Here is a 128,558-nt window from a genome sequence, read left to right as displayed (position 1 = left end):
TGTGGTATGGAAAATTCCACTTGAATGATTGCATTCATCTATTCTAACGTTTAAAAGTTTTACAACTTATTATAGAAAAATAATTTGAAGCACAACTTTACGACAACATTCGTTTGGATTCTCATACTTAATCAAAATGTGGAATATATTAAATTTGTTCCCATATGCTTTAATTTATATCTACATTTTAGAGTGCAGATGCCCCGTGATGTGTTTGAGATTATACGGCTGATCACAGTATTTTGGGGGGGGCAAAGTAAGAGAAAATTTGGCCTAGGCTATAAACAATGTCTTTTTTCCTCTCTTGGAGATGGAGAGAGAATATGAGTGGGGATGCACAGTTTATTTGCTCTTTAAAACACGAGCCTCCCAAAGAAAGCACTTTAAAAAAACAAAAAAGCAGCACTTCCCTCTGCTGTTTATTACTTAATTTACATGGAGGGATCACATGATCCATGCATTGGTTTAACTTTGATGTGACAATCATGCACTTAAATTACCACACCATAAGGCTAATCTTCTGCTAGATGGTGATATCGCCTATTTTAATCTAAAAAAAAGCTGCACTTAAAGATAAACTGACCCAGATAGTGGCCATGAAGTTATTAGCCCGCCCTTCTGCTCCTAGTCTTGTTTTACCTGAACCCACTGTGACCCCTTTTTAAATAAGGTCTTACAGTGTAATAGCATTGTTTTGTCTACTTGGATTGGGTTGTTGTTAAAGTAAGGGCAGCTAGCAATGGCAATGTTCAATGGGGTTGATATCTACCTTCAATTCTCAAAAGTTCTCACAATTTAGTAAATATACTTGAGCTTTCTCTGTTTTCTTGTGAAATTATACAAAATGAAATGTCCATACCTTTCTGACTGCTGTAGGCGTATGGTTAAGACAAACCTTCTTTGAGTGTAACTTGTCTTGTTTGATTGTCAAGTTTAAGGATTAACTCCAAGTTGTAGTGGTGTCGTGATGATAAGAACATTCAATTAATTTACAGCTCCTTATGGTTGCAGCAAAGGTTATCATTTCCAATGCAAAGTACTCAATTGTTGTACATTTGGAGCTAATCACTTATAGAAAAAATATGTTGTTTTGACAGAACTACAAATGCTCCAGATCTTGCTGCAAAAATTTCCCCTGAACCATTTCACGTGGGTGGAACTATCAACCCAACATGATCAAACAAGCACTTTAGATTACGTGCACACAGGTTTCCTCTTCCTTATTATTCTACCAAACAAAAATATATGAAATTAAGTCAATGTTAAATTCTATGGAATTAAAGATGAAAGATATATTATACTGTTCTATTCCATTATATTTGTCTGGTATATTATGTCATGCTTTCTGTAGTTATTATTATTATTTTTGCAATCTATTAAGGACATTGTATTTCACAATTGACTCCACAGAAAATACAGTGACGTACCGGTATGATCCAAGAAAGACACGGTAGAATGAATTTAATTGACTATTCCGTATTTGTAGCTTGCCTGAAAGCCATACTAGATCATGTGTCGGCCTGATATCCAACTAGACTTGGGCAGGTGTTTGAATGGTCAAAAAGTCTTTGTAAGAGCAAGCAAGGTCATCATTGAAGGTTGAGTTGGTCTCTTATAAATCGAATGAATTCAATTTGGACTGTTATCATCCAAACAAAAGGTTTTACAACCTTTTAGCCTTAAAACTTCTTTACAATTTGGTGGTATTGTTTTGATTAGGATTATCATTTTTATTCGTTTTTAGAACAAATGGAAAAGATTACCTGTCAATCTTGTGAAAGAAATAAGAGGGATATGTTTATTGCAACAGATTTCTATTGCACAAAACACCAATGATGTTCAAGCATGTTTAGGAGATTATCATTTCAAAAGCATAGGCTACTTAGTACTTGAGTTCCACAAAACACTAATAACCACCTAACTGCAGTAGTGACAATGAAGAGAAAAGGAGTCCCGGCTTCACTTGGGAAAAGTGATGGCGTATTTACATATGTTTCTAATTTATTGTTGTGTAGGTAGCGTGCTGTGAAAAAGTCTGGCTATTGAAGAAGCTTTGTTGGTTTGTTTCTTTTGGCTTTTGTGTTTATCATGGCATTACTGCAGTGGGATTTTTCGAAATATAACTGTCTATGGTAATGATTATAAAAAATGAAATAGTGAAGCAAAAATGTTTAGTGTATCTTTGGATAAATGTTATGTACAACATTAGCGTGTCCTATAGAATATTATATGACTCAAAACAAGAAAGCAATTGTTTAGTATTCTAGAACTTTCTTTAACCTGTGTACTGTAATACTTCATGTTCTACATGTATGGTACCGTATGAATATCCATTTATTGCCTTGTAATGTTTGTAAAAGATTGCAACGTTTAGAAAAAACCTATCTGAGAAAAAACACGTTTAAAAAAAAATGTTTATGCATGCCAACAGTTGGGTCCTAAACTGAAAACGGGGGGGGGAATTTACTATAAAAAATGGTGCTATATGATAAGATATAAAGGTGCTCATATGAAACCAAACTGCATGCATGCAAAGAGGACATTTCAAAAGTAGGATCAAAAAAACTTGAAGTTCGACATGTTGTGCACTCACAAGATGTCTTCCCAGAACACACATGGTAAAGTGCAACTGTAAATAGCCTACTGTCAGTGGAAGCCTCGTCATCAATTAGGACATGTACTACCAACACTTTGCCACCAGAGTGTCATTTGTACTGGCCCCAGGGAGAGTCTGTCATTACTACACAATTTAGCAAATTGTGTTTGCTATAAGCAAAAGACATCCCTACAGCTAGACAGATGGGAGACAGAGACCTGTATCTCCTACCGCTTTCAAAGCAGTTAGTACAAGGTGACAAGATACTTTAGCCAAAGGAAATAGTGATCGGATCAGTGATGCCTATTTACAGTTACCCTGCCTCTGTGAGTATGCTCCAAAAGATCTATAGACAATCTAATGATATTTTTAATTTTTTTATGCTAATGATTCAAATGTTTGTCTTTGAATAGCTTTTACATGTAGCAGGGTCCGGGAGAGGGTAAAGCTGAAGAGAATGCAGTCTTCGAAGGGTTATGATCAGTGATTTATATAAACACTACATGACTGATAGGGGCGTTATGTTGAAGCCACCGTGCCTCCATCTTGGCACTCCCCCACCATTGGAAGCTATTAATTTATAAATATCTACATTCGTTTTTGCCACATATATTCTATTACAGACACCTTAATGCATACTTTTAAATTATATAATGTGAGCTAAACATAAAGTAAAAAATATATAGCATTTTCCTTAAAGTATAGTTTTTTGAGATGACTAATGTTACTGTCCCCACTACAACAACAAAATACTTAAATACATGCAATTTTGTCCTTGAAACATTGTAGAATTCCATTCATTCCTATGGAGGACAGCGCCTACTGGGGAGTGTCAATATGGCCGATACATAGCGTCAACAATCCAGGGTTTATATACATCATTGGTTATGATGCGGTCCTGGAAAATGAAGCGGATTCTCATGGCAACAGATGTATTGCTTTGAAGGGTATAGATGAACATGTGGATGTTTTACAGTTGTATTAACCATCAATCCTTTTATTTTAGTGTTCAATAAAATTTTCACCAGATTAATCCAGTTGTGAAGTATGTTTCCTGTGCTCGATTTTAAGTTTGGTACCACTTTGGAATACATGTCCCTAAAACATACCCTGCTGGAAAATCCAGCTCAACCTGGAGACCAGTTAAACCAGTTTGGCTAGCTCTAGGTAGGTTCTGAGACATGGTAACTGGTAGCTGATTGACCTGCCCCTTCCAGAAAAAACACATGAATGTCACCTGGCCACGTGTGAACTGTTCCAAAAATACATGCTTTCATGTGAAGTTAATGTAATAACATGAGGCAACATGTAAAGCAACATGTGATAACATTAAACTACACACGTGATCATGTACAATTTCACATGAAATCATGTGTTTTTTTCTGTAAGGGGCTAAAACCAGCCAGACTATCTACCAGACCAGACCAGCCAGAACATCTACTAGCTAAAACCAGCCAGACTATCTACTAGCTAAAACCAGCCAGACTATCTACCAGACCAGACCAGCCAGAACATCTACTAGCTAAAACCAGCCAGACTATCTACTAGCTAAAACCAGCCAGAACATCTACTAGACCAGACCAGCCAGAACATCTACTAGATAAAACCAGCCAGACTATCTACCAGACCAGACCAGCCAGAACATCTACTAGCTAAAACCAGCCAGACTATCTACCAGACCAGAAAACCAGCCAGAACATCTACTAGATAAAACCAGCCAGAACATCTACTAGCTAAAACCAGCCAGACTATCTACCAGACCAGACCAGCCAGAACAGAACATCTACTGATAAAACCAGCCAGACTATCTAAAACCAGACCAGACCAGCCAGAACATCTACTAGCTAAAACCAGCCAGAACATCTACTAGCTAATACCAGCCAGAACATCTACTAGCTAAAACCAGCCAGAACATCTACTAGCTAAAACCAGCCAGACTATCTACTAGCTAAAACCAGCCAGACTATCTACCAGACCAGACCAGCCAGACTATCTACCAGACCAGACCAGCCAGAACATCTTTGCTGTTGGGAGCTGTTGAATCACTTGTACCAGCTTCAGTGCACGACTAAGGTGGTATTCTGAGCCGGAAGCAGTCAGTCGTTGCATAGCAACCAATGGTCTGGTCTTTGTCTGCTCTTTGGATGACGCTGCAATCGTTGACATCATTAATAACTTTACCATGCCGAGTGGCGCTGCGGTTTAACTGCATCGCAGTGCTAGAGGCATCACTACAGACCCGGGTTGGATCCTGGGCTGTATTACAACCGGCATTGATCGGCAGTCACATAGGGCGTCGCACAATTGGCCCGGCGTCGTCCGGGTTAGGGGAGGGTTTGGTAGGCCGCCATTGTAAATAAGTATTTTGTTCTTAACTGACTTGCCTAGTTAAATAAAGGTTAAATAAATACAAATAAATAAATAGATGCCCTTCTTTGCGAGGCATTAGGAAAACCTCCCTGTACTTTATGGTTGCATCTGTTTGAAATACACTGCTCGACTGAGGGACCTTACAGATAAAGTATGGGGTACAGAGCAGTGGAGGCTGCTGAGGGGAGGACGGCTCATATTAATAGCTGGAACTGAGCGAATGGAATTAAACACATTAATAAACACAACAAAATGTGGAAAAGGTCAAGGGTTGTGAATACTTTCTGAAGCCACTGTGTGTATATGTATTTAAGTAGTTGCCATATGGCCAAAACAAAAGGAAAAAAATATGTATTCTAAAATTTATGTAAACAAAACATATAGTTGCAATAGACTGTCTAAACAATTAAAAATGTTATGTGGCCACCTTCGATTTATTGAAAAAAATCATATTTAATTAACCATGTCATGCATTATAGCCTTGAATTTGTCCTCTGGTGTGGCATTATAATTCATTCTAATATATAGGTTTATTAATTCCCCAATAGACAAAAATATTATTTTGACTAATTATTAGTTTCTTCTGTTGTTAAATCAGTAATTTATATTCTAGAATTTAAATTGAAAAACACAATTTCCTCATCTAATGACCATAACCAAGTTTGAATTAGATTCATAGATAAAAATCTAGATAGAAAGCAATTTGTTTAATTGTGTATGACGATGTTACCTGCCTCATGTTACCTGCCTTAACATTTTGTTCAAGACAACACCTTTTAAATGTTTATTTATTGGCCTCACCTCGTGGACAATACACAACATACAACAAAGCTGCCAATCTGTTCCAACTATGTGCTCCAGCAATGTCTTCTGTACTTCCTCGTTGCAAGAGAACCCTTCCCTGTCCAATGGTGCTCAAATGCTTGCTCGTTGTTTGATCACAGAATTGTGTCACACCATTTGGACATTGGTTTTGAGGACAAAGTTTAATTTTTGAAATATCACAAATGGACTTGGGAACTATTGTTTCTTGATAGAGACTTCTGTGTCATAAGTACAAGAGTAGGTGAAGGGAATTGTATTCATGTTTTTATTAATTTATGTTAATTTAATTTCAAAGTTCCACAATCGTCCATGGGACAGACACAACATTGGACAATTAGCACATTTGGCTCAGAATTGTGAGAGAAAAAAACACAAACACTGGAAGAATTAACTCATGAGCTCTTCCAAGATTTTTTAAAAACAAAGCTTTTAGTAATGTCACAATTGTAACCATTTTAAATTAAGTTATATTGTGTTTGCCATTATGTCAACCACCCATTTACATGGTAATCCATAGGTCTACCTAGTACCCACACTAATGTGTACCTATCCACACTAATTACATGTACCTGCCTTCAGAAAGTATTCAAAAACCTTGACTTATTTTGTTGTGTTACAGGCTAAATTCCAAATGGATTAAATCTGTTTTCTCTCACCCATCTACACACAATATATCCCTTAATAACAAACTCAAAAAATGATTTGAGAAATGTTTAATTAATTTATTTATCTAATTTATTGAAAAATAAATATCTTATTTACATAAGAATGCACAACCTTGAGTCAATACATGTTAGAATCACATTTGTCAGCGATTACAGCTGTGAGTTTTTCTGAGTAAGTCTCTAAGAGCTTTGCATTGTATAATATTTGCACATTATTCTTAAAAAATTATTCAAGCCCTGTCAAGTTGGTTGTCGATTTGCTAGACAGCCATTTTCAAGTCATGCCATAGATTATCAAGCCAATTTACATCAAAACTGTGACTAGGTCATACAGGAACATTCAATGTCATCTTGGTAAGCAACGCCAGTGTATATTTGACCTTGTGTTTTAGGTTATTGTCCTGCTGAAAGGTGAATTTGTCTTCCAGTCCCTAGTCCTTGCAGATGACAAGCATACCCATAACATGATGCAGCCACCACCACGCTAGAAAGTATCAAGAGTGGTACTCAATGATGTGTTGGATTTGTCCCTAACATAACGCTTTGTATTCAGGACATAAAGTTAATTTCTTTGTCACATTTTTTGCAGTTTTACTTTAGTGTCTTATTGAAAACAGGATGCATGTTTTGGAATATTTTTATTATTTTCACTCTGTCATTTAGGTTAGTATTGTAAACTCTGTAACTGTTTTATAGTCACCACTGGCCTCATGGTGAAATCCCTGAGAGGTTTCCTTCCTCTCCGGCAACTGAGTTATAAAGGACACCTGTATCTTTGTAGTGACTGGGTGTATTGATACACTATCATAAGTGTAATTAATAACTTCACCATGCTCAAAGGGATATTCAATATCTGCTTAAAAAATACATATTTATAACAATATAGGTGCCCTTCAACGCGAGGCATTTGAAAACCTCCAAGGTCTTTGTGGTTGAATCTGTGTTTGAAATGTGCTGCTCGACTGAGGGACCTTACAGATAAAGTGTAGGGTGCAAAGGGGTAGAGAGATGAGGCTAAATCATGTTAAACACTATTAATGCACACAGAGTGAGTCCATGAAACTTATTATGTGACTTGTAAAGCACATTTTTACACTTATTTATTTAGGATTTCCGTAACAAAGGGGTTGAATACTTATTGACTCAAGACATTTCAGCTTGACATTTTTTTTACCAATTTCTAAAAATATTATTCCAATTTGACATTATGGGGATATTGTGTGTAGGCCAGTGACACAAAATCTCAATTGAATCCATTTTAAAATTCAGTCTGTAACACAACAAAATGTGGACAAAGTCAAGCGGAGGGAATCCTTTCTGTAGGCCCTGTAACCACCATGTAAATACACAAAAGGTCACACTATAAAGAGAGGCCTCAGTTTTGGTGCTTTTTATCACTGTGCGCCCATAATTATATCACATACGCCCATCTCTAGTCGGTGTTGAGGAAGCTACTCTGAAAAAAGAGTTAACCAAGCAACCGATTACTTCACACTGGAAGACGTTAAGCTACACTAAAGCTAGAGTTTATTTAACTAAACTTACTTTGAAAAGGTAGTTCACTACCTCCAAACTACTTTGTGAAAAATTATCATATCTAAACCTGATATGTTATCGACTACAAATTTCAAGAACAGATCACTCTGGAATCAGATGTTAGCAGAATGTGCAATTTAGCTTAAACGCAAAACCTATTTTTCAAGGGAGAATTAGGCCTGATGCCGAAAAATAAAGACAATTCTTACCTATTTCATCCATTATTTTATTTTAGCTATAAAAGTAGAGTGTAGTTCCTGTAGTTAGCTACACCGCTACAAGGTAAAACAGTCGTGTGTAGTTCCAGTAGTCAGCTACACCGCTACATGGCTACAAAATAATGAACTACTGAAAAAACGACCAACATTTGAATTGAGTTCAACTAACACCAAGCTACTGTAAAATGTAGTTAAATGACTAGCTGAATTACATGCAGTTTGCCAACACTGTCTGTAGTTGACTATTATAGCTGTTGTAATTAGCATACCACCCATGATGTTAGTGTATGTGTGTAGGTCAGTGTGCTGCAGTGCTTATCCTTCAGATCAGTACATTTTCCATGATTCAACATGTTGTTCAATACAGGGGAACTATTATAAAACGATGAACAGCTATATAACAACAATTAAAGGGCAATTGATTGTGTATTCAGTCAAAACCAAATCTGTCAGCTGTATATGAACAGGATTGGAAAATGATGTCTTCATTTTGTTGTCTTTCAGTAGAATATATTAGTCTTTGTGGTAAGAACCTATATATGCAGCTATAGGAGGTGTGAGCTGTAGCAGTGGCGGGGACTTCCTGAGCCTTTGCAACTGAGCATGTGACTTTGAGGTCAAGCCATTTCCTCCTGCAGTAACCCTTTGCAGAGTGTCCCCTTAAATTGCAAGTACAAATTGTATGACACTCACATTTGAGTGACAAATGCATCTGAGACAAGCTTGAAGATTTTTATCCACAATTCTGAGTATGGTAAGAGAACAGCATGTCTTCACTGCTTCAGTCATTTCCTGCTTATTTTGTTTAGCTTTTTTTCATCTTTCGTGTATCTTCATTAAATGATTAAACATGATGTATGATGGTCTAACAAAAACATCAGGGTTTTACTGATGCACACTCTGCAGTCAGTATAAGTACAGGTCTACAGTTTGTCTTGAGATGGGGTGATTTATGATTTATGGAGAGGTGCTTAACTAATATGTGACAAGGTGCAACCAAAAATTAGAGCATTTGGAAGGAAAAGGCACAACGCTCACTCAAAACGTGATGTTTTATTTTCTAACTCAAGTTTAAAACATAAAACAAATGTTTAAAACACGAATTAGAAAATAAAACATCAGGTTTTTAATTGTGAAGCGAGAGTCGTGCCTTTTCCTTCCAAGTAATTTCAAATCAAGTTGTTTACGTAGCATGTCACAAGTACAATCGATGTCGACTAACAGTGAAATGCTTACGGCCCTTCCCAAAAATGAAGAGAAAAATAATAATAAATACACAATGAGTAACGATAACTTGGCTATAGACATGGGGTACCAGTACCGAGTTGATGTGCAGGTGTATGAGGTCATTGAGGTAGATATAAACATAATAGGTGACTAGGCAACGGCATAGATAGTAGTAGCAGCAGTAGATGATAGTAACAGCAGATAAACCGTAAAGGCAGTGTATGTGATGAATCAAAAGAGTTGGTGCAAAAAGGGCTCAGTAAAGATAGTGCAGGTAGTCTGGGTGAAACAGTTTCATGCCCGTTTCAACCAGCCTCATAGATGAAGCTGTTGGAATGCATGCCTCAATGTTCATGGTCGAAAAGTATTCAGGAAGAACAAGTGTGAAAAAAAAACCTGCTAAACTTGTTTGCCATCAAACTTGTTTGCCGTCTGATTGTCAAAGAACAGTCTGTGCAGTACTTGTTTCATACACATGGAACCAGTCCTGTGAGGCTGAGCTCACTTTCGACATTTCCAGTTAAAAAAAAGACTGCTTACTTCTTCATTTTAGCGTTGGATGGCTGTTTTGACTGGATTACCTACTTCTTCATATTTTTTGAAGAATTGTTTACTTTGTTTATAATATCTAATTAAAAGGTAACACACTTTTTTTTTGTGATTTCTGTTTTTGAGTGGTTCCTTGCATCAGAGGCTCACACGCAGGTCGATATCACTGTTCCATTTCCAGAGATATTTTGGTTTTGGAGCAGATTTTGGTGATAGCGGATTTGTTGCTCAATACATAGAAGCAAACCTTTGATTTGACTTTACGGAAAAACCACATGAATTTCACATGTGAACACGTGAAGTGTTCCAAAAACATGTTTTCGTGGGATCTTATGTGAAGGTAATGTGATAACATGTAAAGCAACATGTGAAATCATATGAAGTTTTCCAAAAACACATGTTTTCACATGACTTCAAGTGTGAAATTTCACGTGAAAGCATGTGATTTTCCACTTGTGAAGTCATGTGGTTTTTCTGTAAGTGTAGTTTACGATCTGTCTGCATTAACCAATTTGGCTTATTTCCACAGTTATAGACAGTGTTGTACAACCTTTGGCCTCAAGTTGAATCTGTCAAGTTGAATCTGTTTTGCTCCAAATACTTGTCTGTATATGGTCACGTGGGTCACATGATGTTAAAACAAGCAAATGGGGGCTGAGAGACTTATCAGAAGGGAAGGTTAAAGGTCAACTGAGACAACACAGTGACTTTGGATACACCATACATGTTCCAGGAATGGGTAGACATTATTGAGACCGGGTGAGATATTAGAACTACACATATTTACATTCAGATTCTGATCCGCTCAAGCATGTGCCAGTAACTTTGCCCTCGACGAGGAAGAAAAACGAATGATTTCCGTGAGCTAAGCGAGATCATCGAACAATCTGAGAGATAAGGTTGCCGTTTTGGGCACCTTGTTATTCTGCTGTGAATCCAGTACTTTGTAAATCAATACAGTATACTATATCTCGATGAATGAGGGTAAATACCACCACTGAACACGATTGGATATGCAAACCGTAAGTATACCTGAGCATTGGCACCAATTTTTATTTGGAAATGGGGAAGAAGGTTGACTTAACAACATACTAATTGGCAGTTTTTTGAATGCTTGCACAATCAAGTTCTCATGTTACTCAGAAATGGGGAAGTGTGCCTCATACAAAAACATGCCATGACAGCATTCCAGATTGAGAAAATACAAAATGGTGTTTTAACAGTTTTTGTAGTGAGAAGAAGTTGTCCGGTCCTCTTGGCTGTGATCTGATGTGTGGACTTTTAACAGGGTGATGTTCTGGATTAGGGCAGCACCATGGAGACACTCGGTAGCAAGAGAGAGATGGCACTTCCATCCCGAAGCTCTTCCCAGGCAATAGGAGCTCTGACCCTGAGCTCTTCCCAGGTAATAGGAGCTCCGACCGTGAGCTCTTCCCAGGCAATAGGAGCTCTGACCCTGAGCTCTTCCCAGGCAATAGGAGCTCAAACAGTGAGCTCTTCCCAGGTAATAGGAGCTCCGCCCCTGAGGAATTTCACCATTCCCAGGAGGAAGAGGGGAGATGGAAAAGGTATGAGAAACATATAATCACATTCAGAACCCATGTCAATATAATCTGAATAATATAATCTGAAAGCTCATAAAGTCAGTGCCACGCTCTACAATGCTTTTAGCACTTGAAAAAGTGTGATATAAATTCAATTTATTATCAACAATAACAATAATGCTAAAACTATTGATTTGTGAATTAAAGTTCAGAGTGTTTTGCCATGTATTTTTGTTGGATGGTTGAATTACATTGTATCCTGTCCGTGTGCATCTCTTTTTGACCAGCTCTTTTGGATGTCTGCCTCAAAGAGAGCAGGGACTATAGTCTGATACAGACAACTCTGAATGAGTCCCGATTGGACATGGGCAAAGAGATATCCTTCAGCTGGCAGTGGGATGATGTCACGCTAATACACAACGAGGAGCTTCTGCGAGAGTTCTTTGAAAAAAGGTGACAATCAACATGTTGTTCAATGGCATTAGTGCATATCTTCACAAGAACTGCATGCATGTGCTATATGCATATACAACTCTGTACTGAAACATGATATGAATATGTACATCAGTGGAATCTGCTGAGGAGAGGAAGGCTCATAATAATGCCTGGAATGGAATCAATGGAATGGTATCAAACATATGGTATCCAGCAACATCTGACTATCTAATATCCTTTTATATTGCTTTGTTATCATCCTCTAAAGAGGGTGTTGTTATCCCCTATCAAGTAAAGAGGGTGTTGTTATCCCCTATCAAGTAGAGGGTGTTGTTATCCCCTATCAAGTAAAGAGGGTGTTGTTATCCCCTATCAAGTAAAGAGGGTGTTGTTATCCCCTATCAAGTAGAGGGTGTTGTTATCCCCTATCAGGTAAAGAGGGTGTTGTTATCCCCTATCAGGTAAAGAGGGTGTTGTTATCCCCTATCAAGTAAAGAGGGTGTTGTTATCCCCTATCAAGTAAAGAGGGTGTTGTTATCCCCTATCAAGTAGAGGGTGTTGTTATCCCCTATCAGGTAAAGAGGGTGTTGTTATCCCCTATCAGGTAAAGAGGGTGTTGTTATCCCCTATCAGGTAAAGAGGGTGTTGTTATCCCCTATCAGGTAAAGAGGGTGTTGTTATCCCCTATCAGGTAAAGAGGGTGTTGTTATCCCCTATCAGGTAAAGAGGGTGTTGTTATCCCCTATCAGGTAAAGAGGGTGTTGTTATCCCCTATCAGGTAAAGAGGGTGTTGTTATCCCCTATCAGGTAAAGAGGGTGTTGTTATCCCCTATCAGGTAAAGAGGGTGTTGTTATCCCCTATCAGGTAAAGAGGGTGTTGTTATCCCCTATCAGGTAAAGAGGGTGTTGTTATCCCCTATCAGGTAAAGAGGGTGTTGTTATCCCCTATCAGGTAAAGAGGGTGTTGTTATCCCCTATCAGGTAAAGAGGGTGTTGTTATTCCCTATCAAGTGTTCTCTTTGAAGTTGAAATATGCCTGTGTGTGGAAATTGCACATCCATAATTTCCTAGTTTTACCAATTATCTTTTTATGCCTACTTTGCGGGATCTCTAAATTGCCTAATGAGGGAATCACTAATATATGTAGACTTGGTGTTATGTTTAATTTCACAACACTGTGTGATACATCTAACCCTGTCGACCAGTCATTTGCTTTCATGTTCCTATTATCTCAGATCTGAAATGCGTTTAAAGGATAGACACGTCAGAGAAATGGAGGAGAGGTTCTGTTTTTTAGTCACCTCTGACCAAAAAGCTAAGCAAATGTATCAACACGGACTGAAGGTTGAGAACACAGATCAACACTCTCTGGGAAACCCGTCATATGGAGTCTATTTGCACAGGCACGCTGATGTGGCCTTGAAAAATATCAGCGGCAACACCCCTGCTGGAAAAATCCTCATCATTTTCAAGGTTAGATGGTAATAGTCGTCAATATGATAATTGTTATTATTTCTATTCATTAAGCAAGTAAAACATATGTTTCTGCTTTTCTTCCCATAGGTTCTCTTTGGCAAGGTGAAAAAAGTACCTCCATGTTATGGAAGGAACAGCACACATGATCCAACGGTGAATTACGATTGTCACGTGTCCAAAGACCCCGCTGTCCCGAGGGACAGCTTGTCTCAGCAAGTTTTGAGCTCGTCAGTAAGTTTCGTGGCCTGGCTGGTCTAGTGGTAATGCCGCAGCCTCCAGCACAAATATCTACGGTGTCTGCATTAGTTCAAATCCCACTTGCTGCTCTTTGACACAACCTCTGTCTATCTTACCCCACTGTCATTCTCTATCTTTTATATAATATACACTATATATTCAGAAGTATGTGGACACACCTTCAAATGAATGGATTTGGCTATTTCAGCGAAACCTGTTGCTGACAGTTGTATAAAATCGCATACACAGCCAAGCAATCTCCATAGACAAACATTGGCTGTAGAACAGCCTCAGCCGCGAAGTGGTAGACCACACAAGCTCACAGAATGGGACCGCTAAGTGCTGATGTGTGAAGCGCATAAAAATGGTCTGTTCTCGATTGCAACCCTGAATACCGAGTTCCAAACTGCCTCTGGAAGCAACGTCAGCACAAGAACTGTTCGTCAGGCGCTTCCTGAAATGGGTTTCCATGGCCGAGCAGCCGCACATAAGCCTAAGATCACCATGCGCAATGCCAAGCATCGGCCAGAGTGGGGTAAAGCTTCCCGCCATTGGACTCTGGAGCAGTGGAAACGCATTCTTTGGAGTGATGAATCACGCTTCACCATCTGGCAGTCCGGCGGACGAATATGGGTTTGGCGGATGCCAGGAGAACGCTACCTGCCCGAATGCATAGTGCCAACTGTAAAGTTTGGTGGAGGAGGAATAATGGTCCGGGGCTGTTTTTCATGGTTCAGGCTCGGCCTCTTAGTTCCAGTGAAGGGAAATCTTAAACGCTACAGCATACAATGACATTCTAGATGATTATGTGCTTTTGGAGAAGGCCCTTTCCTGTTTCAGCATGACAATGCCCCCGTGCAGAAAGCGAGGTCCATACAGAAATGGTTTGTCGAGATGGATGTGGAAGAATTTGACTGGCCTGCACAGAGCCCTGACCTCAACCCCATCGAACACCTTTGTGAGGAATTGGAACGCTGACTGTGAGCCAGGCTAATCAACAAACACCAGTGCCTGACCTCACTAATGCTCTTGTGGCTGAATGGAAGCAAGTCCCTGCAGCAATGTTCCAACATCTAGTGGAAAGCCTTCCCAGAAGAGTGGAGGCTGTTATAGAGCAAAGGGAGGACCAACTCCATATTAATGCCCATGATTTTGGAATGAGATGTTTGATGGAGCAGGTGTCCACATACATTTGGTCATGTAGTGTAAATACACACGTACAGTGGGGCAAAACAAGTATTTAGTCAGCCACCAATTGTGCAAGTTCTCGCACTTAAAAAGATGAGAGAGGCCTGTAATTTTCATCATAGGTACACTTCAACTATGACAGACAAAATGAGGAAAAAAAATCCAGAAAATCACATTGTAGGATTTTTAATGAATTTATTTGCAAATTACGGTGGAAAATAAGTATTTGGTCAAGAACAAAAGTTTATCTCAATACTTTGTTATATACCCTTTGTTGGCAATGACAGAGGTCAAACATTTTCTGTAAGTCTTCAAGGTTTTCACACAATGTTGCTGGTATTTTGGCCCATTCCTCCATGCAGATATCCTCTAGAGCAGTGATGTTTTGGGGCTGTTGCTGGGCAACACAGACTTTCAACTCCCTACAAAGATTTTCTATGGGGTTGAGATCTGGAGACTGGCTAGGCCACTCCAGGACCTTGAAATGCTTCTTACGAAGCCACTCCTTCGTTGCCCGGGTGGTGTGTTTGGGATCATTGTCATGCTGAAAGACCCAGCCACGTTTCATCTTCAATGCCCTTGCTGATGGAAGGAGGTTTTCACTCAAAATCTCACGATACATGGCCCCATTCATTCTTTCCTTTACATGGATCAGTCGTCCTGGTCCCATTGCAGAAAAACAGCCCCAAAGCATGATGTTTCCACCCCCATGCTTCACAGTAGGTATGGTGTTCTTTGGATGCAACTCAGCATTCTTTGTCCTATGTTCTATTTTGGTTTCATCTGACCATATGACATTCTCCCAATCTTCTTCTGGATCATCCAAATGCTCTCTAGCAAACTTCAGACGGGCCTGGACATGTACTGGTTTAAGCAGGAGGACACGTCTGGCACTGCAGGATTTGAGTCCCTGGCGGCGTAGTGTGTTACTGATGGTAGGCTTTGTTACTTTGGTTCCAGCTCTCAGCAGGTCATTCACTAGGTCCCCTCGTGTGGTTCTGGGATTTTTGCTCACCGTTCTTGTGATCAGTTTGATCCCAAGAGGTGAGATCTTGCGTGGAGCCCCAGATCGAGGGAGATTATCAGTGGTCTTGTATGTCTTCCATTTCCTAATAATTGCTCCCACAGTTGATTTCTTCAAACCAAACTGCTTACCTATTGCAGATTCAGTCTTCCCAGCCTGGTGCAGGTCTACAATTTTGTTTCTGGTGTCCTTTGACAGCTCTTTGGTCTTGGCCATAGTGGAGTTTGGAGTGTGACTGTTTGAGGTTGTGGACAGGTGTCTTTTATACTGATAACAAGTTCAAACAGGTGCCATTAATACAGGTAATGAGTGGAGGACAGAGGAGCCTCTTAAAGAAGAAGTTACAGGTCTGTGAGAGCCAGAAATCTTGCTTGTTTGTAGTTGACCAAATACTTATTTTCCACCATAATTTGCAAATAAATTCATTAAAAATCCTACAATGTGATTTTCTGGATTTTTTTCTCTTCTCATTTTTTCTGTCATAGTTGAAGTGTACCTATGATGGAAATTACAGGCCTCTCATCTTTTTAAGTGGGAGAACTTGCACAATTTGTGGCTGACTAAAAACTTTTTTGCCCCACTGTATATACAGTGCCAGTCAAAAGTTTGGAAAAGGTTTTTTTCTTTCTTCTTACTATTTTCTACATTGTAGAATCATAGTGAAGACATCAAAACTATGAAATAACACATATTGGATCATGTAGTAACCAAAAAAAAGTGTTAAACAAATCTAAATATATTTTAGATTTTAGATTCTTCAAAGTAGCCACTTTGCCTTGATGACAGCTTTGCACACTCTTGGCATTCTCTCAACCAGCTTCACCTGGAATGCTTTTCAAACAGTCTTGAAGGAGTTCCTATATATGCTGAGCACTTGTTGGTTGCTTTTTCTTCAATCTGTGGTCCAACTCATCCCAAACCAGCTACACTAGCAATAACATCTGCTAAACACGTGTATTTGATTGATCGAAACCATCTCAATTGGGTTGAGGTCAGGTGATTGTGGAGGCCAGTTCATCTGATGCAGCACTCCATCACTCTCCTTCTTGGTCAAACAGCCCTTACACAGCCTGGAGGTGTGTTGGGTCATAGTCCTGTTGAAAAACAAATGATTGTCCCACTAGGTGCAAACCAGATGGGATGGCAAATCACTGCAGAATGCTGTGCTAGCCATGCTGGTTAAGTGTGCCTTGAATTCTAAATAAATCACAGACAATGTCACCAGCAAAACCCCCTCACGCCATCACACCTCCTCCTCCATGCTTCACGGTGGGAACCACACATGCGGAGATCACCCGCTCACATACTTTGCGTCTCTCACAAAGACACGGCGGTTGAAACCAAAAATCTCAAATTTGGACTGATCAGACCAAAGGACAGATTTCCACCGGGCTAATGTCCATTGCTAGTGTTTCTTGGCCCAAGTAAGTCTCTTCTTCTTATTGGTGTCCTTTAGTAGTGGGTTCTTTGCAGCAATTCGACCATGAAGGTCTGATTAACACACTCTCCTCTGGCTATCTTCTGTATACCATCCGTACCTTGTCACAACACAACTGATTGGCTCAAACGCATTAAGTAGGAAAGAAATTCCACAAATTAACTTTTAACAAGGCACACCTGTTAATTGAAATACATTCCAGGTGACTACCTCATGAAGCTGGTTGAGAGAATGCCAAGAGTTTGCAAAACTGTCATCAAAGCAAAGGGTGGCTTCTTTGAAGAATCTCAAATATAAAATATATTTTGATTTGTTTAACACTTTTTTGGTTACTACATGATTCTGTGTTATTCCATAGTTCTGTTGTCTTCACTATTATTCTACAATGTAGATACTAATAAAAATAAAGAAAAACCATTGAAGGAGTAGGAGTATATATATGGCCAATATACACATGTATATATATATATATATATATATATATATGTATGTGTATATGTGAGTTAGTGTACAAATCATTAGGAATATCTTCCTAATATTGAGTTTCACCCCCTGTCGAAAAAGCATTCAGCAGGGATGCTGGCCCATGTTGACTCCAATGCTTCCCACAGTTGTGTGAAGTTGGTTGGATGTCCTTTGGGTGGTGGATCATTCTTGATACACAAGAAACTGTTGAGCATTAAAAACCCAGCAGCGTTGCAGTTCTTGACACACTCAAACCAGTGCGCATGGCACCTACTACCATACCCTGTTCAAAGGAACTTAAATCTTTTGTCTTGACCATTCACCCTCTGAAAGGCACACAATACATGTCTCAACTATCTCCTTCTTTAACCTGTCTCCTCCCCTTCATCTACACTCATTTACATGGATTTAACAGGTGCAATCAATAAGGCATCATAACTTTCACCTGGATTCACCTGGTTGGTCTATGTCATGGAAAGAGCAGGTGTTCCTAATGTTTTGTACACTCTGTGTGTGTATATACAATATATAAATATATTTGAAAGTTCACTCCTTTAGAAAGAGCTGCTCTGAGGCATGACTTGATATGTGACCATATGACCATGACTTGACACATTCTCTGTTTACAGGTGTTCCTGTTTGACTACAACGAAAACCAGGAGCTAAAACAGAGACCAAGGCAATGTTTGCCATATGCTATGGTTTCATTGGTTCCTTCTGTAAATTCTTCTCCGACTAGCACTCTAGTTCCATCTGTAAAACTGGGGCCAAAAACAAAGGGTATGGAATTACAATAACCAGATTGTGTTTAAATGACTAGATTTATTCCAGCATATTCATCATCAGCTGATGATCCATGTTTTATATTTAATATACGCAAACTATAGCCTATGTAGTATTAATAATAATATTAATAATAATCTTTCCCAGATTCAGCGGCATGTTTGGAGACCTGCACCGTGGCTCAAAGAGTGGGTAGAGGTCAGAATGCGACCGTGACATTCAAACATTTTGGGACAACTGAAAGTCCATTGCCTGGATACAGATCTCAGGGATTTGGAACAAACCCCCCATTCCAAAGAGGTGATCAACAGAACTTCCAAAACATTACATCAATCGCAAACCAATTGTATCACAACGGAAGTGACCAACCCCCACCGCCTCCACTACACATTAGTCCCTGCGACCAGCCCCCACCACCTCCACCGCCCTTGGGTCCCTGCGACCAGCCCCCACCGCCCTTTAGTCCCTGCGACCAGTCCCCAGCGCCCATTAGTCCCTGCGACCAACCTCCAACACCTTTTAGTTCCTGTGTCCAGCCCCCATCACCCTTTAGTTCCTGTGTCCAGCCCCCATCACCTTTTAGTTCCTGTGTCCAGCCCCCATCACCTTTTAGTTCCTGTGTCCAGCCCCCATCACCTTTTAGTTCCTGTGTCCAGCCCCCATTACCTTTTAGTTCCTGTGTCCAGCCCCCATCACCCTTTAGTTCCTGTGTCCAGCCCCCATCACCCTTTAGTTCCTGTGCCCAACTTCTACCACCTTTTAGTTCCTGTGTCCAACCCACACCGTCTCCATCACCCTTTAGTCCCTGCGACCAGCCCCCACCACCCTTTAGTTCCTGGGCTCCTCCTTTACCACCACCATTCACTGGTTCAATTACCTTCTTGGAAGACAATGGACTGGTTACTGATCCTATACATTTACAGATCCCAAGCCATGCTGGAACAGCTCAATTTGACCATAATAAACCCCACTTATGTAACCAAGTTCAGTCTTGTCAACAAGTTTCGAACACCCTGTCCACGAACCAGGATAACTTATGGCGACAGTCTACATCTGCAACAGGTGCATTGGAACCAGTCTCTACTATAGTTTATTCTTCACGTGTGATTAAGGATCCCAGATTGTCGGCACGAGACACTAACAACATGCAGAGATCGATTTCAATGGAGTCAGAGAGCGGTCAACAAACAAGTACCTCTGTCTGCATATTGACCGTGAAGCCAGAGCATAAGAATCTCCAAAATGTACCAAAACAGGAGAAAAATCTCAGGGAAACTGGAAAAAAGAATGATCCAAAACCATGCCAGCCTGATACACCAATAGATTGTTCTACTGCTACTTTGGTGAATATTTCAGCTCCATCCTCTGTGATACCTACAACTGAGAATCAGCCATCATCTAGAATGCTTAAAATGAAGTTCCAGAAGTATTCTCCATATTTTCATCTGACCAAAGAGGAGAGGAAGGCAAAAATTGGTTCTCTACAACATCTGTCATTTGATGAGAAAAATACATTATTAGAGAGAACCAATTTTTATGCAACCTATTTTCAGAAGTCCAGGTGTCTACTCAATCAAAATGACAAGGTCACTGCAGTCGACCCTGGGCGGCTATGTAAACCAGGAAGTATAAAAAGATGCTTGTCCAGCACAGAAAAGACTCAAAAGACTCATGATGACAGTGGTGCATACTTGCAGCAGCAGGTGAGACAACATAATCTGCCCCAGTACACCACAAATGGTGATCAGAGTTCAAAACCTATCCCAGAAATTTCAGCCCATAATCCATCAATTGTCTGTGGGGCTGTGGAGGAAAACGTGGCCCTCCAATTTGAGAGGAACACAGGCAATATGGAACCAGAGGACATGAACCTTTGCAGCCCAGAATCCACTACTACATGTCTCACAGAAACGGAAGAGGATGTGCACAAAGTTACTGTGGAACCACAAGATGAAATGGCAATGAAAAATGACTCACCGATTCCATTCCTTCCCCAGACTGTCAACCAAACTGCAACCTCTGAAAGCCGGCAGGAAACAGAGGTGAGGTCCAATCTTAACTCAGCAACAGAGGAAAAACCTCAGGATGCTCTAAATGAAAACTCTAATGCAAGCAAGCAGAACACAGAGGCAAGCTCCAAACCAAATTCCATAAGATATGAAAAAAATCTAAACATTGTACCTGAAATCGCTGAGGGAAACAGACAGAGCAGAGAACTGAAGTGTGAACCAATCTTAGCAGAGAAAAACAAAACAAATGCTGTAAGTTCAGTGGATGACACAATGGTGAACGAAAATCCCTCAGAAACAAGGTGTCCAGTCATTTATGAGAGCCATACTGATATCATGGATGCTTGTGAAGAGGTTTGTGGTACGGGAACATCAGAGGAAGTTATGAGTGTCACGGTCTTCTGTCCTGGAGTCATGTCAAGGCAAAATCATGAAAGGCTTTTGCAGAAAGACAGAGAATGTTATGGAATTGGCCAACATCAACAAAATGAATCCAATACATTTTCTACCTGTGGTGACTTAGCTGATAATACTGAAGAATGTCAGGCTGATGATTCAAAAGCTAAAGATACAGTCTACAGTTTCCTGTATAACAGGCTGCAACTCAGTGAGCTCTTTCTTTCACCTAATCAGCATGGATCATGCTCAATTTCTGGTAAACATTACCTTAAACCAAAATGCAAAGACAGTCCTATGGACACCAATAAATCACTCCTTCCGTCCTGCAACCCAAACCAAGTAGACATCGGAGAGGGATTTAACCTTCGCATCACAATAAATGCTGATAGAGAATTGTCCGCTGTCACGGAATCACCCTCTCTGTCCAAGAGATTTTCAGTGTCAGAATGTCCTCAAGGAACTCAAGCCTCAACAACTGTACAGGAAAATGAAAAGTTTAGCAACAACAGCATGATCAGTGAAAACACACCCATTGACGGTGTTCTGAAAACATCCACCTACTACACCACCTTCAACAGAGCACATGCCCGCAATGCCAAATTAATCAAAATGATGGCAGAGAAATACAAAGGGAAGGAAAATGCTTCAGTGAGGATAATGAGAAATCATCAACATTCAAGAGTGAAAAAGAAATTGATCGTTGAAAAATCCACCACTGACATTCCATACTCAGAAATATCAAGATCATCCCATAAAGCCATTACAGGCCATATGCAGATGCCATTTATGCAGAGGGAAAAAGACTGTTTGAATGTTTCCCACAAAAACTTGAAACGCAAAACCTTTTTCCCCAATAAGGTCACAAGAAATGCCAGAGAGAACAAACACAAATCATGTTTTACATTTAAATCAAAGGTTGCAGCTCACAAAATGTCTGTGTCAGATGACTTAAAGACCTCAACGCGAGTTCCCATAACATCAAAAAAAAGCACTATCCTGAAGACGATAATAGATTTTAGGAGAAAAAAACGTTGGGGGACATTCAATCACAACAGAATGTACAGTCAAAGGAATGTGTGGAATGCTCCTGCAAAGTATATTACTTCCAGCCCAACGTCAGATGATAATAAACATCTGAGAGGTAATCGTTTCGAGAAGAAACATCTGAAGACACCAACGAGAGGGTTAGAAACAAATATGTCTATGAGAGATGGAAATGAAAAGATCAACGAGGAAAAGCAGATAGCTGATGCTGTTGACACAACCTTAACTTCGTCGACCATAGATATAGTCAATGAAGAGGCTGCAAAATCTAATTATGGGAGCACTGCGAGCAACTTTGTGGAAGACATTCAACACATTGAGGAAGCAAAGGATCTATCTAAAAGCAGAACTAGCAATGACGGCAAGCCACATGACACAGAAACATCTCAGGAAACCCAGAGCAATTGCACTTCCCTTCAGAACAAATTACCTCCACCGAAATGCACCAATATCGTGGCTATAAGTCAAGACAATGAGGGAATGACTGAGTTCAAAAAACATGAGGTGGATCTGCTGAAAGAAAAGGCATTACAAGCTCATACACACTCTATAAAAGAGGTGGAAGAGGCCAACAGTGATATGGCGCCTGCTAAAGAGATCATTTCAGCTTCTGAGAACATGGAGTTTCCCTTAGATGCTGCCATCAAGATTCTTTGTGGCAGTGAGTTAATTTCAAACACACCCAAACCACAGGAAGAGATAGCTCGGGTGTTGCAGCACAAGTATGGTCAAATGGAGACAGAGAAAGCAGACACATCAGATAGAACCCATTACTGCAACCCACTGGAACAAGAAGACACACCCTCCAAGGAAGTGAAACTCATCAATAGATTAAGAGATTACTTGACAAATTTTGAGTACATAGTTAGGAAACCCGAGCCAAAAACATCAGATACACTCTGTGAAACTGAGACAAATTTGCCACAGATTTGTGAAACTATCCAGAATAATGTCAATGACCATAAGGAGAAACCAGTTCATCTGGTTGTCCTTGACAGGGTGGAGTTGCGCAATCTGAGACCTAATGCAATTCCTTTCCCAATAAAGATATGCACTCCGAATATCAACACAAACAATGACCTGATTCATAGTAAAGAACAGGAACACAAGGAGAAAACAAGAGGGAATAAAACGAATTATTACAGAATTCCTTGCATTAGCCCTGATAGTACTTCCATGTTGGAAGTCCCTGAAAAGTCCACTCAAACTCCTATGGACAAGAAAACAACTGAAGCAGAAATCTCCACAAGTGTGCCTGACATTAACCATGGGATTACAATTGCAGAAAATGATGCCTCAAGAGAACAGCAAAGACAGCCAAATTACACTATTGATGCAAACAACATGATCATGCTCAAAGCACTAGCAGAAATAGAACCAGAGAATTCCGAATTTTGTAAAACAAAAGAAAACACCAACCAGAAGCCAACAAGCCACATTGTAAGGGTGAACACTAAGACTTTTCATAGAAACTTCAGTGTGGCTGATATCTCAAATGCACTAAAGCATGGAGACAAAGTAACTTCCTTGGCCGAACTTTGCCCGTTGCGAACTGAATGCAAAGTCATGATGCAGTACTTCATCTTAAACTTTGAGGAAAAACAGAATGTTGAGGTCAATAGTACTATCGTCTCAAGAGATCAGATTTTAGAGCGATATCTGGACCGTCCTCCTGTACCAATGGAACTGAAGTACGAAGCGTTGAATTCTTTCCTGGAACTGCAGATAATGATGGAGGCCTGGCAATTTGTAGATAACAAGATGCGATTTTTGAGTGGACAATCTACATTTAGGAGTCTGCTGTGGTACGATCCCACTCTGTATGGGGAACTCTTTAAAGGGAAGGTGGGATTACAGCAGCAGTCCTCTTTATATTCATCTTTCCAACAAAGCCTCATCAACGAAGGACCAATTGCATTGCAGAGGTACCATTTAGCTGTCTCTACATTGAATGAACAGTTGAAAAGGGCCCCAGAAATGTCTTATTACATGTATCTCAAAAGCAAAAGAGAGAGGCTGGAGATTGAGGCTGCATTACGAAATCCCTCAGACATAGAGAGTTTCTTCCTCTCTGTACCACTGTCTTGCATGGTCAATTTTGGCGACAGTGTGGAAAGTTTACAGGGGGTCCAGAGGCTTGTGACTACTTTCACAGAGACTCCTGCAGACAAATTAGAAGACGGATTCGATGTTGGAAAGGCTGAGCACCTTGCCATGGTGTTCCGATTTCTTCAGGAGAAAATCTACTATTTGAAAGCTTGCAGCAACACGATGGTCAGCAAGACGTCTTGGTTTGGCATGGAACACATCATGTATGACGCTTCAAAGATGCTGGTGTGGAGGAACACGAAACAGACAGGGTCAGATGAGCTGCAGGCGAAATACAAGAAAGCAAATCCACAAATTGTCTTTGGGGTGACAGAATCTGGTGTCTCACTGTTGCATACAAGCGTGTCAAAGAGGACCCAGCTCATGGTTAAGACTGGGACCACAGCACAGAGATTCAGAGGTCGGAGTCGGGGGAGGCCGCCTATGGAGAACACTCGCTGTGCTGAGGTTTGTTGATATATTCCCATTTTTGGGGGGTAGAAATTACACATGTATGATATCAAATAATTGAAATTGCCTTTAGTAACATGTTTCCCATGGTGAGATTTTTAAACTAGTAAAAAGAGATCAAATAGACTGTGCTTTTATTGATGTATGGTTTATTTTCCAGAAAAAATATCCTCAACATGGGTCTTTGCCGATAATAGACCTCACAAAATCGTAAGTAAATTACCATTTAGGTTTGTGTCAATAAGCCAAGGAAGGGGATCACTGTTATGTCCCTTGTGTATCAGAAGCAAAACATGAATTAACACAGTAGCAATTGATATGTAATTCCTACCATATTAAAGATAGCTAAATAATGGTTTGGAGGAGGGAAAATATAAGCATCTATCATCTAACTTGTTTTTCCTCTCCAACTCAAGCCCTAACAGGGATAACCCAGATGTATACCACTGGGCCACACCCCCAAGCAACCCTGCAGGCCATTTCCAGGCTTGGACACACCAAGAAAGCCTTGTCAAGAGCCAGGTAGTAAACTGGGGTGAAAGGTCACATGATACGCAAGCCATGGAGAGGAATATCCCTGCATCTTCCTTATCCCGACCTGTGCCAACATACCCTGAAATCAGGGCCTGTCTAAGGACTAGTAAAAGTGGGACAGCGCCAAACTCACAGATCCAGTTACCTGCCTCAATGGGAGGGGTGGGAAGTAAATCAGATGGGAGGCAGCAGTGGGCCGTGAGCTGGGTTCCCCATAACCCCCAGAACATCACAGGAAGTGATCTGAGGCCAATGCATCCTCTGTGGATTGGTGTTGGGGACAATGGTCATCCCCCCATTGGGGAGCCTGTCCTCTTAGAGCAAACTAATCCGTCTTCCTGGTCTAGTCTGCCTTCTTCTCCTCCATCTGTACCAGCAGGAAATACAGCACAACAATCTCTGCACTCCCTCCCAGCTCTCGCTACCACAACAAATAATTTCCCTCCCATATGTGAGCCCCTTCCTATAAATTACCCATTTTTCCTCCTGAATGGTCAGACCTATTCCACTGCTAATCCTGAATTGTCCACAGCAACTCTTGATAACAGAGGGAGATTTCCTCGCTATGTAGAGTAGTGCTGCTTCTTTCTCAACTTTTATGGAACAGGTTAATAAAGCAAATAAGGACCTTTTGAATATAAGGAAGTGCTGGTGTTTACGTGTTTTAAATACTGAACTGGATCAGGAAACAAATATCAGTCAAAAAAGAAGGAACTCAAAGGGGAGTTGGAAACAAAAGGATTTTAGTTAATTTATTTCATGTTGAATTCACTATTTTAAGTTAATTTAATTAGTTTCATGTTTGTTGTACTTTTTTGTTGTTGTTGTAACTATTTTTTTTGTATATAATCTCAAACACGTTGTCAATTGCTGATAAGCAATATCTGATTGAAAGTGTCCTATTTTCTGACCAAAATGAATTGTATAAAGTGTTGCTAACTTATTCCTCAAAGTGGATTATATTGCTATTTTGTAGTATCGAATTGTAAATAATATTATTTAAGTGTTTGGTTGAATTTTAAAGACCGCTTTTGGTTATTATCTTGTTTGCTTTACTCAGGATTTTTGTGCTTGTCATGTTTTGGCTACTGCTTGAGGCTTTGTTTTGTAATTAAGTGTAGCATTGGCAAACTTAACCCTTAATAACTATTTCCCCAGCAGATTTTTTTTGTGTGGGTTTACTGACAAATAAAATATATTTGTACAAATCCATTAAATGTGGCTGCCATTTGTGCATCACAGCAAAACCAACCTCAAAATAAGTAATTTTTTTTTTAATATAATGTTGTTAAACAAAACCTTTTTAATATACTTCATTTGAAAGGTGCAAATATCTGTAATCTGTAATTGTTTTAACCAACTTTCTATTTTGTCATTTTTTTCAGAGGGGGGTTACAAAAACAATTAAAGAAATCCATACAAAGATAACCCCAACCCATTCCCTCCCTCAGTCCCCATCATATTCTGTTCCAGTTAAAGGGTTGCTCAGATTCAATAGTTCTGTGGACCATACTTTTTAAATAATGGCTAACTCAGAATATATTATAGAGATTAGTCCTTTCGGGAACCCAGATACATTTAAAAAAAAAAAATCCTATCATTGGAAGGTTCGGTAGTTGTTTCCCAAGGGACTCCATAGGCCAGCGTAGCTGACCGAAGTCGTAAATATAGAAAAAAGGACTTGCCTGGTAATGTGCATGTATCATTCTGAACTAAATGTTTTTTAATCTAATGGTCTCTCTCTTGCCTTATACAGAGGTGTGAAAACTGACGGAACCAGCAGCATCCCAAAAAGAAAAAACTCTTCCTGTGTGATTGACAGATGGGACTTTATGAAACACTGGTTAAAAAATGTAGAACCAAATACAGCCCACATCTAGCTCTGCTGACTACTTTACCTGCATCATTGACAGCGCCAAATTTTGAGTCACATCGGTGCCTTGACCTGGATCTCTGCAAGGAGGTCAGAGGGGGCGAAGTGTAACGGAGGTTGGGTAACCACGCTTGTGTAATAACCTTGCCTAAGACCTGAAAAGTTGCATTAATGCGGTGGCTCCCTGAGCCATTGGCTATAGACTTCTGCTTGGCTAATGCACTCTTCTGCCACGCAAAATAACACTTGGCCCAGGACAGGTTTTAACCCTGGTAATAAGAATTTGGTGGGTGCTTGTATTTGTCCTGTTGTGTGTAATGGGAATGTGTTTTCGCATATCCCAACTCCCCTGAGACAACAATGGACCTTGTCAGCTCCGGGAGTTGAACCAGAGACTTTACAATTACTGTCCCAATGCTCTAAACATCAACGGTACAAGCTTAATCTATTCTCCATACTCCATATCATGCATCTCTCTTCTATTTTCTGTTTCTCATATTATATTATTCCTATTGCAGTATTTTTGGCGGTATCTGTCTGGCGAATCATCTTGTCCTCAAGGCGGCGCACACGCTTTAACCGCCTCCCATCTTTCTAGAAATACCAATGCGATGACGTTGATCCGAGCGGCCATTACACAGCGAGTTTCCTTTGGAAGGTCGGGGGCGACAGGGAACTAGCGACCGAAAGACACCGCTCGCAGTGCCGAGAAAACAGGGACGTCCCTGCCGCACCATATGGTTTATACGTGGGCCATAAAAATAACGGAAACATTGGCGTTTTATTGACGGTACCCATAATAATCACAGATTGGCTCGTTGATTATAGTTATATAGGTAACGTTAAGAGTGCTGCGCAGCGTCCTACAAACCCGTCTGTCGTCTTGAGTTGCGTCGAATTTGAGCGAAATAACGGTTGTTTCATTACTTCACCATAACCTGTTTTTTTTTTGTTTTTGTTTTTAGCTATATCTAAACCGTTTTCAAAATGGACGATAAAGTATTTACAAAGGAATTGGATCAGTGGGTCGAGCAACTGAATGAATGCAAGCAATTGTCGGAGAATCAAGTGCGAACGCTATGCGAAAAGGTAAGAACGAACACCCGACTGAAGACATGTCAGCGATGTTCCCTCTCAGTTACTTTTTTAGTTAATTAACTTCTCACCGGTAACATGTTTACGTGAAGGCCGCTGAAATCTAGCCAGCAAGTTAGCGTCGACGACTAATCAATGTATCCTCTACATTCCGTGGTGATTAATTAGTAACTAACTAGGCAAATACACCATTTTGATCCGAAGTCTTTAAGATCCATTTCCACATCTCGTTAATCGCTAATGTGACTTAGACATATATATAAATGACCTATATATAAAATTACCTAACTAATAACTGGTACCATTTAAAAAGCTAACGTTATTTGGATGGCTGACTAACGTTAATAACTTTAACGACTTACACAACATAAGTAGTTAACCTGTTAACTAAACGTTACTGTTGACTTCTCAACTATCTAGGTTTATAATTTATTTTCCTATGTTATAGAAAACATGTAACGTTAACTAGTTATTGTTGCCCGTGCTAACGTAGCTAGCTAACTAGCAGCGCGTTAGTGGTAACGTTAGCTAACGTGCCACCATTAACGTTAGCTAACGTGCCACCATTAACGTTAGCTAACCAGTGTGTAACTCAGCTTATTGACGTTACTGCTAACTAGTTAGTTGGTTAGCTAAAACATTTTCTGCAAATAGTGTCTGGAAATGCATAGCTATTTAATTCGATCTTAATTGAAGCAAATATTACTGCCTTGTACTTAAGTTAGGACTAAAAACAGTATGTTAGCTACAAACTTTAGCCCTGTCATAGGGTTGATAGTTAAGGCGACCACCGAGTAGCTAACCGTACCCAAGTGCTTCAAATATTTAACTCTGGGATGAAGGCCCTTGGCTCAATGATCCTCCCCGCACTTATGGTTACAAGTTAGTGCAGTTTTTTTTTCTTGTTATGCCAGTCACTCAATTAGCTCATGCCAGCTAACATTTTTTAGGTTGGTAAATTAGTCTAGCGGCCAGCTATCAACATTTTAGTGGTCATGGTCAAATTACCAACATGATTTTGTAAATCAGTCTCACTCAGATACCACCCTATGGAAACATTTTTTAGAATTGCAGGTGGCTATGTAGACCCTCAAGCAACTGTGGCCCCTCACGAGTTCAGATTTTTTTGTTTCCCATCCCTGATCGAACTGGCTTGCAATCTGACTATCCCCACATGATGTCGTTGATGTTGCTAGATATGCAGGCCCTGGGGAAATAGAAGGTTCCATTTAGGATGGAACCATTTGAGATCACAATCGCAACAATTATATTTTTCCTCACACAGTGCAGAACATGAGTCTGGCTGATTTTCAAATGCAACAAACATCTCACTGTTTCGTTGGAGAACCCTTTGCACCAAACACATGTGACTTGCAGACTGTAACATTTCCCTGCTTGACGATCCATACTTTGCATTGTATAGTTGAAATACAGTATGTGCAACAAGCTTAATTTAATGCACCACCTCCCCAGTCCATTTTCATTGATCATTCATATTCTTGTTGAGATTATGTTATGACACAATTGCATGTGGATGTTTTCTTTAGCCAGAGGGAAAGTTTTGCTGATGATTTTACATCGTCATCTTCATATTAAAGAGGGATAGGGCTGCAGAGAAGAGGGATAGGGATAGGGCTGCAGAGAAGTCTCCATGGAGACACACTCGTATTGTTTCCATGGTGACAATGGGGCGGCTTTCACAGCAAGTTTGGGCAGGGGAAGCTACGACTCCCTTGAAGTTAAAGAAATGAGGCAGCTTTCCTATCTAGTGTTTTGATGTGTCGTACATTATTTAAAGAACACATACAATACTTGTCTTTCACTCACCCTCATGAATAATTGTTAACATTTTTATTTAACCAGGCCAGTTGAGAACAAGTTCTCATTTACAACTGAGACCTGGCCAAGACAAAGCAAAGCAGTGCAACAAAAATGACAGTGTTACACATGGGATAAACAAACGTACAGTCAATAACACAATAGAAAACTCTGTATACATTGTGTGTAAATGTGGATACACCAGTCACTGATGTTTTCTGTAATGCACTTGTTTTGTTCCCCTCTCCAGGCTAAAGAGATCCTTACCAAGGAGTCCAATGTGCAGGAGGTGCGCTGTCCCGTCACGGTGTGCGGAGATGTGCATGGCCAGTTCCACGATCTCATGGAGCTGTTCAGAATCGGGGGCAAGTCACCCGACACCAACTACCTGTTCATGGGGGACTACGTAGACAGAGGCTACTACTCGGTGGAAACGGTCTCACTGCTGGTCGCACTTAAGGCAAGTGAATTCTGAACTTGATGAGTGGGCTGAAACCACAGTATTTCAGTTGCTGGTATAAGGTTTGCCTTGCCATAATAAATGACTGAAAAAGAGATGGGACCCAGATAAATACATCTACAGTATATTTTACCTACAGTATATTTTTTTGCCCAGCACCAGTTTTTCTTAAAACCAGGGACATGTCATTCTTGTATGCTCAATATACTTTGAACTCCCAGCTGTGTCCTGAAGAAAGTCTAGGACCAATCAAGTTTTACTACCTCTGAGGATGTAGGCTAGCTCTTGAAGTGTGTGGGAGCTGGTGGTATTCAGGAGTCAATGTATGCAAGCCGAAGATAATATGCAAACTGAAGTAGGTTGCCGAAGTGTTTTTATTTTTTTGTAGACTCAATGTATTCCAGGGCTCAGCTGGTAATGCTTACAAGCTAGAAGTGGGACAGTTTACAGTCATAACCGATGTGTCACTCCCCTCATGGCTGTTAACATAGTGGGTCGAATTGGATTCATTGAGCTCATCGTCAGCTGTGACTTTCGAGGTCTCTGTGGGACATCTTATCTACGGACAACAGATATATTGGAATAATTTATTTATAAATTATAGGCTATAACAGGAACACTTATTAGTCAAGTGTGGGGTAAAATGCATGATTTTTAAATGACGTTAAGTAGAAGAGTAGTAGTTTTGAATACAATGCAGTTTAGTTTTCAAATAGTGGCACTGTGCCGCTGTCATGTACTTTACAAAGGAACTCGGGCATTTTTTCATCAAGTTATTTAGGCCTGCCGCTTTTGGAGCCAGACTCAATTACGACTGTCTCGCTCCCCAGGTCCGGTACCCAAAACGCATCACGATACTGCGGGGGAACCACGAGAGCAGACAGATCACACAGGTGTACGGCTTCTACGACGAATGCTTGAGGAAGTACGGCAACGCCAACGTGTGGAAATACTTCACAGACCTGTTCGATTATCTTCCCCTGACGGCCCTGGTCGACGAACAGGTAACACAAGTGCTTTAAAAGTGCAAGACGTGGCCTTACTTTATGTAATGGGGTGCACTCTATTCCCTTAACGTGAACTACTTTTGACCAAGCCTCTGGCATTTGGGGGACACAGATTGAAGGTTGTGAATAAGTTCAAAGGAAGCCTAGCTACCGAATTACACTACAGTTTAAAAGTTTGGGGTCACTTTGAAAGAAAAGCCAAAAAATTTGTCCATTTTAAAATAACATCAAATTGATCAGAAATAGTGTAGACTGTTAATATTGTAAATGACTATTGTTGCTGGAAATGGCAGATTTAAAAAAAATGGAATATCTACGTAGGCGTACAGAGGCCCATTATCAGCAACCATCACTCCTGTGTTCCAATGACACGTTGTGTTAGGTAATCCAAGTTTTGTAATTTTAAAAGGCTTATTGGTCATTAGAAAACCCTTTTGCAATTATTTTCACAGCTGAAAACTGTTGTTCAAGTTTAATAAGCAATAAAACTGGACTTCTTTCGACTAGTTGAATATCTGGAGCATCAGCATTTGTGGGTTTGATTACAGGTTCAAAATTGCCAGAAACAAAGCACATCATTCTAACAAAACTCGTCATTCTATTCTTCTGAGAAATGAGGGTTATTCCATGCGAGAAATTACCAAGAAACTGAAGAGCTCATACAACGCTGTGTACTACTCCCTTCACAGAACAGCGCAAATTGGCTCTAACCAGAACAGAAAGAGGAGTGGGAGGCCCCGGTGCACAACTGAGCAAGAGGACAAGTACATTAGTGTCTAGTTTGACAAACAGACGCCTCACAAGTTCTCAACTGGCAGCTTCATTAAATATTACCCGCAAAACACCAGTCTCAACGTCAAGTGACGAGGCGACTCCGGGATGTTGGCCTAGGCAGCGTTCCTATGTCCAGTGTCTGTTCCCCCCCCATCTTAATCTTTTATTTTTATTGGCCAGTCTGAGATGTGACTTTTTCTTTGCAACTCTGCCAACCAAAAAACAACGACTTAAGTAAGAATACTTTCAAGTTCTACTTAAGCACTTTACACCACTGCTCAATTGAGAGGATTTCCACACTGCCACGTAGGGCTCCACGATATGGGCAAATAATCTAGGACTTATTTTTCACTAAATGTTGCAATTGCGATTTGACTTGCGAATTAGAACAAAACTGTTGGAATCATGGAAATAGAATGACTATTCTAATTCTATAGTTAGAATTTATAGTGGGAACTTTGAATACAGTATTTTGAGATGACAATTAATTGAAATGCCAAGGAGTTATTGTGACAGGGTAGGAACTAAAGTGTTAAGTGTTTCCTAGGGGACCCTATAAGCTTTGGCTATGTTGCATGTTTTCTCTTGGCTACTTCATGCAGCTAAAATATTCTTGCTTTGCATATTCCTCTTTGATTTAGAAGATACTGGTGCACAAACAACATGCTGGTTTAAGTCTACACCATCACTGGTATTATCAGTACATTTATTAGCTAGCTAGCTATTAGCATTAGCGGCTAACAATGAGCATCGCAGCTGACTTTTAAAGCAACTTGCTAAGAAAAGACAAACTTGCTGATGTAAGAAACACAAACTAATAGTGTAATTATAGAACGCTTGTGGATTTATATTAAGAAGCAAAGTGAAATCAGCATTGTTGTCATCAACATTGTTTCATGTGCTGCATTGACCATGCAGTCTGAACGCAAGTGTCTCGTGGTTGAGGAACATCAAATGCTCTCCTTGAATGACAGGGTGCGTGGCTAGGTCTGTGTGGAAAGTGACATTACACATGGCTTATCACATTTAACAAACCAAATATTCAAATACTGGTATAGAAGGTAAAAACCTAAACTGGGCCCTGCATCAATACTGGTATATCATAAAATACGGTATACCGCCCAGCCCTACGCCTATGTAGATATTCCATTAAATAAGCAGTTTCCAGCTACAATAGTAATTTACATGCCTACACTGTTTCTGATCAATTTGATATGTTAATGTGAAGGAATTTTTATTTATTTCAAAAACAAAGACATAACTTTTGAACGGTAGTGTAATTCGGTAGCTAGGCTTCCTTTTTGAACTTATTCACAACCTTCAATCTGTGTGTTCCAAATGTGTATTTGTAACTCTTGTCATTTATATTCAGGCTACATTAACATTTTAGTAATTTAGCAAACACTCTTATCCGGAGCAACTTGTCACAAGGGTAAATCAACATCTATACTCTTGTTTCCTCCTCTGCCTCAGATCTTCTGTCTGCACGGTGGCCTCTCCCCCTCCATAGACACACTGGATCACATCCGGGCCCTGGATCGCCTGCAGGAGGTTCCACACGAGGTCAGTGCTGCCTGCCAGAGGACGTTAGTAGTCAGCCCTGTCAACGACACATGCAGTAGGGGCTGGATACTAGCTATCGGATGGTATGAGGTAGTGGTATTGTCATGAGTTTGTGTTGACCTGCCAGTGTAGTGCCAAGCCCTGGGTTGTGTTGACCCAGAGCCAAGCCCTGGGTCATGAGGTTGTGTTGAGCCAAGCCCTGGATCATGTTGACCTACCAGTGTTGGAGCCAAGCCAGGTCATGTTCAGTAGGCACCAAACTGAGTAAAACGGGGAAGATGTAACTGGACTTGTCCAATTTAGAAATGCTTTTCGTTTTCTCATCTGTTTTGCTACGGTGGGCCCTAATGAACATAGCCCTGGTCTCTGCTCAAGAGGTAGGGTATTCAGGTTGTCACCTTTCCAATGCATAATTGTCATTGAGGGCTGTGGTCTTATGATGAATATTCCCCTCCTTTGCAATCCTGCTGCCCATAGAATTACATCATGTATTAGGCTCTCGGTGTTCAAGCCATGCTAAATGAGGTCATAATCCCTGTGTGTCATTGAGGGCTGCTTTTGTTAGTGTGCGTTTCAGGAATGAGGTCATAATCCCCATGTGTCATTGTAGTCTGCTTTTGTTAATGATGTGTGTTTGTTTCAGGGGCCCATGTGTGACCTGCTGTGGTCAGACCCAGATGACCGTGGGGGCTGGGGCATCTCCCCCCGAGGTGCCGGCTACACCTTTGGGCAGGACATCTCAGAAACCTTCAATCATGCCAACGGTCTTACCCTTGTGTCCCGTGCCCACCAACTTGTCATGGAGGTAACCACACTTTTAGTTTAGGCTAAGTGTGTTTATATACTTGGTTGGTGTAGTTAGTATTAAAGCATGTGGCACAACTACCGTGATTCTAAGAGTAACATGCTTTACCTGTTCGATATTTACATGAATTAATGGACTTCCATGTAAATGGAAAATAAAGTTATAGTATATTTTTGGCGGGGAGCATAGAATTTAAATTCTACCATGGAAACGGCCAATTTCTGAATATTTCAAATGTTGCGGTACTTCCATTTTGTTCATGGAACCTAAAGGTCTGTTAGGATAGAGCTGAGGTAGTCTCCATGTTTCCATAGATGATTCAGCTGGAAGCTGCTGTGCTAGAGTTTAAATGGAATCAATAATTCAAGAGCCTTGTGTAGTGTTTTATATTTATAGTTTTACCCACTTCCAGCTTAAAATAAGTTATTTTTTATAACCAAAACTCTATTTTTGATGTAAATTGCATGTTATAAAAGGGTTCAGGCACCTTTTTTGTGATTACTTTAAAAAAAATGTTTTTAGAAACTTACCCCAAACAGCAAATACTTCCTCATCCTTGTTGTGTAGTATGGGGGCCCCGAAAACATGAACAGGGGTGCCAAAAACACCCAAATACGTCCTTTTAGAAACGGCAAAGCTCTCAGTATAGTGATGAAAGGGATGTTGTACACATGAAATTGTCATTCTTAACTTTAGCCCAACCCTGTATTCCCTTTTGTGCGACCCAAGTAGTTTCCCTATCCAGCTGTTCCATTCTCCATGTAGCCAGCTGCTACAGGTAACCACCAACACTTCCAAATGGGGCGTTGGGCCACCACGAACCACCAGCGCCTTGGCATGGATTCTACAAATGTGTGGAAGCATCCTATGTTTTCTATATACTTATCCCTCATTTACTCAAGTGTTTCCTTTATTTTGGCAATTACCTATAGAATGGACGGCTAGCTATCGCTCGAGTTGCAACAAAATGGAATATAACGTTGCGGCAAGTTCAGAATGAAACGATTTCATGTAAAACATTTAAAGAGCTGCATCACTATACTGAGAGCTTCCAAAAGGACCTACACTATTTAGGTGTGTTTGGAGCCTTGCGCCCCCCCCCACAAAAGTGAATTCACAGACTAGGTGCCTGAACCCTTCTATAACATTCCATTAACATCAAAAATAGAGATTTGGTAATGTAAAAAAAAAAAATGTTAGATGGGGGCAGTCTGTGCTTCGAGACTAGGTCTGCGTCAAATGGCGCCCTCTTTCCCCATAAAGTGCACTAGTAAAATGTTCTTGGACTATGTAGGCAATTTGGCTGTCACTCTGCATAAGAATCCCAGGATAAGAATTTAGAAATTAACCTTTAACTGTCTGAATTTAACTTCTTAAGAGTTTTGACTAACGATTAGAATAAGTGACTTGAGGTTGTTTACTTTTAAATGGATCATTTCAACTAAATGGTTTATGTACTAATGTACGGGTTGCCATTTTCCAGGGCTACAACTGGTGTCATGACCGAAACGTTGTCACCATCTTCAGTGCGCCAAACTACTGCTATCGCTGTGGCAACCAAGCTGCCATCATGGAACTGGACGATACTCTTAAATACTCTTTGTAAGTGACATTGAGGTTATCTGGAGTAGATGTTTTAACTTAGTCTAAGACCAGGGGAACTCAATTTGAGTGTTACTGAGAAGAAATAGAATGCAGTAGCTGTGCTTTTTCAGTTCTTCAAAGTAACACTCATTGTCCCTAATTGGAACTTCTATATTCAGCACCAAAAACGTATCTTCACAACTGGCATGAATTGAGTTATAGTTTCCATTGACCACATGAGGTTTTTAGTCCAAAAATGACAGTTCTGTAACTGGTCCCAATTGGAGTCATCCTAATGTTGCATTTCCTATCCACCTCCAGCCTTCAGTTCGACCCTGCACCTCGACGCGGAGAGCCCCACGTCACCCGCCGTACCCCCGACTACTTCTTATAAACTCCTCTACAGCAAACGACAAACCCTCCCAAAACCTGTGTGCATATGACCTGTTACCAACATTAAAGCACTAACATGGACCAAAATGTGCCATATAAGCATTTAGTACACATTACAATAATACACATTGCCCTGTGTCTCAGTACTGCAACACAGTGTCCTGTTTTAGCCTTTAGTGCAATTGCCTGCTCTATACTATTGATAGTAATGTTCCTTTGTTTTTCTTCCGCGGACTGTACATTACGCAAACAAATGTGACAACTCTTCCTATCACTGGACAAATATACAATTTCTGTTGGCAAAGCCGGGCATGTGAATTATTTACAATATTTTATACAAATGCACACACTTACATCCCTAGCCTTCACCACACTATTTGGGAATGGATGCTTAAAATTGAGGGAGATGCCTCTTCCTCCTTGGGATTGTATGCTTTCATGTCAATAGACCTACCTGCTTTCTCCTACTCGTTTGCGTTTACTGCCCTCTGTATATTTGTCCGTGATTGCCTCTGATGTATTTGAACTAAAGTACTTTTAATCCTAAACAATTACTCTGATATTTTCAATCAAGTCCAATCATGGTTAAGTTTCCTCATTTAGAACCTAAAAGTTTATTCACCCAATGGCTGAAAAAAATGCATGTTAACACCAAGTATTTATATCCCCCTTTAGGCGGAGTCACCTTTCCTAAAAACATTTGTTGCTAGGCAGAAAGTTGATGTGGGTAATAGTGTTACTTCGTGTGACCTGACCTCTGCTCCCATTCCACAGCTATCCAAACATGTGATTGCCTTTTTCTTTAACATTCCAAGCCCCTGGCTCTTAAACTACCGCCATTGACCCCACCATATACATTCCTCCTACATAACCATTAACTTCTGGTGGAGCAAGTATTTCAAATTACAACCCAACAGTGTATAACGCCACCAGAACTCGACATTGTCCACTCATGCGTGTTTGTGTAGCAATATGTTTTAATGAAACAGTAATTCATACAACTGAGCATGAAAGGAGTACACTGTATACTTGGTTCTGACATTAAGAATCCATGCAATATGGACTTAGTTCATAGCTTTGTTCCCTTGTCAAGGATTTGCTGTTCTGACGCCTTCCATGATCCAGCAACCAGTTGCCCATATTTTTATTTTCAAATGGCATGGAACTGATGCTTTTTCCTCAGGTTGTGGAGGGATCTTTCCCTTCCACATTTAATACTGTGTGTGTTAAAATACCTGCATCCCCCATGCTTATGTCTTTCCCAATGACCAAGGGTTGTCTGGGGTAGGTGGTGCATAATGTATAGACTGCAGGGTGATATCCTGTTTTCAGCAACCAGTCCAAAAGAACCTACAGAACAAAGGTTTTCAAATCAAAACGGTACAATCTTCGTAAGCTTAACTATTTTAAAACAATATCTTATTGAATAGGATTATGAGGCCATGTTAAAAGTTTGAGTATGAGATGAATACAAAGGAGGAGGAGGAGGAACTCCTTTATTCTCACCGAGGAGCTGTCAGATTTCAGGAATCTTCTGTGAATTGTTCTTCCACTTGGGCATCTCAAAGCCACCCGTACAACCTGTCAAGAGAAACCTTACCGTACTCACACTGACCACCTTTTGCCAATCATTAATTGTTTACATTGATTAGAGTAATTGTGTCTTCAAATTTCATAGTGTAAGAGCAAACACTCCATGGGACAAAAGTGTATACATACCCCTTCAGCATCCTCTGCTGGCTCCTCTGGTAAAACGACCACCTTTTCAATCCAGAAGAGCACAAACCATTGAGGGTTTAGGCCTCGATTCAATTCCATTGTGCTTTGTCAACTATGTGCCATTTCAAAGGTATTTTCTGATTGAGCCGACATATGCAGCGTTACTGGAAGGTGGCTGGATCGAATCCCCAAGCTGACAGTGTACAATTCTGCCCCTGAGCAAGGCAGTTAACACACTGTTCCCCGGGCACCAAAGACGTGGATATCAATTAAGGCAGCCCCCCCCCCCACACCTCTCAGTTGAAGGCATTCAGTTGTACAACTGACTAGGTATCCCCCTTTCCTTACTGTGCGGTCTCTGAACGTCTTTAAAAGAGGTGCATAGCCGACAAAGCATGATCGGATTGAATCCCGGCCTAAACACAAAACAATGACCCTCTGCTTTAGTGAAATAAACTATAGAGGGACCCGCAAGCAGGACTAACCTGACTTGGAATAAAGGTTGGTGTTAATCTGGAATCCTTGGCACCTCTCAACTCTGATTTTACCTCATTGAAGTTGAAATTTAAAATGGTTTAGGGTAGGGACGTCCCAATTCTAAATAGCACTAACCATGGAATAAAACCATTTTCAGGTCCTCGGATTTAAATTGTTAATGATATCCTTCCATTAGCATTTTAACATCCTTTCCTGAATAGAGTCATTCTGCATACGCACCCTTTTTGGGGGAGGGACCTCAGGTTTGGGGTGGAGTCTGGTGGCACTCTCTGGCAGTTTCCTCCTTCTTACTGCCTCCTGATTGGGTGTCCCATCAACATCCTCATGGGCACTCTGCCCTAACGATTCTCCTTCCTGTAGCCACATAAACACATTTACAGTTGGCACACCTCACTGAGGATCTTGTCCATAGAAGTCTATCAAAAGTCCTAAAAATGTAAGAGATGTGTACAATTGTTCTCCCCAGTGGAAGAAAGCAAGTACTGCATTCCATTGGCTAAGAACACTTCATTTGTTCATAGCAAATTTGAACCAGTGTACAATATTAATTATGTTTTATTCATTCATTTGTAGATTTAACTGGCCCATTGAAACAATTAAATTATAATTGTGGTGTGAAACCAAACGCATTTAGCCTACATGACAACATGTAACATGTAGCCTAGTCTACATATTGCACTGGGGCAAAACAATCTACGTTTTAATCGTAAATAACCTACAATTTATTTCGTAACTCAAAGTAGCACATGCGCAAAAGGTACGGTTGTTTAGCTATCGGGACGAAGTGTTCAGAGAATCCAGTCACCCAGCAACTATTATGTGGTTTTTATACAATTCCATGGGTGGTATCTGTTATTCCCACCCCAAGTTGTTCTCCGTCAGTCAGCTTCCAGGTCTCTCCCGTCATGCGGTAGAATCGCTCTTCTTTCTTCCTCATAGAAGACTCCTGACGAGGCCTCAGCACTGACTCCTGGTAAGAGAAGGCCTGAAAGGGAATCACACACAGGAAAGTATTAGCCTACTCTGTTAAAAAAAGAGCAATGCTGTTTAGTTTTTTGCTGAAAGGCCATATTACCTTCTCACTGTGTTTCTCCTGCAGCTCCTCCCTTGCCTGCTTTTGTCTTTGTTTTGCCTCCTCATCTTCAGAATCTGGAAGAAGTGTAGTTTCATTCAATCAACTGGTTCACAATTTTCAGAAGAAATCGTTGGCCTGGTATCAGAAGTTGAAAAACAGTGGCCAGGACTGAAACACCCGATTAGGCTAATCAACTAATGGCCTAGATGAATTAAATCAGGTGTGTTGGTGACCTTCTCCTGGCGTGGCTGTAACCCATTCATAGACGCTAACTGTTTTAGCGCCTATTGACAGTGGTATCTTTTGGATGGGGGGAGTTTTGTTAATTAACATATCCAACGCTCCTTCTTAACATTAAAAGCAATCGCTTGCGGTACGGTTTTGGAAACATAAGGAACGTATAAAGGTTCAAATAAAATATTACTACACCTTTATAGGGTTCCCATACAACCATGGCTCATCGCTTGTTTGTGGAAGACGGACAGAAAGCCACCTGAACTAATTGGCTATCTAGCGTGCTCCAAACACATATGTAACTTGGGAGGGTGTGTAGTTCGTCAACTGGCGCACAGTCTGTGGATCTGTGCAAAACTGCTACAGTAAGTATATTTTTTGGAAAATGATTTATTGTTGAAATGAAAGGGGCATATCAGCATGTTTCGAAAAACTGGTCTGACGTTTCGAAACGTTAACACAGCGTCGGAATTGTAGTTCACATGCAGGCAACTGTGGGTGAACCTAATCGCTAAAAACTATGGATAAGAATGGTTTTGGAATGCTAGCTCTGCTGTAACAAAGGCCTAGGGTTGGCGACTACTGTTATACAAAATGGAATGCATGATTTGAATGAGTAATATTGGGATTGCCTGTTTGATACACAGTCACCTACATTCAGATGTTGATCGGGTGTTGGAAGTGAACAAAGACCTCAGCCGTGGATAAAAATATGACACCATCAAGGTAGACAGGCCCAACAGCAACAGACCTCGCCCCACCAATAGAAAGGCACCTCTCACATCTAAAACGGAGATTCATAGACATATGAGCAATTAATAACTTGAATAGATAATGTACACTCACACGTCACCTTCAAGTGGATACAAGTAATCAACTTATGACAGTTCAGTATTTTGTGTGTACAAACGTTAGGACAGTAATGTCACATTAAAAGGACACCATGACAATTCAACTAGCTACTTATCCCCAAACAATTAAATCCCTCTCCCCTTGTTGCAAAACTAGCCAATGGGCTCCTTGCACATAGCTTAACCAACACTTGCAAGAGTAAAAAAACAAAAAAAAACTTACCGATTATTGAATGTTTCCAAGAAACAAAACAAAGTATTGATATTAACAAGGTCCCCAAAAGCCAAGATGTCTTTGACGAAGACATTTTATAATATCGTTCTCCAAGCTATCCCGTTTTTACTGCGTGTCTTTTTTAATAAATGTTTTCTTAAAATATTCTTCCGCGGTAAAAATATCTGAACCACAGCTAGAGCCAGATATTTCACTGGATGTATAAATGTGAAGCATCCGGTTGGCGTTTCCACTCACTGCCAAATATGGTGATGAGAGGAAGCACATTTAGCCGGCAGTGGGAGAAGATGGAGGGAGATGGATTTTGGCCGACGTTCGCGTCGATTAAATATTTGATCTCCATACAGTTTTCTGTTTCTAAAACTAGTATCTAACAGTGGACTGCGTTTTGTAGCCTTTACCCTTTGCAAACGTTTTTTTGTTGGCTATGGCTTTGTTTAGGAGCGCATGGACGAATATAGTTTTTGCACACGCGCACTACGTAGTAGGCGTTCCCTAACGGAAATATGCAAAAATATAATAGATCGCGCCAATAGGATGTCACTAGCTCGTGCTTGGCTCTGCCCACCTCCTGCTTGTTCTGCCCATTCTGTTAGTTTGTTCCCATTAGAAACGACAGGCTCTGGTCTGTCTTGGGTTAGTTATAAAGAATCGTTGTCAATTTCGCAAACGTGTGATTGGGGACCCCTGCTGGTCAATATAAGTACAGGTTATATAGGGTCAGGATAAAACGTCTTAATAAACTGATCATAAAGATATGGTCTTAACTGTATTTTTAAACCATATTTAGTTGATTGATGGAAGCATATAAGGAACAGTCCACTTTCCTGAATGTTATACATTGGTCTCTTTTGTCATCTGATTATTACCCCTATATATTTCATGCCATTTTCTTTCTCAGAAAATGACGAACATGATGTGCCACCTGTGTCATTCAAGACACCACATACAGACAACAGGACAAAGGAAATAAGTCTGAGAAAGTGAAGGGAATGGGAAACTGTCAATCCCATTACATGCATCAAAGCTAAAATGTAAAGTTATAGTTATCATATGCTGTTAACAGCAGAGGGGGGAATTATTTAGGTTAATTAGTGTTCATATTGAGACCAATTCTCTTTTTCAAATGAGTCCAGCACAATAAAAATATCAATATAATACTAAATTACAAAACATGATCCTAAAAAAATCTACCCAATCTTTACATGGAGCATCCTCCACTAATGCTGTAAATTCCCTAAAGGGAACCAGGCATTCAAGCCTGAGCCTTCTTTGCAACATATTCCACATCTGTGGAGCATTAAAAACTAAAAAGAGTCTCCCTAAATCAGATACCACCCTCGGAACCTCTAGCACTATCCAATCTTGTGCTCTTGTACTGTATTCTATCTTTGTGACCTTGACCAGTGTTGTCAGATACATGGGAAGTTTCTGCAGGAGCGCTTTGTAAATAAACAGAAGGGAATGCTGCTCTACAGACAGAGGACCAACCCACCTTTTCCTATAATAGATAAGGGTGGCTTCTAACATAATCACTAGTAATGAATCTAAGGGCACAATGTAAAACAGCATCTAGTGGTCAAAGTGTGGAAGCTGCTGCGTGCATGGAGATTATATCCCTCTAATCTAAAACAGACATAAAAGTGGCCTGGACACCTTCCTTTCTGTTATCAAAAGACAGACATGCTCTATTTCTGTAAAATAATACAATTTTTATATTCAACTTCTTTACGAGCTCAGTAACATGTGTTTTTAAAATGCCAACTTATTATCTAGCCAGATACCAAGATATTCATAAGAGGGAACTCGTTCAATGTGTGTTCTGTTCAGGCTAGTAATGTCAATCAAATGTATTTATGAAGACCTTTTTACACCAGCAGATGTCAAAGTGCTATACAGAAGCCCAGCCTAAAACCCCAAACAGTAAGTAATTTATGGGACCTAGATAATAGCATGGATTTGTTTGATGTTGCATTAAGTACAAACTAAAGGTCCAAGAGTGACTTCTGTAGCGCTTGGAAATCAGACGTCAAATGTGAAAAGGCTTGGTTTACAGAGTATAATACTGCATCATCAGCATAAACATTCATAAACATTTTTTCACAGTATTTCAAATTGTGTGTATATACAGTGTAAACAATAGTGGCTCCAGAATCAAACCCTGGGGTACCCCTTTATTCGAGTTCTCATTGCAGGTGAGTAGGAATAATGTGATAACTGCAAAGAGAAACCCGCACACTGCTCTTGCTTGTATCACTTATTTTCTTGAAGCTCATCTGTCAGCCTCTTGGCCTTCGTCAGATGTTCTTTCCTCTGACGAAGGCAAAGAGGCCAACACAAGCTTCAATGAAATAACTGATATGAGCAAGAACAGTTTGACACAATTTATATCTGTAAAAAAGAACAGTCAACGTTTGTTTTAGAAAAGAGATGATAGGAATGGTACTGGATCTTCAGTGACATGTTATGTTTGTCCCTGTGTTTTGAAAGAAACCTGGAGTAACAGCCTTGCTACAACTTCCCGAGCAAGCTAATACAGCAGAACTGGAGTTGTTAGTTAGTCTAATCTATGAATGAATCACTGAAAGTGTAATGGTGAACAAGAACAATATAACAACGTGACCAGGGAGTGTGTGTATGAGTGAGAATATCTCCAAGTGCCTCTATCTTAGACACATCTTAGACATGAGCAGTGACCAGTCCACAGCGCTGAAAGGCCTTTGTCTCCCTGGAGACTGACTTCCTAGCAACTTCTCAGAATAGAGAGCATGCTGACTGCAGAGCTTTTTCTGAATTCATGACATACTTACCCACCCAAAATGTATGGAAGTTAAACCCGTTTTTGTGTAAACATTGTGTATATGAGATACTAAGTATTCATGTCAAACTACAATATTGTGGTGTCTATTGAGAATTGTTCAGCATATTGTTCTTTAGATAAGTTTTGCGTTTTATATTTTGATTTAGTGGCTTTAGTGAGAACATTCCATTTCACATTGTCCGTTTTTTATTTGTTACCAATAATAAACGTCATTCAACACAAGCAGAGATGACTTCCTACAAATGAGATTATTGCTGACTTTACAGGAAGTGGGCATGGTGTTGTTTAGGACATGATAGATGTCATAGGTATGTTATGAATTTGCATACAGTTAGTCGGTAGACTAGTAGCTCCCCATCACACTGCCTGGTTGTCAGTGTAACCCAGAAGAGCTTGTTAGGTGAGAGTTGAGTTATAGGGTGTGGCACTGCCATCTACCCTAGTTGCCACTGAGCCAAATATGCCATTGAAACTGTTCCATGCATTTTGCTACACCTGCAATAACATCTGTTAAACACGTGTATGTGACCAATCTGATTTGATGCCCATATTATTATTCAGATACTTTTGACTAATCATCATTCCCTTTAAAGACACATTCCAGTCTCCGTTTCATCTCACTTATCACCTGATTTACTTAACAAAAAGGCACATCTCAATAGGTGGTCCAGGTATGACATGGAACAAGAAGGGGGGTGGGCCTTACCTCTTTTGGCCTCTATTGTTCCTCAAGCAAGGGGGACAGGAGAGGCCTATGACAACATTACTGCATTTCTACTTGGGATATTGTTTTTCCAACAGGAAAAGTAAAACATAATAGCCAGAGTGGGTGTTTCAGTGTGTCTTTAAAATATGATTATAGCTTAGGACACTTTGTGGTACTTTTTAAGTCTAGCAAATTAAGATTGAACAGTAAGAAACCATTTTGACAATGATTGCTGGTTACTTGGCTCATTCCTTATGCAATTCTTTGTTGTAATGTTGACACTCCCGGATGTGAACGGAGGAATGATGAAGTCAGAGGTAAAGAATGAAGATGGAAGTTGTTCACCATATTAGTGAGATAAGAAACCTGTCAGGTTACGTGTTACTATTCCTCTGCCTGACACACTGAACATGCATCACTTTGCCATGAGGATACTGTTGTTTATTTCCATTGTGAATGGTTCTGATTCAAGGTATATTGAAACATAAATGATAAATTTGTTTTACTATAATTACGGTTCAAATATATAATAATAATCCCTTTCAGTGTATGTATATTTGCTCTACATTTTCTTAACATTCCCTTAATTTCTCATGAGTTTGACTGTACAGTAGGCTTTACCCCAGTCGTCTGTGTTAGGACTTGATACTTTGGAAGTAAATGACACATGATTGAATGTCTTCTCTCGATATGCCGTGTGTTATTTTACATTTGACTGTATGTGTACTACCATGAAAACATCTGACAAGCGTTGGTTTTGGAGTGAAATGTCCTACAGCATTGAGGGCATTGTGCTGCATAATATACATGTATCCCTTCTCAGTTTTGCTCTAAGTACGTTTTCAAGTATTAGTTTAGACTACTATGAGATCTTTGTTTGACATTCCTGCAACAACTTTACAGCTCAAGTTTGACAACATTCCCCCAAACATGTACTTGTTATTTTAGTATTTGTGCAAAGCATGGTATTGAACCTGAATGTTTAGCCTACTTAATGTGAGCCTAATTGGATTCCCTTACTACAGAGAATAAAAACTATGACTTGATAACTACAGATTCACAGAAGAGTATTATTTTTTCTTTCTTTACTTTATTTTGAAGTAGTTATGCATAGAGCTATTGTGTTTATTGGGGTGGCAGGTAGCCTAGTGGTTAGAGCGTTGGGCCAGGAATTGAAAACTTTCTGGATCGAATCACCGAGCTGACAAGGTAAAAATCTGTTGTTCTGCCCCTGAACAAGGCACTGTTCCCCGGTAGGTCGTCATTGTAAATAAGAATTTGTTCTTAACTGACTTGCCTAGGCTACTTGGCTAAATATATGTATTGTTTATATCGCTATTTGGTGATTATGTTTATTGATATCGATGATGCTGATACACTAACTTCCTGTATAATTTTCTAAATCAATTGAGGATGATGGTAATATAAATAATTTTCTAAGTCAATTGAGGATGATGGTAATATAAATAATTTTCTAAATCAATTGAGGATGATGGTAATATAAATAATTTTCTAAGTCAATTGACAGGCTATTGATGATGCATTGATATTGTTGATCCTTTTATATCTTCCTAATCATTTTGTTGTCCCTAAAGACATTCTGTTACAACTCTACCCCTACACACAGTGTTTGTGTTCTGATTGTTACCCATACCTAGATCTACATAATATCTCAACTACCTTGTACCTGTGCACATTGACTCCATAGATTGTAGAGGAATACAAATATCTGGGTGTGTTCTTGGACAATAAGCTTCAGTGGAGTAAATGTACAGCCCTGATCTACAAAAAAGTAGATCAGTGTCAAAAAGATGTGATCTTTTAATGTTAACTGTACTATACTGACTCTGTTTTACAAATCTTTCATTGAGAGTATTTTAACTTTTTGTGTTTGTTGGTTTGGCAATGCCACTGTCAGCCAGAGAAATATGCTGAGAAGGATTATCACCACAGCAAGCAAGGTACTTGGAGTCAAACAGACAGGCTTGGATGAGATCTTTAAGGTCAGGTCCCTCTGCAAGGCTCATAAAATCATTTTAGACCCAAGCCACCCCCTGTACCCGGACTTTGAACTACTCCCCTCTGGGCGCAGGTATAGGGTACCCTTCGGTAGGAAAAACAGAATTAGACTATTTGATCCTATCGACTCAGTAATGCCAGCAGGCAAGTCTCTTTTTATTGGTATGTAACTGTTATGAAAGTTGTAATGTCAATGTATCTTATATTTAAACGCCACTTTAAACTTGTACATGACACTGCAACAACATTTCCCCATAAGGACAATAAAGTCAGTGAAGTAGTCCGCTACTCCTGTATATAGCATCGTAGGTTTGTGTTACTATGTACGATTGTTGGGAAATGGCTCGTAAGTAAGCATTTCACTGTAAAGTCTACACCTGTATGTATTTTGTGCATGTGACAAATAAAATGTGATGTATTTACACACTGCATATAATGTTTCATTAATTCTCAATTGCTCACTATGGGATTGTCTTAGAACTTCGTCAAACAGAAAGCACCAATCAGCGAAGTGGCATAGTTTCGGGCATTGTTGGAGAAGTTTCGTCCGGAGCCCGGCTCTGCCAAAATGTGGGAGGAGACATCTGCAGTGGATAAGTACGGTGCATCACCAACAGGCGAGTCATTCGAGCCAGGCCGGCAGCGACAGGTGTGTACCAGATACAAGAGGAAAGGGAAACGCCATCGTCGTCAAACAGGTTATTGGGTCTCACTCATTTCTCTTCATCGTTGAGTTTTACCTCATTTTGGGCGATTCAATTTTCAGTTCATTTTAAAAATAAGTTCCAGTACAATGAGGTCGGCCTAAATATTTATGTTAACTAGGCAAGTCAGTTAATAACAACATTCTTATTTAAAATGACGGCCTAGGAACAGTGGGTTAAGGGGCAGAACGACAGATTTTTACCTTGTCAACTCGGGGATTCGATAAAGCAACCTTTCAATTACTGTCCCAAAACTCTAACCATTAGGCTACTTGCGCGTTAAAGTTTAGGTTAGTGAAATATTAGACTAATTGAACCTTAATTCTTCCACTTCTCCAGAAAAACGTTGTGGTTTAGTCTAACTTTTTGACATTTGTAGTAATTAACCCAAACGTATATATTTTGATTAGCCTAATGATGGAGAGCCGGTGTGGTTCTGAGATTTTCCCCCGACGGCGTGGTATTTCGTGTTCAAAGTAAACAACCTGCTTGTAATGGAGAACCCTCTTTAAACAAATAGACACATTCCCAGACTAGATTCTTGCATTGTGGTGGTTACGCAACCTGGTCTCAGAGCATTTCGTATTATTATGTACGTAAATCTGGCCAACCTAATTTAGTACGATATGTTAAGATTCGTTTGATATATAATTTGTATGATATGTTACTAATTATACATTGGGTGGTTTGAGTGCTGATAGGCTAAAAGCCATGGTATATCAGACCATATACCACATGTATGACAAATTATTTTTACAGTTTTAATTACGTAGGTATAAGGTATATAATTATAAGGTATAAGGTATATAATATTTAATTACCAAGATATAAAAGCAATACGGCACCTCTGGATTTGTAGTGTTTGGCTAATATACCACGGCTGATATCTGTATCCAGGCACTTCGCATTGCATCGTGTTTAAGAACAGCCCTTAGCTGTGGTATATTGCCCATATACCACACCCCCTTGTGCCTTCCTTCGTATTATGTTAAGTATTCTAGCTCTGTGGCCTGCGGGCGTGAGCAAAGCTTGGGGTTAAGGTGAGGTTACAAGGTTAGGGGAAGGGCTAGTTAACATAAGTAGTTAGAAAGTTGATAAAATGCTGAAGTTGTTTGTGATGTAAATCGCCCTCGCAATCTTTTGCTAGATGTTTGTGGTAGATGCCCACCAGTGGAGGCTGCTAAGGGGAGGTTGGCTCATAATGTCTAGAGTGATATCAACTACATGGAAACCATGTATTTGATAACATTCCATTGACTCCCTTCCAGACATTATGAGCCGTTCTCCCTAAGCAGCCTCAACTGATGCCCAACCATCCACCCTTTCCTTTGTGCCTTAAGTAACATCTATGTAAGCATACGTAACATATCATACTAAATGGAGTGTTATGGGTTTAGGTACAGAGTAATAAAAAATGCTCTGAGACCAGGCTGGATTATGATGGACCAACCTTGTGTAAACTTTACAGGCATTCTGAGTTTGGGCCCAGGCATAGATTGAATTCTTTGGTTATCTGGCTAGATGCGTAATTTTAAAGGTAAAGTTTAATATTATTTGGAGTCTGTAATGGCAATGCTGATTAACAGTATATACTTCACTGATAACTTTTGTAGCTATTACAATCTTTGTTATGATCACATGTTTCTATTGTTCCACTTGTAAAGCTCAATACAACTGAATTGTAGCCTAATTGGGTAAACCATAGGGCAGTGGTATTTAATGCTTACCCTACAAGGTCCGGATCCTGACAGTTTTCTGTTCTACCTGATAATTAATTGCACCCACCTGGTGTCCCAAATCTAAATCTGTCACTGATCAGAGGGGCAACAATGAACGCAGTGGTGCTACTGATGCTATTGATGCACCCGAATTACCACAGTCTACTCAGTTACTGCACTTCTACTGCAGTCTTTTTTTTGTTTGTTGCTAAGGGTAATTTAACTTTATACTGATTTTTTTTTATTTTTAAAGCTGGAATGTGAAGTTTTTTTTCCCTCTCGGACGTCATTGGACGCGCGATAGAACAGCAATACGTACTGCCTTTTTTTAAATTTATGTCGTTGAGCGACGCTCCAGACCTCGCTTCGTCAACAAAACAATAACGGCTGTGGGGCGGACAGTGGCACAGTTTTCCCTACTGCAGATTCCATCTTTAAAAAGCTTGCATTATATTTCAATTGTGCATGTTACTTTGCTGTAAAAACCTATTCTGTGAACTGATATGGGGCTCTGTATTTTGGGATTGCACTTCTGAATAGTATCCCATTTCTTTTATAGGAGGTGCAACAAGAACAGTAATGGCTTTGGACTCGCTGCCCTCCAGAGTAGTCTTGCTCTATGATGAATGGCTTAAACTGGCTGGTAAGTCTACACAAGTTGTTGTAGTTTCGAAACAAAGTTATTCAAATAATTTATTGATGTAGAAAGTTGATTCAATTATCAGTTCAAGTCTTAATTTCTGTGTAGTGTTTATTAGGGATACTCAAGACTGTGGAAATTAAGTTGTTTAAAAAAATTATCTCCACCCATTCTAACTATTTCCTGCCCTTGAGGCATTGACTGATCTAACACAATAGGATGGGTGTCCACAAGGGCTCATTACATTACACCTGTCCTGTTATGTCAGATTAGTGATTACTTGTAAGTAAGTATTTGAACAGGATGCCTGGCTTGTCACGTTACTCAGGAATAATGTTTTATTTTGTCCACTCAGATCCCAGGACAGAGGACTGGCCCCTAATGGCATCGCCGATAGCCCAGACTCTCATCGTAATCGCCTACATCTACTTTGTCACGACGCTGGGCCCTCGGCTGATGGAGAACCGCAAACCCTTTGACCTCAAAAATACCATGGTCGTCTACAATTTCAGTATAGTGGGCTTCTCCATCTACATGATCTATGAGGTGGGTGCACTTCAGAAATCGACTGCCCACCATAACTTTAAAGTCCAATGCAGCTATTTTTATTTCAAAATCGAATCATTTTCTGGGTAACAATTAAGTACCTATTTCTATTTAAAGCAAACAGCTTAGCAAAGAGCAATTTCTCTAGAATTCTGAATAGAGGGCTTGAAACTGAAAACTGTTAACTGGCACTCTTTCTTAATGGTCTAACTATACTAAACATGGTCACCTGAGCTGAGTTTTATTTTAAATACATTTATTTATTTAACCTTTTATTTACCTAGGCAAGTCAGTTTAAGAAAAAAACATTTCTCCTTTGCCAAGATAATCACCCACCTGACAGGTGTGACACATCAAGAAGCTGATTAAATTGCATTATCATTACACAGGTGCACTTTGTGCTGGAGACAATAAAAGGCTGCTCTAAAATGTGCAGTTTTGTCGCACAACACAATGCCACAGATGCACAATGCCACAGCATGCAATTGGCATGATGACTGTAGGAATGTCTACCAAATAAAGGTGAAATTTTAAAAAAAATACCAGAGCTGTTGCCAGATAATTTAATGTTAATTTCTCTACCATAAGCCGCCTCACGTCGTTTTAGAGAATTTGTCAGTACTTCCAACCGGCCTTATCCACATCCGGCTTATTCACCTGTGGAATCATCTGAGACAGCCACCCGGACAGCTGATGAGGAATATTTCTATCTGTAATAAAAAGCCCTTTGTGGGGTAAACCCCATGTCTATTGACTGGGCCTGGCTCCCAAGTGGGTGGGTGACAATTGCCTGCTATAGGGTGCATTTCCATTTTAAACATCTTGTCTTTCAAAAACTGCTGGACATAAAATAAGGTGTTGAATACAAATGTAGTGGTTGAAGCGTTTCCATGACGATTTAGGCAAATTTTGTATTAATAAATTGTCGACAGCCTGTATGCCATCCCACCTATCTAATTATTCGGGTAACCTGTGAAAGACTGCATGGATAGAATGCATTAATTGACTATTTGACTTTTCGTAATAATTCTCATGTCACAGATCTAGCGCCGCTGCGCTTGTTAGACAGAAGAAAAATCCACCCCTGTCGAACGGATAAATGTTGTCACCCTTAAGAAAATATCTCCTATATCTGCCGTTTCCATTACAATTATTTGTTTGCGAATAAACCTGGGTCAATGGAAACCTGCCTACTGTGTGGCGAGTTGCATAGACACACATTTTTGACTGCACTGGGCCTTTAAGTTTTCACTCATAAGAAATGTAATGGGTTTAGTTTTACTACTATGCTGTCATCTGCTGGTGGTTACTTGCAATAACACAGGTGTGACTTTTACATGATGTACTTTGTAAAGTGGGATGTCTGGGTTTTTTTTCTCATGTTTTTGTCCCAATTTTGACTAACATTAACTTGTTTGTGTTAGTATCTGATGTCCGGTTGGGCCAATGGTTACTCCTACGGTTGTGACCTTGTTGACTACTCCAGCAATCCTCTGGCTGTCCGGGTAAGTTACTTTCACATTGCACTGGTGAAATACTCTTTGAATATTAATACTCCTGTATCTCTGAATTCGGTGGCAATGTTTGACTGTTGCCCCCTCAGATGGCATGGACCTGCTGGCTCTACTACTTCTCAAAGTTTATTGAGATGTTGGACACAGTAAGTACTATTCCATCCTGTTGTACAACTGTAGTCAAGTAGAACATTTTTATGAATTAAACTTGTTATTACTACACAACTATATGAAAGAAATTGTTATTTTCTTCTCAGATCTTCTTCGTCCTCCGCAAAAAGACCAGCCAGGTGACATTCCTTCATGTCTTTCATCACTCTATCATGCCCTTCACTTGGTGGTTTGGAGTCAAGTTTTCAGCAGGTAGAGTAAAACACTTGAAATGGAACTTGTGAATCTGAGTTGGTAATGACCTAACATTATGCAATGTCATCTGTTGCCATTTTTGAAATCATACAATGTATTATTTTTTTAAAACCAGGTGGTATGGGAACCTTCCATGCCATGTTGAACTGCTGTGTCCACGTCCTCATGTACTCCTACTATGCTGTGTGTGCTATGGGGCCTGCCTATCAGAAGTACCTGTGGTGGAAGAAATACATGACCACCATCCAGTTGGTATGCTAATACTTGTATAGTGTGCCCCGTGTTCATTAATTGTATTGAGGAAAAGTGCATGACTTAGACTGAAATAGAATGAGTGCCGGTACTGTTTTATAGTCAAATGCAGGAGCTCCACGGTAGTACCGTTTGTTTGAGCTAATATTCTAGAGCAGGAACAGGAGCTCAAGTAGAACATTTGAGGTGCTGGTACTCTGCTGTGGTGAGCTCAAGCACTGAGGATAAACAATTTAAGAAACAAAGCTGGATGAAGCATCCACATTTTTACTTGAAGTAAAATGCTTTCCTCAATGCTGCCCCTTTTAAGACCTGTACATCTGCATTGTAGTGGTTTAGTCACCATATAATATCTTAATCGTGTTTCCTATTTCTCTAGGTTCAGTTTGTGATGGTGACTGTCCACATTGGCCAGTTCATCTTCATGAAGGACTGCCCCTACAAGTTCCCGGTTCTTCTCTACATTGTTGGTCTCTACGGACTAATATTCCTGGTTCTCTTCCTCAACTTCTGGTACCACGCATACACAAAGGGAAAGAGGCTGCCCAAGGTTGCGCAGAAAAGCAAGGCTCTCCAGAATGGCAATGGGGTTCACCATTCCAATGGGGTCGCCAAGGAGGCAACCAACGGAATCTTCTATGGCACAACCAACAAGGTCGCAAACGGCTTTCACCATGGCAATGGCATTCACAACAAGGAAAAGTAAATGATGCAGCCTCAGGTTTTAGTTGATGAGCTCAATTACCAACTTCCAGGGCTGTATTTTACATCCAAGTGTCCTTTTTGTTACACTTCCACCATTTCAGAGCGTATTCCCTGTTTTAATTGGTTCCAACTGTTGTTTTTTTGTGTGTGCTTACAACTTTTATCACTGTTATTGAATAGAATCATATTTTCTGTTTGGCTATAAGTGGGTGAGTTAGTGCATGACTTTCGTTCAGAAATGTTGTTGTAGGGATCACTGCACATACCATTTTTTTCCAGTTACAAATGTAAATGTTTTTGTGCTGTAATATAATGTGCCTGGCAACAGGCTTTTGAGTATCGGTTTAAACAAGGTGATGATGCTTAATGTCTGGTGCAAACAGAGCATATAAATGGTCTTAGAGCTGCTCTGATAGAACCTGAAGCCCTGGAATCAGTAGCATACATTTCACTGATTTGAGCTTTAGTCTTTTCATATGACAATCAGTTTGTAGTAGGCGAAATGCACTTCCTGTAATGCTTTACTGCTTATAGTATGCCAATGGATCGTACTTTATGTATTTTGTGTTAATTTAATGTTCACAATGTATATACATTTGTCTTTTTTATGTTGCCGTTTGAAGGTCAAATGTACAGCAGACTATGTGAAGGCTGTCTGGGCTTTTAGTGTTATTGAAGGAGCTGACCAAAAATGGGCATTTCCTTTGTTTGTGCCCATGGTGAATGAGAACAGAACAATATTGTCTGAATGAAAGCGATTATTTTACTACTGCAGTCAATAGCAAATACTGTGTATTTTTAAGCTACTTGCTCAATATTGTAACGAATTCGGGTTGGTGGCCCCGACCGGGACTAGAATCCGAGTCCCGCAACTGTCAAGCCAACACCTTAATAACCATCACGCCAGGACGTCCAAACCGCTTGACGAGGTCGCTACAATATTGTTCAAAAGAACAATCTGCTTTTATGTTGAAATAAATTATTTTTACCTACATATATTGGCCAAGTCATTTATGAAAGTTAATTTAATCTTTACGTTTTTATAGGTAACTATACTAGACTACACAATGTTCTCTTATCTCGGGCAAGTTGACTCGTCTGTTTCCCTAAATTGTTACTTTTTTAAAAACATATGCGATGCATAGCTACAGGATGTCCATATTTGGACATCGTATCATGTGACCGGGTTCGCTTGTCTCTGCTCCAATCGCATTGCTCAGATGTGACGCTCGAGATTCAAAGTTGGTCAGCGAGGCGTAGCTAGGCTAGCTTCTCAATGGCATGTTATGTTTTCAGCAGTAACGATAGTCTGCATTAATATTTGGTAGAATCTCTCGTTTATGAAAGTTGTGTAACTTTTGTGTGTGTTATTGGACCAGAATGGAAGGTAAAATGATCGGACCGGGTCCATACAGGGCAACAAAGTTGGTGAGTAGATTATGTCCAATGCTAGTAATGTTTGCTAGCCAGTTTTGTGGTAATTTGCATAGGCAATGTTAATTTGCCAAATGGCTTGTTGGTTATGTTGTAAGACTTGTCGTTTTTAATCGGATAAAACACAGTTTTTTGGCTAACGCTAACTATTTATTGATATTGCTCTTGGCTGGCTAGCGTTGAAGAAGGAACGTTCCGAGGCTGTCCAGTGCTCTCTGGCAAGGTTTCTCACCGTGGTAAAGTTGGTATCTTTGCCAGTCAGAACTTCAGGTTAGGCACACAATGTGTACAACTTTGCACAGGTCTTACTTTCCCAATTCCCTGACCGGAGTCTCATAATCACACAACAAAAGTGTAGGCAATCTGTGGCACCGTCAATGCAACTAGTTAGGGACCATCAACGAAGTGCATGATCACAACATTCACATTTCAATAGCTTTAACCACATGATTTAGCAACCTCATTTCAACTTTGGGTGCGTTAGTAAATTCACTCTGGAGTGCCAGAGTGCGCTCTAGGCATTCATAAATTCAGAGCGTTGTCAGATTGTCCATTCTTAAATTGAGAGTGTTTTGCTCTCAGGATTTTAGAGCACAATGTACGATCTTGCTGAGGAGTAGGGTTGATCTGAGCGTTCTGACCTCAACAGCAGTCAACCACCCAAGCGAACTGGCTAAAGTTAGCGAGCTTGATAGCTACTTAAATGAGAGAACACCTCACTCTGACCATTTTACTTGCCCTAGCAGAGCTGGTTATCCAGAGCGTTGGTGACTAACTGTGCTGCTGGCAACAATTTCATATTTTTTGCCGAAGTTTACAGACACTGGCCATATTCAACGGGTGTTCCGCGTTCGTAAATTCATCAGTAGTTCTGCGCTCTGGCACACTCAGATGAGTGCTCTGAAACCTGAGTACATAGCCAGAGTGAATTTATGAACACACCCTTTGATTCATACCTTCTATAGAGGCATGTGCTTCTACATCTGCATTGCTTGCTGTTTGGGGTTTTAGGCTGGGTTTCTGTACAGCACTTTGTGACATCGGTTGATGTAAAAAGGTCTTTATAAATACATTTGATCCTTTAGTTCTCTCCAAAAATGATCTCTATGTTTTAAATGCATATTTATTAAAATTCACTTAAAATTCAATAGCTCCTTGACCATGTGACCTAGACACCTCTACCCAACTTTGGAATGTTCACATGTAGGGAAATACATTGTTCACCCTTTGGTTTTCTGCAAAAAGCGCTTTCAGGATTTTATATAAATATTTGAAACTTTAAAATTACTCTCTTCAATTTGACTTAGCGACTTCATTACAACTTGTAGTATTCCTTAGGCATGTTGCACATCCTTTAGTTCTCAAACGATTCCTATATTTAAAAAAAAAAAATATATATATATATATATATATATATATAATATACAGTGCCTTTAGAAAGTATTTATACCTCTTGACTTATTCCACATTTTGTGACATCAGGAATTAAAAATGGATTAAATTGATTTTTTTTCTCTCTCACCCATCTACACACTATACCCCATAATGACAGTGAAAACATGTTTTTTGCAATTTTTGAAAATATATTAAATGAAAATACAGAAGTTATCATACTCCTGAGTCAATACATGTTATAATCACCTTTTGGCATCGACTACAGCTGTGAATCTCTCTGGGTAGCTTTCTAAGAGCTTTACACACCTGGATTGAACAATATTTGCACATTATTCTTTTAAAAAAATATTCAAGTTGGTTGATCATTGTTAGACAGCCATTTTCAAGTCTTGCCATAGATGTTCAAGTTGATTTAAGTAAAAAATGTAACAAGGTCATACAGGAACATTCAATGTTGTCTTGGTAACCAACTCCAGTGTATATTTGGCCTTGTGTTTTAGGTTATTGTCCTGCTGAAAGGTACATTTGTCTCAGTTTCTGGTGGAAAGCAGACTGAACCAGGTTTTCCTCTAGCATTTTTCCTGTGTTTAGCTCTATTCCATTTATTTAAAAATAATAATAATTGAAAATAGTTATTGCCGATGACAAGCATACCCATAAATCAAATCAAATTTTATTTGTCACATACACATGGTTAGCAGATGTTAATGCGAGTGTAGCGAAATGCTTGTGCTTCTAGTTCCGACAATGCAGTAATAACCAACAAGTAATCTAACTAACAATTCCAAAACTACTGTCTTATACACAGTGTAAGGGGATAAAGAATATGTACATAAAGATATATGAATGAGTGTTGGTACAGAGCAGCATAGGCAAGATACAGTAGATGGTATTGAGTACAGTATATACATATGAGATGAGTATGAAAACAAAGTGGCATAGTTAAAGTGGCTAGTGATACATGTATTACATAAGGATGCAGTAGATGATATAGAGTACAGTATATACGTATGCATATGAGATGAATAATGTAGGGTATGTAACATATATTAGGTAGCATTGTTTAAAGTGACTAGTGATATATTTTACATTTCCCATCAATTCCCATTATTAAAGTGGCTGGAGTTGAGTCAGTGTGTTGGCAGCAGCCACTCAATGTTAGTGGTGGCTGTTTAACAGTCTGATGGCCTTGAGATAGAAGCTGTTTTTCAGTCTCTCGGTCCCAGCTTTGATGCACCTGTACTGACCTCGCCTTCTGGATGATAGCGGGGTGAACAGGCAGTGGCTCGGGTGGTTGTTGTCATTGATGATCTTTATGGCCTTCCTGTAACATCGGGTGGTGTAGGTGTCCTGGAGGGCAGGTAGTTTGCCCCCGGTGATGCGTTGTGCAGACCTCACTACCCTCTGGAGAGCCTTACGGTTGTGGGCGGAGCAGTTGCCGTACCAGGAGGTGATGCAGCCCGCCAGGATGCTCTCGATTGTGCATCTGTAGAAGTTTGTGAGTGCTTTTGGTGACAAGCCGAATTTCTTCAGCCTCCTGATGTTGAAGAGGCGCTGCTGCGCCTTCTTCACGATGCTGTCTGTGTGAGTGGACCAATTCAGTTTGTCTGTGATGTGTATGCCGAGGAACTTAAAACTTGCTACCCTCTCCACTACTGTTCCATCGATGTGGATAGGGGGGTGTTCCCTCTGCTGTTTCCTGAAGTCCACAATCATCTCCTTAGTTTTGTTGACGTTGAGTGTGAGGTTATTTTCCTGACACCACACTCCGAGGGCCCTCACCTCCTCCCTGTAGGCCGTCTCGTCGTTGTTGGTAATCAAGCCTACCACTGTTGTGTCGTCCGCAAACTTGATGATTGAGTTGGAGGCGTGCGTGGCCACGCAGTCATGGGTGAACAGGGAGTACAGGAGAGGGCTCAGAACGCACCCTTGTGGGGCCCCAGTGTTGAGGATCAGCGGGGTGGAGATGTTGTTGCCTACCCTCACCACCTGGGGGCGGCCCGTCAGGAAGTCCAGTACCCAGTTGCACAGGGCGGGGTCGAGACCCAGGGTCTCGGGCTTGATGACGAGCTTGGAGGGTACTATGGTGTTGAATGCCGTGCTGTAGTCGATGAACAGCATTCTCACATAAGTATTCCTCTTGTCCAGATGGGTTAGGGCAGTGTGCAGTGTGGTTGAGATTGCATCGTCTGTGGACCTATTTGGGCGGTAAGCAAATTGGAGTGGGTCTAGGGTGTCAGGTAGGGTGGAGGTGATATGGTCCTTGACTAGTCTCTCAAAGCACTTCATGATGATGGAAGTGAGTGCTACGGAGCGGTAGTCGTTTAGCTCAGTTACCTTAGCTTTCTTGGGAACAGGAACAATGGTGGCCCTCTTGAAGCATGTGGGAACAGCAGACTGGTATAGGGATTGATTGAATATGTCCGTAAACACACCGGCCAGCTGGTCTGCGCATGCTCTGAGGGCGCGGCTGGGGATGCCGTCTGGGCCTGCAGCCTTGCGAGGGTTAACACGTTTAAATGTCTTACTCACCTCGGCTGCAGTGAAGGAGAGTCCGCATGTTTTCGTTGCAGGCCGTGTCAGTGGCACTGTATTGTCCTCAAAGCGGGCAAAAAAGTTATTTAGTCTGCCTGGGAGCAAGACATCCTGGTCCGTGACTGGGCTGGTTTCCTTCTTGTAATCCGTGATTGTCTACTTCCGGCGCCGACAGAGATGGCCGCCTCGCTTCGCGTTCCTAGGAAACCATAACGTGATGCAGCCACTACCATGTTTGAAACTATGAAGAGTGGTACTCTGTCGAATTTGCCCCGAACACAACGCTTTGTGTTCAGGACATAAAGTTAATTTCTTTGACACAATTTTTTAAACTTCAGTGCCTTATTGCAATCAGAATGCACATTGTGGAATATTTTTATCCTGTACAGGCTTCCTTTTTCCCCCCTCTGTCATTTAGGTTAGTATTGTGGAGTAACTACAATGTTGTCGATCCATCCTCAGTTTTCTCCTATCACAACCATTAAACTCTGTAACTGTTTTAAAGTCACAATTGGCCTCATGGTGAAATTCCTGAGTAGTTTCCTTCCTCTCCGGCAACAGAGTTAGGAAGGACACCTGTATCTTTGTAGTGACTGGGTCTATTGATACACCATCCAAAGTATGACCCCAGACTGACTTCAGCAGACCCCAGACTGACTTCCTCAGCTTGATGTAACAGGTTGCCTCAGACAGCAGACCCCAGACTGACTTCCTCAGCTTGATGTGGCAGGTGTAATAGCTCTGCAGGATTGTGGGAACTACGTTGTGGCGCCTCCTTCTCCATAGCAGGAAAGTGTCAAATGTACTTTGTTTTCAGTGAAGTTGAGGCTTCTGTCTGTAATCGCCCCTAAGTAATTGAAAATGCTGAACCTCTCTACCTGTTCTCAATTGAGGGTCAGCTGAGGTAATGAAATCAGCCTTCACACAGTACACCAGATAGGCATGCACTCTCAAATTCTCCTATCCTATCTTGTGTACGGTATGGCCTTAGGCATGCTTCCTCAAATTCTCCTATCCTAAGATCACACAGTACACCAGATTGGACAGACTGACCCTAGACCCCCGGCACATAGGCTATTGTAGGATATATACTTGAGACTGAAACGGATGGGGGTTGGGCGACACTGGCCCCGTCCAAAATGACTCCCAGACAGGGCCAATCAAGCAGGATAAACATCAAAGCACAGCTCCCACACCACTCAGGGGAAATCAACAGACCACTAACTTACTACCCTGAGTCAAGGCTGAGTATAGCCCGGGAAGATCTCCCCTACCGCACTAACCCTAGGGTAAGCAAAACCGGACAGGAAGATCACGTCTGTGACTCAACCCACCCAAGGGAGTCGAGTGTAGCGAGCAAAGCCTGGCATGATGTGATGTATCCTTATAGGGAAAAGATGGGACAGCATGAACAAACCAGTTACACAGACTCCGTAATTGGTGCAGAGGCAGAGAATCCCAAGAGAGAGTGGGGAGCCGGCCAGGCAGAGACGGCAAGGGTGGTTCCTCTTGCCTGTGACTTCCCATTCACTTTCGCTCCCCTGAGCCAGACTACGCTCAATCATAGGACCTCCTGAACAGATGAGTCTTCAGTAAAGACTTAAAGGTTGAGACAGAGTCTGCGTCTCTCACATGGATCGACAGAGCATCCCATAAAAGAGGAGCTCAATAGGAGAAAGCCCTGCCTCCGGCTTGTTTCCTTACAAATTCTAGGGACAATAAGGAGGCCTTCGTCTTATGACTGTAGAACATATGTACTGTAGATATGTACGGTGGGACCAAGTCAGAGATAAGTAAAAGCAAGTCCATGCAATGCTTTGTATGTTAACAGTAAAACATTGGGCCTTAACAGGAAGCCAGCAGACTAGCACTGGAGTAAAATTATCACGTTTTGGTTGTAGTCAAAACATCTAACAAGGGACTGGGTTATTATTGGAGTGTAACATAGGTGTTGTCTGAAGAGATGGTTTGTCAGTCTGGTTTTAAATATGAAAATGGATGATGGATGTTCCAGGAGTTTCAGAGGACTGCAGCTGAGCTGAAGTCACTGAAGACAAGGTCCCCAGTGGCCAGGAGTCTGGTGTTGGGGGTGAAAAGGAAGGTATTTAGGTGTGCAGCATGTCAGAGAGGTAAGAAAGAGCCAGGACATGGAGAGGTTTGTAGGTGAGCAGGGGAGTTGGTGGAGAGTGGATGTTTTCCCAGGTTTTGGTGTGGATTAGGGAATTTTCGGGTGCCAGTGGTTTGAAATTAAGGATCCAAGGATAGAGTGAACAAATGTCTTGTAAGCATTCAGATAATATGCACAATGGTAAGAAGTTGCATACAGCCTGCCTGCAAACTTATCCAATGCTTCAGTCTGCAGCCTTACTTTATACCATAACATCAGGTAAGGACCCAGAGGAGGGAGAATTTTCCCTCCCCATGCCAGCCCATCAGAATGCCTGCAAACGGATTGAGACATAATGGTGACACCAAAATGGTGTACCCTTCTGGGTGAGCACTGAAGCAACAGAATTGTGAACATATTGAAGAGGGTTGACAGAGAGGCTATAGAGATGAGCATTGCATTAGTCCAAATAAGAGGTGACAATCTGATAAACTGTTCAACACAATACTATTCAGAATGCCCAAAACCTGGCGGTCCAACTTTGCAGAGTAGAAAGTCTTACTTTTGTGTGAAACTCATGGCAGCCATGCAATGTGTGTCCCTACCCTGTGAATAATACAAACATTCCTAAGTTGATTTGAAGTGCCTAGGTCCTGTGATCAAGGAGCTATTGAAATTCAAAGGCCAAAATGTAACTAATAAAATTAAGGTAAAAGAAATTCAACAATTGTCCCTTTGAACATTCCAAAGTTGGTTTGAGGTGTCTACATCACATATTAAAGGAACTGATGAGTTGTAAGGGATAAATGTAAATTTTTTTTTTAAACTTAAGTTTAATCTAGGAATCGTTTTATGAGAACTAAAGGGTGCGCAACATGCCTCTCTCTATATAAGGAATAATACAAAGTGGAAATAAGATTGGTAAGTCATGTGGTTGAAGAGCTATTGAAATTGTAATATTGTGATCATGCACTTTGTTGACGGTCCCCAACCAGTTGCATTGTCCTTTGCCATGTGATTATGAAACTGATCAAAATCGGAAAAATAAGACCTGTGCAATGTTGTATACCTTTTTATAAAAAATATTAAAGAGCCTAACCTGAGCTATGCAGCTCAAAACGTTCGTGAGCTATTGAAGTTTAAAGGTCCGAATGTCTGGCGAATCTCCAACCAACGTTACCACGGTTAGATACCACCTGGCCAACAGCCATTAACTGCAGACTGTCATATTTGTATTGACATGTCTAACCACAGAATTAAATGGAACAACAAAATTGTCTCTAACCCTAATTTACAGAAGGTCAATGAACCGTTTTGTGGAGATTACTTTAATTGCTGCCAGTCTAATAACCCAGGGGACAGGAAATAAACACTATAAACAATGGTTTTGCTTCTAACTAGTAGTGGGAATGAACATGGTCACTGATTGATTTAAATTGTAGCCTAATGCCCATATTATAAAAGCCTGATAGATGAAGTACCTAAAATATGCATTTCCTTGACTTGTTTGTCTAATTTCATCTACCATTTGTATAGTTTTTACACATGGTCTTGAAGATGTGCCATCATGAGTCTAAATCCTTGTACATTATCGGCCATTTTCCCAGACAATGATTAAACCTAGTCCTAGTGCTCAATGGAGAATCTCATTGAAATGTTTTTAGTCCAGAACTAGGCTTAATCTGTGTCCGGGAAACTAGCCATAGACGTGAGAGTCCTCCATCTAGGCATAGTTACTATGCAGCTTTCTTTTGATGTCGCGACATCTAGCTAGCTACAGTATATTACCGTGATCTAGCGATGGGTAACTTTGATGGAATGGGGCCCACAAAAAAATGTAACTCATCATGAGGGGCCGCAGGGGGTCTGAGTACCCACATCCCCCAAAAATTACATTTTAAAGTTAATTTCTTGTGGTTCTACACATTTTGCAATGGGGCGTAGAGAAAAGGTTGCAATTTTATAACTAATTTCCTGAAATTTTGCCATTGGGTGGAAGCAAATGTTTGCAGTTTTTGATATGATAACTGGTGATCAATGAGCCAAAACCCGGTCCTTAATTCTACCATGCTTTCTACAAGTTTAGATAGCTGGCTGCTACACTAACTTACGAATCTACTTTTTTTAGCAGACATGGGTAATTGAGTGACTGCTGATGCACAACCAAATTTCCTTGTCTATTCTATTACTCTAACTGTCAACAGTAAGTTGAGACCCCGACTGAGTTCCTAAAAAATTATTTATTTATTATTATATATATGTTTTTATAGGTCCGCGGGCCTACAAAAGGGGGCCGCTCCGCCAGTTGCTTATCCCTGATCTAGCTACAGTACCAGTCAAAAGTTTGGACACACCAACTCATTTAAGAGTTTTTCTTTATTTTTACTATTTTCTACATTGTAGAATAATAGTGAAGACATAAGAACTATGAAATAACACATATGGAATCCTGTAGTAACCAAAAAAGTGTTAAACACATTCTTCAAAATAGCTACCCTTTACCTCATGAAGCTGGTTGAGAGAATGCCAAGTGTGCAATGCAGTCACCTGGAATGCATTTCAGTTAACCTCCACAGGATCGGTGGATCCCCCGCGGGATGGTTAAGCTCATGTAGGCTAATGCAATTAGCATGAGGTTGTAAGTAGTAACAAGAACATTTCCCAGGACATAGACATATCTGATATTGGCAGAAAGCTTAAATTCTTGTTAATTTAACTGCACTGTCCAATTTCCAGTAGCTATTACAGGGAAAGAATACCATGCTGTTGTTTGAGGAGAGTGCACAGTTGTGAACTTGAACATGTATCAATAAACCAATTAGGCACATTTGGGCAGTCTTGATTCAGCATTTTGAACAGAAATGCAATGGTTCATTGGATCAGTCTTAAACTTTGCACATACACTGCTGTCATCTAGTGGCCAGAATCTAAATTGCGCCTGGACTGTAATAATACGTTATGGCCTTTCTCTTGCATTTCAAAGATAATGGTACATTCATTTCACATTTCCACAAACTTGTGTTTCCTTTCGAATGGTATATCCTTGCTTCAGGTCCTGACCAAGTTGATATTATGGCAAGAACAGCTCAAATAACCAAGAAAAACGACAGTCCATCATTACTTTAAGACATGGTCAGTAAATCCGGAAAATTTCAAGAACTTCTAAAGTTTCTTCAAGTGCAGTCGCAAAAACCATCAAGCACTATGATGAAACTGGCTCTCATGAGGACAGCCACAGGAAAGGAAGACCCAGAGTTACCTCTGCTGCAGAGGATAAATTCATTAGAGTTACCAGCCCCAGAAATTGCAGCCCAAATAAATGCTTCAGAGTTCAGGTAACAGACATATCTCAACATCAACTGTTCAGAGGAGACTGACTGAATCAGGTCTTCATGGTCGAATTGCTGCAAAGAAACTCCTACTAAAGGACACCAATAAGAAGAGACTTGCTTGGGCCAAGAAACACGAGCAATGGACATTAGCCCGGTGGAAATCTGTCCTTTGGTCTGATCAGTCCAAATTTGAGATTTTTGGTTCCAAACGCGTGTCTTTGTGAGACGCAGAGTAGGTGAACGGATGATCTCCGCATGTGTGGTTCCCACCGTGTAGCATGGAGGAGGAGGTGTGGGGGTGCTTTGCTGGTGACACTGTCATTGATTCATTTAGAATTCAAGGCACACTTAACCAGCATGGCTACCACAGCATTCTGCAGCGATATGCCATCCCATCTGGCTTGCGCATAGTACCACTATCATTTGTTTTTCAACAGGACAATGACCCAATACACTGCCAGGCTGTGTAAAGGGTATTTGGCCAAGAAGGAGAGTGATGGAATGCAGCATCAGATGACCTGGCCTCCACAATCACCTGACATCAATCCAATTGAGATGGTTTGGGATGAGTTGGACGGCTACTTTGGGTGGCTACTTTGAAGAATCTCAAATATAAAATATGTTTTGATTTGTATAACACTTTTTTTTGGTTACTACAATGATTCCATATTTACACCTGGATCTCGCAGCTAGCTAGCTGCTATCCGTGTGACTATTGGCTTACGTGGATCCCGGAGCAAACATCAATTATTCCGGAGCTAGCCAGCTGAAGAGTTCCATCAGCCACTCCTGGGCTACAATCACCTATCCAGACCCGTTTTACTGCCGATGCGGAGCCCCACCTGGCCTTCGACTGGACTACCGACGTTATCTGCCCGAGGGAGTTATCCAACTGGCCCCTCCGTCACGACGTTACCTGAACGCCCATCTGCGGCCCGCTAATCGTTAGCTGTCTTATCGTCTGAATCGCCATGACCCCAACCAACCTCACTACTCACTGGACCCTCATGATCACTCGACTAAGCATGCCTCTCCTTAATGTCAATATGCCTTGTCAATTGCTGTTCTGGTTAGTGTTTATTGGCTTATTTCACTGTAGAGCCTCTAGCCCTGCTCATTATACCTTATCCAACCTTTCAGTTCCACCACCCACACATGCGATGATATCACCTGGTTTCAATGATGTTTCTAGAGACCCTTGTAAAACTGACCATCCTACCGATCCTCGACTTTGGCGATGTCATTTACAAAATAGCCTCCAATACCCTACTCAATAAATTGGATGCAGTCTATTACAGTGCCATCCGTTTGTCACCAAAGCCCCATATACTACCCACCACTGTGACCTGTACACTCTCGTTGGCTGGCCCTCGCTTCATACTCGTCGCCAAACCCACTGGCTCCAGGTCATCTACAAGACCCTGTTAAGTCCCCCCTTATCTCAACTCGCTGGTCACCATAGCAGCACCCACCTGTAGCACGCGCTCCAGCAGGTATATCTCTCTGGTCACCCCCAAAACCAATTCTTCCTTTGGCCGCCTCGCCTTCCAGTTCTCTGCTGCCAATGACTGGAACGAACTACAACAATCTCTGAAATTGAAAACACTTATCTCCCTCACTAGCTTTAAGCACCAGCTGTTAGAGCTGCTCACAGATTACTGCACCTATACATAGCCCATCTATAATTTAGCCCAAACAACTACCTCTCCCCCTACTGTTATTTATTTATTTTGCACCCCATTATTTCTATCTCTACCTTGTACATTCTTCCACTGCAAATCTACCATTCCAGTGTTTTACTTGCTATATTGTATTTATTTGCCACCATGGCCTTTTTTTTGTTGCCTTTACCTCCCTTTTCTCACCTCATTTGCTCACATTGTATATAGACTTATTTTTCTACTGTATTATTGACTGTATGTTTGTTTTACTCCATGTGTAACTCTTGTTGTTGTATGTGTCAACTGCTTTGCTTTATCTTGGCCAGGTAGCGATTGTAAATGAGAACTTGTTCTCAACTTGCCTACCTGGTTAAATAAAGGTGAAATTTAAAAATTAAAAAGTGTTATTTCATAGTTTTGATGTCTTTACTATTCTACAATGTATAAAATAGTTCAAATAAAGAACAATCCTTGAATGAGTAGGTGTGTCTAAACTTTTGACTGGTACTGTTTGTGTATATAGAGAGATCTAGCACTCTAGCTGTTGCTTCATGTATTAAACTGAGGAGTATGTGCTCCCTAAGCTTCAATGGGCATTTATTTATTTTTATTTATTTCTATTTTACCAGGTAAGTTGACTGAGAACACATTCTCATTTACAGCAACGACCTGGGGAATAGTTACAAGGGAGGGGAATGGATGAGCCAATTGTAAGCCACTGATATCCCTGCATGTATTTACATATGCATTTAGTTTGTTATTTAGGCCTATATTTGACATGCCCCATGTGAAAGTAGAGATTGTGGTGTTACTGGCTAGACTATTTGTTAAAAAACAGGATGTAAATCGTCAGCATAGCACATTATTAACACTAAATATGTGTTTAAATAAAACTCTTGAATGGATCTCTGTCCTGCAGTGGAATGAAACTATCAAGCTCTTCCGTGGAGGCATGCCTCTGAAAAGACACTGGGCATACTTCCGTAGCTATGACAACAGCTTCACTGGATCTGAAGCTGTTGATTGGCTACATGAGCTGCTGAAGCGAAACCATAACTTTGGGCCAGAGGTGACCCGGTACCAGACCCTGCAACTGCTCAGGAAATTTATGAAGAACCACGTCGTTGAGGATGTCAAGGGCCGCTATGGTAAAGAAGACTTTGAGGACAGTGGTCAAGTCTACAGGTGATGATGTCCTGTTATTGGGATGTGTGTGTTTTCAATGTCATTGTCTTTCATGGTACTAAGGTGTCATGGCTGACTACTTTGCTGCATATTTACAATTTGGTAATATACCAGAAGCTCTTATCAAAAGTGATTTTTACAGGAGCAATTAGGTGCTATGCTCAAGCCCACATCGACAGATACAATTTGTTTTTCACCCAGTCTGCTTACTGGCCCAATGCTCCAAACTGCTAGGCTACATGCCGCTCTATGAGAGAAGTAGGCAGGCAAAATAATGTGTCAAAAAAGGCCAATGCGGCCTCCCGGGTGGCGCAGTGGTTAAGGGCACTGTACTACAGCGCCCGCTGTGCCACCAGAGACTCTGGGTTCGCGCCCAGGCTCTGTCGTAACCGGCCGCGACCGGGAGGTCCGTGGGGCGACGCACTATTGGCATAGCGTCGTCCGGGTTAGGGAGGGGTTGGCCGGTAGGGATATCCTTGTCTCATCGCGCACCAGCGACTCCTGTGGCGGGCCGGGCGCAGTGCGCGCTAACCAAGGTTGCCAGGTGCATAGTGTTTCCTCCGACACATTGGTGCGGCTGGCTTCCGGGTTGGATGCGCGCTGTGTTAAGCATTGCGGCTTGGTTGGGTTGTGTATCAGAGGACGCATGACTTCCAACCTTCGTCTCTCCCGAGCCCGTATGGGAGTTGTAGCGACGAGACAAGATAGTAGCTACTAAAAATAATTGGATACCCTGTTTTCTCCCCAATTTTTTTTTAAAGGGCCAATGCACACGTGACATGAAATGACCCTGTCTGCTTTTATGTGTTCTAAGGAGATATTGAGCAGATAAAGACATCTGAACGCCTGTGGTCCTTAAATGTGCATGAATGTGTGGAAGGGCTGCCGGTCAGAGTTGTCTGTCCTCATTTGTTCATACCCCTGACTTCCCTTCCCTGTGACCCTAGGTTCCCTCCTACGTCCCCCCTGAAGCCCCTGCCCCAGCGGACCCCAGTGTCAGAGAACTGTGACCTGCCCCGCCTCATCCGCTGGGACGACTACGAGGAACTGCCGCAGCCAGAGAAGATCCCCATGAAGTCTCTGATCCTGGTGAGAGATACTGAGAGAGGCCAAGGGCTAGTACAGCTGTTTAACTTTACAGTTAGCTGTTGCTGTTTTCACTGACCCTTTTTTAAATATTTATTTTATTTTAGAGATGGCACAACAATATGTAGTAATTAATATTATACTCACGCACTTACAAACTGTGAAACATGTTAAAATGAACTAATAATAATATAATGTATGCCATTTAGCAGACACTTGTATCCAACGTGACTTAAGTTATGTGTACATATATCTTTTGTATTGGTTGTCCCAGCAGGACAAAAATACAGTATTTTAGGGTTACATTGGTGTCATAGTATTCTATGTTTTGGATTTTCCTCAGAACTCAGAGACGTGGAACAAGAGACACAGCATAGCCATTGGAGAGGTGCACGAGTGCAAAATCATACGTAGGAGTGACATCACCCCCAAGCAAGTCGACCAAATCTGGAAGAAAATGACAATCGCACAGTACGTAGCTAGCTATCCACCACACACCACCACACACCATGGACTTGCGCTTGTTGGTCACTGTGTGTGTGTGTGTGTGTGTGTGTGTGTGTGTCGTTGCTTTTCCTTTTACAACCGTTTTAGTTTGCAGAGAGTGCTGGGTCTGAAGACAATGGATGGAGTGTTGGATCCCAAACACGTGAATGCAAAGCATATAATTCACAACGTATTCAGTGTCAATAAAACAGGAATAGTTATTGTGAAGAACAAAGCGGGTATGTAACTTTTGCAGTCATTCTGTAACATTGCTCATGACTATTACTGTATAAGATTAACATTAATAACTAAAACAATATTTTAGAATTTAGCCTAACTTTATTTGATATTTTCTCATGTTTTGCGTTTCTAGAGGACATGCCCTATTGGGTTCTATCAGCAATGAAGTGCCTAGCCAACTGTGAGTAAAGCTATACTGATAATAAACCTCTCCTCTTATCATTTAGACATCTGCTTTGGGTTCACCTTTGTTACTAATTAGCTGCAGTATGTAAGGTTTTGTGCTCTTACCAATACGGCAAGACACAACATCTGCTCATGTTTGCTTTGGGTCTTCTTGTTTTGTATATACAGTTAGGCTCAAATCTCTCTTCTTTAGGGCCCAACGGTAGGGAGACCAAGCAGCCCATGTACCCAGGCTTTGAGCGTGATGTGCTGCGGACGGTGGCTGAGTACTTCCAGAGACTCAAAGAGCCCCTGTTGACCTTCCAGCTCTATGAAGTCTTTGTCAACATTCTCAGTGAGTAATGTGTCAACTTACAACAATGATAGTAGAAAACACCACTACTCCTGTAGAGGAAGCATTGCATTATTTCTGTTATCAGTTAAATATATAAAATCGGATCTATAGCCACTTTGTGAGGTAGAAGAGGAAGCGCTGTGGCTGTTATGTGGCTAAATGTAAACGAAACACTTCAGGGCCACACAGAACTCTTACTGTAGCCTTGCCTTACCATATTTAAATTGGGCAAACAATCGTGGACCATTTGGTTTGTAATAAACAGTCCAACAAAATTGTATCAAAACCACATGAGAGACAGATAGATGCAATGCCAGGGAAGGTCCTGTGTGTACCTCAAGCCATCTCTTCCCCCAGGTCTGCTGCAGCAGAAAGAGGTGGCAGCAGAGGCCCTCCAGGTGTGCAGCCTCCTCCTGCCACCGGCCAACCGCCGCAGACTCCAGCTGCTTCTCCGCCTCATGGCCAGGGTCTGCCAGAACCCCGCCCTTCCACCGCTTAACGATGCCATAGCAACACGCACCCTGGTACAAACTACTTTCCATCGTAACTTATGGAGTCAGGTGGAGTCCATCGTTGTTATGGAGGGCTTGCAGTTGTATGGATTTTCCCACTACGTTTCAAAGCTCTTCATAGTAAGTGACTGTATTTTTCTGTTTTCACTCCCCGCTCGTTGTTCGTGGTCAGATGGTGCAGACATTCTCGCGCTGCATCCTGGGCTCTGCAGAGGAGGTGGACCTGGACGAGCTTCTGGCCACCAAGCTGGTCACCTTCATGATGGAGCACCACGACAGTGTCCTCAGGGTGCCCTCTAACCTGCACAGACATGTGGATGATCACCTCTCCCACCTCAGGAGGGTACAGGTCAGCCTGACTCGGTCATAGTGTAGTTTTTACCCCAGACCAATAAGTATTTTTCATCTCTCACTTTCTCTACCCCCAGATAAAGTATGCTGGTGCCGATACAGACGCCTCCCTGGTGTCTCCGTCGTACTGCAGGAAGATTAGCAGGGCAGAGTTTGAGGAGCAGAGAGTCTCCAGCTCCCAGGGGCCCATGCAGGAGCTGCTGGAGGGCCTCATCGCCGACACTGAGCTCTCAGCCAAGGACAAGAGGAAGAGACTCAAGCAGGTACAATCGAAGAAGAACTCTTTCCCTATATTAACTTTACTAGGGCAGGATTGATCAACTCCAGCCTACTGGCGCTCTGTAAACTAATCGTCTTACCATTCTTCAGTTCCAGAAGTCCTATCCGGAGATCTACCGCAGGCGGTTCCCCACAGCGGAGAGCAAGGCTGCCGTCTTACCAGAGAAAGCACCACGGCTCAAACCCCAGCTCGTGCTCCTAACCCTAAAGAAACCCTTCCAGCCTTTCCAAAGGAGTTGGAGCTTTAGGACCTAACTCTCACCTCTGACTCTGCACGTCTGACCTCTACAGTGTGGCCAGGAGACAGGGAGGATTATGTGTGTTGGAGTGTTTGGAGCTTATTCCACAGCAGGTCAATGAGAATAGAATTCACAGGGGTAAAGTGGCAATAGATGGAATAGTGTTGCCAATTTGACTTACTATACTAGAAACTACTGTTAAACTAAGAAGAGAAGTATAGTAGAAACTACTGTTAAACTAAGAAGAGGATGCTAGGGATCCATAAAGGGCAGCTTGTGTTAGCCAATTAAACAGTGACTGGAAATTATCATGCATAACAGGCCCATAGCATTGGTCACTACAGGTAGAATTAGAAATGTGTGTGCCATGTTTAAATTGGTTTTTAAAAATGAAACAAAAATGACCCCCTTTTCCTCCCCAATTTCGATCTTGTCTCATCGCTGCAACTCCCCAATGGGCTCGGGAGGTGAAAGTCGAGTCATGCGTCCTCCGAAACATGGTTCTTAGCACCTGTCCGCTTAACCCGGAAGCCACCCGCACCAATGTGTTGTAGGAAACACCGTTCAACTGACGACCAGGTCAGCCTGCAGGCGCGTGACAAGGAGTCGCTAGAGCGTGATGAGCCAAGTAAAGCCCCCCCGGCCAAACCCTCCCCTAACCCGGACCACGCTGGGCCAATTGTGCGCCGCCTTATTGGACTTCCGATCACAGCTGATTGTGATACAGCCCCGGATTAAACCTGGGTCTGTAGTGACGCCTCTAGCACTGCGATGCAGTGTCTTAGACTGCTGCACCACTCGGGAGGCCCATGTTTTTTTTTCACCAAGTGAACACTGATTTTTTTTTTACCGTAATGCATTTCAATTGGCCATTTACAGTGAGCTCCAAAAGTATTGGGACAGTGACCATTTTTTGTTGTTTTGGCTCTGTACTGCAGCACTTTGGATTTTAAATGATACAATGACTTTGGGGTTGAAGTGCAGACTGTCAGCTAAAAATGTGAGTGTATTTTCATGCCATTTTAGGGAACCAAAAGTAGTCAAGTTTAGTATTTGGTACCATATTCAAAGCACGCAATGATTACGTCAAGCTTGTGACTACACATTTGTTGAATGCATTTGCTGTTCGTTTTGGTTGTGTTTCTGATTATTTGTGCCCAATAGAAATGAATGGTAAATAATGTATTGTCATTTTGGAGTCACTTTTATTGTAAATATGAAGAATAGAATGTTTCTAAACACCTTTACATTAATGTGGATGCTACCATTATTATTGATAGTGAATAATGATGAAAGTTACAGATGCACAAATATCACACCCCCAGAAATGCTAACCTCTCCTATTATTGTAATGTTTTTTTTTATTTTTACCTTTATTCAACCAGGTAGGCTAGTTGAGAACAAGTTCTCATTTGCAACTGCGACCTGGCCAAGATAAAGCATAGCAGTGTGAACAGACAACGCAGAGTTACACATGGAGTAAACAATTAACAAGTCGATAAAAAGTCTATATACATTGTGTGCAAAAGGCATGAGGAGGTAGGCGAATAATTACAATTTTGCAGATTAACACTGGAGTGATAAATGATCAGATGGTCATGTACAGGTAGAGATATTGGTGTGCAAAAGAGCAGAAAAGTAAATAAATATAAACAGTATGGGGATGAGGTAGGAAAATTGGGTGGGCTATTTACCGATAGACTATGTACAGCTGCAGCGATCGGTTAGCTGCTCAGATAGCAGATGTTTGAAGTTGGTGAGGGAGATAAAAGTCTCCGACTTCAGCGATTTTTGCAATTTGTTCCAGTCACTGGCAGCAGAGAACTGGAACGAAAGGTGGCCAAATGAGGTGTTGGCTTTAGGGATGATCAGTGAGATACACCTGCTGGAGCGCGTGCTACGGGTGGGTGTTGCCATCGTGACCAGTGAACTGAGATAAGGCGGAGGTTAACATGTCTTTGGGGAATGATATTTGTGATTTTTAGTTTCTAACTCCTCATTATTCATGATTCATTCAGGATTATCCGTAATCATGGGGGGGATCCACATTTAATGTAGAAGTGTTTAGAATCATTGTATTCTTATTTACAATAACAGTGACTCAAATAACACAATACATTATTAACCAAGCATTTTAATATGGCACAAAATGATCTGAAACACAACCAAAACGAACAAGCGTGATGCAATCATTGCATGGTATGAATATGAGACCAAATAATAAACTTTAAACTACTTTAATACACAAGTGAATTTATCCCAATACTTTTGGTCCACTAAAATGTATGTACAAAAGTGCTGTTATTTCTAAACGGTTCACCCGATATGGATAAATTCCCTCAAATCAAATGGAAGATCGACAGTCGTCTGCACTTGAACCTCATAGTCATTGTATCATTTCAAAGCCAAAGTTCTGGAGTAAAGAGCCAAAACAACATGTCACTGTCCCAATACTTCTGGAGCTCACTATGTCCCTGTTAATATTATGTGGTGAGTGTGGTCTTTCTCAGAACACATAGGTACTGAAGGGCTGGAAGAGCCCTTTTCTTCAATATAGCACTGGTCTATGGAATTGTCAGTCATCTCTGATTCTTCACTTAATTTCATTATAGAATTTCATAATGATCTTGTTTACTACTAGGTCTTCTGGAGACACCCCAGTAGGCTCAGGGTGGATCGAGTCATTTCATGAGACGTGTTTTTAAATTGAATTGTCATGGTACTGTATTTCAGTAATGGAAAATGTTATTTCAAGTTTAATATATTTCTGATAACTCTAAACTACGTTCATCAGCTTTAGCTGTACATCTGTTTTTCTGATCACACTGGAGAACTAGAAACCGTCGTTAAGAATGTTGCTGAAGAACTCACTGAAGTGCCAGTTGATAATATTGTATATTTGTTGGAATCTTTTTAGTAATTTTGTATATAGTTATAAGAAGTTATTTTTTCACACGGTCACACATACTGTCCTTTACTATAACAAGCATGTTGTTTTATTTCATGTCACTGTCTTACTACTGTACCTACTTTCTCTAATGACATCTTTAGCTTTTCATCACTTTTTTTCTTTGAGTGAAGTTTTTTTAATGATTTAAACAAACTTTTAGCACTGGATAATTTTTTATACAGATATCACTACAAGTATTTTTGGCTGATAATGTTAGTGGATAGATGGAAGAATGTTGGAATCTTGACTGTTACGCCCTTACTGCAGGTAGTAAGTGGCTGCTCTTGCATTTTTGCTGGAATAAGGAAACCTGATGAATACAAGAAATGTAAAAGAAGGTGTCGACGGACTCTTTCTTGTGTGTATGAAATCCACTCAACAAATAACTTTTCAGTTGAGGACAGGACACATTTTCAGATGGCATCAAAGCACATTTTTATTGGACTGTGGCTAAAGGCTCTCCAACCCTGGTTTTCAATGAAGTAGGTAGGATTCATGAGTACCTTCCTGTACCATAAACAGTCAGCACTTTAACCTCACATTTATCATTTCAAAATCAAAAGTGCTGGAGTACAGAACCAAAACAACAAGAAATGTGTCGCTGTCCCAAAACCTTTGGAGCTCACTGTACTTTCGACATATAATTAAGCATACATTTACGGCTCTAGCAGGCAGGCAAAAGCCATCCTCACCTGCTTTGTGCTCCCTTGAATTTTTAGGGTGCATGATGCCCATGCTTGTAGCCATCATTAATGATATTGCTGCACTTTTCTCCTGACAATTTGGCCCTCCCTTCAGCTGGAAACTGCTCCAATTCTTCAATGTTTGAGTGGGTGCCTTCCATCAACTGTGATTTTCAGATCTGGCCATAGGTTTCTGATAGTATTCAGATTTGGTCTCATCGTTTGCCACTCCAGAACAATCCAGGGTCATTCTTGAATTGTGGTGGTAAATGCTTTCCCTTGATTTTAGCACATTGTAAAAGTCCATTTAAATGAAGGGAAATAATATTGCTAACAAAATTATTAATCATCACTTTTGTAAATAATTTTTAAAAGGTTTGATGACCATTGAGTGTTTGTGCCCTCCATTGTCTCATTGGTGTTACTACTTCTACTGGTGGCACAATGTTATCATAATGGTACAAATTATTTAAAGTCATTAAGCTAAAGTATTTGATTTAGAATGGAAAGATTTACGCAAAAACATTTAAATCATACAAATCTAGAAAAATGCAGTTCATATTTTACAAAATGCCCAAATACCATGCCCAAATGCCACCGTAATTTGAGAAAAAACTCTATCGTTTCTTCTTGAACCATTCCTGGGTGCTGTTGTTCTGTTTGAAGACCCACAATTTTCAATGGAGACCCAGTTTTTGGACACTGGGTTGAACATTGCACTCCAAAACACCTTGCACACGTTCAAGGCCCCCAGTACCAAACACAGCAAAGCAACCCCACATCATTACCGAACTTCCCCCATGTTTAGTCGCCATAATTGTATATTGGTGTGTTTTTTTAGTGCCATGTGTTCTCCTTTCCACAAGAGGGTAGTGTTGATCTATGAGGATAACGATTTTAATGACAATGCGTCCTGGAAATAATCTAATGATGAACAACATTTCTATACCTTCAAATAGCTTGAAAATCCTACATTTCTTATCAAATACCAACCTTCTTGCCGGTTATATAGAGCCTTTGTTGAAAATAAGTTTGGCTTTTATATATAGGCATGAAATATGTAATATTTCTGTTAAATAATTTTAATATGTTCTAATACCCTACACTCATTGTACAAATCCTGTTTTAAAACAGATTGAAGCTTTAGTGTACCCTGCAAACACAAAACCTACTACACAAGCCTTTTAAATGAGAATGATTCTAGTAGTATATTCTCATGGAGTAATACCTGAAAGGAAGGCAGATAAGTGCTGCATTATCCAAAGAGAGAAGAGAGGTCTAATTTGAACTGTACTGTGACTCGATTCGAGTGGCGGCTAATGCACATGAATGACCAATCAACATTCTAGTTTTCCTCTGGCATGAGCTTCTGTTCATTTTGAGCTGTAGTGTTTTTGTCAAACACAACACATCTGATCAGCTGCCTCTTATACTACCACTAACAGGTTCAGTATTTCTACGAGATCTAATCATAATTTATTTCCTTACAGGGTGCTCTGCATTCACTTTGGGGATGTTTTTGGACTTGGCTGTCCTACAGAACCTGCTGGTTTATTTAGCCATTCACTTTGGCTGTAGACCAGGCAACGATTCATCATCCCATGTTTATAGGGTCTGGCTGACACTCCAAACAAAAGCTGGTGAACCGTCCTCCCAGCCCACTCCAAATCAATGGTAGCTTACCAGAGGCACAATGTCTGTACACCACTATCCCACTCCACTTTCCACAGCCAAACAGTATGTGAAACTATTACAAACCTATAACAACAGCTTGAATCTGCTCTAAGTTTAATGCTCAGTATAATGTACATGTTTAATCTTCAACGTCAAGTGATCAATGGTCAGTCTTTCCATAGCTATGTGGTACAAGGTTTTATGTGCCTCCAGCAGGAATGTGTGAGTGATGACATGCTGTTCCAAGCATATAATAACTATCTGCTCCTAGTAGGACAGGCCGCTCACTAAACTCCCAAACAATGAGGTCAAGGTCACCAAAGTAGTTTTTTCCTTTCAATGAGAGACGTTGTTTAATGTAATGATAAGGGCAGAATGTTCATGTGCCAGATTATATTTGATACATTTATAGATCCACCATGCTGAATATGCCTGTGGAAAAGACGTGCCCAATATCAATTTGTTCTCGTCCATACATGGACATTTCTTGATGCCCCAAATAGATTTGTATGACTTCAGTTAAAACGAAAATAAAACCAAATAACTTTGGTTGTCAAACCAAAAAATGCAACTATGTATGGGGTGAAAGTGTATTTTTAACTAAGGTTTGTCGTAGAAACACTTGCATCATTGGAAATAGCACTTTTAAAAGGAACTCAACTTTGTGTTGAGAGACACATATTTTAATCTACTTTGAATCCAAGGGTTAATTTATTCATTATGCTTTCCAAAGCAGGTTCCAGTGAAAGGCAAATGCTTTTTCACAGCCTAAATTGGAAAAACGGCCTTTCAACCACATTGGGAAAATCACATTTCCATGCGGCCTCCAGAGGTAGCGCAGAATAGACATGCCAGCATTTCATACATAGGAGGTTGGTGGCAACTTAATTGGGGAGGACGGGCAGTTGGTAATGGCTGAAGTGGAATGAGTGGAATGGTATCAAATACATGGTTTCTATGTGTTTGATGCCATTCCATTCGCTCCTTTCCAGACATTATTATGACTCGTCCTCCCCTCAGCAGCCTCCACTAATTTCACATCTGCGAGAGAATGTTGGAATGGGAACAAAATCTACCCTTTTGAAACCTTTGCATCACGTGGACACACTTCACTAGCCCTTCACTAATATTTCCTATACAAACACACCCCATGTGAATGGGTGAGAGATAACAGGTAAGTGAATGGATGAATGATAACAGGTAAGTGAATACTCAAACAGTAGAGCTATTGAGATTTGGAAGATGAAACTTGATCAATGTTATATCATGCACTGTGTACATCACATTACTTCTTTCTCCAGATGTTGACATTGCCCAGTCACTGACAGTCTGCTGTGGAGGTGCTTAGAGATGGACAACGCTTCCTCTGGCAGGCAGGTGGGTACACAATCACCTTGGTGAAAAGACATCAGTGACAGTGAGTTAGAAGGGTTAAGTGGGGCTAACTATTGTTGACAAAAGAGTGATTCTGTTTCCACGCCCTCGTATAAGACGTAAATGGCTGTCTCCACTGTCACCACCTGATGTTATTATGTCATGCCTGCACAGGACTCACTATGTGTGTCCCAAATGGGACCCTATTCCCTATATAGTACACTGCTTTTGACCATAGCCCTGAAGGCCCTGGTCAACAGTAGTGCACTATAAAGGGTATAGTGTGCCATTTGGAAAGCACACTCTGTCTGTACTTTTCAGTGGCAAGCTGATATGCTAAATATCATAAGGCGCCGGATATGTTGACACATTGTATGTGCAAATAAAACAAATGACTTAGACTTGGATTGTGGTCAAAAAAGTCAATAGAATGAATGCAGCTCCACCCAAGTCATGACGTGGATCTAGTAACTTACAAATGGTCTGCCATTTACTCTCCTTTAAATACGCAAGTAAAGGCTGTCCGTCTCTATTTGTTATAGTTGGATTGTTCCAAGTCTACAGCATCACAAGACACACCTATTATTTTCTTTGAGCTCACCAGACTTTGAACAGTCATTTGAACAGTCATTACTCTCCAAGCAACATTTCCACACTTTCCTACGTGTTCAGAAGTAAAATAATTGAATTTGGAAACCATGTAATGTAGGCTACTCTATCGGGCAATTACAACAAGTTGTGTTGGCTGCCGACACCATATTTGCTTGTTGGCTGTAAGTAAACGGGCTCCGGCCAAAATGATTGTGCAGCTGAGATCTTGTGACCTACCCATTCCAGGAGCGTACATTGGCAGACGTGTCAATGTCACAAAGAAGGTCTGCGGTAGGTTAACACCATGGTTGTGTGGTCTTTGGAATTAAAACGATTTTTATTCGTCACATGCTTCGTAAACAACAGGTGTGGACTAACAGTGGAATGCTTACTTACAGGCCCTTCTCAACAACGCAGAGAGAAAGAAAATAGAGAAATAATAGCAAAGCAAAACACGTAATAATAAAAGTAATGATAGATAAACAATGAGTAAACATACAGTATATTCATAAAGTATTCAGACCCCTTGACTTTTCCCACATTTTGTTATGTTACGGCCTTATTCTAAATTGGATTAAATAAATGTTTTTCCTCATCAATCTACACACAATACCCCATAATGGCAAATCGAAAACAGGTTTTTAAACATTTTTGCAAATGTATAAAAAATGTAAACCAGAAATACCTCATTTACATAAATATTCAGACCCTTTGCTATGAGACTTGAAACTGAGCTCAGGTGCATCCTGTTTCCATTGATCATCCTTGGGATGTTTCTACAACTTGATTGGAGTCTACCTGTGGTAAATTCAATTGATTGGACATGATTTGGAAAGGCACACACCTGTCTATATAAGGTCCCACAGTTGACAGTGCATGTCAGAGAAAAAACCAAGCCATGAGGTCGAAGGAATTGTCCATAGAGATAAGAGACAGTATTGTGTCAAGGCACAGATCTGTGGAAGGGTACACAGTGCCCTCCATCATCCATGAATGTAAGAAGTTTGATACCAACAAGACTCTTCCTAGAGCTGGCCTCCCGGCCAAACTGAGTAATCGGGGGAGAAGGACCTTGGTCAGGGTGGTGACCTAGAACCCAATGGTCACTCTGACAGAGCTCCAGAGTTCCTCTGTGGAGATGGGAGAACCTTCCAGAAGGACAACCATCTCAACAGCAATCACGCCTTTATGTTAGAGTGGCCAGAGTGGCTTTCTCCTCACTAAAAGGCACATGACAGCCTGCTTGGAGTTTGCCAAAAGGCACCTAAAGGACTCTTATTCCTGGTCTGATGAAACCAAGATTGTACTCTTTGGCCTGAATACCAAGCGTCACATCTGGAGGAAACCTGGCACCATCCCTATGGTGAAGCATTGTGGTGGCAGAATCATGCTGTGGGGATGTTTTTCAGCGGCAGGAACTGGGAGACTAGTCAGGATCGAGGGAAAGATGAACGGAGAAAAGTACAGAGAGATCCTTGATGAAAACCTGCTCCACAGCGCTCAAGAACTCAGACTGGGGCGAAGGTTCACCTTCCAACAGGACACCGACCCTAAGCACACAGCCAAGACAACGCAGGAGTTGCTTCGGGACAAGTCTCTGAATGTCCTTTTTTATGTTTTTACTTATTAAATGTAACCTTTATTAACTAGGCAAGTCAGTTTAAGAACAAATTCTTATTTACAATGAAGGCCTACCCCGGCCAAACCCACCCGTAACCCGGACAACGCTGGGCCAATTGTGCACCGCCCTATGGGGAGTGTTTGGTCCCAGGATACTTAGCTTAGTGATGAGCTTGGAGGGCACTATGGTGTTGAACGCTGTGCTGTAGCCAATGAACAGCATTCTCATGTTGGTGTTCCTTTTGTCCAAGTGGGAAAGGGCAGTGTGGCGTGCAATAGAGATTGCGTCATCTATGGATATGTTGGGGCAGTAAGCGACTTGGATTGGATCCAGGGTGTCTGGGGTGATGGTGTTAATGTGAGCCATGACCAGCCTTTCAAAGCATTTCATGGCTACAGATGTGAGTGCTACTGGGCAATAGTCATTTAGACAGGTTACCTTGGAGTTCTTGGGCACAGGGACTATGGTGGTCTGCCTGAAACATATAGGGATTACAGACCTGATCAGGGAGAGGTTGAAAATGTCAGTGAAGACACTTGCCAGCTGGTCAGCACATGTTCTGAGTATGCATCCTGGTAATCCGTCTGGCCCTGCGGCCTTGTGAATGTCTTACTCACATTGGCTATGGAAAGCGTGATCACACAGTCGTCCGGAAGAGCTGGTGCTCTCACGCATGGTTCAGTGTTGCTTGCCTCAAAGCGAGCATTGAAGGCATTTAGCATAGAAGGCAGGTAGGCTCTGGGCAGCTCGTGCCTGGTTTTCCCTTTGTAAATCAGTGATAGTTTACAAGCCCTGCCACATCCGATGAGCGTCAGAGCCGGTGTAGTAGGATTTGATCTTAGTCCTGTAATGATGCTTTGCCTGTTTTATGGTTCGTCGGAGGGCATAGCTGGATTTCTTATAAGCGTTCTGGTTAGTGTCTACCTCTTTGAAATCGGCAGCTCAAGCCTTTAACTCAATGCGGATGTTGCCTGTAATTCATGGCTTCTGGTTGGTATTATTGCCTAATGTGAGTTAAAATGTATTTTTGTCTAATGTGAGGTGAAAGGTACTGTATTACACGACTGGCCTGTTATCTATTATACATAGTGAATTGTTGGAGCCATTTCGCTTCCTAACTGTCTGTAACTCACTATCAATTGTGCTAATATTGCAGTCTGCCATATCCTGAATTACTGACACTTCCCCGGAACGTTTTCTACTCTAGAGGAGGCTGATGGAAGTAGCTATAGGAGGACGGGCTCATTGTAATGGCTGGAATGAAATCAATGGAATGGTACCAAACATATCAAACATATGGAAACAACGTGTTTGACTGTTCCATTAATTCCATTCCAGCTATTACAATGAGCCAGTCCTCCTATAGCTCCTCCCACCAGCCTCCACTCTTCCTACTTATTTTTGAGATTATGTAATATTACTGCCATATCCTAAATAATTTTTGCAATATTCATTCAAATCACCACAAACTGTGCTCCATCAGATCAGCTGGCACCCTTGCTGAGAAGTAAAACGATAGCTTTAAGACCCTGGGTCTTGTTTGAAGTCAATTCCAAACAGCAGGGTAAACAGCACTAATCTTGAGAGGTGCAGAAATTAGAAAAGGATTAAAGGGTTTTGAGAGTTTATCAAACAGACGATTTCATATAATCTCTACACCCACTTATGCCAACCTTGTGGTTTACCTGATGCAAGAAACTCCAGGACTCACAGAGAGAGTGCAGAGTGGAAATATGCAGTGGTGGTGCACGGCATGTATTTGCTTTGGCTCCTCCACGGTTCTTTGTGAGCCATACAAAGGCATAGAACAGCAGCCGTAGGAGGCAGAAAGGACAGCCAGTCACCGTGTTGTCTTTGGGCTGGGGCCTGTGAAAAGACATTCAGGGACTGTGGGTCCATTCATTCATTTATTGTTGTTTTATGGTTGTTTTGTTTAATTAGTCATATGTACAGGATATACACTCAGTGGCCAGTTTATTAGGTGCACCACCCCATTCACCAAAGTGGTTGACTCCGATGGATAGTGAGTCATGTGGCAGTGGCTTGCTATATAAAGCAGGCAGACAGGCATCCAGTTACTGTTCATTTGAATGTTAGAATGGGTAAATCGGGGCCTCCCCGAGGCACTGCTAGCTGTGCCACTAGAAATTCTGGGTCCAGGCTCTGTCGCAGCCGGCCGTGACCAGGAGACCCATGGTGCGGCGCACAATTGGCCCAGCGCTGTCCGGGTTAGTGGGGGGTTTGGCCGGCTGTGATGTCCTTGTCCCGTCGCGCACTAGCGACTCCTATGTCTGGCAGGGTGCAGTGCACGCTGACACGGTTGCCAGGTGCACAGTGTTTCCTCTGACGCATCGGTGCGGATAGCTTCCGGGTTAAGTGGGCATAGTGTCTAGAAGCAGTGCGGCTTGGTTGGGTTGTGTTTCGGCGGACGCACGGCTCCCAACCTTCACCTCTCCCGAGTCCGTACGGGAGTTGCATCGAGGAGACAACGGGATACCACGAAATTGGGGAGAAAACGGGGTAAAAAAAAAAGTTTTTTAAATTTTTTAAAGAATGGGTAAAATGAGTGACCTAAACGACTTTGAGCTTGATATGATCGTCGGTGACAGGCTCGCTGGTTCCAGTACCTCCTGGGATTTTCATGCACGACAGTGTCTAGGGTTTACCAAGAATGGTGTGACAAACAAAAAACATTCAGTCAGCGGCAGTCCAGTGGGCGAAAACAGCTCGTTGTTGAGAGGTCAAAGGAAAATGGCAAGAAGTTTTCAAGCTAACAGGCCGGCCACAAAAGGCAAATAATGGCGCAGTACAACAGTGGTGTGCAGAACGGAATCTCGGAACAGACAACTCGTCGATCTTTGTCATGTATGGGCTATTGCAGCAGAAGACCACACCGGGTTCCATTCCTATCAGCTAAAAACAAGAAGAAGTGGCTCCAGTGGGCCTACGATCACCAACACTGGACAGTTGAGGTGTGGGAAAAACATTGCCTGGTCAGACGAATCCCGGGTTCCTGTTGCGTCGTGCTGATGGGAGTGTCGGGATTTGGCGTAAGCAGCATGAGTCCATGGCCCCATCCTGCCTGGGGTCAAAGGCATAGGCTGGTGGCGCTGGTATAATGGTGTGGGGAATGTTTTCCTGGCACCCGTTAGGTCCCTTGATATCAATTGAGCAATGTTTCCATTCCCCGAAGATTTCAGGCTATTCTGGAGGCAAATGTGGGTCCGACCCGGTACTAGATGGGTGTACCTAATAAACTGGCCACAGATTGTATTGTCCAACAGAATGCTTACTTGCCGGTTTCTTCTTGATAATGCAACAACAATAAGAAATAATACAATATAAGAATATGAACAAAAATGTAATGGCTCAGTAGAATAGAATAGACATTCTTGCATGAGTTTAATACAGGAAGGCACAATTTATGGTCCAATATTTACACGTGTTTTGGGGAAGAGGGGATTAGGGGACAACTGTTTAAATTCTGCAGTATTAGCAACAGTAAATAAGAATCTGGTAGCAGCAGTTGTGATGTGTGTGTAGCATGAATGTATATACTGTTAGCTGTTTCCAGCTACAATTGTCATTTACAACATTAACAATGTCTACACGGTATTTCTGACCAATTTGATGTTATTTTAATGGAACAAAATATTGCTTTTCTTTCAAAAACAAGGACATTTCTAAGTGACCCCAAACTTTTGAACGGTAGTCTGTGTGTGTATATGTATGTATGTATGTATGTGTGTATGTGTGTATGTGTGTATGTGTGTGTGCGTGCGTGCGTGCGTGCGTGCGTGCGTGCACGCGTGTGTGTGTGAGAGTCCAGTTCCAGTGTTCAGCAGTCTGATGGCTTGTAGATATAAACTGTCTCTGAGTCTGTTGGTATCAGACCTCATGCTATGATACCGTCTGCCCAACGGTAAGGGAGTGAACAGGTCGTAACTGGGGTGTGTGTGGTCCTTGATGATGCTGCAGTATATGGCCTGGTAGGGTTGGAACACGGCCCCAGTGACATACTGGGCCGTCTTCACCAACCTGCTGGAGGGCTTTGCGGTCGTGGATGGAGCAATTCCCGTACCCGGCCATGATGCAACTGATCAGGACGCTCTCGATGATGCACCGGCTGTATTTGGAGGGGACCCGGGGTGGCATGCCAAATTTCTTCAGCCACCTTAGGAAGTAGAGGAGCTGTTGCGCCCTCTTGACAAGACTGCTGACTCTCTCTACTGCAGTCCTGTTGATGTGGATTGGGGTGTGTTCTCTCCTCTACGTCCTGAAATCAACAATCAACTCCTTTGTTTTGCTGACGTTGATGGACAGGTTGTTGCATCGCAATGCCAGGACACTTACATCCTCCCTATAGTCTGACTCGTCATTGTTGATTATTAGGCTTACAATCATGGTGTCATCAGCAAACTTGACGATGGAGTTGGTGTCACGCAATGCCACGCATTCATGCGTGAGCAGGGAGTACAGCAGAGGGCTGAGGACACACCTCTGGGGTGCCCATGTATTAATAATCAGTGTGGAGGAGGTGTTGTTGCCAATCCTCACGGCCTGTGGTATGCCCGTCAGGAAGTCTAAGATTCAGTTGCAGAGGGTAGTGTCCAGACCCGGGGCTCTGAGCTTGGTGACAAGCTTGAATGGAACAATAGTGTTGAATGCTGAACTGTAGTCAATGAACAGCATTCTCACTAAGGTTTTCCTCTTAGTGATGTGATGTGTTAGTGTAACCAGTCTGAAATGGCTAGCTAGTTAGCGGTACACACTAGTAGCATTTCAATTGGAGATGTCACTCGCTCTGAGACCTTGAAGTAGTTGTTTCCCTTGCTCTGCAAGGGCCGTTGCTTTTGTAGAGCGATAGGTAACGATACTTTGTTGGAGGCAGTTGTTGATGTGTTCAGAAGGTTCCTGGTTCAAGCCCAGGTTGGGGCGAGGAGAGGGACGGAAGCAATACTGTGCGAATAGCGTTGGATTTTTTTTTTCTTCTCTGGATCTGTTAGAGTGGTAGGCAAATTGAAGTGGGTCCAGTGTGCATGGCATGCTGGCCTTAATGTGGGCCATGACCAGCCTCCCGAAACCCTTCTGTGACTGACGATGTACATTGAGTGTACAAAACATAAAACTTACCTGCTCTTTCCATGACATAAATTGACCAGGTGAATTCAGGAGAAAGCTATGATTCCTTATCGATGTCACTTGTTAAATCCACTTCAATCAGTGTAGATGAAGGAGAGGAGAAAGATTAAAGAAACATTTTTAAACCTTGAGACAATTGAGACATGGATTGTGTATGTGTGCTATTCAGAGGGTGAATGGGCAAGACAAAATATTTAAGTGCCTTTGAACAGGGTATGGTAGTAGATGCCAGGCACACTGGTTTGAGTCAAGATCTGCAACCCTGCTGGGTTTTTCACGCTCAACAGTTTCCCGTGTCTATCAAGATTGGTCCACAACCCAAAGGACACCCAACCAACTTGACACAACTGTGGGAAGCATTGGAGTCAACATGGGCCAACTTGCCCGTGGATATCTTTTGATACCTTGTGTAGTGCATGTCCCGATGAATTGAGACAGTTCTGAGGGCAAAAGTGTGTGTGTGGGGGTAGGGTGGTGCTACTCAATATTAGGAAGGTTTTATACACTCAGTGTATATTCTTCAATGTTGATGGATGAGTCCTGGGCAGTATTCTCAAAACAGTCCTGAATCATTGAGTCTCCTCCTCTGTCCAGCTCCTCGCTATTCTCTGTGTTGGTGGCTCTCTCTTGAGTTGCTTCTTGAAGGCAGGGAGTAGGAACAGAGGAACAGATGGCTTTGTTCACGTCACTGATGTTTGTGTACACAGGGTCCAGCACGTTGTTTCCTCTCATGGGGCAGGATACATGTTGGTGATACTTTGGAATAATAAAAACATAATTTGCTTGGTTAAAATCTCCCACGACAATAAAGACTGCTTCTGGGTGAGAGGATTCTTGCTGGCTAGTGTTCTTGTACAGTTCGCTGAGGAATGCCTTGATGTTTGCTTGTGGTGGTATGTACACAGCTGTGATAATAAACAAAAATGATTTCCCTCGGCATATAGTGTGGTGGGCATTTTAGCATCAGAAACTCCAGGTCGGGTGAACAGGAGCTCTAGATGTTTTCATCTTCAGTACACCAGGAATTGTTGATGAGGAAGCATACACCTTCCCCTACTGTTACCAGAAGCCGTGGTACGATCAGATCCATTCGGAAAATGGAAAAGCCATCTGGTTGAATAGCAGAATCGGGTGAACTGTCCGTGAGCCAGGTCTCTGTAAAAACAAAGACACAGCATTCCCTGATGTCCGTCTGCGATTGAAAACTTACTCTGAGTTTAAAGACTTTGCATTGATCTTAATTTAGGTGCAATAACTATACCATTAAAGTGACAGTTCAAACTACAAACCCCTCCCCTCCTCCAACATTCCGACACGCCCCCGCCCTACTAGCCTACATTCACTCATGATGTGACTGCTTGCAGGAAATTATACAGTTTGTCGTTACGGCACAGTTCCTCCCAGCAGAACAAAGAAACTGAAGTCAGCGGACGGGCCATAGTGATGCTGTAGCCACACAAAGCTATCTGCCTTCCATAGAACAGAGCTCATGACATGCAGATGAAATGTCTTGACCACTGCTGTTACTAGGTGATACTTCTTAGATTGACCTCATTTGGATGTAATTCAATTAAAGTGACAAAAGGCATTGCGGTGTGAAGAGAAAATAGTCTTACAGTCACACAAAATTGATATAGAGTCTATATACGATGTGTAAGCTGTTTATAAAATAATGAATAAATGGATGAGCTTGTTTTTTGACCACTATGACTGTAGACTTAAGGTAACTGCTACAGTATACAGAACAACCTTAAAGGTCAGTCGAAATGATAACGGTAGGCTGTGCATATTAAAGCTGCAGTCTGCAAAACAAGCGGTAGGGCAGCAGACTGCCCCTTTAATATATTTGAGACTGCCCCTTCAATACATTTGAGACTTCCCCTTTAATACATTTGAGACTGCCCCTTTAGTACATTTGAGACTGCCCCTTTAATATATTTGAGACTGCCCCTACAATTTTGTCATTATTAGCACACACTTTATTCTAAACCGGTTTACAGAATTGCCAACTTAACAGTGACACCTAATACTGATATTGAGTATGTGCAGCCCATGCAATCAAACTCATAACTGTTACTATTATCATGCTTTAAAGGGGCCAATCAGCAGTTAAAACAATAACAAATTGTATTCTCTCCCACTGTTTTGGTAAAAAGCTAAAGGATGGGCCTGGAGAAATGTAACCACTGTCAAATTCATAGACAGAGCAATGATGCAAAATTCTAGTTTTAATCATGTTTTCAGGCTATAAAGTGTTTGTTTACATGGACAACATTGATGAGGTTGTTTCTATATTTCATGGAAATATCTCATTCATTACTTCCTTTACAGCATTTACAATATGCTCTCTGTCACAAAGGATGTGTATAGAGAGCATGTGTTTCTGATGACCTGTAACCTTGTATTTTGCCTCCAGGAAATTCTCATGGTTTTGAATGTGCAGAGATAGATACTCAAACTACTCAGACCATAAACATTTGACGTCAACTGGTCGAAAGTCAATAATACCCATGTGAAGAGATATGATGTTGTCCTACATGTCTGCTGTCAGCTCAACAAAGACTTACTAAGATGTCTGAAAACAAATACTGAATGCATGAGGACGCTACATTAACTGCACTCATAGAACACAAGGCATGATTATGCAACAATGCCTTTGGAACTCACAGACAAGGCTCACAGGTGAAATGTATCTCATTTAGCAGGCATAATGTTCTTTAGTATAGTATTTTAAACACAAGCACACACACACACACACATACACAAAGTATGCTAGAAAACATTAAATGTTATAAATAAAAGGTTAAATATTTTTGTAAATGTAAAAAAAATATATATATATATATATATATATATATATATATATATATATATATATATATATATATATATATATATATACACACAGAAAGTATTCAGACCCCTTTACTTTTCCACTTTTTGTTACGTTACAGCGTTATTCTAAAATTAATATAAAAACAAATGTTTCTCTCATCAATCTACACACAATACCCCATAATGACATCACAATACCCCATAATGGCAAAGCAAAAACAAGTTTTTAGACATTTTGGCAAATTTATCACATTTACATTTAATATCACATTTACATAAATATTCAGACCCTTGCCTCAGTACCTTTGGCAGCGATTACAGCCTCAAGTCTTCTTGGGTATGACGCTACAAGCTTTGCACACCTGTATTTGGGGAGTTTCTCCCATTCTTCTCTGCTGATCCTCTCAAGCTCTGTCAGGTTGGATGCGGAGCGTTGCTGCAAAGCTACTTTTATGTCTCTCCAGAATTGATCGATCGGGTTCACATCCGGGCTCTGGCTGGGCCACTCAAGGACATTCAGAGACTTGTCCCGAAGCCTCTCCTGCATTGTCCTGGCTGGGTGCTTAGGGTCGTTGTCCTGTTGGAAGGTGAATCTTTCCCCCAGGCTGAGGTCCTCAGTGCTCTGGAGCAGGTTTTCATCAAGGATCTCTCTGTACTTTGCTGAGTTCAGCTTTCTCTCGATCCTGACTAGTCTCCCAGTCCCTGCAGCTGAAAAACATCCCCACAGCATGATGCTGCCACCAACATGCTTCACCGTATGGATGGTGCCAGGTTTCCTCCAAGAACTCCAAGGTAACCTGTCTAAATGACTATTGCCCCGTAGCACTCACATCTGTAGCCATGAAATGCTTTGAAAGGCTGGTCATGGCTCACATTAACACCATCACCCCAGACACCCTGGATCCAAGCAACGGCTGGAGTGGTGTGGAAGAACTTGACTGGCCTGCACAGAGCCCTGGCCTCAACCCCATCGAACACATTTTGGATGAATTGGAATGCAGACTGCGAGCCCAGCCTAATCGCCCAACACCAGTGCCCAACCTCACAGCAATGTCTCCACAGCAATGTTCCAACATCTAGTGGAAAGCCTTCCTTGAAGAGTGAACGCTGTTATAGCAGCAAAGGGGGGACCAACCCCATATTAATGTCCATGATTTTGGAATGAGATGTTTGACGTGAAGGTGTCCACATACTTTTGCTCATGCAGTGTATATACAGTACCAGTCAAATGTTTGGACACAAGTACTTGTTCAAGGGTTTTTCTTTATAATTGCTATTTTCTACATTGTAGAATAATAGTGAAGACATCAAAACTATGAAATAGCACATATGGAATCATGTCGTAACCAAAAAAGTGTTAATCAAATCAAAATATATTTTCTATTTTAGATCCTTCAAAGTAGCCACCCTTTGCCTTGATGACAGCTTGGCACACTCTTGGCATTCTCTCAACCAGCTTCATGAGGAATGCTTTTCCAACAGTCTTGAAGGAATTCCCACATATGCTGAGCACATGCTGGCTGATTTTCCTTCACTCTGCGGTCCAACTCATCCCAAACCATCTCAATTGGGTTGAGGTCGGGTGACTGTGGAGGCCAGGTCATCTGATGCAGCACTCCATCACTCTCCTTCTTGGTCAAATAGCCCTTGGACAGCCTGGAGGTGTGCTTTGGGTCATTATCCTGTTGAAAAACAAATGATAGTCTCACTAAGTGCAAACCAGATTGGATGGCGTACAGCTGCAGAATGCTGTGCTAGCCATGCTGGTTAAGTGTGCCTTGAATTCTAAATAAATCACTGGCAGTGTCACCAGCAAAGCACCCCCACACCACGCCTCCTCCTCCATGCTTCATCGTGGGAATCACACATGCGGAGATCATCCGTTTACCTACTCTGCGTCACAAAGATATGGTGGTTGGAACCAAAAATCTAATATTTGGACTCATCAGACCAAAGGACAGATTTCCACCGGTCTAATGTCTATTGCTCGTGTTTCTTGTCCCAAGTAAGTCTCTTCTTCTTATCTGTGTCCTTTAGTAGTGGTTTCTTTGCAGCAATTTGACCACGAACGCCTGATTCATGCAGTCTCCTCTGAACAGTTGATGTTGAGATGTCTGTTACTTGAACTCCTGAGCATTTATTTGGGCTGCAAGTTTTGAAGCTGGTAACTCTAATGAACTAATCCTCTGCAGCAGAGGTAACTCTGGGTCTTTCCTGTGACGGTCCTCATGAGAGTCAGTTTCAGGGGCGCGCAGTGGTTAAGGGCGCTGTACTGCAGCGCCAGCTGTGCCATCAGAGACTCTGGGTTCGCGCCCAGGCTATGTCGCAACCGGCCGCGACCGGGAGGTCCATGGGGCGACGCACAATTGGCCTATCGTCGTCCGGGTTAGGGAGGGCTTGGTCGGTAGGGATTTCCTTGTCTCATCGCGCACCAGCGACTCCTGTGGTGGTCCGGGCACAGTGCGCACTAACCAAGGTTGCCAGGTGCACGGTGTTTCCTCCGACACATTGGTGCGGCTGGCTTCTGGGTTGGATGCGCGCTGTGTTAAGTAGCAGTGCGGCTAGGTTGGGTTGTGTATCGGAGGACTCATGACTTTCAACCTTCGTCTCTCCCGAGCCCGTATGGGAGTTGTAGCGATGAGACAAGATAGTAGCTACTACAACAATTAGACACCACGAAATTGGGAAGAAAACAGGGTAAAAAAAAGAGAGTCAGTTTCATCATAGCGCTTGATGGTTTTTGCGACTGCACTTGAAGAAACTTTCAAAGTTCTTTAAATGTTCCGCATTGACTGACCTTCATGTCTTAATAAAGTAATGATGGACTGTCAGTTCTCTTTGCTTATTTGAGCTGTTCTTGCCATAATACGGACTTGGTCTTTTACCAAATAGTGCTATCTTCTATATACAACCCCTACCTTGTCAAAAAACAACTGATTGGCTCAAAACGCATTAAGGAAAAAAATTCCACAAATTAACTTTTAAAAAGGCACACCTGTTAATTGAAATGCATTCCAGGTGACTACCTCATGAAGCTAGTTGAGAGAATGCCAAGAGTGTGCTAAACTGTCATCATGGCAAACCGTGGTTACTTTGAAGTATCTCACATATAAAATATAAATATATTTAGATTTGTTTAACACTTTTTTTGGTTACTACATGATTCCATGTGTTTTTTCATAGATTTGATGTCTTATTCTACAATGTAGAAAATAGTAAAAATAAAGAAAAACCCTTGAATGAGTTAGTGTGTCCAAACTTTTGACTGGTACTGTATATATAAATATATATAATTGGACAATAATCAACATACAAAATAGAAACAAAATAACATATGTTTTTGTTGTCAAAGTGCTATTCCCTTTTAAATGAAATTATTAGAAACAATTACTGGCCATACTGCCAGATCTCACCCTTCAGGGTGTGGTGCCAGATCTCACCCTTCAGGGTGTGGTGCCAGATCTCACTCCTGCAAGGTGTGGTGCTAGATCTCACCCTTCAAGGTGTGGTGCCAGATCTCACTCCTTCAAGGTGTGGTGCCAGATATCACTCCTTCAAGGTGTGGTGCCAGATATCACCCCTTCAAGGTGTGGTGCCAGATATCACCCTTCAAGGTGTGGTGCCAAATCACACACTTCAGGGTTTGGTGCCAGATCTCACCCTTCAAGGTATGGTGCCAGATCTCACTCTTCAAGGTGTGGTGCCAAATCTCACCCTTCAAGGTGTGGTGCCAGATATCACTCCTTCAAGGTGTGGTGCCAGATATCACCCCTTCAAGGTGTGGTGCCAGATATCACCCTTCAAGGTGTGGTGCCAAATCGCACCCTTCAGGGTTTGGTGCCAGATCTCACCCTTCAATGTATGGTGCCAGATCTCACCCTTCAAGGTGTGGTGCCAGATCTCACCCTTAAAGGTGTGGTGCCAAATCTCACCCTTCAAGGTGTGGTGCCAAATCTCACCCTTCAAGGTGTGGTGCCAGGTCTTGCCCTTCAAGGTGTGTGGGATAAAGAATAAGCAGTGAGGGGCTTAGAATTATTATAGGGAGAGTAAGCCCTGCCAATGTGTGTATTAGTGTGTGTGTGTGTGTGTATTAGTGTGTGTGTGTGTGTGTGTGTGTGTGTGTGTGTGTTTCTGTGTAAGAGAGCGTCGGCCTCGCCTCTGCCACAGCTAGTCAGAGCCAGCTTGGCTTATTTCAGGGGGAGTGGAGTGTATGTGTGTGGGGTGGGGGAAATCGTGTGTGAGTGGAGTCAAACCATTGGCTGAGCCCTTCGGAAGCACAGCCTCATAATTTCTAAGCCAGCGTGCGTGAGCATGAGCACCATCCAGAATTTGTTACTGTATTGGTATTCCCTTTCGGAGTGTTAGTCTGTTTTGGTATTCCCTTTCGGAGTGTTAGTCTATTTTGGTATTCTCTTTTGGACTATTAGGCTAAATTGTGCAGAGAGTGGATGTTTGTATTTATAAAGCTACTTAGTTATTTGTTGATTTATGTCATTTGGGGGATTCGTGGCTGCGTTACAGCTGAGGGTCATCTTTGGGAGACAGAAGGTAAGTTTGTCTACTAATTTCTCTGCCTCAACTTGTTAATCTTCAGCTTATTTACAACAACATGTGTAGATACTTTTGGAAAAGTAGATTTATTCAGTTTTCACATGTGCATTCATTAACAGTGTCATAGGGCAAGTTATTCAAGTGCAGATACTTTTTGGAGCACCAGTGCTGCTGTCTGAATGAGATGGTGTGATGTCTGAAACTGTATCGCGGCAACACCTGCCATGCACTCCAGTTGTTTTGAGATCAGGTGTATTTGTGCTGAAGGTATTGAGGGTGATGTTAAGCATCATGAACCTATATGTTCTGAAACAACATCCTCAAAGTCTGTCTAAAAGAATGCTGCATTCAGAATTTAGCTTAGAAACTAAACAGACTCGTAATCATCCTATTTTCAAGAAAGGCATTTCACTGTATTTGTGCATGTGAAACTCAAAATGTTTTCTTTTTGAACAAGGTACAGTTGTCTTGAATGTAAAACAAATCATAAATTTACTTTAATATTATAACAGATCAGAAAATGTAATTACAATATTTTTGTTTATGCAACACAGAAAATATAAACTACTGCTAAGAACTACTAATTCTTATTCTGTAAACCATCTACCTGTTTAAGGAGTCTATTTGGCCGATAGTGAAATGCTTTTAGTGAAAAGTCCCAGGAAAGTGAAACTGTGAAACTTCTAAAAAATGATTAATGTTTGCACAGAAGCTTTGAGAGCTCTCAACCTTGAATACATGGCAAGGTATAACCATATATCTCTGCTCTCTCTTTCCAGATGTAGGATCTTAATTTGATGAGAATTTTCTTGCACAGCAGGAAATGCATACTTGTAGTGTATTCAAGGTTTAAAAAAGCTTCTAAAGTTTGTAATTTCCAAGTCTTCGAATGTCAGACAAGGTTACTCGTCAGTCAAGTGTGTGGTTTATCCAAACCTTCTTTCTTAAAGAGGCATAGTGGGGAAGTCTGCTGGGAGACTGACCTGTCTGACCATGTGGTGTCTGTCGAGTGGTGCCTCACTTTCCCTGGCTTTTGCTTTCTCTAAATGGGCTTGAGGAGAGCAAAACATTCATGAATGGTTGTTTTTCTCTTTGTTCATTTTTTAAAATTCAGGTAGTCTGTCTAGAAAGAAACCTTTCATATACTAAGAAGTATAAGGCAGTATGAATACTTTGTGATGGGTTTGTGGATAGCAAAGTATATGAATGACGTCATGTCATTATTAAAATGCCGAACAGTTATCCCATACTTCTGTGCATGTGTGATGTCTTGAAAACACCCTCCACCGTCAAAGCTTATTGGTGCTTTTGGAAGTCCTGAGTGCCTTACCAAGTAATTTAATAGTTGATTTACTGTATGGAACCTGCTCACTTATCTAGTTGCAGCTTATACTACAGAATGCCATTGTGACTTAATAGAGAATCATTGGCAAGCATGATATTGTTATTTCCACTGCCTTTCCATTCCAAAACACAAGTGAAGCCTCATCTCTTAAATGCAAATGACCCTCAACATTATCCGATCACATTCAAATGACTTTTCAGGGGAGAGACAATGACAGCAGGCTAAGTAGAAGCAAAGTGCCCCGGGCTAAAGTACACCAGCCTTAGTGTAAAAGGGTTTGGCATACTGTAGAACCAGCCCATGTATTCAAGATATGACATTTATTGCATTGGATAGAGACATGTCATGTATTTATTCAATATTTGACATTTGTTGCTCTATTCAATACTGTACGGTGCCTTCAGTAAGTATTCTCACCCCTTGACTTTTTACATTGTGTTGTATTACAGCCTGAATTTAAAGTGGATCACGTTGGCATTTTGTATCACTGGCTCACACACAATACCCCATAATGTCAAAGTGGAATTTTGTTAGACGTTTTTACAAATTAATTAAAAATGAAAAGCTGAAACGTCTTGAGTCAATAAGTATTCAAGCCCTTTGTCATGACAAGCCTTAATAAGCTCAGGAGTAAAAATGTGCTTAACAAGTCACATAATATCTTGCATGGACTCTCACTCTGTGTGCAATAATAGGGTTGAATATGATTTTTTAATGACTACCTCATCTCTGTGCCCCACACATACAATTATCTGTAATTGTATGTGTCTATGTGTGTAATTGTATAATTGCGATACCCTAGACACACTCCAATTTGCTTACCGCCCCAATAGGTCACCATCACACTGCACACTGCCCTATCCCATCTGGACAAGAGGAATACCTATGTAAGAATGCTGTTCATTGACTACAGCTCAGCATTTAACACTATAGTACCCTCCCAACTCGTCATTAAGCTCAAGACCCTGGTTCTCGACCCCGCCCTGTGCAACTGGGTCCTGGACTTTCTGACGGTCCGCTCCCAGGTGGTGAGGGTAGGTAACAACATCTCCACCCCGCTGATCCTCAACACTGGGGCCACACAAGGGTGCGTTCTCAGCCCTCTCCTGTACTCCCTGTTCACCCATGACTGCGTGGCCATGCACGCTTCCAACTCAATCATCAAGTTTGCAGATGACACTACAGTGGTAGGCTTGATTACCAACAACAACGAGACGGCCTACAGGGAAGAGGTGAGGGCCCTCGGAGTGTGGTGTCAGGAAAATAACCTCTCACTCAACGTCAACAAAACAAGATGGTCATGGACTACAGGAAACAGCAGAGGGAGGAGGTGGAAGGTGGAGAAGGTGGAAAGTTTTAAGTTCCTCGGCGTACACATCACGGACAAACTGAAATGGTCCACCCACACAGACAGCGTGGTGAAGAAGGCGCAGCAGCGCCTCTTCAACCTCAGGAGGCTGAAGAAATTTGGCTTGTCACCGAAAACACACCCAAACTTTTACAGATGCACAATCGAGAGCATCCTGTCGGGCTGTATCACCGCCTGGTACGGCAATTGCACCGCCCTCAACCTCAAAGCTCTCCAGAGGGTAGTGCGGTCTGCACAACTACCTGCCCTCCAGGACACCTACAGCACCCGATGTCACAGGAAGACCAAAAAGATCATCAAGGACAACAACCACCTGAGCCACTTCCTGTTCACCCCGCTATCACCCAGAAGGCGCGGTCAGTACAGGTGCATCAAAGCTGGGACCGAGAGACTGAAAAACAGCTTCTATCTCAAGGCCATCAGACTCAAATCTCTGCCCACATAAATAAATGAACTTAATAAAGGTATCACCAGTCACTTTAAATAACGCCTCTTTAGTAATGTTTACATATCCTACATTACTCATCTTATATGTATATACTGTATTCTATACCATCTACTGCATCTTGTCTATGACGTACGGCTATCGCTCATCCATATATTTATATGTCTATTCATCCCTTTACATTTGTGTGTATTTGTGTGTATAACGTAGTTGTTGTGAATTTGTTAGATTACTTGTTAGATATTACTGCATAGTCGGAATTAGAAGCACAAGCATTTCGCTACACTCACACTAACATCTGCTAACCATGTGTATGTGACCAATAAATAAAATTTGATTTGATTTGTAAGGTCCCTTAGTTGAGCAGGGAACACAGATTCAACCACAAAGACCAGGGAGGTTTTCCAATGCTTTGCAAAGAAGGATACCTATTGGTAGATGGGTTGGTCACAAACCGGCTCAATGGTTTATGGTCTGGTTTATACTACGTCTATCGACATGTCTGTAGACAGTTGTCTCTCTGACATCATGAACATTTTACTGTCATCCGACATCAAACTTGTCGTTGTTGTTATGAAAAAGTATAAACACAAAAATGACAGGCTGTATGACATCTGCAGCCTGGTCGTCCAAAATAGCATAACTGGTGTATTTTAACACCAATAAACCCATCCGTTTAAAAATGAATTTACTATATGTCAATCTAGCAAACCAGGCAACTAAAAGCAACTTTCTAAACCATGTTTTGTTTAGTTTCTAGCGTGTTAGCTAGCTAGCTAACGTTAAGTTAGTTGGCTAGCCTGTTCAAATAATGAACATATTATAATAGCTGACAACGTCTTAAAACTAGCTAATTTGTATTCATTATTACAGGAAAATAAACTCAATAAACAACAATATCATTATTTACAAGTTAATGGCGAGCTAATTACATAAAATAGTTTATGGTTGTGAGTGTGACGGCATAAAAGCAGGGTATTCTACTGGAGAACTTTAGAACTTGGACAACGTCTCTTTAGCCAAACATTCTATCCTAATTTGACTTCGGTGCAGGTCATGTTGTTCTTCACATTACCGTCTCTGGTAAATGCACAGGATACACATGCACAGGATAAAGAAGGTTTAAAAGGTACAGTGAAATGGTTACTTGCATAGTGGAGTCTTTTGTTTCGATAAGTAGCTAGCTAGCTAAACAATGAACAATAATCCCAACTCATAATGTTAGTACCCTACATGAATCTACAGGGAGCTAAAGCTAACCAATTAGGTTCAATGTGAGCTAGCTAGTTACATTAGGCTGGAACTAGCAATGCAAATGGATCTAATATGTAAATACTATTACTACACAGATCATGCACATGTCTAGCAATGATCAACAACCAACTTGACAGAGTTTTTTATGTTGTTGATCCATCCTCAGTTTTCTCCTATCACAACCATTAAACTCTAACTGTTTTAAAGTCACAATTGGCCTCAGGGTGAAATCCCTGTGCGGTTTCCTTCCTCTCCGTTAACTGAGTTAGGAAGGACACCTGTATCTTTGTAGTGACTGGGTGTATTGATACACCATCCAAAGTGTAAATAATAACTTCACCATGCTCAAAGGGATATTCAATGTTTTTTTTGTTTTTTTTACCCATCTACCAATAGGTGCCCTTCTTTGCGAGGCATTGGAAAACCTCCCTGGTCTTTGTGGTTGAATCTTTGTTTGAAATTCACTGCTCAACTCTGAGGGAAGGGGGAGGGGGGGGGTGAATATAACACAGACTGTGTTTTTGGGCCAAAAGGCACACCCGTTAATTGGAATGCATTCCAGGTGACTACCTCATGAAGCTGGTTGAGAGAATGCCAAGAGTCTGCAAAGCTGTCATCAGGACAAGGGGTGGCTATTTTGAAGAATCTCAAATATAAAATCTTTTTTTATTTGTTTAACACTTTTTTGGTTACTACACGATTCCATATACAGTATGTTATTTCATAGTTTCGATGTCTTCACTTTTATTCCACAATGTAGAAAATAGTAAAAAAGAAATTAGTAGATGTGTCCAAACTTTTGACTGGTACTGTATATTATTAATAATAGTGCTCTGTTTGCTTCATGCAGAGGTGCTTTTATGAACAGACTTGCTGAGATGTGACACAAACAAGGACACATTTGTCTTTAACAGTCATTGCAATAATGTTCATACAAGTAAATAGGATTCAACTGAATACAGTATGGTTTGAATATGAGGTCCTATAGGGTGGATTTTGAGATGAGGTTAGGTACAGTGGTCGGGGAGAATGACTACACTACACTAGCTTATAAACAATGGAGGTACTAGTTACAGATGTAGGATCTTTAATTGAGACAACTTTCTACAGCAGGAAAATAATCCTGCAGCAACTGGAAATGTGAATTACTATGTGGATTTTTTGTAGGGGACAACCTGTATCCTCCCCTTCATCTACACTGATTGAAATCAATAAGGGATCATAGCATTCCCCTGGATTCATCTGGTCAGTCTATGTCATGGAAAGAGCAGGTGTTCTTAATGTTTTGTCCACTCTGTGTGTTTACACTGTGTTGTGTGTGATGTGCCTCTTACAAGGCAAGAGTGGTTGAATTATGAAGTGATATTTCTCGCTTGCCCAGTGTGTGATGTGTGTGACAATTATGCTGAAATCAATGATTCACGACTGTCCACACTGACCTCATGGAAAACGTTACCAATGTAAAATCATCACGTTCAATCGCTTGCTGCGCTGACGTAACATTGATTTAATTGATTCAAACATTGTTGATTACACGCAAGTTCTTACCCAATTAGCATCAAAAGAGGATAAAAGCCATGGCCAAGAGAGTGTGATAAGGTAAGCTTGGCCATATTCTGATGAGACAGGGATTCAGCAGGATTTGGCTTCGATTTGCTTACCATTTTTTACGGGTGGACTCACATGCCGATAGGCCAGTTCAGAATGTATGTATGCATATGGTGCAGTTTGAACAGACCCCTCTCCCCCCACCCCAAAATTGTACTAGAATGAGCAGAACAGGTGTACCCATTCAGGTCAATTACGCCATAACGGGGGGACTGGCGGCCATTTTGAGTGTCCCCATAGCAGTAAAGCAGAAAGTAAGCGATTCTATTTTAATGGCATTTTGTAAGATGTCTTCTGATCTATTGCTCAACCAGTTAACTGCTGAAATTGCAACAGATATTCTAGTTGGAGTAATGAAATTGCATCAGATTGTTAATCAAGCAGTGGAAAATACAGGAATGGACAAAAAACAGTATGGTTAACGTACATGTCACATGTTCTGGGTCTGTGTCCCAAATGGCACAATATTGCCTATAGTGCACTACTTTTGTGAAGTGAATTAAAGTATTGCACTATGTAGTGTATACAGTGCCTTCAGAAGGAATCATGACCCCTTAACTTTTTCCATATTTTGTTGAGTTACAGCCTTATTTTTTAAAAATTGATGAAACATTTTCCTTAGAAATCTACACACAATACCCCATAATGACAAAGCAAAAACAGTTTTTTTGAATTGTTTTTGCAAAATTATAAAAAATATAAAACATAAATATCTTATTTACATAAGTAATCAGACCCTTTGCTCTGAGACTCGAAATTGAGCTCAGGTGTATCCTGTTTCCATTGATCATCCTTGAGATGTATCTACAACTTGATTGGAGTGTACCTGTGTTAAATTAAATTGATTGGACATGATTTGGAAAGGCAAACACCTGTATATGGAAGGTCCCACAGTTGACAGTGCATGTCAGAGCAAGAACCAAGCCATCGAAGGAATTGTCCGTAGAGCTCCGAGACATCGTGTCGAGGCACAGATCTGCCAAAGCAGCAGCTACTCTTCCTGGGGTCCAGTAAAATTAAGACAGTTTATACAATTTTAAAAACATTACAATACATTCACAGATTTCTCAACACACTGTGTGCGCTGAGGCCCCTACTCCACCCCTACCACATATCTACAGTACTAAATCCATGTGTATGTATAGTGCGTATGTTATCGTGTGTGTGTGTGAATGTATGTGTCTGTGCCTATGTTTGTGTTGCTTCACAGTCCCCGCTCTAACATAAGGTGTTTTTTAAATCTAATTTTACTGCTTGCGTCAGTTACTTGATGTGGAATACAGTTCCATGTAGTCATGGCTCTATATAGTACTGTGTACCTCCCATAGTTTGTTCTGGACTTGGGGACTGTGAAGAGACCTCTTGTGGCATTTCTTGTGGGGTATACATGGGTGTCCGAGCTGTGTGCCAGTAGTTTAGACAGACAGCTCAGTGCATTCAACATGTCAATACCTCTCATGTTCAATACCTCTCGTGATGAAGTCAAATTCTCCTCCACTTTGAGCCAGGAGAGACTGACATGTATATTATTCATATTAGCTCTCTGTGTACATCCAAGGGCCTGCCGTGCTGCCCTGTTCTGAGCCATTTGCAATTTCCCTAAGTCCTTTTTTGTGGCACCTGATCACACAACTGAACTCTAGTCAAGGTGTGACAAAACTGGGGCCTGTAGGACCTGCCTTGTTGATAGTGTTGTTAAGAAAGCAGAGCATCGCTTTATTATAGACAGACTTCTCCCCATCTTAGCTACTACTGCATCAATATGTTTTGACTGTGACAGTTTACAATCTAGGGTTTCTCCAAGCAGTTTATTTATCTCAACTTGCCCAATTTCCACATAATTTGTTACAAGATTTTGTTGAGGTTTAGGGTTTAGTGAGTGTTTTGTTCCAAATACAATGCTTTTAGTTTTGGAAATATTTAAGTTATTCCTTGCCACCCACTCTGAAACTTTGTTGAGTGTTGCAGTCATTTCAGTCGCTGTAGTAGCTGACGTGTATAGTGTTGAGTCATCCGCATACATAGACACTCTGGCTTTACTCAAAGTCAGTTGCATGTCGTTAGTACAAATTGAAAAAAGCAAGGGCCTAAACAGCTACCCTGGGGAATTCCTGATTCTAACTGGATTATATTTTCGAGACTTCCATTAAAGAACACCCTCTGTGTTCTCTTATACAAGTAACTCTTTATCCATATTATAGCAGGGGGTGTAAAGCCATAACACATACATTTTTCCACCAGCAGCCTATGATCGATAATGTCAAAAGCTGCACTGAAGTCTAACAAGACAGGCCCAACAATCATTTTATCATCAGTTTCTCTCAGCCAATCATCAGTCATTTGTGTAAGTGCTGTGCTGGTTGAGTGTCCTTCCCTATAAGCATGCTGAAATTATGTTGTCAATTTGTTTACTGCGAAATAGCATTGTATCTGGTCAAACACTTTTTTCCCAGAAGTTTACTAAGGGTTGGTAACAGGCTGATTGGTCAGCTATTTGAGCCAGTAAAGGGGGCTTTACTATTCTTGGGTAGCGGAATGACTTTAGCTTCCCTCCAGGCCTGAGGCACACACTCTTTAGTAGGCTTAAATTTAATTAAAAAATATATATATATTTCACCTTTATTTAACCAGGTAGGCAAGTTGAGAATAAATTCTCACTTACAATTGTGACCTTGCCAAGATAAAGCAAAGCAGTTCGACACATACAACAACACAGAGTTACACATGGAGTAAAACAAACATACAGCCAATAATACAGTAGAAAAATAAGTCAATATACAATGTGATCAAATGAGGTGAGATAAGGGAGGTAAAGGCAAAAAAAAAAGGCCATGGTGGCGAAGTAAATACAATATAGCAAGTAAAACACTGGAATGGTAGATTTGCAGTGGAAGAATGTGCAAGGTAGAGATAGAAATAATGGGGTGCAAAGGAGCAAAATAAATAAATAAATAAATACAGTACGGGGAGAGGTAGTTGTTTGGGCTAAATTATAGATGGGCTATGTACAGGGGCAGTAATCTGCGAGCTGCTCTGACAGCTGGTGCTTTAAGCTAGTGAGGGAGATTTTTGTAGTTCGTTCCAGTCATTGGCAGCAGAGAACTGGAAGGAGAGACGGTCAAAGGAAGAATTGGTTTTGGGGGTGACCAGAGAGATATACCTGCTGGAGCGTGTCCTACAGGTGGGTGCTTCTATGGTGACCAGCAAGCTGAGATAAGGGGGGACTTTACCTATCAGGGTCTTGTAGATGACCTGGAGCCAGTGGGTGGCAAATAGGAGTGGCAATATTGTCTGCTATTATCCTCAGTAATTTTCCATCCAGATTGTCAGACCCCGTGGATTGTCATTGTTGACAGACAATTGAAGGATTAGAGGTCCCAAAGAACACAGTTGCCTCCATAATTTTGAAATGGAAAAAGTTTGGAACCACCAAGACTCTTCCTAGAGCTGGCCAAACCGAGCAATCGGGGGAGAAGGACCTTGGTCAGGGAGGTGACCAAGAGCCCGATTGGTCGCTCTGACAGAGCTCTAAAGTTCCTCTGTGGAGATGGGAGAATCTTCCAGAAGGACAACCATCTCTCCAGCACCCCACCAATCAGGCCTTCATGGAAGGGTGGCCAGATGGAAGTCACTCCTCAGTAAAAGGCACATGACAGCCTGCTTGGAGTTTGCCAAAAGGCACGTAAAGACTCTCAGACTGAGAAACATGATTCTCTGGTCTGATGAAACCAAGATTGTACTCTTTGGCCTGAATGCCAAGCGTCACTTATGGAGGAAACCTTGCACCATCCCTACGATGAAGCATGGTGGCAGCATCATGCTGTGGGGATGTTTTTCAGCGGCAGGGACAGTGAGACTAATCAGGATCGAGGCACAGACGAACGGAGCAAAGTACAGAGAGAGAGAGATCCTTGATGAAAACCTGCTCCAGATCGATCAAGACCTCAGACTGGGGCAAAGGTTCACCTTCCAACAGGACAATGACCCTGAGCACACAGCCAAGACAATGCATGAGTGACTTCGGGCCAAGTCGCTGAATGTCCTTGAGTGGCCCAGCCAGAGCCCAGACTTGAACCCGATCGAACATCTTTGGAGAGACCTGAAAATAGCTGTGCAAAACAACGCTCCCCATCCAACCTGATAGAGCTTGAGAGGATCTGCAGAGAAGAATGGGAGAAACTCCCCAAATACAGGTATGCCAAGCTCAAGAAGACTTGAGGCTGTAATCGCTGCCAAACATGCTTCAACAAAGTACTGAGTAAAGGGTCTATATACTTACGGTATGTAAATGTGATATTTTTTATTTTTTTATTTTTTTAAATTAACAAACATTTCTAAAAACCTGTTTTTGCTTTGTCATTATGGGTTATTGTGTGTAGATTGATGAGGGGGGAAAACGATTTAATACATTTTGAATAAGGCTGTAACGTAACAAAATATGGAAAAAGTCAAGTCGTCTGAATACAAGGCACTGTAGGTTGTCATTTGGGCCGTGACCTGGATGATGTGGGAAACATATTGACACATAGAGCTGCTCTTTCCCAGGGAGCAGTGGGCTCTTTCCCAGGCTGCTGTGGTCTCTAACATCAAGGTTGATGGACACTTTCCATGGTTCCTCTCCCTCCCACTGGGCACACCACGTTATTTCAATGTGGAGAATTGGGTAATATTTGGTAGCTACGATGATCAATGAGATTACAACCTATTTTCACCCACTCAAAAACACGGACAAAAGTTTGTTCAATTCCCAATGTGTTATCACTATCCTTTCAACCATCTAAAAGCAAAACCAAATTCCAATAGAAAATCAATGTCTGATTTTTTGTTTAGTTGTCTCCTATATGCATTATCACTGCGCTTTCAACCATTTAAAAGCACACCAAAGTTCAAATGGGAATATAATGTCAGATGTTTAGTTCATTTATATGACAGTTTAGTGTGTTATTGCTGTGCTTGATCTAATAGCATAACTAGATGACCAGGACTGTAGATAGTTGAGATTACATTAAAGTACATGGTGCAAGTGATTAATGCCGTTATTTGAGCAATTGTGAAGATTTCCACAGACCTGCGACCCTGAACATGAGCGCTTTCTATGATTACATAACACATGTATTGTTACAGTAACCTCAAAATGTGGCCATGGATGTGTTACTCATTTTAAGGTTGAATAAATACTGTTACATTAGTTTGTAAGATAGGAAATAGCCTAATATTAAGGCTGTCTTACAAAAGTAATATTGAATTCTGTTTGGTTGACAACTCAACCAAATATCCACATTTAAAGGAGATGTTTCTACTGCTTGGATAGTTCCATCTGAGGCAGTGGCTTAATCCTATTCTTGAACTTGTATTTTTGGTTTAGTTGGAGACGTGAATTCAACATATACTTTGTTAAAGACCCAGCGCAGTCAAAAATATGATTTTCCTGTTACGTTGGTCGATGGAAGGATCGGACCAACGTGCAGCGTGGTAGGTGTACATTTTAATTTAATTTAAAAAACACTGAAAAAACAACAAATACAAAAATAAAGAGTAACAAAACAAAACGTCCAGCTTTGTAGGGCTCAAAGGCAACAACACAAAATAAAGAAACCACAAACAACAGGTGGGAAAAGGCTTCCTAAATATGATCCCCAATCATAGACAACGAAAGACAGCTGCCTCTGATTGGGAACCATACCAGGCCAACATAGAAATATACAAACTAGAGTACCCACCCTAGTCACACCCTGACCTAACCAAAATAGAGAATAAAACGTCTCTCTAAGGTCAGGGCGTGACAGTACCCCAAAGGTGCGGACTCCGGTCGTAAAACCTGACTCAATGGGAGAGGGTCCGGGTGGGCATCTATCCTCGGTGGCGGCTCCGGTTCGGGACGTAGACCCGCTCCGCTCGCGGATCCCTCCGCTTCCGTGGAATCAGACCGTGGATTGTCGCCGGTGGCTCCGGACCGTAGATCATCGCCGGGGACTCCGGACCGTAGATTGTCGCAGAAGGCTCTGGACTGCCAACCGTCGCTGGAGGCTCCGGACTGGGAACCGTCGCTGGAGGCTCTGGACTGGGAACCGTCGCTGGAGGCTCTGGACTGCTGACCGACGCTGGAGGCTCCGGGCCATGGATAGTCACTGGAGGATCCGGGCCATGTATCGTCACAGGAGGCTCCGGGCCATGGATCATCACTGGAGGCTCCGGGCCATAGATCATCACTGGAGGCTCCGGGCCATGGATCATCACTGGATGCTCCGGGCCATGTATCGTCACAGGAGGCTCCGGGCCATGGATCATCACTGGAGGCTCCGGGCCATAGATCATCACTGGAGGCTCCGGGCCATGGATCATCACTGGAGGCTCCGGGCCATGGATCATCACTGGAGGCTCTGGACCATGGATCATCACTGGAGGCTCCGGGTCATGGGTCATCACTGGAGGCTTCGTGCGTGGATCATCACAGGAGGCTCCGGGCCATGGATCATCACTGGAGGCTCCGGGCCATGGATCATCACTGGAGGCTCCGGGCCATGGATCATCACAGGAGGCTCCGGGCCATGGATCATCACTGGAGGCTCTGGGCCATGGATCATCACTTGAGGCTCCGGGCCATAGATCATCACTGGAGGCTCCGGGCCATGGATCATCACTGGAGGCTACGGGCCATGGATCATCACTGGAGGCTCTGGACCATGGATCATCACTGGAGGCTCCGGGCCATGGATCATCACTGGAGGCTTCGTGCGTGGATCATCACAGGAGGCTCCGGGCCATGGATCATCACTGGAGGCTCCGGGCCATGGATCATCACTGGAGGCTCCGGGCCATGGATCATCACAGGAGGCTCCGGGCCATGGATCATCACTGGAGGCTCTGGGCCATGGATCATCACTTGAGGCTCCGGGCCATGGATCATCACTGGAGGCTTCGGGCCATGGATCATCACTGGAGGCTTCGTGCGTGGATCATCACAGGAGGCTCCGGGCCATGGATCATCACTGGAGGCTCCGGGCCATAGATCATCACTGGAGGCTCCGGGCCATGGATCATCACTGGAGGCTCCGGGCCATGGATCATCACTGGAGGCTCTGGGCCATGGATCATCACTGGAGGCTTTGTGCGTGGAGCAGGCACAGGATGTACCAGGCTGGAGACACGCACTGGAGGCCGTGTGCATGGAGCTGGCACAGGATATACTGGACCGTGAAGGCGCACTGGAGGTCTGGAGCATAGAGCTGGCACAACGTGTCCTGGACAAAGGACCATCTTCGCATGGTAGGTGCGGGGAGCTGGCACAGGACGCACTGGGCTGTGGAGGTGCACCAGAGATACAGCGAGTAGAGCCGGCGCAGGATATCCTGGACCGAGGAGGCGCACTGGAGACCAGGCGCGCTGAGCCGGCACCACCCGTCCTGGACAGATGCCCACTTTCGCACGGCAAGTGCGGGGAGCTGGCACAGGATATACTGGGCCGTGTGCGGGGAGCTGGCACAGCACGCACCGGGCTGTGGATGCGTACTGGAGACACAGTGCACATGGATAGGGCCGTCTGTGCCACTGAGTCTGGCTTTAATTCTAGTTTGTTTACAAATTAATAATTGACATCTTGTGTTCACGTCAACATTTTAAGAAGAAATATAAGTTAAAGATTAAGACTAAATCAAATCAAACTTTAAATGCACTTTAAACACAGTTTGATTTGATTTAGTTCTATTCTTGAACTTTTATTTTTGGTTGAGATGGTGACGTGAATCCAACATATTTATTATTAACTTGTAGATTCCATTTGAAATCAACCAAAGATTAAAACTCTGGGCTTATATGTGTATAATCTATTGTTAGTTGTTTCCTGGGCTGAATTGAAACAAAAGCTGTTGATGACTTCCCAAATGTTGTATTGGCCATAGCATCATTGACGATATACACTGAGTATTCAAAACATTAAGAACACCTGCCCTTTTTTTAAATTTTATTTTTTACATTGAATGACTTTGATAGCAGCAGTGAATCTATTAAGTGGAGATTTCTCAACGGTCATTCTCACAATCGCACATATAACGTTGAAGATCTGACATTGTTTCAGAGGTACAACTTCAGCCTATTTTACACAAGGTTTGTGTATGTTGAAAATTGGTTATGTTGAAAATTGGTTACATGCAATGACGATTGTAGGATCGTGGGGAAAACACACCATTTTTTTGTTGTTGACGCATGCCAGTAAAGCCGCTACAGAACACAACACTAAACAATACATTAATTGGACTATAACGGTGACAAACAGGGCCCACAAACTGTTAGGGCCAACATAAAGCTGTCCCAACAGCAGAGTCCCAACAGCAGTGCCAACCTACACCTTATCACTGTTACACCTGGCTATCAGCAGAGCCTTGTCTGGCAGCGAAACAGTTCATTCAGCTTAATTTACTGCCTTTTAAAAAACTTAGCTGATATGGCTGACTTGCTTAAACAAATGTGGTTTCTACTGACAATTGAGATGTACAAACTATGGCATAAGGGGACGATGAGCTGATAAGAGGAAATCTGTTATTTCGATTAAGACATTAATGAGCGAGCAAGGAAGGACGTAGTCAATATAACTATTTGTTCAGCACTTTTGAAATGTACAGCGACAGAATTCAGTGCATGGGCCATTCTTACAGTACTCTCTCTGTACACCAAGTCAGAACTGTAGGATAAATAATGTGGGCATATAAGCAGACAATGAATGCTCTTACAATTTTCAATGATGTAATTTCTCTAAATCAGGCTATAGGCTACATGTGCACCACCAAGTCAGAACAGTAGGCTAAATTATGAGAGGAAAAGGGATCAAATTATTAGGCTGAAGCACATGGGCTACTGACAGCTTACGACACAACATACACTTAGTATTACTTTATTAGCTACAGTATACACATCTCCCTGGCATATTACATAATTTATGCAGCAGCATACAGGACATTTTTGGACGCACCTTGTTGTGCTGTGCTCACTTGAACAGGAAGGATGCGTGGGAAAAATGTTTCATCAAACTTTCTCATCAAAGTCTGGCATTCTTTGGATTTATGATGCTTTCAAGACAACTGGGAACTCTGAAAAAAACAGGTTGAATCATGACAGAAGTGATCTTCAGGTCGGAGATCTAGAAAGAGGTCCGAGTTCCCGACTTAGAATTCCAATTTGGATGACCGTTTTCCGTCGGAGCTTGTCGTTTTTTCAGAGTTCCCAGTTGTCTTGATTTCACAGAAGTCTGAGATTTCCCAGTTCCCAGTTTCCAGTTGTTTTGATAGTGGCAGAAGTCATGCTGGATTGACAGCATGGCGGATGTTGAATGTTTATCCTTTTAAGCTTGGAAAAGAGACCCCTAAACCCAGACTTGGACCACACATCCACTCCACTGAATGGCAGTCTAGAAATGGCTTTGCAATGTTAGCCACTCATTCCGTTCAAACCACTCATTGTTGAATTTGTGATTTCCAACTTGTTGTGTAATGCTTATGTACAATGGCCAATGAGCACCGATACGTTTTATCTATAATATCTCTTCATAATTTCTATTCATATGGATTGAAAAGGATTTGCCAGTAGATTGTCAACTTGATTCATGTTGATGACTGCTAGCTAAGATTTTGAAAGTATGATGTTGATATGATCAGTCCAATCAAAGCTACTGTACATACAGTATAATGTGATTTGACGTAATTTTACCTGCAACCTTGAGCCTTCTTGGATGGGCACTTCTAATGTAACTCAAGCCAAGGGGCTTGACGTAGTGTCCCCATGAGGGACAGAACACTGAGCCAATCACAGTGCAACTACTGAACTTTACCAACCCCTACGCTCCGTATTTTCTGCTGGGTGCCCCACCTCCTCAGAAAGCACTGAGCACATCTGCATTTTGGAGCTCAAGAAAGCAAAAAAGAGACCATGTTTCTGTGCTGCTGTATTAACTAAATTATTTATTTATTTTTTACATTGTTTGCAAACTGATATGAGACATGTATTAATACCAAAATCAATGCCAAAATAACAGGCACACAACAAAAATGTGAGAGGTGTCGCCACTACCATGGTGAAATAATCTTGTGGGTGAAATTTTACCCTCAATGCAATAGTTGATCATGTTTCTCAAATCCAATGTATTTTCCAAATAGATTATAAGTCACAAAACTTTGACAGTTTACATTGAAACGTTGATTTAACCCTTTTGTGCCCTGGGGCTGTGTCTCAACAGGATCAAGGGCCTCAGTGTTATTTTTGATCCTTTATTTAACTAGGCAAGTCAGTTAAGAACAAATTCTTATTTACAATGACAGGCTACCCCAGCCAATTGTGTGCTGTCCTACAGAACTCCCAATCACAGCCAGAAGTGATACAGCCTGGATTTGAACCAGGGATGCAGTGCCTTAGACCACTGCGCCACTCTGGAGCCCTATGGATGTTCCTGGAAATGTGTTTCTGCTTATGAGACAAGTACACCTAGTTTAGGTTGTTCTACACTGCCATTTAGTGCACTACCTGTGGCCAGGGCTCACTATAAATGGAATAGGGTGCCATTTCGGATGTAGTCAAAAAGTGAAGTAGAAGTGATTCAACCATGGTTCTTCAGAAGGCAGGACAGGACAAACAATGACCGGTAAAAGACACATTGAAGTTTTGCATTCAGATATTTACTTTGCCTGCCATACCTAGCATTTTTGTTGTTGCCAATTCATTCCTAATTGCCAGTCATGTTTTGTGCCTGCAACTGCCATGTTCATCGCTGTAAATCGTAATGAGCCAGTTTACAGGGCAATGTTGGCATTTGCTATTCCTGTCAGTGCCTGTCATGTGCTATAGTGCCTAAAGCCTCACTCTGTCTCCTGATGTCAAATGCTCCACACCCCCATCTCTCTCTCTCTCTCTCTCTCTCTCTCTCTCTCTCTCTCTCTCTCTCTCTCTCTCTCTCTCTCTCTCTCTCTCTCTCTCTCTCTCTCTCTCTTCAAACACGTACACACCTTGTAGCTCTACAATTTCACTGGAAATCTAACAGGGTGTGTGAAGGAATGCCAAGGCAGATCTGTCAAAGCTTTCCAAGACTCTCTGTCACTGTTTGATAGTTGACGGAGCTGTTGTGTACCAGAGGGGGAGGAGGGAGGCAGAGAGGGAAAGATAGGGAAAGTGACAAGAGGGAAGCTTAGAGGTCCTTTCTGTAGGCTACCTACAGCTCTGACGGGATATGTTGATTATGTTGTCACAAAGGGGTGAGAGGTCAATCCAAATGGAGAGAATATCTGCTCCAGGGACAAACACTAGGCATGTAACACAGGGAGGACAACATTCACTGCTCTCTTTCAGGAAAACACGAGCAGTTCAATTAGAGATATTGGTGATATACAGTGCCTTCGGAAAGTATTCAGACCCCTTGAATTTTTCCAATTTTTGTTACATTGCAGCGTTATTGAAAAATTAATATAAATAGTTTTTTTTTCCATTCATCAATCTAGACACAATACCCCATAATGACAAACCAAAAACAGGTTTTTAAACATTTTTGTTAATTTATAAAAAATAAAAAAATGGAAATATTCCATTTACATAAGTATTCAGACACTATACTCAGTACTTTGTGGAAGCACGTTTGGCAGCGATTACAGCCTCAAGTCTTCTTGGGTATGACGCTACAAGCTTGGCACATCTGTATTTAGGGAGATTCTCCCATTCTTCTCTGCAGATCTTCTCAAGCTCTGTCAGGGTGGATCGGGAGAGTTGCTACAAGGTCTCTCCAGAGATGTTCGATCAGGTTTAAGTCCGTGCTCTGGCTGGGCCACTTAAGGACATTCAGAGACTTGTCCCGAAGCCACTTCTGCATTGTCTTGGCTGTGTGCTTGTCCTGTTGTCCTGTTGTAAGGTGAACCTTTGCCCCAGTCTGAGGTCCTAAGAGCTCTGGAGCAGGTTTTCACCTAGGATCTCTCTGTACTTTGCTGAGTTCATCTTTGCCTCGATCATGACTAGTCTCCCAGTCCCTGCCGCTGAAAAACCTGGTGCCAGGTTTCCTTCAGACGTGATGCTTGGCATTCAGGCCAAATAGTTAAATCTTGGTTTCATCAGACCAGAGAATCTTGTTTCTCATGGTCTGAGAGTTTTCAGGTGCCTTTTGGAAAACTCCAAGCGGGCTGTCATGTGCCTTTTACTGAGGAGTGCCTTCCGTCTGGCCACTCTACCATAAAAGCCTGATTGGTGGAATGCTGCAGAGATGGTTGTCTTTCTGGAAGGTTCTCCCATCTCGGGTTCTTGGTCACCTCCCTGACGAAGGCCCTTCTCCCCCGATTGCTTAGTTTGGCTGGGCGGCCAGCTCTAGGAAGGGTCTTAGTGGTTCCAAACTTCTTCCATTTAAGAATGATGGAGTCCACTGTGTTCTTGGGGACCTTCAATGCTGCAGACATTTTTTGGTACTCTTCCCCAGATCTGTTGATCTACACAATCCTGTCTCTGCGCTCTACAGACAATTCCTTCAACCTCAGGGCTTGGTTTTTGTTCTGACATGCACTGTCAACTGTGGGACTTTATATATACAGGTGTGTGCCTTTCCAAATCATGTCCAATCAATTTGAATTTACTACAGGTATTCAAGTTGTAGAAACATCTCAAGGATAATTTCGACTCTCATAGTAAAGGGTCTGAATACTTATGTAAATAAGGTATTTCTGTTTTTAATATTTAATATTTTATATTTTTTCTTTGTCATTATGGGATATTGTGATGTCATTATGGGGTATTGTGATGTCATTATAGGTTATTGTCTGCAAATTGCTGACAATTTAAAAAAATGTAATTAATCAATTTTAAAGTAAGGCTGTAACGTAACAAAATGTGGAAAAAGTCAAGGGGTCTCAATACTTTCATAAGGCACTGTAAGATGGAGAAAACCTGGAAATGGTAGCAACATCTAACATCTTTCAACCTTAGAATACAGTGCGTTCAGGCTTAAGTCAATCAACACTAAACCACAATTCTCGAGTTGCTCCTAGTCATTTCCACATGTTACAAGTTATCCTGCCAAAGACATGGGCTAAGCTATTTGTACACGTGTTTGGGAAGCTGCAATTACGACCCAAAATAACCAACTAGCTTGAGAGTGTTTTTTTTCTGAACTGAAAGCAGAGGGGCCAGTTGTCCTCGGGGAACGTGTGTATTTCTGAATAACCAAAGTAGGTGGACACAAGCCATCTTTCCATTTCTTCACTCTCTGCAGACTATGGAAGCGATTTGTTTGCGGCCACAAAAACACCACTTGTTTCCCTTGGTGATTCCTGTGTGTAATGATACACTTGTGAGGGTGGTTGTTAAGCACTGTAATAAGCCTGTCTTCACCCGTATTTTCTGTATTTTTCTTGTCCTGGAAAGACAAATGACTTCCTAACTATATTATCAGTTCCTAAATTAGTTCCAAAGTCCACTGTACTAAATGTGAACGCTTTTGTGCAGCTCGTTGCGGTTCGCGTGCACTCTCATCCATTACAACATCAACAGGGATTCCAACTAACAGAACCATGTGTCTTTGATACTGTAGGTTTGTAACACAGAGAAAGAATCCCAGGTCCTTGAATGAGACGTCATAAGATGTATCGTGACACTCAACATTTGTCCATGTGACGCACACGTATGAGTTGGCCTACCCATTCCAACCAAAGATCCATTCACAATTATGGGATTACTTTGGGAAGTGGACGAGTGGTAAGGACTACAACGTAAATAAGAACAGAAATTTGCACAGAAGGTGCTGAGGGACCATAGGAAGCAGAACTACTGGATAATACAAATCACTCACAGGTACGCTAAGCGTCGACAGGCCAGAGGGAACGAGAACACCAAAATGTTAGATAAACAATGTACATCTATTCCACACAAACAAACAGTTAAGGATGTTTTTCAATCTACTGTCTAAATTGTCAAAAGAAAATATTCTGCTACTTTTGCCAAACCCCTACAGAGCAAAATGCCATGACTGATGCATTTCTTTAGCCAATATTCTTAAAGAGAAATTAATAAAGTCCTCTTCCCCCTTACAGTAACAGAAGTCTTCTTCCCCTATTACAGTAACAGAAGTCTTCTTCGCCTATTACAGTAACAGAAGTCCCCCCACCCCATTTACAGTAACGGAGGCCTTTCTTACCCCCATTAACGTAACAGAGGCTCTTCTTCCCCCATTAAAGTAACGGAGGCCTTTCTTCCCCCATTAACGTAACGGAGGCCCTTCTTCCCCCATTAACGTAACGGAGGCCTTTCTTCCCCCATTAACGTAACGGAGGCCTTTCTTCCCCCATTAACGTAACGGAGGCCCTTCTTCCCCCATTAACGTAACAGAGGCCCTTCTTCCCCCATTACAGTAACAGAGGCCCTTCTTCCCCCATTAACGTAACGGAGGCCCTTCTTCCCCCATTAATGTAACGGAGGCCCTTCTTCCCCCATTAACGTAACAGAGGCCCTTCTTTCCCCATTAACGTAACAGAGGCCCTTCTTCCCCCATTAACGTAACAGAGGCCCTTTTTCCCCCATTACAGTAACAGAGGCCCTTCTTCCCCCATTAACGTAACGGAGGCCCTTCTTCCCCCATTAATGTAACGGAGGCCCTTCTTCCCCCATTAACGTAACAGAGGCCCTTCTTTCCCCATTAACGTAACAGAGGCCCTTCTTCCCCCATTAACGTAACAGAGGCCCTTCTTCCCCCATTACAGTAACGGAGGCTATTCTTCCCCCATTACAGTGACAGAGGCTCTTCTTCCCCCATTACAGTGCTGGAGCCCCCCCACCCCACCCCATTTACAGTAATGGATGCCCTTCTACCTCCATTACAGTAACAGAGGCTCTTCTTCCCCCATTACAGTAACGTAAGTGTTCTTCCCCCTTACAGTAACAGAAGTGTTCTTCCCCCTTACAGTAACAGAAGTCTTCTTCCCCCTTACAGTAACAGAAGTCTTCTTCCCCCTTACAGTAACAGAAGTCTTCTTCCCCCTTACAGTAACAGAAGTCTTCTTCCCCCTTACAGTAACAGAAGTCTTCTTCCCCTATTACAGTAACAGAAGTCTTCTTTCCCCCTTACAGTAACAGAAGTCTTCTTCCCCCTTACAGTAACAGAAGTCTTCTTCCCCCTTACAGTAACAGAAGTCTTCTTCCCCCTTACAGTAACAGAAGTCTTCTTCCCCCTTACAGTAACAGAAGTCTTCTTCCCTATTACAGTAACAGAAGTCTTCTTCCCCCTTACAGTAACAGAAGTCTTCTTCCCCCTTACAGTAACAGAAGTCTTCTTCCCCATTACAGTGACAGAGGCTCTTCTTCCCCCCCATTACAGTGCTGGAGCCCCCACCCCACCCCATTTACAGTAATGGATGCCCTTCTACCTCCATTACAGTAACAGAGGCTCTTCTTCCCCCATTACAGTAACGTAAGTGTTCTTCCCCCTTACAGTAACAGAAGTCTTCTTCCCCCTTACAGTAACAGAAGTCTTCTTCCCCCTTACAGTAACAGAAGTCTTCTTCCCCCTTACAGTAACAGAAGTCTTCTTCCCCATTACAGTAACAGAAGTGTTCTTCCCCCTTACAGTAACAGAAGTGTTCTTCCCCCTTACAGTAACAGAAGTCTTCTTCCCCCCTTACAGTAACAGAAGTCTTCTTCCCCCTTACAGTAACAGAAGTCTTCTTCCCCATTACAGTAACAGAAGTGTTCTTCCCCCTTACAGTAACAGAAGTCTTCTTCCCCCTTACAGTAACATAAGTCTTCTTCCCCCTTACAGTAACAGAAGTCTTCTTCCCCCTTACAGTAACAGAAGTCTTCTTCCCCCTTACAGTAACAGAAGTCTTCTTCCCCTATTACAGTAACAGAAGTCTTCTTCCCTATTACAGTAACAGAAGTCTTCTTCCCCCTTACAGTAACAGAAGTCTTCTTCCCCCTTACAGTAACAGAAGTCTTCTTCCCCATTACAGTGACAGAGGCTCTTCTTCCCCCATTACAGTGCTGGAGCCCCCCACCCCACCCCATTTACAGTAATGGATGCCCTTCTACCTCCATTACAGTAAAAGAGGCTCTTCTTCCCCCATTACAGTAATGTAAGTGTTCTTCCCCCTTACAGTAACAGAAGTCCACTTCCCCCTTACAGTAACAGAAGTCTTCTTCCCCCTTACAGTAACAGAAGTCTTCTTCCCCATTACAGTAACAGAAGTGTTCTTCCCCCTTACAGTAACAGAAGTGTTCTTCCCCCTTACAGTAACAGAAGTGTTCTTCCCCCTTACAGTAACAGAAGTCTTCTTCCCCCTTACAGTAACAGAAGTCTTCTTCCCCCTTACAGTAACAGAAGTCTTCTTCCCCCATTACAGTAACAGAAGTCTTCTTCCCCCTTACAGTAACAGAAGTCTTCTTCCCCCTTACAGTAACATAAGTCTTCTTCCCCCTTACAGTAACAGAAGTCTTCTTCCCCCTTACAGTAACAGAAGTCTTCTTCCCCCTTACAGTAACAGAAGTCTTCTTCCCCCTTACAGTAACAGAAGTCTTTCTTCCCTATTACAGTAACAGAAGTCTTCTTCCCCCTTACAGTAACAGAAGTCTTCTTCCCCCTTACAGTAACAGAAGTTTTCTTCCCCCTTACAGTAACAGAAGTCTTCTTCCCCCTTACAGTAACAGAAGTCTTCTTCCCCTATTACAGTAACAGAAGTGTTCTTCCCCCTTACAGTAACAGAAGTCTTCTTCCCCCTTACAGTAAAGGAGGCTCTTCTTACCCCCATTACAGTAACGGAGGCCTTTCTTCCCCCATTAACGTAACGGAGGCCTTTCTTCCCCCATTAACGTAACGGAGGCCTTTCTTCCCCATTAACGTATCCGGAGGCCTTTCTTCCCCCATTAACGTAACGGAGGCCCTTCTTCCCCCATTAACATAACAGAGGCCTTTCTTCCCCCATTACAGTACCGGAGGCGCTTCTTCCCCCATTAACATAACAGAGGCCTTTCTTCCCCCATTACAGTACCGGAGGCGCTTCTTCCCCCATTAACATAACGGAGGCCTTTCTTCCCCCATTACAGTAACAGAGGCTCTTCTTCCCCATTACAGTAACAGAGGCTCTTCTTCCCCATTAAAGTAACGGAGGCCTTTCTTCCCCCATTAACGTAACGGAGGCCTTTCTTCCCCCATTAACGTAACGGAGGCCTTTCTTCCCCCATTAACGTAACGGAGGCCTTTCTTCCCCATTAACGTATCCGGAGGCCTTTCTTCCCCCATTAACGTAACGGAGGCCCTTCTTCCCCCATTAACATAACAGAGGCCTTTCTTCCCCCATTACAGTACCGGAGGCGCTTCTTCCCCCATTAACATAACAGAGGCCTTTCTTCCCCCATTACAGTACCGGAGGCGCTTCTTCCCCCATTAACATAACGGAGGCCTTTCTTCCCCCATTACAGTAACAGAGGCTATTCTTCCCCCATTACAGTAACGGAGGCTCTTCTTACCCCCATTACAGTACCAGAGGCTCTTCTTCCCCCATTACAGTAACAGAGGCCCTTCTTCCCCCATTACAGTAACAGAGGCTCTTCTTCCCCCATTACAGTAACGGAGGCTCTTTTGATGTTGATCAGACATGACAAAGGATAGCAGGCACGTTGCGCGCTCTCAGCTGTTCTGGCTCTGCCCATGCCTTGTGCAAACACACTACTGCAGTGTGTGTGTGTGTGTGTGTGTGTGTGTGTGTGTGTGTGTGTGTGTGTGTGTGTGTGTGTGTATGTGTATGTGTGTGTGTGTATGTGTGTGTGTGTGTGTGTGTGTGTGTGTGTGTGTGTGTGTGTGTGTGCAAAAATTGTAGGAAACTACCATTGCTTGCCTAGGTCACTCTCTCCACTCAGAGAAAGTACAAAGGCTGCATCACTATGTTCCAGGAGGACTGTGTCACAGAGAAGCACATAGTGTTTCCAAACACAAGCAGTTAAGAGAAAGAAACATGAGAAAGAATGAGATGGGAAGGAAGGACAAACGGAGAGGGAGAAAGAGAGAAGGGATAGATGGGAATTGGAGTCTACAGTTTCATTAAAGACATAATACTATGATGATAATGCCCTTTTAGTGTATGAGCTGTTTGAAAAAGACCGCCTGTAATTCCAGCCTGTTTAGGTGGGATGGCGTTTTGTCCTGTCTGGTGACATTACCAGGCAGTAAATTAGATAATAGACCAATAATAAAGAGAGTTTCATACCTCTCTGCCAATAGCAGCTAGTTTTCAGTTTTCCCCTCCCCACTAAGATCACTCTCAGACAGTCCTAGCAAAATTAATGCTTGAGAAATTGCTCTTGCTTAGAAGCATTTAAAAAATATATATATATTTTTTTTACTTTAATTGAAAACAATCACAGTATGGTACTTCATTGTTACCCAGAAATGATTTGATATTGACATAAAAATGACTGCATTGTGCCCTTTAAAGAAAATACTGTGGCTACAAAAAATACTAATTTGTTACTTGTGCAACCTTCAGCGTATGCCACAACCCTATGACATAACATCACATTGAATTTGAATGTAGCACAATTTCCATCACGGGAAAAAGCAATCCCCATATAATGTTCCGTGATCAATAGCCACAGATAGTGGAACATATGAATGGACATTGTTGACTTAGGCAAATTACACGTTTCCCCTGGTACACTGGCACCAGTTTAGCCGTGACAACTGTGACACTGGCCAGTCCCTGAGTGACACATGCATTTTAGTCATTTAGGAGAAGCTCTTATCCAGAGCGACTTACAGTAGAGAGTGCAGACATTTGTGTACTTTTTCATACTTTTTGGCATCATTCTACTGTAGCTTGTCACTTGAGTTCTGCTGTGACAGTGTCCAGTGTTCGTTCGACAATACACTGCAACAGCCTCCCCACTGATCACAGTCCTCTTTGGCATAACTGTGTGGAAGGGACATTATGCTTAATGCAGATGTAGGATCTTCATTTGATTACCTCATTTGCTGTGCAGGAAATGCGAACTTGTAATGTATTCAAGGATTAAAAAGGTTTCTACAGTTGATAATTTCACCTTTAAAATGTCAAACTTGATTTGCCCTCAAGTAAAATGTACTAACCTTTACTGCAGTGGGCTAAATCAGGGTCACACAGAGTGATTCTTGGTAGTCTTAAACAAATCCACTTTGAAACAAAAGTATAAACCTCACACTCATGGTTATGGGCTTAAAAAAGAAGAAGACACCTGTACCATGTCAGATATAGAGTTTAAATGTATTCAATTTTCAGTTTGCAATCCTAATATTACACTTTATATACATCACAGAAGACTGAAATATAACAAAACTGTTTGACATAGAAACACCGGAATTTCTGCAGTTAAAAAAAATAAAAAGTTAATTCATTTCTAAATTATGAAAAATATTAACATTCCACCCATGATGCCACTAGATTTGGTCATTTGACTGCAGGAAAGGGGTAGCTACAGAAGGATTTTAAAGCCTTGAGACAATTGAGACATGGATTGTGTATGTGTGCCATTCCCAGGGTGAATGGGCAAGACAAAAGATTTAAGTGCCTTTGAACGGGGTATGGTAGTAGGTGTCAGGTGCACTGGTTTGTGTCAAGAATTGCAACCCTACTGGGTTTTTCACTCTCAACAGTTTCCAGTGTCTATCAAGAATGGTCCACAACACAAAGGACATCCAGCCAACTTGTCCATGCTCCGACAAATTGAGGCTTTTCTGAGGGCAAGGGGGCGGGGAGATCAGTACTCAGTCTTAGGGCAAGGGGGCGGGGAGATCAGTACTCAGTCTGAGGGCAAGGGGTGGGGAGATCAGTACTCAGTCTGAGGGCAAGGGGGTGGGGAGATCAGTACTCAGTCTTAGGGCAAGGGGGCGGGGAGATCAGTACTCAGTCTTAGGGCAAGGGGGCGGGGAGATCAGTACTCAGTCTTAGGGCAAGGGGGCGGGGAGATCAGTACTCAGTCTTAGGGCAAGGGGGGGGAGATTAGGGGGGCAGAGATCAGTACTCAGTCTTAGGGCAAGGGGCGGGGAGATCAGTACTCAGTCTTAGGGCAAGGGGGCGGGGAGATCAGTACTCAGTCTGAGGGCAAGGGGGCGGGGAGATCAGTACTCAGTCTGAGGGCAAGGGGCGGGGGAGATCAGTACTCAGTCTTAGGGCAGATCAGGGGTCTGAGGGCAAGGGGAGATCAGTACTCAGTCTGAGGGCAAGGAGGCGGGGAGATCAGTACCTGGGGCAGAGATCAGTACTCAGTCTGAGGGCAAGGGGGCAGGGAGATCAGTACTCAGTCTGAGGGCAAGGGGGCGGGGAGATCAGTACTCAGTCTTAACAAAATATAAGTACTTATCTGTACCCAAATAACTCCACTACGTAAACTATGGGTTGTTCACCTAGAAAGCACATAGAGAGGGATGACTATTGGTGCCCTTCTGCTTCCTTTGTACCCCAGATCTTTATGGATACGGCATACAACAGTTCAGAGCAAGGCTAAAGTAGGAGATGGTTCTACAGAGGAAACGGTGTAAAAGAGCGCTGCAATGACACCTGCTGTATAGTTTCCTCTGTGCATCAAAAGCAGTGTGCACTCTCTCACAATTCTTTTTTGCCATAGATGTTTGCTTGTGGGCTTGTGTTGAATGGTATTTGCCCGCTCGTTTTGCATTAAAGCTAGAATCCAAAAAAAATGTGACTTTTGAAAATGTATTTGTTTGTTTTACTCCAATGTTTGCAAATAATGTAAATGTAAATAAACACTGTATAGCCTCAAAACATGGATAAAAGTATCATTGTTATGTCATGTATGGTCAGTCCTTGTATCCATAGAGTTGTCTATGGATTTGAAAATGGTTACTTAGCAATTTGACAAAAAACAGAGGCGGGTGTACGATTTGTTATTGTTTCAATTATGGACTCTAGCTTTAACATAACTCTACTTTAATGTATATGTACAGTATTTTGGATCAGGAATTAACAGTATACACTTCTCTTTGAAATATTGCAATATATTAGTAAAAATGATGAGGCTAAAGCATATAAGCTTTGGAGAGAAATTAATTATAAAAAGGTTTCATATACTGTCAAGATCCTGACTAAATAACAGCTATGGGGTGGCAGCGTAGCCTAGTGGTTAGAGTGTTGGACTAGTAACCGGAAGGTTGCAAGTTCAAACCCCTGAGCTGACAAGGTACAAATCTGTCGTTCTGCCCCTGAACAGGCAGTTAACCCACTGTTCCTAGGCCATCATTGAAAATAAGAATTTGTTCTTAACTGACTTGCCTAGTTAAATAAAGGTCAAATAGATAAAAAATCTCCATCTGAGAAAGAAGTGTAAGAAAAACACAACATAGTATAGCGTTTATAATAAGATATTTTAAAGGCTCATTCTTGCTGAGAGCAATAACAAAACCGTTTAGCCTTGGCATCATATTTCTCCTCAGATGCGAAATGTTTATTTTTAAGGTGTTTTCTAAAAATGATATAGAGACGATGACAGTGGGGAAAGATAGAAATAGGTTGAAGGGCAGTAGGCCGGATTCAAAAGTATGTGTCAGAGGCCGCAGTATTACCACTAGACCAGCAAGGTCACTGGATAGTGCAATGTTAATGGCTGTCTGTTTAGTTGAGGAGTGACCTACGATGGTGTTGTCAACAGTCAGCCTTGGACTGAACAACGTCTTCAGAGTAAACAACACACAGTAGAGACAGGTCTGTTTCCATGGAAACAATGTTACTTAACTTTATCACAACAAATCTATTTCTAACCATGTCCACCAACCTACTTCTTGGACTCTTCCTGAAAGCAGCCGCTGTCCATTGCACAGACAGTTTGATAATAGAGAGAGAGAGACAAACAATGAAGTAGATACATTCTTGCCATTTCAAGTACAAGGACATTGCAGATTCTTATAATTTCTCACTTCTTTCCGTGCACTCAGTCTGGGTAGTCTGGGTAGCCATTTGATTAACTGTTCAGGAGTCTTATGGTTTGGGGGTAGAAGCTATTTTGAAGCCTCTTGGAACTAGACTTGGTGCTCCGGTACCGCTTGCTATGTGGTAGCAGAGAGAATAGTCTATGACTAGGGTGGCTGGAGTCTTTGGCAATTTTTAGGGCCTTCCTCTGACACCGCCTGGTATAGAGGTCCTGGATGGCAGGAAGCTTGGCCCCAGTGATGTACTGGGCCGTTCGCACTACCCTCTGTAGTGCCTTGCAGTCGGAGGCCGAGCAGTTGCCATACCAGGCAGTGATGCATCCAGTCAGGATGCTCTCTATGGTGCAGCTGTAGAACCTTTTGAGGATCTGAGGACCCATACCAAATCTTTTCAGTCTCCTGAGGGGGAATGGGTTTTGTCGTGCCTGCTTCACGACTGTCATGGTGTGCATGGACCATGCTAGTTTGCTGGTGATGTGGACACCAAGGAACTTGAAACTCTCAACCTGCTCCACTGCAGCCCTGTCAATGAGAAAGGGGGCATGCTCGGTCCTCTTTTTCCTGTAGTCCACAATCATCTCCTTTGTCTTGATCACGTTGAGGGAGAGGTTGTTGTCCTTGCACCACACGGCCAGGTCTCTGACCTCCTCCCTATAGGCTGTCTCGTTGTTGTTGGGGATCAGGCCTACCACTGTTGTGTCATCGTCAAATTTAATGATGGCGTTGGAGTCGTGCCTGGCCGTGCAGTCATGAGTGAACTGGGAGTACAGGAGGGGGCTGAGCACACACCTGTGAGGGTCCCCTGTGTTGAGGATCAGCGTGGCAGGTGTGTTGTTACCTACCCTTACCGCCTGGGGGGCTGGCCCGTCAGGAAGTCCAGGATCCAGTTGCAGAGGGAGGTGTTTAGTCCCAGGGTACTTAGCTTAGTAATGAGCTTTGAGGGCACTATGGTGTTGAACACTGAGCTGTAATCAATGAACAACATTCTCACATACAGTAGGTTTTCCTTATGTCCAGGTGGGAAAGGACAGTGTGGAGTGCAACAGAGACTGCGTCTTCTGTGGATCTGTTGGGGCGGTATGCAAATTGGAGTGGGTCTTGAGTTTCTGGGATGATGGTGTTGATGTGAGCCATGACCAGACTTTCAAATCACTTCATGGCTACAGACGTGAGTGCTACGGGTTGGTAGTCATTTAGGAAGGTTACCTTAGTGTTGTTGGGCACAGGCACTATGATGGTCTGCTTAAAATGTGTTGGTATTACAGACTCGGACAGGGAGAGGTTGAAAATGTCAGTGAAGACGCTTGCTAGTTGGTTAGCGCATGCTCACAGTACACGTCATGGTAATCCGTCTGGCCCTGCTGCCTTGAATGTTGACCTGTCTAATGGTCTTAGTTACATTGGCTGCGGAGAGCGCGTTCACACAGTCGTCACAGTCAGAAAGCTGGTGCTCTCATGCATGTTTCAGTGTTATTTGCCTCGAAGTGAGCATAGAAGTAGTTTAGCTGGTCCGGTAGGCTCGTTTCAATGGGCTGCTTTCGGCTGTGCTTCCCTTTGTAATGGTTTGCAGGCCTTGCCACGTCCGACGAGCGTCGAGCCAATGTAGCACGATTCGATCTTAGTTCTGTATTGTTGCTTTGCCTGTTTGATGGTTCGTCGAAGGGCTTAACAGGATTTCTTATAAGCTTCAAGCTTCCAGGCTTCCCGCTCCTTGAAAGTGGCAGCTCTAGCCTTTAGCTCAGTGTGGATGCTGCCTGTAATCCATGGCTTCTGGTTGGTGTATGCACATATGGTCACAGTGGGGACGGCGTCATCGATGAACTTATTGATGAAGCCAATGACAGATGTGGTATACTCCTCAATGTCATTGGAGGAATCCCGGAACATATTCCAGTCTGTGCTAGAAAAACAGTCCTGTAGCTTGGCATCTGCTTCATCTGACCACTTTTTTATCGATCTAGTCACGGGTGCTTCCTGCTTAATTTCTGCTTGCAAGCAGTAATCAGGTAGATAGAATTATGGTCAGATTTGCCAAATGGAGGGTAAGGGAGAGCTTGGTATGCATGTCTGTGTGTGGGGTATAGGTGGTCCAGAGTTCTTTTCCCTCTGGTTGCACAGTTAACATGTTGATAGAAATGAGGTAAAACTGATTTAAGTTTCCCTGCATTAAAGTCCCCAGCGACTAGGAGCACCGCCTCTGGGTGAACGTTTTCTTGTTTGCTTATGGTGGAATACAGCTCATTTAATGCTGTCTTAGTGCCAGCCTCTGACTGTGGTGGTATGTAAACAGCTACAAAGAATATAGATGAAAACTCTCTCGGTAGGTAATGTGGTCTGCAGCTTATCATGCAATAGCTCGAGACTTCCTTAGATATTGTGCAACAGCTGTCTTACCAGACGCCGCTGTTCTATCCTGCCGGTACATCGTATAACCAGCCAGTATGTTGATATTGCCGTCGTTCAGCCACGACTCCGTGAGGCATAAGATGTTACAGTTTTTAATGTCCAGTTGGAAGTTTAATCTTCCCAATAACTCGTCCATTTTATTGTCCAAAGATTGCATTTTTGCGAGCAGAATTGAGGGGAGTTGGGGTTTATTTGATCGCCTCCGACTCCTCAGAAGGCAGCCTGCCCACCGGCCTCTCTTTTTCCACCTCATCTTCACGCAGATCACTGGGTTCGGGCCTGTTCCCGAGGGAGCCATATATCCTCCGCCTCGGGCTCGTCAGTCGTGAAAGACGAAAAAGGATTACGCTAGTCTGCAGGTGAGAAATTGCAGTCTTGATGTCTAGAAGTTATTTTCGGTCATAAGAGACGGTAGTGGCAACATTATGTACAAAATAGTAAAAAAATAAGTTACAAACAACGCAGATAAACAAACTAAAAAACACCATTGGTTGGGGGCAGGTACAACGTCTGCCTTCTGCTCCAGCACCATTTTATATATATGTCCGGTCAATTGGAAATCACCTTTAAAATGTCAAGCGCGCTCTAATGCGGATCTTCCACATAGGATCACCACACACTCACACTATTCAAATATCCTATTTCAACTTTCCTCTGCTTTGGAATACCACCCCCACAATATAATGCGCACAGCATCCTAGACTCTTTATTGACCACCGAGGCAGGACTCTGTGCAAACTCTATTACTTTTAGGCAGAGCATCCATCAAAACAAACTAAAGAGGACAATCAATGTTCATACTGTATTCTTCCTCCCACAGAGTAAAAAAGTAGGACAAAGGTGCATCTGTTTCCATAGAAACCAGGACCAGATAGGCATTATTACCTAAAAATGTGACCATCCTATCTTGTAACTTTGTCTAGGTGAAATGCATTGGCAATACAATTGCATTGTACAAAAAAAGATTTGAGTTGGATTTCCTCACCATTATACCATTATCTCATACCATTATCTCATACCATTATCACTGTGACACTTCCAATACATATCTTTTTTTGCTTTACTTAGGTTAATAGAACATATATTTTGCATTGTTTAGTTGGCATTCATGATGTTGCAAAATACAAAATAATATCAAGATAAATAAATAGTTAACAATGAACGTAAGTTTTTTATTCTGGCATTTTTTTGGCTGGTATGTTTCTGAACTTCCATTAAGCAGGTAGACACTTATTTAAACTAGATGATAATTGAAAGCGAACTCTTATACCTGAAGATGTGACCCAGTGATGGACCCCTTCTGATCCTAATCTTACCTGACAGCTTGGAATTGGATTGGGACTGCAGCCTCCGCTATCCTGTTGGTTCTCTCTCTGTGATACTGTGTATGGTCTGTATATTTCATTGTGATCCTGGTGTGAAATCCATTGTTTCAGTCCCAGATGTGCTACAGGATGTTTACAGAAACAGATTGGTGTTCAAAATCATTTATTGTGGGCCTCTTGAGTAGCGCAGGGGTCTAAGGCACTGCATCACAGTGCCAGCTATGTCACTACAGAGCACTTTTTGATCCCAGGCTGTGTCGCAGCCAGCCGCGACAGGGAGACCCATGAGGAGGCGCACAATTGGCCCATCGCCGTCCGGGTTAGGGGAGGGTTTGGCCGGCCGGATGTCCTGGTCCCATTGCCCTCTAGTAACTCCTGTGGCGGGCCGGGCACATGCACTCTGACATGGTCGCTAGTTGTAAGGTGTTTCCTCCGACACACCGGTGCAGCTGGCTTCCGGGTTAAGCAAGCAATGTGTCAAGAAGGGGTCGTGTTTTGGAGGATGTACGGCTCCCTACCTTGGCCTCTCCTGAGTCCGTACGGGAGTTGCAGCGATGGGACAAGACTGTAACTGCCAATTGGATATCATGAAATTGGGGAGAAAAAGGGGTAAAAAAAAAGAAAATGATTTATTGTGAGCAATTCTGTGGTACTTTAGAAGGATCCTTACCCTGTAAGCAGTCTATGGACAAGGTATGACAGCAGCCCATGCTTTGGTTTTATTTACCTGGCCACTGTTTCAAACGCTTACTTTTTAACATTTGTGGCACAAATGCAATGATTGTAAAAGCCCAATATGGATTTTTTGTATACTATATAGCCTTTTCACACTTCATGTCCAAAACATCTAGAAGTTACTTAACTGAGTTCCACAATAATGTTTATATACTTTAGAACCTCTGTGTCACCAGCCCTATCAGCTAGTGACCAAGCCAGGCCCGTTTAGGAGTCATTTCCCGTAGTCAAATTACCTAGTGGCCTCATGGGTGGAATGTTTTTCATGTTTTTCATAATTTCATAATTAATACTTTTTTTTTAAACAGTCAAAAATCTAGTGTTTCCATGTCAAACTTTAAAAATATACAATTTTCAGTCTTCTGTGATATATACGTTTAATATTGGGATGCAAACTCAAAATTTAACACATTTCAACTCTATATCTGACATGGTACAGGTGTCTTTTTTTAAGCCTGTAATCATGTGTGTGAGGTGTATACTTTTCAGTGATGTAAATTACTTAAATAAAAATACTTTAAAGTACTACTTAACTCGTTTTATTTAGGTATCTGTACTTTACTTTTACTTTACTTTATTTTTGACAACTTTTACTTCACTACATTCTTAAAGAAAATAATGTACTTTTTTACTCCATACATTTTCCATGACACCCAAAAGTACTTGTTACATCTTGAACGCTCAGGCAGGACAGCAATATGGTCCAATTCACACACGTATCAATATAATGTGTTGTCATCCCTATTGCCTATGATCTGGCGGACTCACTAAATATAATACTCCATTTGTAAATTATGTCTGAGTATTGGAGTATGCCTCTGTCTGTCCGTAAATGTAAAAGATTGTGCCGTCTGGTTTGCTTAATATATATAAGGAATTTGATGTATATCATTTACTTTTACTTTAGTATGATAATTGAGTACTTTCCCACCACTGACTTAAGTACATTTAAAACAAGATACTTTTAAACTTTCACTCAAGTAGTATTTTACTTGGTGACTTTCACTTTTACTTGAATCATTTTCTATTAAGGTATCTTTAGTATGACAATTGAGTACTTTTTCCACCACTGATACTTTTGTTTCAAAGTAGATTTGTTTAAGACTACCAAGAAACACTGTGTGACCCTGATTCAACCCACTGCAGTTAAAGGTTGGAACTCTCAAGGGCATGGGACTGTGGCAGCAACAACAGCGTCAGCACAACTCCCCCTCGTATTGCCCTCTGAGAATACAAGTCAATCTGTTGCTGTAGTAAGTCAATCTGTTGCTGTAGTGGTACGACCTCTGTGTGTGCACACTGAACTGTAGTGGTACGACCTCTGTGTGTGCACACTGAACTGTAGTGGTACGACCTCTGTGTGTGCACACTGAACTGTAGTGGTACGACCTCTGTGTGTGCACACTGAACTGTAGTGGTACGACCTCTGTGTGTGCACACTGAACTGTAGTGTCACCACATATTGGTCATGACCTTTAGCTAGGTCACATCCTATAGCTGGCTATACCTCCATTAATCTTTCCTTGATTCCTTGCAGCGTCCTCTCCTTCTCAAACCATATGGGAGGAGAAGATCCAAGGTCCCTCCCCTTGCAACTTGTCTTCCAATACATTTTGAGACGGAAGTGAGGAGAGAATCAGGAAAATATCAATTGGGAGGGAACAAGCCACTGAGTTGTGATAAAGGCACCTCCCTCACTCAGTGAAGTAGTAGCCTCCCACTGGGCACAGACGTCAGCTCAACGTCTATTTTTGATATACATTGGGTTGCGTAATGTGAATTCATCCTACAATCAACCAAAAAACATTCATAATGTCATTGGATTTAAGTTAAAAGTTGTGTGAAAAAAGACTAAATCCCCGTAGGTTGATGGCTTTTTACAAATCCAGTTTTCCACATTGATTCAACGTCATCAAATTTGGGGTGTTGAAATCACGTGGAAACAACATTGATTCAACCAGTTTTTGCCCAGTGAGCCCTCCCTCCCTCCCTCCCTCCCTCCCTCCCTCCCTCCCTCCCTCCCTCCCTCCCTCCCTCCCTCCCTCCCTCCCTCCCTCCCTCCCTCCCTCCCTCCCCCTCCCTCCCTCCCTCCCTCCCTCCCTCCCTCCCTCCCTCTCTCTGTCACTCAGTGAAGTAGTAGCTTCTCCCTCCCTCACTCAGAGAAGTCGTAGCTTCTCTCTCAGTCAGCGTATGGACGTTTAGACAAGCCATATTCACCATGAGAAACGTGTCATGTTGCATATGATTCACCATGAGAAATGTGTCATGTTGCATATGAGTCACCATGAGAAACAACGCGTCATGTTGCATATGATTCACCATGAGAAACATATCATGTTGCATATGATTCACCATGAGAAACAATGTGTCATGTTGCATATGATTCACCATGAGAAACAACGTCTCATGTTGCATATGATTCACCATGAGAAACAGCGTCTCATGTTGCATATGATTCACCATGAGAAACATATCATGTTGCATATGATTCACCATAAGAAACCTGTCATGTTGCATATGATTCACCATAAGAAACCTGTCATGTTGCATATGATTCACCATAAGAAACATATCATGTTGCATATGATTCACCATAAGAAACATATCATGTTGCATATGATTCACCATAAGAAACGTGTCATGTTGCATATGATTCACCATAAGAAACCTGTCATGTTGCATATGATTCACCATAAGAAACCTGTCATGTTGCATATGATTCACCATAAGAAACCTGTCATGTTGCATATGATTCACCATAAGAAACCTGTCATGTTGCATATGATTCACCATGAGAAACAACGTCTCATGTTGCATATGATTCACCATAAGAAATGTGTCATGTTGCATATGATTCACCATAAGAAATGTGTCATGTTGCATATGATTCACCATAAGAAACGTGTCATGTTGCATATGATTCACCATAAGAAACGTGTCATGTTGCATATGATTCACCATAAGAAACCTGTCATGTTGCATATGATTCACCATAAGAAACGTGTCATGTTGCATATGATTCACCATAAGAAACATATCATGTTGCATATGATTCACCATAAGAAACATATCATGTTGCATATGATTCACCATCAGAAACCTGTCATGTTGCATATGATTCACCATGAGAAACAACGTCTCATGTTGCATATGATTCACCATGAGAAGCGTGTCATGTTGCATATGATTCACCATAAGAAACCTGTCATGTTGCATATGATTCACCATGAGAAATGTGTCATGTTGCATATGATTCACCATAAGAAACATATCATGTTGCATATGATTCACCATAAGAAACCTGTCATGTTGCATATGATTCACCATGAGAAGCGTGTCATGTTGCATATGATTCACCATGAGAAGCGTGTCATGTTGCATATGATTCACCATAAGAAATGTGTCATGTTGCATATGATTCACCATAAGAAACATATCATGTTGCATATGATTCACCCTAAGAAACCTGTCATGTTGCATATGATTCACCATAAGAAACATATCATGTTGCATATGATTCACCATAAGAAACATATCATGTTGCATATGATTCACCATCAGAAACCTATCATGTTGCATATGATTCACCATGAGAAACAACGTCTCATGTTGCATATGATTCACCATAAGAAACCTGTCATGTTGCATATGATTCACCATAAGAAACCTGTCATGTTGCATATGATTCACCATAAGAAACCTGTCATGTTGCATATGATTCACCATAAGAAACCTGTCATGTTGCATATGATTCACCATAACAAACCTGTCATGTTGCATATGATTCACCATAAGAAACCTGTCATGTTGCATATGATTCACCATGAGAAACAACGTCTCATGTTGCATATGATTCACCATAAGAAATGTGTCATGTTGCATATGATTCACCATAAGAAATGTGTCATGTTGCATATGATTCACCATAAGAAACGTGTCATGTTGCATATGATTCACCATAAGAAACGTGTCATGTTGCATATGATTCACCATAAGAAACCTGTCATGTTGCATATGATTCACCATAAGAAACGTGTCATGTTGCATATGATTCACCATAAGAAACCTGTCATGTTGCATATGATTCACCATAAGAAACGTGTCATGTTGCATATGATTCACCATAAGAAACCTGTCATGTTGCATATGATTCACCATAAGAAACGTGTCATGTTGCATATGATTCACCATAAGAAACGTGTCATGTTGCATATGATTCACCATAAGAAACCTGTCATGTTGCATATGATTCACCATAAGAAACGTGTCATGTTGCATA

At 41.8% G+C, this 128,558-nt stretch overlaps 6 protein-coding genes across 12 annotated transcripts in view; 5 read left to right on the top strand and 1 right to left on the bottom strand.

The window, feature by feature from the left end:
- The first annotated feature begins 8,442 nt into the window (after positions 1-8,442).
- On the top strand, positions 8,443-26,333 carry LOC112236047. Of its 5 annotated transcripts, none has more exons than XM_024404626.2 (9): positions 8,861-8,964; positions 11,275-11,554; positions 11,818-11,983; positions 13,201-13,438; positions 13,529-13,672; positions 18,423-18,573; positions 18,724-24,584; positions 24,748-24,797; positions 25,004-26,333. In XM_024404626.2, exons 2-9 carry the CDS (start codon positions 11,302-11,304, stop codon positions 25,695-25,697), a joined length of 7,557 nt encoding a protein of 2,518 aa, XP_024260394.2. In that variant the 5' UTR covers positions 8,861-8,964; positions 11,275-11,301; the 3' UTR covers positions 25,698-26,333. The 5 variants fall into 5 exon arrangements, with proteins under 5 accessions (XP_042158591.1, XP_024260394.2, XP_042158590.1 ...); XM_042302656.1 differs by having other exon boundaries at positions 12,099-13,438; XM_024404628.2 differs by lacking the exon at positions 8,861-8,964 and adding an exon at positions 9,918-10,076.
- A 1,285-nt stretch (positions 26,334-27,618) lies between these two features.
- ppp2cb (protein phosphatase 2, catalytic subunit, beta isozyme) lies at positions 27,619-36,797 on the top strand. The gene is made up of 8 exons (XM_024415264.2): positions 27,619-27,784; positions 27,960-28,083; positions 30,158-30,367; positions 31,198-31,371; positions 33,622-33,711; positions 34,355-34,516; positions 36,000-36,118; positions 36,422-36,797. Exons 2-8 carry the CDS (start codon positions 27,982-27,984, stop codon positions 36,492-36,494), a joined length of 930 nt encoding a protein of 309 aa, XP_024271032.1. The 5' UTR covers positions 27,619-27,784; positions 27,960-27,981; the 3' UTR covers positions 36,495-36,797.
- ubxn8 (UBX domain protein 8) lies at positions 36,422-41,308 on the bottom strand. Its single transcript, XM_024415265.2, has 8 exons — positions 41,094-41,308; positions 40,675-40,803; positions 39,786-39,859; positions 39,573-39,695; positions 38,930-39,064; positions 38,213-38,254; positions 38,000-38,074; positions 36,422-37,843 (listed from the first exon to the last, which is right to left on the bottom strand). The coding sequence occupies exons 1-8, from the start codon at positions 41,176-41,178 to the stop codon at positions 37,673-37,675; spliced, it is 834 nt and encodes a 277-aa protein (XP_024271033.2). The 5' UTR covers positions 41,179-41,308; the 3' UTR covers positions 36,422-37,672.
- A 5,884-nt stretch (positions 41,309-47,192) lies between these two features.
- On the top strand, positions 47,193-54,090 carry LOC112246743 (elongation of very long chain fatty acids protein 7-like). Its single transcript, XM_024415263.2, has 8 exons — positions 47,193-47,349; positions 49,633-49,716; positions 50,069-50,259; positions 51,684-51,764; positions 51,863-51,919; positions 52,031-52,136; positions 52,255-52,391; positions 52,771-54,090. Exons 1-8 carry the CDS (start codon positions 47,220-47,222, stop codon positions 53,095-53,097), a joined length of 1,113 nt encoding a protein of 370 aa, XP_024271031.1. The 5' UTR covers positions 47,193-47,219; the 3' UTR covers positions 53,098-54,090.
- Positions 54,091-54,275: 185 nt separating this feature from the next.
- Positions 54,276-70,953, top strand: depdc1b (DEP domain containing 1B). Its single transcript, XM_024404630.2, has 11 exons — positions 54,276-54,524; positions 66,480-66,745; positions 67,693-67,834; positions 68,175-68,302; positions 68,426-68,556; positions 68,691-68,738; positions 68,937-69,077; positions 69,435-69,601; positions 69,762-69,938; positions 70,018-70,203; positions 70,310-70,953. The coding sequence occupies exons 1-11, from the start codon at positions 54,477-54,479 to the stop codon at positions 70,472-70,474; spliced, it is 1,599 nt and encodes a 532-aa protein (XP_024260398.1). The 5' UTR covers positions 54,276-54,476; the 3' UTR covers positions 70,475-70,953.
- A 20,739-nt stretch (positions 70,954-91,692) lies between these two features.
- The window catches only part of LOC112236036 (cAMP-specific 3',5'-cyclic phosphodiesterase 4D-like), a 372,033-nt gene continuing 335,167 nt past the window's right edge, over positions 91,693-128,558 (top strand). For 2 of the 3 annotated variants that reach the window (XR_006079477.1, XM_042302645.1), the window contains exon 1: positions 91,693-91,876. Coding sequence is in view for 2 of the 3 variants with exons in the window: in XM_042302645.1 (XP_042158579.1) it covers positions 91,777-91,876 (100 nt within the window). In the remaining variant the exon portion in view is untranslated. The remainder of the gene's footprint in view (positions 91,877-128,558) is intronic. The other variant, XM_042302646.1, reaches the window with a different exon arrangement.

Source organism: Oncorhynchus tshawytscha, linkage group LG20 (genome assembly GCF_018296145.1).
Source record: "Oncorhynchus tshawytscha isolate Ot180627B linkage group LG20, Otsh_v2.0, whole genome shotgun sequence".
Lineage (NCBI taxonomy): Eukaryota > Metazoa > Chordata > Actinopteri > Salmoniformes > Salmonidae > Oncorhynchus > Oncorhynchus tshawytscha.
Note: the sequence above shows the minus strand (reverse complement) of the source record. Positions and strands in the feature narration are given on the sequence as shown.

Coding starts and splice junctions, on each gene's coding strand:
- LOC112236047 (XM_024404626.2), top strand. CDS start 11,302: ATGGAGACACTCGGTAGCAAGAGAGAGATGGCACTTCCATCCCGAAGC. Junction 13,439..13,528: donor AAATCCTCATCATTTTCAAG/GTTAGATGGTAA, acceptor TTCTTCCCATAG/GTTCTCTTTGGCAAGGTGAA. Junction 13,673..18,422: donor AGCAAGTTTTGAGCTCGTCA/GTAAGTTTCGTG, acceptor CTCTGTTTACAG/GTGTTCCTGTTTGACTACAA.
- depdc1b (XM_024404630.2), top strand. CDS start 54,477: ATGGAAGGTAAAATGATCGGACCGGGTCCATACAGGGCAACAAAGTTG. Junction 69,078..69,434: donor AGTCTTTGTCAACATTCTCA/GTGAGTAATGTG, acceptor CTCTTCCCCCAG/GTCTGCTGCAGCAGAAAGAG. Junction 69,602..69,761: donor CCATAGCAACACGCACCCTG/GTACAAACTACT, acceptor GTTCGTGGTCAG/ATGGTGCAGACATTCTCGCG.
- ubxn8 (XM_024415265.2), bottom strand. CDS start 41,178: ATGTCTTCGTCAAAGACATCTTGGCTTTTGGGGACCTTGTTAATATCA. Junction 39,860..40,674: donor CACCCGATCAACATCTGAAT/GTAGGTGACTGT, acceptor CACTTCTTCCAG/ATTCTGAAGATGAGGAGGCA. Junction 39,065..39,572: donor CTGACGGAGAACAACTTGGG/GTGGGAATAACA, acceptor ATGTGGCTACAG/GAAGGAGAATCGTTAGGGCA.
- ppp2cb (XM_024415264.2), top strand. CDS start 27,982: ATGGACGATAAAGTATTTACAAAGGAATTGGATCAGTGGGTCGAGCAA. Junction 28,084..30,157: donor TGCGAACGCTATGCGAAAAG/GTAAGAACGAAC, acceptor TCCCCTCTCCAG/GCTAAAGAGATCCTTACCAA. Junction 30,368..31,197: donor CACTGCTGGTCGCACTTAAG/GCAAGTGAATTC, acceptor CTCGCTCCCCAG/GTCCGGTACCCAAAACGCAT.
- LOC112246743 (XM_024415263.2), top strand. CDS start 47,220: ATGTGGGAGGAGACATCTGCAGTGGATAAGTACGGTGCATCACCAACA. Junction 47,350..49,632: donor ACGCCATCGTCGTCAAACAG/GTTATTGGGTCT, acceptor TTTCTTTTATAG/GAGGTGCAACAAGAACAGTA. Junction 51,920..52,030: donor TTATTGAGATGTTGGACACA/GTAAGTACTATT, acceptor TTTTCTTCTCAG/ATCTTCTTCGTCCTCCGCAA.